The following is a 144,179-nucleotide window of genomic DNA, read 5'->3' as shown; positions in this document are numbered from 1 at the left end:
AATCCAAGTGCTAATGTCAACGAATATTTAATACACCACTCTTCCAGTTTCTCTGCTACTTACTTTTAAAGTCAATGTTCACAAATTCTTGCTTTTATCTCTTGAGTGCGGGGATCATTGCTTACAGGAACAACTACTGTTGCTGTAAGTTGTTAAATTAAAGGTTGCTAGCATAGTTTTAATACAGCATTACTTCAAATGAAATAGGTAAGTTTTTTATTTTTCTTTTTAATACACAATGACTCTCTGATATCTTTGAAAATACAGTAAGTATCTAGGAAGCTGAGTACAGTCTTGAGGGCTGTGGCAAAATTTCCCCAGTAGTCCCACCAGCTTTTGGTAGCTGATTAGGATGTGGAATAAAGAATAGTGGTATTTTGGAAGAAGTGGAGAGGGATTTATTCTGAGTGGCAGTTACTTAAATTTATTTACAGGTATTTATAAATGAAGATGATCTAGGACTGTTAAGATTATTTAGTCAATCTCTTTTACGGCAGCATTGTTCTTTCTAATAATTGGAGCAAATAATCTGACCGAAGTGAGTAAGTGATGGAGAAGACACAAAGTTAGTCTCATTTCTCTGAGAGTGAGAGGCAGTAAACACCTATCATTGTTTGACAATTGTGATTAGTCACTGATTTGGGAAGTACTTTTAGAACATGAAATCCTTTTCCCAAATGAATAGGAATGCTTCCTCTTTTGTGTTGTTGATGCCTGACACTAAAATCACTGCTTGTTTTCAGATTACCTCTGCTGGTTGAAATGTGGCACAAGGATAAAACAGCTAAAGACTTACTACTTGGGGTAGCGAGACTTCAGCTTTCAGAAGTTTTGGCTTCAGAAAAAACCCGATTCTTGGGTGGTAATGGTGAACAGTGCTGGCGTCAGACTTGTAATGAAACAGTCAGTGTCACAGCAGCACAAGGGTAAAACTATTTTAAAAAATTCCTTACTTTCCTGCAAGTTTTGAAGAATTTTTTGTGTAGTATTTCACTGAAAGAGGTCAAGCTCTTCCCATTCACTTTTTTGAATCGGTAAACAGGCTGCAGAGTCCTGCAATATGGGGGTGGGAATAGGCATTCAAGAGATTAAAACTTAAATAGCCATAGGCATATTGTGCAATGCCGCACTACTGCCAAAGTCGTCATAATAAACCTGTATATAGTGATGATCTTGGGTAAGCTTCACAGGCAGACTAAAGAAATAATTGGGGGGAAAAAAAAGCTGCTGATATTCCAGAAAAATTAAGACTGTCCATAGTATGCTTTTAGATGGAACTGACTGCTAAGTTGGGGGGACAGGTACATCCACAGAGTAGAGGGGTTTCCTGTTTCAGGATTATACCCTATCATAGCAGCAGGGGTTTGAGCTTCTGTACATCAGAAGGAGCAGTGTTACTAGTAGTATTCTGTCTGAAGATAAAAGTTCTTTACATAGGAGTGACATTCTTTTTTCTGTATATGGAAAAACTTAATTTATAGTTACATCTGTCCTGTGTCCTTGTAGAAATTGTGAACTGTGCTAACAACCAGTGTCTAGACCCTCATCTCTTTCTGTGTGATAGTAGAGATGATTATACCTTTAGAGATAAATGTAATTACTATTAAGACTGAGGTAGGCTTTAAACCTCTAATCCTACAGATAGTTAAAACATGCTATATTTGACACACAAGGCAACTGTAGGTTACTGATGAGAGTGCTATCCCTGCTACCTCCAAAACTGATAGAAAATTGATCTCTGACTTTGTTTAAACTTTTTTGTGTGAAAGCCAGCATGGCCTGATTGTGTGAAGAGTCGCTTTATGATCTCATTGTACATTAAGGTTCACACTTTAACCAATTAGAAGTTTGTTAAAATGAAACCTGCTTTGCACAAGACTTAACCACTAGATGGCATTCTCAAAATGTAATCAGGTCTCTGCATTTTGCTGTGTTGATACCTTTCTAGCTTTGCTCTTGTGGGTGTAATGTTCTTTTTACACTGATATGTTAAACTGACATAATTACTCAAATTTCTGAGGTCCACTACCTTGAATCTTGTTTTGTCTTTTAATCAGTGGCTGATAGAAAGTTGTAAGAATGTAATGCAGTAATTTATGTTAACTTATGTGAAATACAAATGTTTGTTGGTTTGGTTTGTTTTTCCTGCCTTGTAAATAACTGTGTAGAGTATTGCACATTTATAAAAATATTTTAGAGTTGTCTTTTTATATTTGCTGGAAGACAATTTCTGTGAAAACTACAGCCATGGTTAATTCCTTCCTAATTTTGACACAGATGGCTTGATACCTAATTCTGCAGCTTCCAGGCTTCAAGTAATTGTGTAATTGCCTTTGCATCATTGAGTAGTTATAACTGAAATGATAGTGTTGTTTCTGACCAAGTACAGGTCTACACTGCAGTGTGCTTTCATGTTAGACTAGTGATAACTTTCAGTAATGTGACTTGTGCATATTCCTTCTCTTAATATCTTTTTGTGCAGAAAACTATCTTTACTAAATATTATTTATGATTGTAAATGAGACAGCCAGAGACAAACAGATTCTACTTAATCAGAAACTACAACTAACTTCCAATTAGTTTATTAATATCTCTTATCTAGACTTTTTTCACTGTACAAAAGCAGGTAGTTATTTAACCTATAAGTGGATTTAAAGTTGTTGGTTCTCTGTGCTGAAGCTTCCACAAATGTGGTTTTTCAGTAATCCAAGGGATAGTTTACCACGCATGCTATGCTAAGTGACTTGTAGTACTGCAGATAATTAGGAAGTTACTGTTAACACTTAAAAAAGCAAGACGGATGAAATTCATTGAGTTTCTTAGAACGAAGTCAGCAGCAATACCTGTATTCAACAGGTATATTTGTTAGATTTCAGTCTGCAGGTACAATTTTGGATCATTCTCTTGTTACAGGTATGTGTTGATTATAGTAAGCTGTTAGATGAATAGGTTCCCAAGACAAGTTATCTGTTAAAGTCAGAAAGCTTACTGTAGATGTATAAATCAGTCTCTAATTTATAAAAAATATACATGGGAGAGCATGTTCGGGGTGTCATGTAGGCAACTGTTTAGAGTCTCTTGAGCTTACATGGAACCTTTTAGCACTTCAACTTTGCTGGTTTGTGTGTTGTTTTACAATCACTTTCTGTATTTTTAAGACAGTTTTAACATTTTAATGCTCTTTATAGGTCAGGCAGCAGAATAGCAGAGCTTTCATATGCTATCACTTTGGAAGACTACGGGCTTGTTAAAATGCAAGAAGTTCTGGTGTCAGATTCATCTCAAGTAAATTTTACATAAGTCTTACCCTTTTTCCTTGAACACTTCTTGGAAAAGTTTGGTTTCCAGTTAAAAATACACTGTTACTGTATCAGTGTGTAGGTGCTGGTCAGCAACGACATGTCCCTCACACTCAGCCTCATTGTGCTCCAGAAATCCATCCAGAACCTCGAGAAACTCTTGAATACAAGGCAGCATTGGAGTTAGAAATGTGGAAGGAAATGCAAGAGGACATTTTTGAAAATCAGGTTTTGACTCTTTCTGTTTCCTAAACTGCATGACTGCCAGCAAAGCTTTAGCAGAATTGGTGAGGGGAGTATTAACTGCATTTTTCTTAAACTTTGCCACCGTTTCAAATAAGAACTAAATTTTCTCATATAGAATATTAAAACTTCAGATGTACACAAATATCTTCCATACTCTTAAGGAAGAAGGTTAATTCTTTAAGAGACTGAAGTAGGTTCTAGTAGTGGAATACAGAATACCACCTTCACAATTTCCTCCTGTGGTTTATGAAGTATGACAGAGATTAAAGATTTAAATTTTTGGTTTTAAATATTAACACTGCTTTTCTTTATTCTCTGTCAAAATCCATTACTGTACTCCTACTCTTGAAGTCATTCTAGGTGTTCTTAGTCACATGCTTCTTTTTAAAAGATGCTGAAAATCATATCTATTTGTTAAGATATTTTTCTCAAACTTGGGCTCACTTTGCATTTCATACTTAAGGGTAAGAAATACCTTTGCTACCAGAATCGTACCTTGAGTTATGTAAGTAAATGTACAAAATCTAGTTTTTAATTCGTTTGTTTCAGGGCTTAGTTCTGCTAGTACTCTCTCCTTTAAAGTTGCGTTTCCAACAGTTTTGATTTGATTTTGTAGTTTGGGGATTTTTTTCTTTTGCTTTTAAAAGCTTAAAAAGAAGGAAATGGCCCATATGCAAGTACTTGCAGAAGAATGGAAGAAAAGAGATAGGGAGAGAGAAGCATTAGTGAAGAAAAAGGTAAGGAGTCTCATTCTTATACTTGCTGAAAGTCTCATTATAAATCTCCTATCTTTAGAATAGAATCTTTAGGTTGGAAGAGACCTCTGAGATTATCAAGTCCAACTGCTGTCCTAATACCACCATGCCCACTAAACCATGTCTAGAAGCACTATATCAACATGTCTTTTTGAACACCTCCAGGGATGGTGACTCCACCACTTCCCCTGGGCAGCCTGTTCCAATGTTTGACAACCCTTTTGGTGAACCAATTTTTCCTAATGTCCAACCTAAACCTCCCTTGGTGCAACTTGAGGCCATTTCCTCTTGTCCTATCGCTTGTTACTTGGGAGAAAAGACTGACTCCCACCTCACTACAGCCTCCTTTCAGATAGTTGTAGAGAGCGATAAGGTCTCCCCTCAGCCTCCTCTTCTCCAGGCTGAGCAGCCCCACTTCCCTCAGCCGCTCCTCGTAAGACCTGTTCTCCAGACCCTTCACCACCTCCATTGCCCTTCTCTGGACAGCCTCCAGCACCTCAATGTCCTTCTTGCAGTGAGGGGCCCAAAACTGCACACAGGGTTCAAGGTGCGGCCTCACCAGTGCTGAGTACAGGGGCATGATCACCTCCCTACTCCTGCTGGCCACACTACCACTGATACAGGCCAGGATGCTGTTGGCCTTCTTGGCCACCTGGGCACACTGCTGGCTCATGTTCTGCCAGCTGTTAACCAGCACCCCCAGGCCCTTTTCCGCCAGGCAGCTTTCCAGCCACTCACCCCCAAGCCTGTAGCGCTGCATGGGGTTGTTGTGACCCAAGTGCAGGAACTGGCACTTGGACTTTTTAAACCTCATACAATTGACCTTGCAGTATTTAAAAAATATATATATAAAATTAATATATATTCTATTATAAATGAATATATATTTTAAATTAAGATCTATAAAATTTGATGAGCTATTTTATAACTGTAACATAGAATGAAGGGTCAGTGATTAGTCTTCACACCTGCTAGTATGCATGCATCTATTCTAGAACAGTGCAAAAAAGTAAAAGTAGCCCTTAATTGTAGAATATGTGTTAAAAATCCTTTAGGTTAGCTTGCTTGCTTTGAGGGCTTTTTAACTTTGATTACCTTTCATTTGCATGTTCAAAAAGCAGTCAGCCCAGCTGTGGATGGTAACCTGTTAGCCTTTATTGTATTTCAAGGAAAGGCTATCTGTTGTGGGTTTTTTCATTAAGAGCTGACAAAAATTGTCAATATTTTATACCATAGCAAGAGTAAATTCTTCATCTAACTAAAACACGTTTATTGCAAGAAAACAGTTGTGGGGTTTTCTTTTTTGTTCTTTTAGGTAGCAGAATATACTGTTTTGGAAGAACAACTTCAGAAAACCCTGAGAGATCTAGATAAACGAGAACGACAGCTTTTTAGTGCTGAATCAGAGGTAAAAAGTGGTTTATCATTTTAACCAATGCAATTGCATGAGCTATTTCTGTAAGGCTTGTTGAGTTTTCATATAGACAATTGTGACCTGTGGGTAAGAACTGAAATAGCCACGTTCATACTGATACATAGAGGAGCATTAATATCTTAAGCCAAGTTTAGTTACAGCAACACTTTTTTACTGAAATGGAAATTCAGTGAACTTTTAAATGGGCTGCTAGAATTACAGAACTATAAATTTTCTGTTTTTAACAGAATTAGTGTCAGTGGAAATATTCATATGATTAGCATATCTCTGTTTTAAGCTTAGTACTGTCAGTGAACGCTGTTTACAAGAGTGCCTTACTTCAAATAGAAATTGCTAGATTAACCATTGAAATAGGAGAAGATGACAAGGAGAGCTGAGAGAAACTGCAATTGGTGAGGTTCTGGTATCCAGCAATTTGATAGAGTTCCTATTTTGTTTGGGTTTTTTATAGTGACAGGGCCAAAGAAGATGTGGAAGGAAACATTAGCTACCACTGTTTCTAGATCTCACTGAACACCCCCAAGGTAAGGAAATGGGGTGTGAGTCCTCGGGGAAGCTAGTCATATGGAAAGAGAAAGAAAGAATCTAAACTGCCTACTCTTGTACTTCAGAGCAAACTCACAATTATATAGGTAAACATCTGTGGTGATTTAGCAGTCCAAACTCTTTCCTCATGTAGCTCAGATTAATCTTTTTATCATATCAGTCCCTCCTGAGCTTGTGAACAAGTTAAGAAAGCTCCTAACACAGACTGGCTGGTTGAGCCTGTGTCCTGTTCTGTACTCTGGCTGCCTAAACCCCTCAAGATGCAGTTTGTACTGAAAATAGTGTCTGACTTTACCTTTAATATTTATGCAAAAGATCTAGTGGTTAGGTTTGGCTGAATGCACTTCAGTCTGAATTAAAAGGATTTATTTTAATTCTTATACATGTTTTTTTCAAAAGTTGCTCTAAATTTAGTGAGATTCTGACCTGAGGGTTTAGAGGTAATAGAAATCAGTGGATTCCAAAAGCATCTAGACAAAATGATGTAGGGTTCATTTAGTAATTACACAGTTTGAGCAATAGGCCATTTGGAGAGGTTTCTATTCAGCTAGCAGTTATCTGGGCCAGTAACATCTTTCTAGAAAGTTCAAACGTGTCAAGAACTGCTTTCCTATTCAGCTCAGTGAGAAATTCTCAATATGCTCAGTTTGAAGGGTACAATCTTACTGATCTAAAGACATTGGGCTGTAGCTACGACTTCACTGTTTCTGCAGTGAAGGGATCTATTTAGTATTTTAGTTTGTAGTAGAAAGGTGGCTATAAAATTTGGCTTTAGCAATCCAGTGTAGAAACTACAGTAGAGATAGATACCTCCATTTTTACAATAGTCAAGAGTGTATTTGTAGCACAAATACAGTAATTTGCAGGTGATTAGTTAAACTGAAAGCCAATAGAAGATTATATAGCAAACATATAGATAACAATGGAATTTCTATTGTTCAATTTCTAAAATGGATAACAATTTTTTTCTGTTAAGGTATTTTCTTTCAACTGTTACTACTGTTAATAAAACAAAGCTTTTGCACCTGTGGATTAATGTAAATATGTCTCACTCTCAAGCTTCAAAGAGTAAAGAAGGAATTGCAAGCAGAGCATGAACGAAATCTGCAGGAGCTCCAGGATTCTGTGCGGCGAGCCAGAGAAGAATGTGCACACCAGGTTGAGCTAGAAAGGTCAAAAATCAAACAGCTGGAAGAAGACAAGCTTCGCTTACAGCAGCAGGTAAGTATGCTTAAATTTTCCACCTCAACTATTTACTTAAGTAAGCATTTTTTAAAATAAGTATACCAAATTGACCAATGGTTTTGAGGCAAGTGCATTCTGGCAACTTTGTAATAAATGTTTTATCTCCATTGTTCAGTGAGCTATGGGGTGGGGTCCGTCTCTGTCAGCCTCGCTCGGTAGTAGGGCCAGGTTGCGATGCAGTGGTTATAATTTTTTAACACTGAAAATGAAGCTGCAATTACAAGCATACCTTGCGTGTAGAACCTGAACAGCAGTATACACTTCAGTTACTTAATAAATTGTTAGCAATTAACATCTAGGTAGCTTGACTAGACACTTCATTTTATTCTCCCATAGCACAAAAGTATTTCTCTTACCCTTATTGGGCAGGGGTGAGGGGGGAATTATCTTGTTACTGTGATCTATTATGGAAGTAGTAGTTTCATTAAACAGAGAAAATTTAGACCACATTCTTTTGTCCTGTAAACTGTCTTTTGCACTGATGGCAAGGCTAGTCTAGCTATTTTTCTTGACTGTTAAGGCATACTGTAAAATTTTAAAGGTTAATACTAGCTTTTTTGAGCAGTTACAATATTAAATGTTTAGTTTGTTATGTAGATTAAATCTTAGTAATGTGTAAGTGTTTTTCAAAGTACTTCGCTTACGTAGATAAATTACTTTGGTAGTTTTCAGTTCTGATACATGATAGTGATAATAGCACAATAGCTTTGAATAACTGAAGAACTCTATCAGCCAAAGGCATATTTTTGTTAGAAAGAGTTGTGCTGGGGTTTTGTGGGTTTTTTAGTTGAATATCAAACACTGATATTAACCTCCTTTTCACATCAGCATATGTTGACCACAGTACAGTAAACTTTTTAAGTATAGCTAATACAAAAAACACTGCTAATCTGGAAGATGCTAATCTTGGCCATTCTACTGAACAATCACTGAACTGAGATGAGCCATTTCAAACTGCAGAATACAATCCACTTCAAAGTTAAAAGTGGATCACTTCTGCATCATAGATATGTTGTTGGCAGCTACCAGTGCTGTATTAGTCTGGACAAGATAGCCAATAGTTCTTCAGGCGCAAGCAGCCAAATGCTACCGTCTGAGTAGTCTTCCAAATTCATTCTTTTGACTCCCACCAGCTTTTTTTTTAGCTAGGTTGCAATACCATCACAATCACTTTATTTTTCCTCCTTGGAATGGATGTACTGTGTCGGACCAAAGATCCAGTTAGATCAGCATGCATTTAGAGGGCAGGAAAATAAGGAATGAGACAATGAGAAAATACAATTTTGATGTATCCAGCAATACCATCAAGAGTTACACATACCCTCAGCCAGAGGCAGCATTTCATATTTACTAGCCATCAGTGAAAGTATTTTTCATGAACTCATCTGATCCCTTTTAAAAAGTATTTCTATCTTTAGCATTGCAACATCCTGTGGCAGTGAGTTTAAAACTTAATTGCGTTGTATATTTGAGAACTTTTTGTTCATTGTAAGCTCCTTGCTTGATAATTACGAAGAATACCTCAGTGCCTGTGTTACATACTGTTCCTGATTGCTTAGGTGTCTGTCATAACTGTCTTTCTCTTCCAAACACAAGCCCTGCTATGTTTTGTTGCTTTGTATGAAGGAGTTTCCTTCCAGCTGATCATCCTGGTTGTCTTTTGCTGTGCTGTTCCTGCTATTTTGAATCTGTCATGCTTCAATATGAGGTGGTTGTTACTGTGTATTCTGCATAAGACAAGCTTTTTTGTTTTGCTTTGAGAGGGGAGTGAGTTTTTGTTTGCTTGCTTTGGAGTCTTACTGTAGGATGGTTCCCTTCGATGTGCACAAGTAGAAAATTCCTGTTGCTACCAGTTCTGATGGGCCTCTTTTTTACCTTTTTGGGTGTGAGGTTTTTGTTTGTGTGTTTTTATTTAACAAGGAGTGATCTGGAGTAAATTATAATAGTTCTAAACAATAGACTTTTAATTAGAATCATAGAGCAGTTTCAGTTGGAAGAGACCTTCAAGATCAAGTCCAACCTTTGTCCCAGCTCTACCCACACCACTCAACCATGTCCCCAGGTACAACATCTACCTGTCTCTTAAACACCTCCAAGGTTCGTGACTCCTGGGCAGGCTGATCCAATGCCTGACAACCCTCTCAGTAAAGAAATTCTTCCTAATATCCAGCCCAAACCTCCCCTGGTGCAGCTTAAGGCCATTTCCCCTTGTTCTGTCACTTGTTACTAGGGAGAACAGACTGACCCCCGCCTCGCTACAACTTCCTTTCAGGTAGTTGTCGAGAGCGATAAGGTCTCCCCTCAGCCTTCTCTTCTCCAGGCTGAGCAGCCCCAGACCCCTTAGCTGCTACTCATACAAGACATGCTCCAAATCCTTTACTAGCTTGGTAGCCCGCCTCTGCACACTCTCCAGCGCCTCAATGTCCTTCTTGTAGAGAGGGGCCTAAAACTGCACACAGGATTTGAGGTGCAGCCTCACCAAAGCCAAGTACAGGGGCACGATCACCTCCCTACTCCTGCTGGCCACACTATTCTTGATACAGGCCAGGATGCTGTTGGCCTTCTTGGCCACCTGGGCACACTGCTGGCTCATGTTCAGCTGGCTGTCAACCAGCACCCCTAGGTCCCTCTCTGCCTGGCAGCTCTCCAGCCACTCCTCCCCAGGCCTGTAGCGCTGGTGGGGGTTGTTGTGGCCAAAGTGCAGGACCCAGCACTTGGCCTTATTGAAATGCATGGACTTGGCTTTGGCCCAGTGATCCAGCCTGTGACCCAGCAATCCAGCCTATAACTTATTCTTCACCTTTGAAGGAGATGTATAAATTCACAATTTCTACACTTGAATGGTAGAGTTCTCTAAATGTCTGTTGTTTGGAAGTAAGCCCCACTATGTGCAAGAGAAGGTCCTTGAAGTATCCGCCTCGAAGAACATCATTCTTACTTCCTGAATGGGGAAGCTATGCTTTGTGTGATTTGTGCAGTTTCCTAACAGTCCACAACCCGAGGTCTTAGGAAAAAATCTGGTTTTGAAAGTGGGTTTGGAACCAAACAAGAAATTAAACATCATTGAAGAAGTTCTAGGAAGAGCTGGCATTTTTCATAGCTGAAGAAATTAGTTACTGTCTCTGTCATCAGCATCATGTCTGTATGTCTGCTTTAAAGTTGGTAAAAATGGAAAAGTGACAAACAATAGTATCTCTTGTCAAAGTTGGCTATTGTGGTTATATGTGAAAACTAACTGCAGTGAACTACTTTTTTGTATGGCTCCTTAGGAAGTCTTTGCTTTTTTACATCCAATTCTGTAAAAATGCAAAAAGTGACATTTTGGAAGAAAAATAGAGGTGACCAATTAGGAGATCCAAAGAATTATAATATTGATGTACTAATAGAAGAAGTTGTAGAAAATTATCTGAAATGAAGTTGTAGAAATGAATTCTCTGAAGCATTTTTTACACAGTATTCTAAATTGTTGGATACAATTCGTGGGAATACTTGCATTAACTAGTTGCACATAAATACAAATGCAGCATTTAGGATCATATTATGTGCTATTCCATATTCCATTAGGTGTATTAACATATTTATAGTTGAATAATATTTAACAGAAGAAGCATGTAAGCTGCTCTAGGGAAACATCTTATAAAAAAAATTTAATATTTTTAATGTGGTGTAATGAAAAAAGCTGTTAAACAATTGACTTCGTTTCTTTGTAGGAAACTAATTGTGTGTTGGCATTATTTTCCAAATTACCTGTTTTAAGATGAAAAGCAAAGCTCTCTGTTTATAAAATCTCCATGAAACTGTGTAAGTACACAGTAAGGGCAGAGGTACACAGTGTGAAGGCAATAGTCACTGAAGTCTGTGTACTTCAGCCTTTCTTCTAAATTGTTATTTGGCTGTGCCAAGTACTAGTAGTTTCCTCTTCCAGACGTTCCTAAACAAGTTATGCTGGGGAAACTAAGTAATAAAACTTCATACAGTAGATGACACTGTTGGCTTTCTTTAAAAAATGTGTGTAAATCTAAATAGCTTTGTTTTCTGTGTTTCTTCTGCAAGTCATGTTAGAAATGTGAACAGCAATGTTTATAAATCTTCATCTTCTGTGTATGATAGGCTTGTTTTTTCTTTCCAGTACCAAGCAAAGATCCTCTTTAAAATTCTTCCTATTAAAACATTGCTGTATACCATCATCAAGAAATCATTAATTATAAATGTGCAGCTTTCAGTGTCTGTTTTATATCAGATAATTGACAGATGTTTGTTCCTGGGACTAAGCAGTAGCTTAAGTTTTATAACCTAATTCTTTGTCTGTGAGTGGGTTTTTATGCTAACTTACATTATATCTTGATATCTTAATGTAGCTTTATGAAGCAGAAAATAAGCATAAAATTTTGGAGAAGGAGTTCCAGCAATACAAAGAACAGCAAAGTAGCAAACCAGAAATCCAGCTGCAATCGGAAATAAATCTTCTCACTTTAGAAAAGGTATCCTAAACTTTTCAAGTCTTAAACTGTCACAATGGTCCATTCACTGATAGAGGAGATGTAGAATAATCTTCTATGATGAACTGGTTAATTTGTCCTTTTTTTATACTCTTTTCAACAATTTCTTCAGACTTGAAATAATCAGACACAAAGTCAACAGTGACCTTATTTCTATAGAGGAAGCAGTAGTGTTAGAGGCTAAGGCAAAAAAAAACTAACCTGAATATTTAAATTCGTACCATCATGATTTATGCTGGGGACTCTGAGCATTGTATTTGTAAAATAAAGAAGATTTTCTTACAAGTATTAATTTAGACTGGTATTCCATTATGTGCATTGGTTTTTTTATTAAGCATTTCTGAAGAGATATTGTGTTACTTACCAGTGGAATGGAATCACTGTCATAAGTTGATTTCTTAAAAACGATACATGCCTTCAGTAGAGGATATTTTGCTTAATTAAAACCATAGATACAGGCTTAGAATTACTGTGAAGTTTGAGTCAAATTGTTGACAGAGTAAGCTCCAAAAAAATTGAACTAGGCTCCTCAGCACAAAATGCAGTCACAGTTATATGGCCAGACTGCATGTTACTGTATGCTTGAATAACTTGTAATAGTGCAAGCAAATGGTTCAAAATATATTTCTGTCTCTCAAAACTTTTAAAATTCTTAGCTTAAATACTTTTAACTTCCTATTTTTGTTAGATTTTAAAAAAAATCAGTGCTTTAAGATCTTCACAAATCTAATACTAAATTTTTGTCTGATTAAAAGAAAATGTCAGTGCCTCAGTTGTTAGTTAAAAATGCTTAATTTTCAGGTTACTGTGTTCTGTGTGCTTCATACTAGTTTTAATTGCCTTTTAATACTAGGCGTTTTTTTACACCGAATGCAAGGAATTGTCTATGTATGTAACATCTTTTTAAGATTCATTTGAACGGAGATCAAAGATTCACAGAAAATACATAGGTTTTAAAGAATGGTTTGAACAGATGTGTATTTTAGTGAATAGAATGTAGCACACATCTTCCATCAGCTGTAGGAAAGAAAAGTTGCACGCCTTTTAAAGACAAGATTTATCTATCTGTTTCTGTTAAATTAGTGTTTATAATCTTACTTTGAGAAAAAAAAGGGAGGGTTGCTAATTTGAAGATCTTAAATTTAAAGGTTACATGAGCAGATTTAGTGCTAAAAACTAATCTTTTTCTTTTTGTATAGACAGCTATCCAATAAAAATAAGGCTATATTTTAAACAAGAAAATGTTCATGTGCCATAATATTTATGTTACGTTATATAACAGCTTTAGATGATGTTGTATGTTACATTACATAAACACTTTTCTTAAACCAGACCTTTTGTATATATACATCTTTCAGTGATTGTTACTGCTGTTATTGCTTGAGCTGATATGATTTTAATTGCTTTTAGGTTGAATTTGAAAGAAAGCTAGAGTCAGCTACCAAGTCAAAGCTCCACTACAAACAACAGTGGACCAGGGCTTTGAAAGAGCTTGCAAGGTTGAAACAGGTATGCAAGTTTTCTTTTCTCATACGAGACAACCAGGTTAATATAGTGTTGGAAGCTACTTATAATTACTGTTAGCTGCTGGCAGTTTTCGTTTTATTAGAGTTTGTCTTAGCAAAATTAAAGCTCTGAGCTACTCTTACAAAAATGAGAACAGCAAAACTCTTCTGAGTTTGACATTGAACTCAGGAAAGACCAAGGCTCAGGTCTGCAAGGATGGCTGACATAGCTAAAAGCAGTCATGATTCAAAAAAGTAAATTTTTGTTAATCCCGTTCCCAATAATGCTCAGGCAGCACTTCCAGAGAAAATATTTTGTCCCTGTCCCAACCATCTTGGTCTGTTGCAGTCCTAGATGTTCTGTATTTTAATTGTAAAATGAATGAAGAGTAAAGATGAGAAACATATCTTAGCTTTTAGAAACAATGGCTTAATGTTTGCTGAATGCTGTAAACCAAAGTAAACTTACATAAGATTTAAACTGGAAGTGAAACTTTCTCCTGCTTTTGGGAATCCTAAGCTCATACTAATGTGCCATGCTTTTTACTGCTGTGGTTTTTTTTACTGTCCGTGCTGTGCAGAGCTCTTCTGTGTGTGTACATAGTCACACACAGCTGACTTCAAAACACTCTAATCAAACTTGCAAGAGGAGCAGCTTCATCCTCACTGAATCAACATGCATCTATGTCATTTTTGTCATTGCCTATCTTTCATGAATTACAGTAAACATTAGCTAAACAGTATACTTAAGAATGGGAAGCATTTCCACTGGCCTTGACAAACAAATTAGTAAATCATTAATCTTGGTTGCTGAATAAGCCTTGACATAGACATAAAGCTTCAGAATTCAAGTTTATTGAAAGGTTTTTATTAACCTGTATTCACACCTACTTCCTGCTTGAGGAAGAGTGTTTTTTTTTTTCCAAGGATTATAGTTCCTACTTCATTCCTACTGCTAGAGTACTCAATTTTTGGAGAGTAAGAAGCTAAACCCTTCCTCCCCTAATTGATAATTAGCTTTTTTAATCTGTATTTATCTTTGAAGAGAGTAAGTATGCTGTATAATCACTATTAATAATTAAATTTATCTGTCTTCAAATTGGTCCTTTTTTTTCTTAGTGATAAAAGGAATCGTGAGTTCTCACCTCCAATTTCTGAAACATCTATGCTTGAGTAGCGTATCATCACTATCAGGTCTTTTATTATAAATTTCATAACCATAGAACTGATGGTCTGAATGTAGTAACATATGTAGATGGTGTCAGCTGACCCTCTTGCTGAAAGTCTGAACCATAAAATAAATTGGCGTGTTCAGTGAATTACACTACCTAAAATTTTTCTACTACAGAACAAACCCTTTTAGTTTCTTGTGGCTTTTATATTCCTGTGCTTAATCTTTCACTTAAATCCTTTGTCAATAAGGCTAAGTATCTTTAGAGAGCCAAATAAAAGTTGAAGCAGAGCTGATCAAAAACCATTTACTGTGTTTTAAATATAAATTTGGAAACTGTTGCTTCAGGAATTCTAGATTTGCTTTAGTTCAGATGATTTGTGCAATTGTGCGTAGTTTGACCAATTTCTTGTTTAAATTGGATTAGTACCATGTTAATTTTGCATTGCCTCTGGTGAATAGCCACAGGGCTGTAATCCGTGCCAGTAATTTGTCACACCAAAGCTCTCTAGAGAGCTATACAAAACATTTGTGTAGTGAGGATTAGACGCTGAAAGCCATATCTTAGATTGTTAATAAATGTTAATGACAAAGCCCAGCTGGTAAGTCTTGGAAATGAGATCTAATGCTTTGTGCCCATTGCCAAAAAAATGTTTAAACAGAGATTTCCATTACTCAAAGGTGACCTAGTACAGTCAATTTGTGAATTAAAGAAGCATAATCTACAGGCTAAGCATTTAGTAAAAAGCCCTTATGATTTGCAACCATAAAAGTCAATGTTTCCTTAATTAAAAAGTTTCCTTTTACTTTGGAACTAGTTCTTAGCATACATCTGTGATGGTTTTATGGTTTGCAGAATATGAAATATGCAGTACATAACTTAGAAAAGTATGGGCCTGTTAACAGAAAATGCTCTAAACTTCTCCATGTCTAGGATTTTGAATGCTAAACACAGTGCCAGTGGTAACCAAAAAAAGATCTGAAGTACATGAAGACACACATACATCATACGTACCTGTGCTTAACAAAACACAGAAGTTAGTTGAGTTTAAACACAGTTTGTAAAGCTGAGAGAAAATAGACTTCACCCAGTTTACTTTGCTTGCCTCTTTGTTACTTGGTGCAAGTCTCTATTAATACTTCATTTATTATACCTTGTTCAGCTTTAGGAGGACAAAAATGTCAACAAGTTAGCTACTGAGAGATCTACAGTACTACAAAAATGAGACTTACATAGTTTTTACATATGTATTTTTTCTGAGGTCAAATTTGCACGCAATTGACACAAAATTGTGTACATGCTTATGGAGATCTTAGATGCTAAATTCAGTACCTGTCTGAGTGCAAGAAACATGTATCAAAACAAAAATCAAAGCTGGCAGAAGTGTAACTTTCATCAGTTGAAGATCTCTGTTCGAATCTAGAAACCCAAAATCTCAATGTACCTGCATATATTATTCAGTGTTCTGGGAGAAATATTTTTTAGGACTTGTAATGTGTTTGTGTCCTATAGATCTGTTAAAAACAGCACTGCTATGTCTGTTTGAAACAACATAGACCATATTGGCTAGCTGACATTCACTCTGTCTTGTCCAGTGTCTTGCTTATCCACTCACTAATTAAATTGATTAATTTATAAGTAATTTAGCCAAGAATGGGATGTAAATCTTTGTTTAAAAAAAAGCACCAAAAAAAAGTGGAGATCCAAGTCTTGGTTAAAAACTGTGTCTTGAAATCATCCAGGCCCTCCTACTGAGTTGTCAGCTCTGGGTTATTTTCAGAAAACTTTACTTGAGTTCCTTAGCTTCAATAGTAAGTTTTTCCCACAGACTTGCATGGTATGTGTGAGTGGGGGAGTGAATAGTGGCTGCTATTTAGCCATTGTTTAGTCTAGTGTATGTATGTTTACATCTCCCTTTTGGATTTATAGGCAGCTATGGCAAAATAAAGATTGTGCTTCCTTGATTGAAGAGCCTCTTAACTAGAGCACCTGGTGGCATACAGGGATTCTTTTATGATCTGATTATAATTGAAATTTTGAGCGGTTTGTATGACTTAATTTTTATTTAATGCTGATATTCCTGTGGTGCCATAGGTTTCAAAACATGATTGAAATTCACACCATGCAAGCTCCTAAGACAGTGTTCCATGTCTCAAGCACTGTGTTAGAGATGCAAACTAATGAAAAGTAGCAAAACGTTGAAGTAAATGATCTGATAGCTAGCATGTGCTTTGTTTGTATTGGATTTGTTTTGTTTATGGGGATGTAAGAGGAGGATGGCAAAATACCAAATTAGTAAGAGAAAGAAATATTGGTGATAAATTTTGCTAGGGAGAAAAGGGAAGAAAATGAGCAAAGGGGGTGGCATGACTAGGAGTTCTGAGAAAGCAGTGGAAGAGGAGGTACCTGGACCAACTAAGTGTATTGCAAAAGTAATCTTCGGAGTAATTTACATGTGATACTCTTGGTTTGTCTGTGGCCTCGCTATGGGATAGTGGCTGATGGTAATTAGGTGATGATGCAAGAAAAAAGTTTCCAAGTGTTCTGAGTTTTTCTAGTGGGTCTTTTCTATCTACAAAGTTGCTTTTAGTCTAGCAGCAGATGACTTTGAAGTATTCCCTTACCAGAAATTTTAAAATGCGAAATTCTGAAAGTTTTAAAGTTCTTACAGTTCTTACTGAGGCTTAAAACAGCACAGTAAGCAGTTGGGAGTAAATCAAATGGTCCTTATTTCAGGGTATACTATAGAGGCATATTCTCTGGGGAAATGTAAAGTATGTCAGAGTCTTGACTGAGAATTTTAAGCGTGTGATTATGTATATGAACTTGTGTGCACTGGGTTACACTTAATAGATACTTTGTATTCAATTATAACTTAGTTTTTAAGTACACACAATAAAAGGAAGATGTTACAAATGAGTTTAGAAATGCTAGACTTTGCTTTATTAGTACTGTAAATGTACAAAAGTATTTTATTAATACTGGTTTTCACTTTGCAAGATCTTGCAGTAAATTCTGCTACCTTTCAAGTACTACTACGTAGTAGAGATTGACTCCTGGTTTTAAAAAAGTGCTTGTTGCCCAATGGATTGTTAAACTGATTGAAAAAGTCAATTTAATACCTGAATGTCTCTGATAGTGGCACCAATTTCATCAGTGTGATGAATAAGAAATCCTTTCTTCTCTGTCATCATAACAAATGACAGTCTTTTTTATAGTTCCTCAACATATCATAATAAAAATGTATATAAACTAATTCAAAATCAGCATGCCTCACTTCTTTTCAACAACTGTTACAAATTCTTTGACAACATTTTATATTGGTATATTATTAGGAAATGGGTTTCTATTGCTCTGCTGTGAATGGTGTACATAGACCAAGTTCGCTGTTATGCACCCTACAAATTGTTATGACAGACTTTTGAAGAAATCAAAGACTAATGTTGGCAAAGATGTTTGAAAATCACAAAGTACAAAGTGTGTAACTTAAATTACACACAGGATCCATCACAAATTAATCTGGAAAATCCCTTCTCAGTTGTTTCATGTCTTTTTTCCAAGTTGGACTGTCTTCAACTGAATTCTAGGGAGATCTTGCCTCAGAAAATGTTGGGGTTTTTTAATTTTAATGTTACTGTGCTTAAATGTTGTAATTCAGAGGCATGGCATGCTACAGAAATTCTTGACTTTCACTTTTACAGCATTAAAATTAATCTTGTCTTTTTCTTCACCCCTCCCAAACAAGGAAATGCCAAATATTTGTCATGTTTACATTACAGTTGTGTTAGTAATAAAATGAAATTTCTAATCACATTTATCTGAAAGGAAGTCCTACCCAACATTAACTTAGAGACAAAATGTACTGATGAGAGTGTTTTTCTTCTCTGGAGAAAAGAAGAATTTAGCACTCTTTATATTCAAACTTGCTTTCCTACAAACCTAGGGGTACTGTCCTAAGCAACAAGCATGCTCACTTAGTGATACTTTTTTTTAATAACTTTTTTCCGTAGACATTTTTCACAAAAAATCATAAAGAAGGGACAGTAACTGAACAAAGAATTCTTCAGGAAAGCCTTGCTTCTCCTACATCTCTCCTTGGCTCTTGCATCATTCTCTTTTGTCCTTTTCTTGGTTTTATTAAATATCGCTAAAGATGTTTCTTAATCGGAAAAAAATACAGTTCTGAAACTAACTAGTTCAGTGAGGGCATAGAGAACCAAGGTATTAAATGAGATCCCTTCTGATCAATAGGAACGCATCAGGAATACTCTGTCATCTTCCTGGTCTGATTGAGCTTTGGACTTTGTTCTGTTAACCTTCAGTATATGTACTTCATCTAATGTATCCTTTGAGATTGTTTAAAATTTTTTCCTATCAGATTGATATTGTGAGCATGTTGCTGGACAGCAGAAACCTCTGGATCACTGAACTTTCCTGCCTCAAATAGTAATGTATCAACTTGTCATGAAACTTGTAGTCCCACATGCTTCTTATGGCCAGCGCACAGTTATCTTTCCTCTAAAGCTGCAACTGTAAGAACACTTTCTAAATATTCCGCTACAGGTCTGAGTAATACACTCCACAAACTGAAGGACTGGATTAGAAGACTTCTGTTTGGTGTAGTCACAGCTATTTGATTTGTGTGTGTTCTGTGTCTCACTATAATCTGTTTCATTAGTACGCAGGGATGTTGCTGACGTTAGTCTTGCTGTCCTACTGTTTTACATTAGGTTTCCACTATTAGTTTTTGGATGGTGTTTGCCCAACATGCCTTCAAAAGAATTCTTCTGTAGAATTACTGAGATACACAAATTTGACAGACTTACATTAATACCCCAGCTTCCTATGACAGTAGTCCTAGTTTTAAATGGGACAATTAGAGCATGAATAAACTGAACTGCAGAGCAAGGAGGTGTTTTTCCAAAGTTAATCCTTTCCTCACCACCTGCAACAGTGCATTCGACTGAAGCTAAGGTATCTACAGATCAGCATAGGTAGAAAGGCTGGAAAAGGAGATAATGACAGAAGTCCTCTCTTCTGTAAAAGATTAGATTTTTGACATCATCTGAGGGGAAGACGACAGCTTCATCCTCCACAGGATGTGGAGTAATGCAGGGTCTTTACCTTCAGATGAGAATGTAAATTTCATTCTTATATTATTGTGTGGCCTCCAAGACTTACTGCTGTTAGATAATGTCAATAGGAAAATCATATTGTACTGGGCAAATTAATTTCAAAACTGGAACTTGGATATGCAGGCTGTACTGTATCTACTACAGGGTTATGTATAGCAAGCTTCTTTAGACTTGTTGTTTGATAAGGAAAAGTAGCTGGTCACCAGACTGAATTACTGGATTCTTTATCTGTAGGGACAGACAAGTAGAAAGAAATTTCTAGACTTACTCTACATATACAGGGCAACAATTACTCTCCTGAGGCTAAATGGAACTTTACAAAGGAGATTTAACATACTTGAAATCTTAGGTCTCATGTTTACCTGGAGGTATTAATTTCAACTGAAACACAGCGATAATTTTAACTTCATTTTGAAAAGGTTTTAACTTGGGAGATTGAATGAAAGCACAAAGAATAGTGATGGTCACAAAAAGAACTAAGTATTAGTATGTCCCCATACTTCTAGATGTTGGGTAATTGAGATTATCAGATTAGCTGTCTATTTATTTACTTGCACTGTAAGTTGTGCTGTTTGTATACCAATCTGTTGGAGAATAGATCATGCTCAGAATTTTATCTTGATACCTGCATTTAGCAAAGCGAACAACTGAAGAGAAGTATAACTGTCAAAATAGGTAATTCCTTTCCTCCTCATAGCCCACTGTATACTTGAAACTTGGCTTTACTGTCTGAAGGCTGTTCAGACTGTCTGAATCCAGATATTTGGAAACCATTGTGAGATTCACTGGGACTTTACTGGAGAAAAAAGCACCCTCTGTCTTTTCTCTGTTAAGTACATCAACAGTAATGCTTGATATGTAGCTTTTTTAAAATACAAATGTCTGTCTTAATTCAAAACATTCCATGATTAAGAAGCTCCTAACATTGGAGCTTGGTTAATTTCCTCTGTTTAATAACTTGAGTCACCTGTCTAGTTGGAATTTATCTAGTTTTGACTTTCAGCCAGTGCTTTTCATTGGGTGGAAAAAAAAATAACTAGCTAACTGATGTGAAATATCAGTCTAGCCCATATAGTGGCCAGCAGTAAATGCACAAGATCTGGAAACCCAGCTTGTATATCTTTCAATATTCTCCAGCTACCCTCAGTCAATTAGTTAAGTACATCATGAGCCAGCGGTTGCATTCAGGCCGTCATGTTAAACAGGCATTAATGAATGTATTCTTAATTTATCTGTTTCCTTTTCAAACTAATTCATATTTTCACATCCCACTCTTTCACATCCACTTTTTCCACACTGAAAAGTTTGCATCAGCAGCAAACTTTTTATTCCAGAGGGAATTCCTCATTTATGGATGTATCAGAGAGTACATTCTTATGGAGTCCACTGTTACCTTCTTGCTATTGTGGAAATGATCAATTGTTATCCTTTCTCTGGTCTTTGAAACCCTGAGTAATCTGAGAAGACTTTCTCTGTGACAGCTTGGTTGTAGGTGGTTTCTTTGGTATGGTGTTGTTGGTTTCAGTTTTTTTTAAGTCTCATTGTAAGTGTACCCATTCATCCTGTTATTTTTGGTTTTAGTTATGGTTTCAACCAATTTGGCTACTGTGGAAGTAAGACCTACTGGTAGTCCCTGGATATTTCTAAGGCCTATGTTTAAAGAAAGAATAGAAGAAAAAATGGGGAAATAATTATTCTTGTGGTGGCAGCACCAATTTTAGTGATGGATTACACCTCCAGTTAGTTTTGCGACTTTGTGTTTGAATTTCTGTAGAACTCTTGAAAACTCTTGGATAAATATCAGCTGGCTGTAGTGTTTCCTATATGTATTTGTAGATTCCTGTTCTAAAACCTAGTCTACTTCAGTCTGAGACTGTTCTTTGAACCTGTCCCTGTAAAAAAGGGTGACTCCCATTGGAATGTTCTTCAATGAACTCTTGATGGGGAAGGAAGGACTATGGCCTTACCTTTGAGTGCTTTTTTATGCTTTAGTCGTCTATCAGCTATAGACTCTTTGGCAGGATTCCTGCTTCTGGCTTTGTTATTAGTATGTATCTTCAGGCTTTCTGGCCTGTCTCACTGCCATTCTCATGTCTTTCACCTGGGTGGTGTATTGGATTTAGGATAAAATAAAGTATTTTGGGGTTACATATATGCTATGATTTCTTGTCAAGTACTTCTCTGTTGCATTACCTGTTCACATTAACAATTGGAGTCTTTGTTTATACCAATTGCTTGTGAAATTCAGATTTTCTTATCACTTGTTGATCATCAACAGGGAGTGCTTAAGATGCTGGGAACTGAGATTCAGGAAACTGCCTGACTAAACTCTTCCAAATATTATTAGGTTGACTGCGTCATGAGTGCTCTCACACATATCAAACAAAATTACCTTTTTTACCACTACAATAAATATAAAGCTGATTGTATTAACAATCAAATACTTAAGATGAAAGCAATGTCAAAATTACAAAGGTCATCTTGCACTTCACAATATGTCTAGGTGCAGGATGTTTGTGTAACCTCATGCCTTATTTTTAACTAGAGGAAGAAATGCCATTTTACCTCGGGTCTTCTGTCTCATTCAGACTGTAAGACTGACTGTATTGAGTTAGTGCACAAGGTCATGTGGAAAATGACTGGGAGGAAAATAAGTGGAGAGGACCGTGCTTCTTGTTGAGACACTTTAATATAACAAAGTGGTGATGGACTCAAACCCTAGTTTTGTAACAGTGTCTGTGTAGAGCTTAAAAAAAAAATAGAACTAAGTGAACTTTTAAAATGGATAGATTAATTGGATTAAATCCACAGAATAAGTTATCTAAGGTTTCACATAGAGCTAGGCAAATGTAAAAGGAAATCGCACCGGAGTTTTGTTTTCAAGGCTTATTTTTCAATTCCCCACATTGGAATTTCAAAAGTAGTTCTTGAAGCTTTGACACTAGGCACTGTGGGGCTGATAATGGATGTTTTCCTGCAGCTATTTAGCTTTTTTCTGTTTTTTATTTTTCAAAAATGTTGTAATTTAAAATACTATGTAGTGAAGAAATAAATCTCAGTATCTTGAGCAGTTCCACAAGTATAAGTTTTATGTTTACCATATGAGCTTATGTTAACCCAGAGTTTGTAAAAGGGTTTGTAACATTTTTGCTATTTTGCTAGTTGGAAGATATCAGCTGATCCAGCCTGGACAGGTTTACTGCAGTTGTGATAGTCATACTGCATTATAGATATCAACAGCTGAGACATTCTGTTTAACTCTGCTTTTCTGGAGTTATTCTGGAGACTTCATTGTCATGACTTCATTTCTGAAGTTTTGCTCATGTCACTATAATTGGGACTCTTACATGTAATCACGTAGTCAACGGAGTTTGTCTTCACCCCTTCCCACATTAGCGTGAACAAGAAAATGCAATGGCTCACCTTAAAAAGCAGCAACAAGAGCTGGAGCACATGAGGTTGCGCTATTTGGCAGCAGAAGAAAAAGAGCTGGGGAAAACAGACCGACAAGAGCTGGAGGATATCAGAAATGAACTTAACAGGTATAAAAGCCTTTGTAAGATTTCTTTTCTTTTCGTCCCTCTCCCCTCTGTTTTCTTGCTGTCTGCCTCAAAATAAGAGAAGGTTCAGTTAAATTAAGGTTATAATTGGCTGTCAGTCCGGTGAAAGAACATAGTTTAGTGTCCCTTAGGTAAAGATTGCACACTTAGAAAATGCAGCAGTACTGCAGTATAGAAAATCTATGTTTAATGCCACTGCACCTTGTTTTTTATCTTATGGTCCTAGTTGTACAGCACCAGCGTTTTTTCTCTTTTAAACCTTCAGTCCTAAGGATAAGTGCTGCATTTAAGAAAAGAGGCATGTACTACTCGTATTTAGGACAACCTAATGTTGTCCTCCAAAAACTGTCTGCAGTAGTTCTGTGTGGTGAACCTTTTTAATTTGAGCGCTGTTTGCATTATCAAAATCAGAGCCTTGGTAGCAAGTATTATAGTTACCTATGCATGTAGAAAAGATTTTATTAGAATTTAAATATTATATTACCATTTCTTTTACTTATAGTTGTTCCCTGGAGAGATGACAATTTGTTACCTTCTATAGATTTCTTTATTGCTACAAAGTACTTCAGCAGATAAATCACCTAAAGACTTACTATGAAACTAATCAGGGCAGTTTTTAAGGTGGCTCATCCTCTGATTCTTTCCATTTTGTCAACATCAGGCTAAAGCAACAAGAAGAGAGAAAGCACTTGCAAGATGTTAGGGATAATTCTGCTGTTACAGTGGATGGTCTTCATTCTAGAAAATTAAATGAGAACATGGATGATTATATCTCTCTTCTGATAGAAGAGAGGGATACCCTGTTGAGAACAGGAGTATATAATCATGAAGACCATATTGTAAGTGAACTCGATCGTCAAATTGGAGAAGCTATTGCAAAAAGGAACATCACTTAAAGCATGCAAAAAGTTGATAAAAACAGCTAAAACTTGAACACAGAGTGACTCATTTTTATAAACCTGTACTACTTTGCAAAACATGTAAGGTCATGCTTAATTTTGCACACTACTGTTAGCTATTTTTGAAGTCAATGTAAATATTTGCAACATGTGAATTTAAGCATGGTTGTAAGTTTTACAGGGGCAATGCTGGTTTTTAATGGTTTTGTACTCATATGTATATATGTATAAATATATTTATCGTGTGTACTTCTGAAATGTTTTCTACCTCTTTTTGCATCACCCTAGCTAGGTTTATTTGTAATGTTAGTATTCGTGCTAAAATTTTTGGTCAACATTATCATAATTTCAATTTTTAAAAAGATTTTTTTCAGCTATACTAGGGAAAAGTGACATCAGCTGTTTTCCCTGACAGAACTCTTAATTCTGAACTGAAGTGCAGCACCAACCAAATGTCACTTTTTTACTCAATCACAAGATAATGAATTTTTGCTTTTCCAGCTGTAGCTAACATAACTAAGTTCTGTAGTAAGTAAGAGACAAGGTTTTGGAAGGGGAGGTGGTAAACTCTCAAACCTTACGAAACTGAAACTGAGTCAATTACTAACTAGCCTGATTGTACAGGATAAAGATCCCTTTGTTGCCCTAGCAGTTCTGCACATAGGACTGTAAGGGGGATCCCAGCAGGGTAAAGACCTGGTTCAGAAATATACATGCATTCTTACGTCCATCCCTAATGAGGAAGGATACTTGAAGCACTAATTTAGTGAATTTATACACTTGAAATTCTGTACACATACATAAAACAAGAGCTTTTCTAAGTAAAGATGTTTTCCTTAAGACCTAACCACTTTGTAGTTACTTAACATATATTTTAAAGTATGTTATCTCATTACCACTTAAATTATATGTAAGGTTTTCTTTGATTGTGGAAGTATCAATAGGACACTGTCTCAGTGTTAAATGCCAGAAATTAAATCCTCCAAAAAGCTTTGGTTTCCAGCCTTCATTCTATTTCAGGAAATTGTAAAATCGTTTGTGTGGATCTAGCCAATAACATTAACTTAAAACACTGTCCTTTCAGTAGTCTGTCCTGTAGGTACAAATGTTTCTGTGCTTGAAGGTCAAATACTGAAAATGTCTATGATTTGTTACTTTAGAATGATCAAAGATGCTAATGTGAAAATTCCTTTTTTTTACATAAAATCAGTGAACTTCTATGGACATGATGTATGGCCTTCCTGTTTTCTATGGTATTAATTACAAAATATTTTGGATTTTTTAATATTGTACCTGGCTTTGCCTCTAGGTGCATTGTTTTTCCTCCTCCCTACCATGGGCATATCTCCTGTTAAATAAACTATTCATTTAGGCTCCTTAGAAAGTTTTAAACAGCCTGTATAAACATAGAGATCATATTCTGTGAAGAATTACTTATCAATACCAGACTTTAAGAAATGCTTTTGTAATACTTTCTGCACTCTACTGTATTTTTCAAATTAGTGTGCTCAAAGAGATCCTTCTCCACTAGCAAAGCAGACAACATCGTCATAAATCCAATGCAAATCCATGAGAAGTAATTTTACCTTTTTTAACATCATCACTTTGTCATATCACTGACGTGTGATTATATGCAATTATTGTAAACGAGTCCAGGAGGTTCTCTCTTGACAGGAAGACTTGCTCACACTGTTCTTCAAATGCTTGCTCACTTGCTAGAAGTGTAGTTTCTTTTTCAAACGCTGGAGGGTGCCTTAGACTTAAAGATCACAATGATTGTGTTGCCTACATTTTTTGTAACTGGTGATTTTTTTTTGAACTGGTATACTATGAATTTTCAGATGTGTGACTTTGTTAAATAAAAATCAAATTTTAAGTATTAAGGATTTTGTGTTTATTTTTTGTCTATGTACTTGAATAAAAAAAATTTGTTTACTATTTCCAGTAATGTGAGAATCTAGTGCTGGAATCCATAAAGTTGACAGGTTCACTTTCAAAGTTAGTTCTACTTTTTAATTTCTAATTGACACTCTTCCTTGTCTTGTAAAGAAAACGGCGGTCATGTTGCTGTGGGGTTGTCATGGTTTAAAAAGAAACTGCTTGGGTGAGTTTTCTTTCTACTAAATCAAAGTGTAAAGAGTAAAAGTGTAAAGAGTAAAACAAAAGGTAGAACACTTTAAAAAACATTTATGAACCTGATAACTTAAGCTATTTGAGTTGATTTTTGTCATTAGAAAGATCACTCTTTTCAAGGTAAGAAGCATGAATTTTGTGATTATTAAAAAAACTTATTTAGCATTTTTGTTTTGCTATATAGTCATTACTCTTAGTGTTCATTGTCTGTATTAGACTGAGAAAATGAATGATACTTAAAGCTTAATGTTTCAATTTAATTTTTTCTAGCACAATTTGTCTATGTGCTTTAGTGTGAAGTACTCTAGAAAAAATCTGTATTTTAGTAGATATCTATAGCAGAGGTGAGCTCAATATTGCTCTCTTAAAAAATATTTTTTTATGTTGAGTTCCATTTGCCTTTTTATTGCCTCAAAACCATTTTAAAGGTTATATCTATTCAGTGGAAAGATCAAGTACCATTTTTTTAGTGAAAAGTTTCTTAAAATTTTTATCTTAATCTCTCTTCGTGGCAAAAAATGCTATGTGAAACAGATGCGTGAGATGAGCATATTTTAATTTATCCAGCATAAAAAGACTGCTGGAAATCAAAACAGTGTTTACAGGTTCAGCCCTGGTTCTGTACGCCCAAGAAAAGGGGGTGGGAAGAGGCCATCCTGGCATTCTGGCAAAGTCCTGCTACTGATTTTAGTGCACCCAGTTTTCACTAGGGAAGTCAATGGAATTATTTAAACACAAGTACTAATATGTTTCTGTGAAACCCAAATGCCCATAAAAATTAAAAAGGGAGACGGGAGGGGAGGGGACTCTAGCTTTCATCTGCCTTCAACTTGGGCCCAGAACTTGTAGTTGGCTTTGTATAAGGAAACTTCGATTATATCCTGTGTTTTGTCCAAACCAGTCTTTTAAAGGGAAGGTATTAGCCCAACTAAAAAGGAAGGCATTTAGAAACACTGTTTGTTTTTATGATAATCTTCAGGCAGAGGATCCCCTCCTGTCTCTCTATGTGTTAATTATTCTTACAGTGGTGGGGACTTGCTGTTAATGATCTTTACTACTGAAGAGTTGGCTCAAATAGTTTAGTACAAGTTTAAAATAAGGTAGCAAATCTGAACGTGATATGTTGATATATCTTGATATAGAGCATTAGCTAAGATTGAGAACTGTTACAAAGAAATGGACCTTCTTCCCCTGTTGATCAGAAAAATCTGTCTCTAAATTCTTATTTACTTAAGCTGTGGAATGCGTGATGAAAAGAGTATGACAAATTATTTTAAAACCAGGATGGCACTGTTTTACCTTGCATCTGGTTTATTTAAATAGTTACATTATTGATATTCCAAATATGTTGTTGTTTGGAGTGAAGCTATAACCACTGTTTCTATAATAATTTAGCAGTTATCCAACACTTTTAACACTAATACACTTTCAAAACTGCTTTTGCAGAAAAGAAGCAATGTTATGTCTGGCACTGAGCTTTCAAGTATTCAATCCATAGTTCTCCCTCACTGCAGTTTAAATGCTTCTCCCTTCCATCCACGAAGATAAACCTTAATGCACAACTAAAGACGGAAGTCCTTTATATCTTGTAAGTGCTACTGAAGTATTTATATCAGTTATTACATATTTACACAATTATTTATTTTGCTACTACTGTGCCTAAATGATCATGACCTGTGTCAAGGCTTGGATAGGAAGCACTAGCCCCGCTATTGTTAAAGACAGAACTGTAGAAAGGCGGCTGCATACTTAGATCTCATTTCATTTGTTTCTCCAGGGCGTTGTATTAGTAGTGTTTTCATTAGAAATGTTTTTACAGATGTTGGCTATCCAGATATGAAGTCTCTGTGGTGGAGAAGCAGTCAGGATTTTGGCATTCAGAAGAGAAAGAAAAAAGTCAACTTTAAGAGACTAATTTATAGAAAAATAATTTACTGACTTTCTGATGTATAAACGTACAGTAACCCCCTGGCAGCTTTAATGCAGAGTAGTTGGATTCTTGCAAGTATGTCTATTTTCTATTCTTAACTTGAAGAGACGCTACAGCCTGTCATTCCCCTTCACTGAAGACTAAAATAGTCCCCATTAATAATGCTTCTGGAAAAGTGACACCCACTACTTTGTAGTCCAGTATGTGGGGGTTTTTTTCCCACCTCAAGTGAAATACTTGTCGTTTGACAGCATTTTAAACAATTTGTGTATCACTAAAAATTTTTCTCTAACAATATATAGAGAGAGTAGATGATTGTGGAAGTGTAGTGTTACTGAATGTTTGCCCAAAGTGTTTTGATGCAGTTACCAAGACGTAACTGCATTGACAAAATAATATATCATCAAAATTTAGAATGGGTTTACAGAGGCAGATGGAGTCAAGTAGGACAGTCCACAGCCTAATATTGTTTAACAGTTACTGTGTGTTGCTCATAGCTCTAACTGTACTCTGAAAAAACCCTGTAAATATTGCTGTTGAAGGACTATGATTTACTATGACTATCATAAGTTTTGGTTTACAAATAAAAATGTAAATAGGACAACAAAATTCAATCATTAGGTTTTGGGTTGAGCAGGCAATCAAGCTAGTAAATGTTTTGTAGCATTTAGGTTTAAGTGGTAATGGTAAGTTTTCAACGTTTTCATATTTGTTTAATAATTTAGCATAAGTGAAGGGATTTTTTTATTTTGTTTTTCACCTCCAGGGGTACAGAAAATAATTTTATTGATCTCACGTTAGGAAATGTTGGTTGTACAGTACATCAGACCATCAGTATGTTCGCCTGAGAAGGCTATTTTTGGCAACAAGATATTACTATTGTAAGACAATAGGTCATCCAGATCAGGGCTGAATGTGAGCTATTTGCTTTATCATCAGCCACACCCATGTGAAGGTTGAGTCCTGTTCACATCAGGCATGAAGTTGACACGGTGCTTCTCAGCCAAATAAATAAGGCAGCTTAATTTGTTCTTACAGCCAGCACTTTAAGCCAATGCTGCGAGTCTGTTTTCATTAATATCAATGCGTGTTTGGTGTAAACCATAGAGCCTACCTGCTTCTCCAGGAATCATTCAGGCAATGTAGAGGATATGAGATTTGGACTATATAACGGTTTTGATGCTTCTATGGCAATAATAATATTTTTTACTGCAGTTTCCTGAGTGTGGATGTATATGATGTTTTAAATACTTTAGCTTATTGATTTATCCTGACTCTTCTGATAATAATCCAATTATTGCACTGAAGAACTGGTGCTAATAACCCAAAATAAACGAAAAAATTAAGCAGAATGTCAAAAAAGCAAGACCACACCACTACCACAAGGAATTGGTAGGTATGTTTCTCCACATATATCTCCATGAGAGGGCACTGCTATTTGTGGAAATACTTGCACACCTCAGCGACATGCTTATGTGCTTCTACAGTGCATTTTGCCTGTCCCATCCTACTACATCTTGCGGAACAGATGAATTTTTTTTTTTACTTCATGACTGTATCTTCTTATTGCATATATGCAGCAAATCATTAAAATGGTCTTAAAGTTTTATCTGAGAATAAACATTTTTATGCTACTGAATCCTGTTTAATTTACATATATCATTACCAATGCAGGTGGCTGTAATAGCCTAAGTAGAAACAGGTAAGTTTAGCAAGAGGGCATCTTATAAGACATTATCCCTCTCACAATGTTTAAGGGAAAAGCAATGTTTAGCCGTCCTGACCAAAAAACTTGTGTTGCAGGACTTGGTGCAACATGGCAAAATCTCTCCTGATTCTCCCACTGGTAGGCTAAGGGTTGGGTACAGAGTCTGTGGTTATAGGGGTGTTGAGTGATCTTGAACAGGCTCTGGGCCTCCACTTCCTATCAGCAAAATGAGAATAATGTGGGAAAAGCGTTTCTGTGTAAGTGGTTCACAAACTGCTTTAAACTCAGACTATCTGTGCTGGATGCGGTCATCTTAATGCCCTAAAAGGGGTAGTTATGAGCCTCTACTGAGATGCTTCATCAGCAAATGAGTACAAGCTATTTACTTTGCTCTTTTTCATTAGATAAATCCATATCTTCTTTCATTCTTGTGGCTAATTACCAATTAATTCAAAACCTTTAGAAAAAAAGAATAAATACTTCAATCTTTACATGTAATTCTCTAATTTCTAGGGAAATTAAGGGAGTCCAAGGCTGCAGCTTTCCAAGAAAGGCTAGGTTAGTCTTGTTAAGAGACGAATTAAATAAAATCACTTGATGAGGGCAGAAAAAACACAAAATATCTGAAGTTTTGGGCCTGCCCTGAACAAGACTGTATGTGGTATGGGGCAGTACTGTTTGCTTTTGTCTCTCTCTTGGTAAGATGAACGTGATTCCTCATTATGTTGATGCTTTGATGAATAGCTAGTTAATGCTTGGTTGTTACAGCTGTTTGGAACAGAAAAGGTCAAGCATTGTTTGCCATACCCCATCTATTGAGCAAATAAGTAATTGCGAGGGTTTTAGTGAAAACTTTTATAGGAAAATCATTTTGTGACTTATTAGTATTGAAATACTGATAAAAGCAAATCCCTATTACCCTAACAAATGTGACAGATACTGTTGGAAGTGAAGGTGGGGGCAGGCCAACTCTTAGCAAAGTAACTATGAAATGCTGTGAAACCAGTTGTCCACAGCTAAGCAAGTCACCCACGCCCCCATGCCAAATGTGACTGTGCCCATGAGATGGTCACAAATTCTCCATCCAGGTCTGGAGCTTAGCACAAAAGGTCAGGGCTGCTGGGCTGCAAAGGGAGGAGGAGGAGGAGGAAGCAGCAGCTTTGCTCCACTGCACTTGCCATCACAGGGAAAAGATACTGTTGCTGCCGCTCACAAAACCTAAACCTTTCCATCTACAACAGCAAATTCCTAGTTTTTTTTCCAGAGTGGACTCTTGCCCCTGCCCCCCCTTCTTTTTCCTTTTCCTCTTATCACATGTACGCATGATGAAGAAAATAACAGATTTCACCAGCAAACAAATAATTTGGGGTGGTTTGTTTACAAATATTAAAAAAATGGTTGGTAGTCGAGTATGCAGAGAAATTACGTGCTACTTTACATACTTTGTATTGAAAGCAATCTTGATCAGATAATTGTTATTAAAAAAGCAGTATCTACAGAAAGTAAGTTGATTTTTTTTAAAAGGTGATTTTCGTGCATGCTCAAGGAGTCTTTCACAAAGAGCTGAAGGGTTTTTTGAGTTTTCTTTTTTGTCCTTACTTTCATGCTCATTGAATAAGTCATTCACAACAACTGCACCATTACTCATGGAAATATCCCACCACTATAAAAGGAAAGTATCTTAGCTAAAATAAATGCTTGTAGAATAAAAGTAGTAATAATAATATTCAAAAAAGACTGACCATGTCTTTCTTTTGCTTGCTGCTTATTTTACCACTCAAGTTTCATATAAAAACGCATTTCATGCTTTATGAAATGCAATCTGTTACAGAGCACAGAAAACATACCAACTTGTGTACTGCAAAATAAGAAGCTTGTGTGAGTACAGGCAGTGCTGCTATTTATACTGCCAGATTCAAACTTTTAGTTTGATAATTTTTTGGCAGTGAAAGCGTCCAGTCTGTTACTAATACACCAGTTAATCCTGACTTAGAAAAAAATGAAAGTCCGTTTAGGGCCTCTAAAATCTTAGCTTGACTTTTGTACTGTGGTAAGAGATGATTTAGGGCATATCACATTAAAGACTATAATTCTTAAAATCTTTCTACTGTGTCAAGCATTAGGTCTTAAAAACTAACACCGTGTTTTTACACAAAAAGTTAAGAATGAACACTGAGTTGAACTACAAAGCAACTTTTAGTGGGCTTAGCTCAAAATTTGTTCTATTCAATCTCTCAAGAGAAAACAGCCATTTAGTGTTGTCTGCTTTTTTAATAGAGGAACAAGGGCTACGGTGAAGAATAGCAGTATGAAGTAAACAGACTGCTCCTATGCAGTTTGAATGTGTCTGTATATGTGTGTTAAAATACACTGAGGAAAGAAGGAACACAGTAAACAATCCACCAAGGTGTTCTTAAGGCAGAGGGACTTGCTTTATCTTAGAGCAGTTTTCTTCTGGAGCACAGAGCAGTGTTTCAGTGGCTTGGCATCCAGATTATGTCATTTTATTAAGAAGAAACAAAATTGTCTTTGGAGACATAAGAGGCAACGTGTAACCTGATTCACAATATCTTACACTTCTGATTCTATTATGAAATAAAAAACAACCAAACAAAATCCCACCATCATTTGGAGGTTTCCTTATGGAGATTTCTGAAATCATCTAAGTCTCATAAATACATGTTTTTAAAATATCACAACCTGGACTCCCTTTTCTAGCTCCATTTTTGTTATCACAGTGCCTATTTTAATGGCTATTAAGCTACACTGTCCGTACCTTATCTTTGTCAGTTAATGTATCTAATTCCACCATCCCAGAGGGAATAAACCTGAAGCTAAAGCCTGCAATATATTAAAGAATCAAGAACGCTTATGCAGAACAAACAGAGGATTTAGCTTGGATAAACAGCAGAGAGCTCAGTGTCTTTTATGTCCAGAGCTCAGGACTGGAAGAAGAAAATGACTATAAATCATCCCTGTGAAACAACATAACATAAATGTTGTATGTTTATTTAAAACTTTATACAATCATTTATCTGGGCTATAGCTCAGTTTCAAAAAGTGCTCTGCTGTAATGAGGTACTGAGACTAGCAGTGATCAAGAGTAAAATGATATATAGTCTTCAACCAGAATTTGCTTATGGGAAGAATGGAAAGCACTTAAGCAGACACCAAGTATCTATAGCTAGTAGATCAAGCAGGAGGATAATGCAATAATAACAAATACTTTGATAAATTTTTTCCTGTTTCTCTTCAAAATATCACATTTCTTGTAACATGACATTGTTTTGAGAGCTAAGCAGCCAGCAATTTATGCCTTCATTTTCACACTTGAATAAAGGCTGATTTGTTGTTAATGTCCGAGGTATGACATGTTGCTCCGCCAGAGTTAAATTAAAAAAGCAGGCTAAATCTTCGTCTAGGCTTGCATTCCATGGAGGAGCACTCTTTAAAATATGCTGCTGGTTTTTCTTGCTTATAGCAAGCACTCCTGTGAATTCATAGCTAATAATTGCTAATTTTTTTACTTATGGGATATTGAAGAGCCACTGATGATATATTTACTGCCTAAGGAGACAGTCAAGAAATATAGTGCAGTTTTTACTGCAAAAAGAATTTTTTTCCACAAGTACTTCGCACCCTGGAGTGGCCAGAGGGGACGCTGAAGTCTCCCAGAAGATGTTGGCATTTGGCCCCAGGGGTGCCCAAGCACCCATCAGGTGCCAGGACAGGGTTTAGCCACAATGTCCCCATTGCAAACATGCCCAGCCAGGACTGATACAACTTTCACTCTATGTGGGCACGCTCTCACACACAGCAGTTCCCTCCACAGTGAATTTTACCTAGTGTTTCAGTTTCGTTCGGACAGATCTTCCTCTGTGGAAATGTACGTTGTGATACAGGAGATTCCATCTAACGCTTGGGGAAGTGTCTTTGGCAGTGGTAGCTTCTGCTGCGGCTGCAGGCACTATCCATCTCCCTAGCTGTTGCATGCAAAGATTTTCAATGCCACCTGACAAATCTCCCATTGCTTTGACAGTGCATTTATGTCTGAAACTCTCTAATTTTTTATGACTTACAGAGCTGATCTGGTGGCAACTTAAAGGCTGAGCTGCTGTGTGTTAACCAAAAGCAGTATTATTGCAGTTTGCATGACCCCAGATTTGTTAGTGGTTCAAGAATTAACCATTAAAAAAATAGTAAATCCAGCCACACCATTTGCACCTTGATTTTTTTTTTTAGTTTTATTTTGTGGCCCATGAAGATAAGGGCCTGTAGAGATGGGGCTGACTGAAGCACTGTATCTGTTGACAAGAACATCAGGGGTGAAACCTTCTCTCTCTTTCTGTTTCCCCTCTGCAGTTGACAGCACCCTGTAAAACAGTGCTGTAAAGCACAGGCTCATAAATACTTCTATGCCTATGCAGCTCCGGATGTTTTCAAGCAAATATATTTATTATGTCAATAACGATAAAAAAAAGATGACTTATTCAATAATTCATAATGGTTTCAGAGATGCTGGAGGCCAGTACGGCTCACTTTACTTTAGATAACTTATAAATGTAGATTATTTCCATGACAGACTGAAATTACTTTCTGGTGAATATTTATTTAAGCTTTAATTTTCTTATTAACCCTGTGTGTTCTAGAAAAGAAGATGACAGTGCTACTGTCTGCCTTACACTGCTTTCCCAGATGCAAGTAACAAAATCTCTGAGAAACACTTAGTGGAAGCACAATCTTAGACATTCCTCCAGAGCAAACCCTTGACATATTTTTTGGTAGTTGAAACCATTTTGTCAGTCGGGCATCTGGGTGTAGACAAACACCTCTGCAAGGAATAGGGAGGGCTGGCTGGGTTTCTGCCCTCTCCATGGGAGCTGCTGCCCAAAACCCACACTGGCCCTCGCAAAATGCACCCCAGGTGCCGAGAACAGCCCTGGCACAGCTGGCACATACTTACTGGCTGAGGCACCTGAGGGAGGGCTGGAGTGGGAAGGAGCTCCCCTCCAGGGGTGGCTAGGAGATAAGATGATGTGCCAGGCATGGGGGGGTGCAGAGGAGCCCTGTCCCTGATCATTGGGTGCCACTGACATCAGACGCCTCCAACCTTCTCACGCGTGGTTCATCCGCACAGGGTGGTGTCCTGACCCTGCTCTGCCCTTTGCCTACACTTGGCACATACCGAAACAGAAATGGTGTCAATATACTTGGAAACAATTCAAATTGCCTCTGGAATTTCCCCCTCAGAGCAAGGAAAAGCTGAAATATCTTCTGGAGGGCAAAAGCCAGGCAGTGAGAGCCTGGGGGAAGGGGCAGGAGGCAGCAGGAGGAGGAGGAACCCCACACCCGAAAACTGGACCCATGTCCCTAAGACAAGATGGTTTCCTTCTCTTTTCCCCTAGGTAAAATACCAAATCCAAAATATTCTATTGAGCACATATCTACACCCCAACAACCCCAACATTTTAAGTAAGCGTTATTGTAATAGCACCCAACCACTGAAGAAAGCATTTGTTATACATGTAGAAAAACATGCAAGGAGCAAGTTTAGGATAGCTTTTCTAGCTTGATGTTGTTTAAAGTTAATTTTTACAAGAGAATAAGTTTTTGGTTTATTAACAATGTGTTTAGATTGAATGGGAAGCATATATTCTATGAATCTTAAATATGAAATTTCTTTATTAGTTTAATTTTACACATGCAAAAAATATGCAACTGCAGGAATCTATAAATACAGGCCCAGTTAAAAATAAATCTTGCTCCAACACCAATAAAAGCTAGCAACAAATATTTGAAAACTTGAACTCTGTACAAATATGCAAGAAAGCCACGTGGGCCCTGGTCGGAGCCAGTTTCTAGGCAGAGACGGGTGACAGCATGCCAGAGGCCACGTGCCCCTGGCCAGGACGGGGTTGTCCCCGAGTGGAGCAGCCGTGGGCATCCTCACTTCCTGCACCCTCATCACCACGCCAAGGGCTCTCCTCCCCAACGTGCCACGCTGCTCGCCCTGACACCCCGGCTCCCCGCGCCAGCACAGACAGAAAGCACCCTCTCGCTTTAATCGCTTAAGAAGTTACTTATGATACGCAACTAAATATTTAGTTGTGCAGAGGACAGCTTGTCACAGACAGCTTTGTTGCTAATGTATACAAATGCCGGTATGGCGCTGGCTTCCTCCCTGCGTACACAGAGCTACATACACAGTGACCACAGCCTAAATAAGCTGATTTATTTGTTGCAGTTATTTGATAAGTGCATCATACCTCAAACCCTAGGAAACCACTTTAGGAGGATTATAAGTTTTATGATGTGAAAAGATTACCCTGAGTATGCTGAGCAAAGTTTATATTCGGAGACTGTGCAGGAGGTGAGGCATTCACAGAGGCTGGGGAAAGAGAGCTTGACAGATAGAAAAGGGATTTTCTTTGTTGCTGCACCTCTTGTTGGAATTTTTTTCTCTTTTATTCCATTACAAGAGTGGCCCCAGAGAGCCCCAGAGTTGTTAACCTTGTGACTCCCCTCTGCCTTCCACTTAGCAAAGGGAATTTCAGGATCTGCACTTTTTTAAAATAAGGAACAATCTGTTCACTGGCAAATGGAAGGAAGGGAAGGGGAGCGGAGGGGAGAGGCTCAGGCTTACCTGCATGGGGCTGCTGCAAGGCTCCTCCCAAAGGGGGGTCTGGGGATGTGGGCTCAGCCCAGCTTCCCCCGGGCTCCATGAGCACATCACCCTGAAGCACATCAGCCCAGGGAAGCTGGTGCAAACAGGGTAGTTGCAGAAGTGCAGGGTGCCCACCCAGTCTTTGGGGGGCTGGCCATCACCCTGCCCTGGGGCAAGGACAAACATCCACCAGCCTCGGTGCAGCTGAGGGTCCAGAGGTGTCAGCAGAGAATTGCAGAGCTGGGACCACAGCTTTGCTCATGGCCTTGAACTGACACTGCTGTCCTCATAGCATCTGGCTTTGCTGGGCTTTACACTTGTGTCATGAAATGGCAGGGGGCGGAAAAAATTTAGCCTTTTTACCCTTATTGTTTTATGTTTGACACATGCTCAGGGAATAATTGTAAATAGGAGGAATGTTAGTCTAACAAAATACTTGATGTATGTTTCCACCCATCCTTTTTGAAGGAATGGACTTACACAGTGAATATTTGATACTGTACTTTAATAGTGTTCTCATATTAACAGGGCAATGTGGCAGTCATAGAGAAAAGAAAACAGCAACAGCAAGTGGAAGCAGTGCACACAGAGTTGCAGGGGTCTGCTGATCTCAGAGGGCTTTGCTCACAGCAGGGGCAGCACCCAGGGAGGGTACCTGGGGCTTTTGCTTTCCCACAAAGTGCTCCAGGACCTGCCCAACCCCATCTCCTCCTCCACAGCTGCAGCACAGCAGGGTCCCCAGCCCCAGACCCCCATCACCCCCTCCCATGCCTCCTCCCACCATGTGCTCGGGCGCTGCTCTCCCGCAGACCTCCATTAAATAATGCACTTGCGCCTGGCGCTGCGGGGCCCAATGGTACTCTGCTGTTACTAGAAAGGCATTTATATTATATTCTGTCTCCTGCGTCTTTCATAAGGGAGTTTTTATGTGTCACCAGAAAATACTGGGTAACACACTTTATTAGCCTCATGATACCGCGGCCCATCAATCCTTGTCGAGGCCTGATGAGATCATGCTATGATTGTTAATCAGAGTGAAGGAAGGAGGTAGAAGAGTGTGAAATACCTTTAGGAAAGAATCAATTAGAGAGAACAGTACTGCAGGTAAGCATGCAATGTGTTTTTCAGTATAAAGCAGCAGGCAGCTGATCGGCCCACCACTGAAGTTTAAACCTAACTTTCACGTAAGATCAGACATGCCTTTTTTCAAGGAGAGAAGAAATACTGCATTAGCAGAACATGCTTGTGAACAGTGGGTGGATCTTTCAACCGCTATCAGCCTCCTTAAGACTTGTTATTTAGGAAAGCACTTAAGTGCATAGCTGCCTTTAAACATATAGAGTGTTGCTGGGACAGTCTCATTTATTCTTTGTTGGACTAAAAGGTTTTGGCTTGAAGAGGTTGCCCGGCATGGCTTATTGTTGATTACTCATGTGGAAGGGTGCTTTTGCCTCAGGTTTTTCCTCTTCAGTGAGGACCTATTTGCTGGGGAGGGAAGTGATTAGTTTTGACTTCTTTTCATCTTCTCCTTAAAAACTCAGAGCAGGGGCTGACCCTGCTGCTGAAGCGATGCTGAGCATTGTACAGGTGAGGCGAGAGATGTGACAAGACCAGTGCAGCCACATGGTGATCACCTGGATGCGTTTAGCAGTGTGGCTCCAGCTGATGCTTGGTTTTCAAAGCCCACTACTCTTCCTATGTGCTGTGTTTTTGCATCCTGCCCAGGAGCAGAGGAGGGTAAGAATTTTATGACAGAGAAGTGGAGGTCGAGTGGTTAAATGACTTTTTCTCAGACTGCAGCAGAAATTTATAGCTCAAGTGCCAAAGTATCACCCACCCAGGTGCCTCGTTTGAGTTCCTAGGAGGCCTCGTTAGACTGTGGGCAGTGTGAAAAGCCGGAGATATTTTGGTGACACCCTGGGTGAAAACCATATTATTTACAGAATCCGTTTCGCACACCAAGCTGAGCATGAAACAAAATATTCAGTGGTTTACATCCCTCAAAGTAATGCAGGCCACGCTGATGATAGATGCCAGGCTGTTTGCTCAGTGCTACCAGCCCAGGTAGTACTTTGTGTGGTTTAAGAAGTACAAACAGCTGCACCTGGTTTAAGAAATACAAATTTCTGCACCTTAGACTCTCCTTGCTGGTTTGGTGCCATGCAGAGAGTTTCAGGGAAAAAAAAATAAGGAAAGACAAGGATAAGACCCTGGTATCTCATACTGGCAGGCTGCTTGCAGCACATCTCCCTGTACATGCCCAAGGATACAAATAAGACTTCATTTTGCATGGATAGGACCAGCAGCTGCCTTTTGCCTTTCATCAGTGCAATGTTCAGTCATTCAATACAAAAAAACCTGGAAATCCTCTTGCATTGTTACCAATACAGCAAGGTCCTCCTCTATTAATTTGGGTCCTAGGGACATCATGTTAGGAAACAAATGGGTGCTAAACAGGCCTAGCAGAACAAATGGAGAGGAGCCATACACAGTAATACCTCCTGATAGGATAGCTGTTGTGGCCAAAGGGACCCAGCTGAATGATTCAAAGAGTCCCCAGAGTTATTTTAAGAAATTCTCATAGAAAACCCTTGATCTGAGCTACATCAGCACTTCTGAGAGATTCCCTAGGGGCTTTTGGCAGAAGGTACCTCAACTGCAATTAATAAGGTCTCTGTCTTCATGGCACAGTGAATGTGCTCTTACAAATGTTAAATACAATACCAAACTCAAGACTTTCATCAGAGGGGAGGAGTAGGTTTTGAAGAGTACATTTCCCCCCATTTAAACTAAATGCGTGAGCTTGGTGAGTATAAAGAGAAACAGGAAATCTCAAAAAGATTTCTAGTGAAAAAAAAAAAAACCCAAACAAAACAGAAAGCAGCAATCACCAATCAGCAGATGCTGTTACAAGCCAAACATAATTAGTTTCACTAAAAAGCACTTGCCTGTATTCCTGAGTGAGGGAATAGAAATAAGTGCATCTCAGTGAGATGAAAATACGTTTCCCTGCGATGTCTAGGAGCTGCTTATCCTGCTGGGTATCTGTATTTCTATTCTGCTCTGAAACAAACCGGGACTACACATTTAACAATAGCAACATACTTCCAGGGCTTTCCTGAAACAGAGGTAGTGCCAAAACCACTCCTGTGCAAGTACTGACGTAAGTGATGACTGCACTGGGTACAGGGACAACAAAGCTGTTTAAAAGCATAAATTTACAGACCATTGATTAGCACAATTCCTGCAGGCCCCATGAAATTCTTTTAAATGGATATCAGATACAGGAACAAAGCTGAGAAATCAAATACGAATCTGCTTTCCTCAGGGCGAATTCCTGTGTTCCTATTCCTTGTAGAACTATTCCACTTAACAGTGCCTCTGATAAACAGAAAAAAAAAAAGCACTAAATATGCCAGTTTTGGTGGAATATTTGAGTCCAGAAGGGATCATTAGATCATGCAACCTCATTTTTCTGTATCGGAGGGCTTTCTATTTCATCCAGCTACGTCTGGATGGGGCCCAGTAGCCTTTTGGCTGGAGAACACTTTCCTTGGCTAAACCACATCTTCCAGGAAGACTCTCGAACTTAATTTGAGGATGTTGATTTGAGCACTAAGCATCCTGCCTGCCCGCGTGCAGATTGTCCGTATCTCTGCCCAGGATAATGGGAGGAGAGCTCTGCAGCTCCCTTGACAGGGCCAGATCCTGAAGAAGCCATCAAGAGGCAGAAAATTTTTCTAAACCCATTTGCAAACAATTTTCACTAAACACTTCCGTAAACCTTCTGGGCTCTGTAATTCAATACTGGCTTTGAGCTCCAGCTTTTTACTGGCGATGTGTCTTGGCTTAATCTCATGCTTCTAATACTGGAAGCCAAGTTTTGAAAATTAAACAGTTAGGTTGACTATGGGTTAGATACACTCTTGATCCAAGTACAGCAGTTCTTGAATCTGTTTGTACTGATTTACAGTGAAAACAGTCTTTCAATGGCTCTTTGCAGTTTTTCCTCTTTTTCTATCAGAAAAAGAAATAAAATCGGTTCCTTTAAACTGTTTTGCTTTCTATTGAATTCTGGAGTACTTATGGACATACGTGGCTCTGACTATTGTAAGACTGAGGTTTCCAGAGCTTTTAGGTAATTCCTCACCCATGTCCACCAATCAGTCTCATGGCAAATGAGTATTTCATACGAGCAGAGTAAAAGGTGATGGAAAAAACTGGTCATAAAGAAATGGGTTAACATGCAACAAAAGTGATAGATACACACGTCAAGATTCTCTTAAAGCAGATAATGATAAAAAGAATAACGAGCAAAGACTTCCTCCACATTTGTAGGAAGCTGTCCCTCCTAATCAGGGCAGTGAAGAGGCATGACACAGTTCAGAATTTTTATTTAAAACTTATGATTTATTTGTCATGGGCAAGAGAATCTGGTGAGATGGGCTTTTAGTTTAGTTTAAGTTTGGTTTTAATACGCAGGAGTCTTCACACATTTTATTTTATCATCTCTGGACCTCATGTGACACCTCCCTCAGGTGCCTCCCTGTGTTCTGTCATTGCCATACAGTGACATTCGACTTTCATTTTCTCCTTCTCTCAGCCAAGAAGTCATCACTTTTCTCCCAGCTCTCAAGGCTGCTGAGTACATTGGCACCAAATTCAGTAAATGGGGCTTCCTGTGCCCTTAAAATAAAGTGCAGACAAGAGATAAATGATGAAAGATTTCCCACCTGTGTTGTAGGGTAAGAGTAATTTAAGTCAAATAAAAGATATATGTATGTATGAAATATGTATATGCATTTCTGGGTTTTTTTACTGGCTTGTGTTACTCCCTTCATTTTTGCCTGTCTAATAATACAACAGCGTGTTAGTTTAAAGCTAACTTAGGAAACTATGTAGCATCAGGGACTCATAACTTTTTATACTTATGGGAACTTGCTGAGGCACTCAGAGTGTTCCCACAATAAGGTGGACAAAGTGTTTGCTGGTGAGACATCACATGGCAACTTTGAGATGCCTATCACTCACCATGCCTGTTTTCTATTTTTTCCTAACAATTCATTATATCTCTTGGGAAAGTTACTTTATCTTAGAAAACAGTTGTGGGGGTAGAATGAAACTATTTGGTCTGGTAAATGGAAGCATGTTTTGACCACTTTCCCCACCCAGAATACTGAAGAAGCCCAGCACAGTCTCTCCATAGTCAATCATCTGCATCAGTCAGACAGGTGCTGCTCTGCTTTGCACTTATTTAAACCAGGATAAGTTTGTGTTTCTCATTAATATGTCAGATTCCATTTGGGAAGCATTCTTGTACAATCAATGGAGTCGGAAGGTAAACCTAAGTATTTGCAGAGGCTACACCTAATGAGATCATTCAGGCAGCTGTTGACAGTCGGTGTCACAGGGACAGGAATCCATCCTCGGAAAAAAGTATGCAAGTATGTGCACAAATGTACGCCCCCTCCTCACACACTCACACACCCCTTCTCTCTTCTGCTCCGCAGAAACCCTGTGCCTACATGGTCACACATGGACACAACACACATGCAATGTAAGAATGACACTGAAGCTAAAGTTTAACTTCCACATATGAATAAAACTAATAGTACTATTTAAAGACAATAAAAACATGCAGAATTGCATTGCCAAGTTGTGCAAGGTCACATTACAATGTGTCGGCTGTAAAGATTTCTAAGGAGCCTGTTTTCTTGAGCAATAGCAGTTTGAGAAATGCACCTATCTGAAGAATGAGACTGTTATAGGTTTCTGTATATCAAACCTTAGCAAAAGAGCAGTTCCTTGATACACATTTCCCAGTTCACCACTTTGACTATGGCACCCACACTGGGCTAAGTCCTGCTCAGCTCACATAAGTAGTCCACTGAAATCAATGTTGGCATGACTGGTTCTGTGTAAATGCAGAAGATAGATTGAGTGACTCCATATGAGTAGGAGCAGGAGGATTTGCTGCTTTCTGCACGTGAATACTAGTAGTGTTGTGCCTGGGCACACAAGTCCCATGCGAGGAGAGAGCCAATTTTTGGGATGGGTCCTACCAATCTCCAATTTCCCTGCTGGATGGGCTCGAGCCATGCAGGGTTATTGTCAAACTGAGCTGATGGAAGATGATGTAAAGCTGATGGATTGAAGCTTGGAAAGTAGTGTGTCCACAGCTACCGCCTTTTGGGGTTTTTTTGCCTTTCCCACACCCTCAAGTGATGCACAATTTTAATGGGTGCCCTTGTGGTTTCACAGTCACCTGGGGGTGATCCCTGAAAGCTCTTCAGGGTGCTTTTGTGATGTGTGGAAGTACTTTTCACTTGAACTTTTCACTCATGGTTGTCAGGACCAGGGAAACAAGTCTCCCATCCAGCACAGCTTCTTGACACGGTACAAAAGAAACCGGCTCAGCTTCCTCCAGTTTGGGGAATACTGGGACATGCTAAACACAGTCACTTAGGGAAACCCCCTCCTGTACAGAGCTACCTCAAGAAGAGGTATGTGGCAGCTGGGAGGTAGTACAGCAGGGTCTGACCCAAGCCCCCCACAGCTGGGTAGGTCACATGAGGAGCAGGAGCTGGCTCCTGGCACTGCACTGATCCCCCGCATGGCACCTAACACCCACGCCATTGCTCGTGCGGCTGCCTACAGTGACTGCCCAGCTGGCCTACCTAGAGGCTAGCGAACAACGTGGACATTTGTAAAGTGTTTTTTACAGGTTCTATTAAATACTATTATTCACAGGAAGCCTTAGAAAAATCTAACGCTACATTCAGTTCTAAGATATAATAGATGTAAAGTCTTTTTTTTTTTTTTAAATCATTTTAATGTGATCATTTGTTGGGCCTTAGGGTAAAATTACATTTCACAGCTCTCTTGTTCCCATGCTATGGTAAAAAAGAGATTGATGTCTGAAATTTCAACTGTATTTGTCTTACAAATTTGTCCGACTCCCTGGAGAATAATTGTCTCATATCATTTGAAGGCTGGTAATTCCTTTGGAATGACCTCTGTGTTATAATTACAGCAAGAGTACTAGCATGTAGCTAGGCAAAGTGAAAGTTAATGTTCTTGGTTTCTAGCTTTGTTGTTTTTATTAAACTGTTCCCCTTTAAAAGAAATACCTGGAGATATGGACTCTTACTCAAGAGAGCTTTTTGCAGATAACACAAAATGTCTTTTTTCCTGCAAAACACTTACGTGCATTAACAATTATCTGAAGGTTGCAATGTATTCTTAAAGTCATTGTGCATTTCTGGAATATATTAGCAAATCGGAGACTTCAACATGTCATTTGCCTCAGGATTATATATTTTATCCCACTTCAAATGTTTTGAAATTTTCTGAGTATATGTTCAGCTATGGCTCATGTCATTTTTCTATCAGGATATAGGACTGAACTGAGAATAACCTAAATATACCTTCTCCTTAGGAAAGAAAATCCTGTAGAGCTGGGAAGAAATCTAAAGAAAATAGTAAGCAGATCAAAAGGCACAGAAAATTAGATGTGTGCTTGCAGAAGTAATGAAAAAGGTGATGCAATTTGATGTACCGTCCTGTTTGTGCTGGTCTCTGTGAACCACAGGAAAATGCTTCTTGGCCCTTCGTCTGAGACGTGCTGGGGCTGCACAAGGGGGTGCAGAGATAAAGCCCTCCCTGAAATCGTGGTGTCACTCCCACTGCTGCACAGGCACAGGAATGTAGAATTACTGTTACCATTGTAACAATTTACATGCTCGAATCCTGCCTGCCTCAGCAAAGTGATAAATACCTCAAAATATTATACGTTATAGGGTCTATTCTCTTCTTGATTTACAAGGTCAATTACCTATACTAACCTCTGTTCGTGTCGGTGGGAATATATTTTATAGATCTTCAGTGCACCCAGAAAGGACATTGGAGTTAATCTGGCGTGATTCTTCTCTCTAGGCACACAACCAGCATCTTCCTTCAGCTGTAGTTCTTACGCACATTTTTTGGGTAATGTTTGAAGGTAAACGTGCAGTTTGGTGAGTCAGATGGGGCTGCACGCTTCATTTAAAAAGTAAGCACAGACTCTGCTATATATTCACTGCATTATAGATCTAAAATGGGAACATTTATCAACTGTTATAATAATAGCTGAGATATTATTGGTATTTTTTTAGCCTCTGCCCACTGTGAAACTGTGATATCTTATAGTGGACATTCATTATTTATTAGCGGATAGGTTTTCATACACGTTATGGCCTTAGACCAGCCCAGTTATAATACTGCCAGTGCTCTGAACCTTGGAGCTTTCAAACATTAGACTTGTCCATCTTCAATATTAAATTATACCTATTCGTAGCTGTTTAAGAACAACTTTAAAAAAGTAATACACCATCTGTTTTTCCTTTCTACTTTCTAGAATAATGTCATTGTTCAATGTCCTTGAACAATGTCTTCCTTCGTCCAATGAGCAAAAATTCAAAATTGAGCCTTCTGAAACTGGTTGATGAATCTTTAGGGATAGCCCACATGACCCCATGCTTGTAGGCAGCAAGAAAGTCTTGATCTAGGTTTCAGCAGCTGAGTTGACCTCTACTTTTTTCTGTGTATTTTCTGGTGATCCTAGATGGTTATGCCTATTTTCCAAGCTAGTAACAGCAACATATAAATTTACATTTTTTGGCTTATTTAAAGCATACATGGTTTTTGTTAACTTGGGACAGGAGGGGCTCAAATTTGTGTCATAAATGGCCTAGAACATTCACAAAGGTATAGGCACAAAGTCACTAAAAACAAAGCTTCCCAGAGTCCTTTTAGTTAAATGACTTGATATATTTGTAAAGCAGTCTTGCATGGAGGCAGTCTGGTGACAGAATTAGAGGAAAATGAGAAACTTTGTTGAAGCATAATGAGAATTAATGTTTTGGCCATTGCACTTGATGGATATGTTGGAAAAATAGTTAAAGTGCTTGCTGTGTTAATGTCAGCTGACATAACAATTGTTTCCAGAGAACCAGACTTCTGAATCCTCATATAAAGCACTGGGGAACTTGAACAACACAAAAGAATGTAAGGTTTGGAGGGAATGGGGGCAGGGAAAAGAAAGAAAAACATTATATAAGTTTAGCTACTTCCAGCTCATTTTTCCCCATTGAAATAATGAACATAAAGGTGTCTCAGGAGCAACCCAAGACAAGTTTGGAGAGAGCTTCAAGACTTCTATCTTGAGCATAAGAACCATCCCGTGTACTTATCAAGCCGCACCAAAAGCCTTTAATCCATTCCTCTAGTCCTACATTGAAATGAAAACAGGTTTATAGGGTGAAAGGTAATAAAGACCTTGGGGGAAAAAAAAAAAATCCCTTGGCTAGCTGAAGACTGCTCCCTTCACTGAGCTCAGAGCCAAAAGCAGTGTGAAGAGGCTGGTGCTGCGTGTGCACAGCAGGGAGGCACAGAGGCAGCTGTGACCTTTTTCTGCAGCACGAGCCCACTGCTGCCCTTCTCAGTGGAGACCAACAAGGGATCAATATCCTTCAGCGATTACATCCTCGGGGCCAAACACCCCATATACCCTGAAGTCTTCATTTCTCATCTGTGCTGGAGTGTGCTTCAGCATTCTGGCACCCACCATGCCCCAGAGGCCCCCAAGGGCTCCCAGAAATCTCACGCTCTTTGTAAATTTCTTTCTGTAGGGAAACGTGTCTTTGTTTTCTAAAAGTGCATCATATAGTTCAAGATGCTACAGAACAACTGTGTTTGGTCTGGATCAACTGGTGTTTAAGCTGGCAACAGCCCACAGAGGTCCTCTGCCATAGTTATCATGTTGCATGCACTCATTAACCTCCCTGTATAAAATAATGGGCAGAACTTTCATAACATTACCAGTTTTCCACAAGTGCAAAACCCAGAAGAACTCAGAAATCGCCAGAAAAAAAGTTTACAGCACTGGGGTAAGTTGGAAGACACGACTATTACTGTGCCAACACCAAAAAGCAATAACTTTTCATTGTTAGGAAAGATGCATTCATTCTCGTACCACGCATGCACAAAAACATCCTAATGGTTTCCCATAGACTGGAGACTTATTAGTGGAGAATGCAGGAAAATATATCATCTCTATCTTCTCTTCCCCCCTGCACATTTTGCTGAAGCCACATAGGAGCCCTGTGTCATTTCTTTGGAACCGTTCATATATCACAGCAGTGGGGGGATCTAAAACACACATTTTGTGTAAAGGGGAGCTTTGTAGCTCTTGCATCAACTCCAGCATTCAGCTCTTGTGATCCAGCACAGCTGAGAAGGGGGTTTTGATGGGATAACCCTTGGTTCCCACCCACTATTTGGGCTGTAATGTGCGAGATTGTCCTTTCACTTTATTGCAGTGGCCCCCAGAGGCAGCTGTGAATCACTGTGAAGTAGAAAATGTCCTTACTACATGATTTTTGAAAGGCCTGACACAGTGAGAGCAAATCTTTCATTATAAACTTAAAGTTTAGGTTTCAAAGCTTTCCTGGTCCTCAGACATGGGAACCCTGTAGGCTGCTACGCTCCCAGCATAAGTGCTGCTTGCATATGATGTCCTTCCATTGGTTTTAAAGTAGCCAGTTTCATTCTTGAAATTGCTTAAATAGCTGCAGCCTGTATTTCATGAGATAATGGCTCTGATTAGCTCCAACTACATGTATGTTGCTTTGATCATGGAAAGTGTTAGCCATTTCTAAGCCCCATTGCAAACCTTATCTTAGGGGGGTTCACCTGCCCTGTCTCTAGCATGTCCATCTTTCCCCATGTGGGAAACGTGAGGAAGACATGTCTGTTTCTCTGCATGGGAAACAGACTGCTAGAAGACCAAACTCTATAGCAGCCTTGCAGCGATTCCACTTACCAAGAGTGGAAGATCGCTCTGCTGAACATCACACTGCCCTTGTCTTTTCCTATGCTGTGTGTTCAGTACAGGTTGAACAAGCAACACACAGCTATGCTCATACCCCTGATCTCTCCTTCAGAGGGATGGCGGTGGCTGTGGCATTGTTAGACTCTGAGGCTGCAAATTCCCCAGGCTGCCATCAGACTCTCTGGAGGGAGAAGTTCAGGAACAATTTAGAAATTATAGACCAGATCATAGAGCTATCATAAAGCTTTCATCAGTCAGTAAAACAGGGTTTTCTTTTCATAAAAAATGACTCAAACTTTGTTGTCTTATAAAAAGAATATTGATGCTGGAACCTTGAAAACTTTGTCTGAACTTTTATTCTCTGCTTCTCTTTTCATTTCCTGTTTTTCTTTTCTTTGTATGCGGTGAACACTTTCATGAGAGCTTTAATGCTTTTTGGTCCACTTATGGGTGAGGTGACTCAAATAACACCTCCATGTTGCCTATCCCCGATTTCCACGAGCAGCTCACCAGGCAGCCGTGACCTCTCAGAAGCTGTGAGAGGGATGTCTTAATCAGGCCTCTGTTTCCTCCAAAGGAGAGGAAGAACATGAGATTGAGTGGGGAGAAAAATTGCACTTCAAATTCTTCTTACATTTTCAAGGCCTCTGGAAAGAGCATAACGAGTAGTACACGCACTGAATTATCTTTTTGCTGGCTTTCCAAGAAGAAAAATATCCTGAAGCTATTCTGAAGACACAAGGTGCTTCTGTCAGGCTCTAGCAAACAGACAGAGGAGGTGCTGTAATTTCCTATTTCAATTAATTTTTCCTTCCTAAGTGGAAACCAGAAGCCCATTGGCATGTCTGGCTGAGCTCCACCTTGCCTCAAGCTGGAGCCTGCAGAAGTGCTGGTGATATCACTGCTGAGGCTGAAGCCCCAGGACTGACCACAGGGTGCATATATTGTGACTGTGTTACTACACGAAAGGATTATTCATGAAATATTCACTTATATTTTCCCAATGGTATGCTGGCTAAGCTCTTTACTATAGGTAGAAAGCCAGTATTTATATCTGCTTGGGTTGCACCTGGTGGCTGAGTGTCTGCTACTAATTGCAGACATTCAAAGATTAATACGGGAAATAATTACAGAAAAGAATTACAGATATTTTCCTCAAAGTGGTGCTGCATAGGTAAGGCAGAGAACATCTAATATGATTTCATTACTGTTATATACTCATTTAGCATCAGCTGGCACGTGGGTGTTTCATGCACAAATGCTACTCTGAGTTTTGCTTGCATCGTAAGTATTTTGGGACTATTGGTCAAGAAGATATCTGGAGAAATCAGTACTGGTCCATGAACAGGAAAAAAAAAAAAAAAAAAGACAAATTCGTCACATAACTTATTCACGATGAATAATTTGGCCCACTCCGTCCCTCTCTTTGCGTAGGCAATACAGCATAGTAGCTGACAGCTGTAGGGGTGATGACAGTCAGGAAATCAGCTCTCTACAGCATTGTCCTCTTCCCATGACTCAAACTTTTACAATTTAATAATAAAGGATTTTAAATTATTGCTGGGCAGTTGATTGAAAGTTGCTGTACCTGTTTTCAAAACATTGTAAGCAAAAATTGATGTGATTTTGAAAATGGAAAACTATTGTATGAAACTCTTTAGCACCAAGAGAGCTTCCTGGACTATGGCCATAAGCTGCATTTGTTCAAGTCAATTTTGCATTAATCAGTGCGCCTTGAAGATTACGTCCTATGGTTTTTTATTTAGTGGGTCATATATTTTAAAAAGTGCCTTTAAGTGTTTTGATGAAACACATTAAAAATCCACTGTAATGCCTAGGTGGCTGACAGTGTTAATATATAGCAGGTACATTTGCCTTTGCAGTTTAAATAATCTGGAGGAGATGCTTTATTATTTATTTTTAAATTTTATCACCAAAGATCCATAATATCTGAAGATAAAATTTATAGTACTTGTCTCCAATACCTTCAAAAATATTAATGAATGTTTTCCAGTCACTCAACCACAAAATCAGACTTTTAAACAAAGTTTTCTAACTAGAAATTATATAAATGATCTGCCGTCCTTTTGCTCCACTAGGCTAGCATGAAAATTGACTGAGGCAGTCTTTTTTGTTACCTATAGTGCACCCAAAGAGTACTCTAACATTTAACAAAAATGCAAAAGTCAGGCTGTAGCAGATTGAAATTTTGTAAGTACTCACATGTCTGATGCTTCTTCTATGGCCTGTCTAAATATTTTTGATTGCAAAATACAGCTGGTCTTCTCACAGCAACAAGATTTCATCTGAACTTTCTAGTTCCGGCAAAGAAGTCTTGCTGTTGTGGCCGGTCCTGCTCTCAGCAGAAACACATTGCAGTCTCATCTCTATTCCTTGGTGCGAAGGTGAGTACACATGTGAATAAAGGTTTCAGGGTTCAACCCTCCGTTTCAAAGTTAAGACAAGCAGGTGCGGGCAAAGACATGTCCTCATGAATTCACAAAAGACAAGCACGAAGGACAAACAGTGTGCATGTGCTGCTTTAGCCAGAACAAATCTTCTGGCACCTCACATTGGCATGGGCTGGTGATGCCTCATTGTAACTCTCCTGTGCCCTGGCTGCAGAGGGAAGAGCTCTCTTCCTCACTCCAACCCAGAAGTAAGTTTTCTGCCCTAGGTAGCCCCCAGGTGGGCCTCTGGAGAGGGCCTTGGAGGAGGCATCTCTCAGAGCATGACAGAGTTGTGTGAGCAGATGAGAGAAGCAAAAGCAAAGCAGAAGCAACAATGAGAAGAGATGTGTACTTCAATCACCATTTAGCAGAAAGCCAGATTGGCTTTTGGGGGGTCTTTAAATTTTTTTAAAAAAAAAAACAAACATTTTCTCAGGCAGGAGACCAGTTCCAGGTCCTGCAGTGAGAACTGTGTTGTTCATGTCCAAGAATTGCCAGCCTGCTGAGCTGAACTCCTGTGGGGAGGAAGCCTTCTCCTGCGATGGGGACACCATGGCAGGAAGAAAGGATGGCTGTAGGAATTCACACATGCTTGAGGCCAGGCAGGAGGGACCTGAGCTGTGAATATTCATATTCACAAAAGTTATACCCACAGCTAAAAATGAAGGACCAGCTTTGGCTCAGTCTAGGTTTTGTGCATAGATTTTGTTTCATTGCTAGTCTACACAAACTAATTTGTCCATCTCTAGTAATTTTGCCCAGTGGGCCCCATCTCACAGCTTTTAGTCTTTATTCAGGCTATATGCCCATTGACTTCAGTGAGAACTGTGCCAGGATAAAGATGAAATAAGGACTGCAGGATTCAGGCTGAATATCTTGAATACCATTTAGATATGAATTCCTATAGAAAGATCTCAATTTTTATTTACATAAGACCATAGAGAAGTAGGAGGGTGATAACATCTTTAGTGACACGATTCGAAACAATCATTTCTCAAACGTATGTGAGGTGGAAGATAGGATATAAACCTTTTGAAAGAAATACGGTCTATGTAACGCTCTGGGAGTGGTCAACGGGTAAACAAGTTCTGGCAGCAGTGAAGTTATGTGAATACATAGGAACTATTTAGTACTTTCCCCTAACTATGAACAGGACCACACAAATACAGGTCTGTCACAAATATATATGCAGGGAATGATGACTCTAATTCGTGACATTTAGTGGGATTCCATGTGTTTTGCTGGGCTGCTGACCTACTGCAACAGTATTAAAATGCACTGGGGTGCATTTTTTAAATTACAGAGGAAATATGAGAGGAGCTTTTAAAAGTCTTTGCACATACAGCCAAGTCCACACTTGGTGTAACTCTCTAAGTCCTTACTTCCACTAAGGTTGAGTCAAGCCCTGGGACTGGAACAGACGTGTTCACTAACTGCTGTCCTGTGGAAGTCATACAGCAGGTTTCAAAAGCTGTTCTCTAGCCATGTTTGAGTTACTCTAATTTTGCATTATTGTGCATTTTCATATCACTTCCCATGCCCAGCAGCTGTTAGAGGCTTTGCTGAGCTTGATCACCATTTGTTAAAAGCAGGGAGAGCCTGTAGTGGCTCACACGGGATGGGATGGGAGAAAAGATGAGAGAGCTGCAGGCAGGGACTGCAAAGAATCTGATTGTGAGAGTCGGAGCTCTAATAAACTTGAGCTCCCTTATCTTGGTCAGCTCTGAAGCTGAAATTTGTGGAGTTTTCTTGGCCTTCCATCTAGGTCTGACCTATCCTCTGAGAGTATGTGGATATTTTTGGCTTTTTAGAATATACTGCACAGATCACAGATCGGAAAAATTACAGCTGGCAAAAACCTTACCTCATTTACCCTGTCTGCCTGTCTGTGAAGGATCATTCCCTGGAGTCTCTTTTTGTAGTATTCATAACACAATCTAGAACTAGTGAAAAGGGGAAAGTTTGTCCAGAGGAGTCTGCCGTTTAAGGGAAGGGGTTGATCTGGGCGGGTTTTGGTTGGTTTTGATGTTTTATTTTGTCTGGATGAAGCACACTAGAATTTAGACAGCTCTCCAGCACCTCTCTCTATACCCAGGCATAAGAGAACGTTTCTGTGGCTATTTATTTTTATGATAGCCTGGGTTTCACACAGATCTGAAGCAGCTGCTAACCGCCATTTGAGCTTATTTTCGTCTAAGGTGAGAATTAAAGACTACTGCATGACATGTGAATAATGCAACACAACAGAGCCTGTGATTTAGTATTTGCCCTGCAGTAGCACTTCCCAGATCATCAAAATATACAGTCTCCAAAACAAAACTATAGCAATAATACAGCAACAGCAGTTCAGACAGCATAATGTAACCCCCGCCCCCCGCCCCCACCCCAAAAAAATAAAAACAACACTGAAAGCAACCTCCAAAGTGCCTGCGGATGCTTCTAGCTTGATTGCTTGTAGATCCTTTGGGCACCATAGGAATGCAGCAGCGCTTCAAGTGGGCTTCCACAGTGTCTGCCCAGAATAGGGAGTGTGTGTGTGTATGCGCACGCATGTGTGTGTGTGTGTGTGTGCGCGCGTGTGTGTGTGTGTGCGTGTGTGTGTTGTAGGTGGTAGAAATCCCTTAGGGAGTCTGGTTGCAGTGGGTGCTTTCTCACTGCTTTCCTCTACCATGTGGATTTTGCAGGCTCAGCCCTCTGCATCTTGCCTGGCAAATGGATGGGTTACAAAACAGCACACCCCCTGTCTGATTGGGGTTGAAGAGGGGAGTGATTAATGCAACCACTGTCATGTCCTCAGAGAACTGTATAAACCTCCCTTTCACTACGTCAAAACTTAGAAAAAATTAGAAAAATAATATGTATATTGCTCTTGTTCAGGATCATCATTCCAAAGGATAACATAACGTTTTACAAATTGCATGAGCCCTGTGTTGTAGTTGCTTTTTAACAAGTCTGGCTCTGCTTCATTAACTGGCTTCTTCTGGCATAACGCTTTCACTCATCAAATTTACCTGTTCTTAGCTGCCTTGAAAGAAACTCCAAACTGTGAGCAGTAGTTAATTCTTCTCTCTGTACCACATCTGGTATTGCTTAAGGTCATGCATAGTCTCTTAGCAGAGTCATTTTCCTTTCTGCAGTACAAAATAAAACATATCGATTATAATTTGTTTCCACTCCCTTTTATCTTTTTTTTTTACTTAAAACTTGGAAGAAAATATTCAAAAAGTATTTTTCTCTAGTTTTTTTCTCAGTTTCTGTAACAAAAAAATTTATATGAAAAGTAACCTTGAATCGAAGCAAAACGATAAGTTTCATTGTGGTTTTGCCAAAAGCGTGTTTTCCCTTATGAAAATCTTCTAACATTCTCAAAGTATTGGATAGAGATCTTACAGTTAACGCACAGAACATAAATCCAAGCATCCCACAGAGTCCGGCAGCATTATGAACCAATCTAATGTTGCTATTGTGGTTATCAGATGATTTTAGGAAGCATGTGTGTAGCTTTCAATAAGGTGGACTAAAGGCCCTGAGTCAGGAAATGTCGTGGAACCGACAAACAAACACAACTGCATAACTCTGAGAACATATAAACTCTGAGAACTCAATGAAGCCAGTGGGAATTATTTTTTTGCTAAAAGAGGGCTTGCAAGGGAAAAGTAATGGGTGATAAAAGTTCATTCTGTCCTATGACCCTCAATAACTGTTTGAATCTGGACTTGCCTTCCAGTTTTTCCCTATATTCTCATTCTCTGTTTAACTACGACAGATTTAAGGATTGAAATAGTTTCTGTAACAGAGCTGGCATCCAGATGATTGAAAAGAAAAGAAAAAGAGTTTGCTTATTAAAGTACTGGTTCTATGTTACTTTCCGTTTGGAATTAGTTTTTCTTAATATCTTTCATCCTCTGGCTCTGTAGTGGAAAAAATAACAAGACCTTTCCAATGATAAGCCTCAGCCTAACCTGAGAGACCTGATGACACTACCCAACTACCCAGCTCCCAGGTCAGGTGGCTGCAGCAGCAACCCGCCTGACCCTGAGTTGCAATGTGGTCCAGGCACTTATGGGCCCTTTTTCCCTTCTTCATCACTCTCCTTTAGGTTTTCCACCTCTACACACTCCAGCCACATCCCTGGCCCAGATGAAGAATGGAGCTAAAATTGTGGCACATGCTGTGCAGGGTACCCATCCCTGTCACAGCCTGAAGGACTATTTTAAACTCTAGTAAGTTAATGAAGGCTTTGAACTGGGTTTTAAATTATTTTCTTCCATCACATTAACTTTAAAACAATTTCCCTAACAGTATACCTTTCTCACTCTTTCCACATACGGAAGAGCTTTCTTCCAGCCCACTGCCTACACTTTTCAATGGTGTTCTCTAAATTTTTTCCATTTCTATTTCTTAATCTGTTTCCTATTTCTTATTTTTCCCTTTCTGAAACAAGAACTTCTCTTGCATCAGATTCACACCAGCACAAGCTCTCCTTCCCCTCCTTGCTGTCATGTTTTGTTCTGTGAGCAGATCCCCAGCTGGACCTTGGGATTAGGAGATGGAGAGACTGACTGACACAGTCTTTCACACTGCAGATGGTGTTTGATTGTGCTTTGTGCAGTTTGGGCAGCAAATCAGAGCAAGCAAAATACTAAAATGCTTCAAAAATGGGAACGGTATCTTCTCAATTAATTCCTTTGCTTCCATCTTCCTTAGTGAATACGAGCTTTAATAACCTTATTAGGGATTGGGGTTATTTGAGAATGTCTTTCCTGGCAAGGACAATTAACACTGTTGGGATCCAGCTATAGTATTTCTTGGCTTCATGGCTGGTGATTTTCCATTTCTAATGACACAACCAAGACTTGTCTATTTTGATCAATGATTTGCTCCAATTGAGAGAACAGCAAACACTTCTAACGTGATTTCCATGGAAAGCAGCTTCTTAAGTTTATCTGAAAAAGAAATATAAACAGTGAATAAGCCCCAAATATCTTTCCAGACTACCCTCATGAAATGACAAGTGGAAGCATCCAGTACAGAGAGCGTGTGCCTTCCTTTCCACAGTGAAACTGCATTTTCTGAACATACTTTTCATGGATATAAGACATTTAAGCACCACCAACATTGCCCTGCGGTTCGTTGTATTCATGATACCACAGGATGATGTATTTGGAAATATCTGCAGGGAACTAAGTATTAGCAAGAGGATTTTACAGAGGAAAACAAATTATTTAAAGGAGCAGCTGAAATGTGTTTCTGTTCTGAATGTCCCCTAGAGCCTGGCTAGTAGGGACATTCAGCCCATAAATATGGACTAAACTCTATTTTCATAATTGATTTGCAGTTCATCTTTAAGTGCTAAGGAGGCCAGGTGGTTTAGCAGTGACTGCAGCTTGATTCCTGTGCAATAAAGAGTCTGCATGCTACACTCAGGCAAGTTACACCATGGATAGTTGAGACTGATAGGAATCTGTGTAATAATTCTCACTCCATCATTTTCGAACATTAGTGACTTACAGGCCCTGATCTTAGTTCTGGATTTGCCTTCGTTTTCATTGATTTTGTGGTATATCTCATGCCCATTGCAGTAAATTACTGAGATCATAAATGATGACTCATGAAGCTGAAAGTGAAGTCAATGCCATTGGGCTGAAAGAAATTAATGGATGCTGTTGGATAATCTTTGTGCTTTTCTTTATCTGTTGTTTGAACTTTTCATTGCACATGGGCCTCAGGAGGTCTGAGAATGTGATTGCAAAAAAATAACTCAGAGTTCACTTGCACCTCAGTAAATGCACAGGGTACTGAGAAAAGGAGAGATACCAGGGATTTTAGTAATTTTTAAAAACTTCTCTGTTTCTTGGGTAACAACATGATGCTGGCCCAGTAATTGCAGGATTGCATGCCTTACAGGAGTAGGCCAGCAGCTATTGAGATAGCATAATCTAAGGCGGTTACAAACGTCTGATAGTAACAAGGTTGACCTATAGTTGGAACATGTTTCCCCTTTGTCTTCTGTGGAAGGGAAAAAGGAATCATTACTGTCATTATATTTATTGACAGTACTGCTGAAGCACTCTTCATACTGCCCTAATGCCTGGCATTATCTTTCTTTATGGGGCTAAGTCACTCACAGCAAACAATGTTAGACCATTTGAGAAATACTTTCCATATTGCGTAATACACAACTTGAGAAAAACTCTTCACTAACTTCAACCACAGTATGTATTTTAAGGAGGAAAGCATAATCCAACTGGGGGTAAAGGAGCTTGAATGACCTTACTCTAATAACAGGCTCTTTGACAGAATTAAACCAGTGTTATTTGTTGGCCATCCGAAGGCAGCCTGTTACCACAGACACCACAGAACAACACCATTAGTTATATGATGTGCAACAACACAGATTGCATTGATTTGCAGTTTGGTGACTGCAAAGTAACTATCAATGTTTGGATGGTTAAGCACTGCACTGACACAGATACAAGACTGACTGCTGGAGTCAGGGCTTGCCAGCCTGAACGTGACATGAATCTTTCATAATCCTCATCACATCAAAGAGAACCTACGAGAAATAATGCCCAGTTGCCTCCTGCCAATAACAGTGTCCCTGATCTAACCAGATACTGGGTTTTTAACTATGACTGCATGGTCAGTCATAAGGCTCTTAGACATGTGTGCACTCGGCAGGGGCAAGAAGTGAAAGTAACTCCAAGGGCTAAAAGATCTCACATTTAAGCAGAGAGAATATTGCTACTAAGTAGGAACAATATCTGAAAGAAACAGATTGGGAACTGAAATGACATCATCCTTGCTGCTGTCAGTATTTGATGTTGCCACTATTGCCACGGTCAAGAGTGAAACAGCACTTGAATGGGGAAGTGCTTGGTCACACAGTGACCCTCTGATCAAATACGATGAAAAGTGCAGGTCCTGGGATTTCCAACATTTGTAAGCCATATAGCAGAAACAGTTACAAAAAACTTGCCAAATCTATAGGGCCTTTTAAATTCTCAAATAAGAAACCTAAGTAATTTATGACTGTGTTGCTAGATGTGGAGGCCAAGTAAACTCACAATGTTGATCTTAGTTGTGTTTAAATTTCTCCTGCCTTGCACTTTGAGCCATGGTGGAAAGAAATTGTTTACTCCTAGCAGTATAAAGCATTTGGAAGCACGGGGGTACCATGGAAGAGCATTATAAACATAAATTACGTCACACAAGTGGTCCCAGAACTAGTGGTGGATATGTTTCCTCTCACACACTGCAGGTCTGTAATGACATGAGTGGGCACAGAAAACAAACAGGTCCTGAACGAAACGTGGAGCCAGCCCCCAGCTTACTAGCTTTCTGCATCAGGCTGCATTCACTTAAAACACTGTTGCAAGCCAGTAAATAAGCACAAAGCTTGAGCTTCCAAACCTTGTAGTTCCCTGCTGAAAGCACAATTGTCTTTGTTAGCTGATTTAAAGGCATTCTTTGTTTAGCTATATATACAGTCCATTTTAAACGTGGTTAAATTTGGGATGGGATGCTGTATGTGGGCTTTCTCTTCCTGTGCTTTCAATTGCTCTGCAAGTTTCACATTTAGTAAAGAACCTAGCCAGCTTGGCACCCTGTTAGGGATCAGAGCTTGATCAGCACTCTCAGATCCCCCAGAGCAGGGCTGTAGAGCAGCAAGGGTGCAATTACCCTCTCCGAGGCAGCATGTGCTGCATCGAACCTCTTGAAGCAGAATAGTAGTCATCAGTCTCCCTTGGAAAGGTTTTGGTTAGAAGAAGCTTATTTTTCATTCCTTTACGGAGCATTTAACTTTAAACGTAGGGTAAAGACTGTCAAAAAGTCCCAAGTATTACTGTGTGTAAGAACAGCAGCCAGATGATCTATCATGTGGAAGATTACCTTGATTTAATGCATGGCAAAATGCAGTATGTTGAACCCAGAGACAAATGAAGCACTTACCGGAAAAGTAATTTTAATGAAAAAATTATGTGTGATATATACATGTTCTTCTGGTGAAGTTATTAAAGTTAGACAATAAGATTTCCTGGTAGAAAATTTCCTTCTTGTTTTTATGAACTCTCAACTTTAACACCTTCTTCCCTTCCATATCCAGTTTCTTTTCACTTATGAAAAGTTTGGATCTTTTGAAGAAAGACCTAATAAAGATTAGGGAGAGAGAGGATGAGAATGAATGCCTGTGTGTGTGCTAGTGCACACATAGGAAAGGGAGCTTGTACTTGTCATCCATGAGTTACACAGATCAGCAAGACTGTACACTACAGGAGACACTTATTAAGAAAAATGTGTTAGACAAAAGTAGTATAAAAATCATCATAGGTTTTGATTGCTTTAATCTGGCCAAATCTTTAGTAAAGTGTGATTAATTTACTTGTGCTTCAAAGCCATCTCTTAAAATCATTATAAATGATACATTTCCAAGAATGAAAGTAGTGAAAACATTTATTTCCATGCCATCAGGATTTTTTCCCTGATGCTTTATTTTTCTTTCATTTATTTTCTTTTTCATGCCCTCACAAAACAAGATATTTTATCTTGAAAAGGCATGCTTATCTTTCCTTGTTACAAACTCTTGTTCTTGTACTACACACAAGACCTCAGTAACAACAGTTTTCACAAGAAAATTATTCTCTACTCTCTGACCAAAATTTCATGTGATCCTCTCCATAAAAGACTCATTGCTGAAGTTTTATTTTTTGATGAAATAAAATCTAGTGGTTTTCTTTGCTTTAGTGGGGTATGCTAAAAATCTTCAGTAGCATGGATTGTTATTATGAGTTTATCCCATTTCTGAGAATCAGTTTATTAAAATACTTTATTAGGGTTAGGCAGAATCACAGAGAAATATATTTGATATCCAGATTGAATAATCTTTCTGAAAGTTCTCTGCATGTATCCTCTGAACAAGAATATGATGCCTGCAAAAATAAGCCAGCGAGGAAAGAAAAGGCTTTGGTGAGGTTGTGTTTATTGTTCAATAAATCACAGTCACTATAAGTGACCTGCTGACTTCAAGTTCTTTAGGTCAAGGAACCCTTTGCTATTCTGCAACTTCACCTCTTTGCCGAGCCTCTTAATCAAAAGTGTAAAGGCAGAAAGAACATCAAACAATCAAGAGCTGGATGATTGGATTGGTTATTTTAAATGACTACAGCTATGGTTGTGACAGATTTGGGACAGATTGCATCGTCTCAGCCTCACTAAGTAGGTTGAATAGGTTGAGTATTTTGTGAAAAACAGCCCCCCCCCCCCAAAAAAAAAAATTAAATGAAGCCATCACTCCAAGATACTTTGACAGACAATTAATTTACTACATATGTAAAAGCTGCAGGGGTAAAAAAAAAATTCCAGTATAGCAACACCTCTGCTTTGCCCTAACATAAATGAATAATAATTTTTAATGGCTTTACTATACTAACATATATTTGGTGTGCTGTTTTATTAAGGTTTTTATCCTAATTCGACCTGGTAACTTGTATTGGTTCTTGTGATTTTACCTGTGCTGTTAATGACACATTCAAAGGTGACATGGATACAAACCAAATCAAGTAGTGAAGATGAAGTGGTGCAGATTCCCTTTCTCTTCTGCAACTTCTGAAATGTGTGGTTTCAATGACAGTAAACATCACAACAGAAGACAAGAAGTAGGCGGATAAAACCAAAACCAACATCTGGGTCATTACCATGGGATTGTTTACCTTATCTTTAGTTGATGAGCTAACAATAGAAAGGAGGCTATGCTGTCCTTTACTGGGATGGAAGTAGATCTGGGAAGTTTTATGTTTGAAGGCAATCTAGAAGCATATTGAAGTAGCCCTTACTCTGTCATGGGGTTTTGAGAGCAAAGAGCCCTTGTACTTGGGCTGCTGGCAGAAAGGGAGCTAGCCAGAAATCTTATTCAACACAGGGCTATCATACACCAGAAAGGTAATGGCAAACCAAAGAGATGGAAAAGCTATACATGGCTTAAAATTCTTCCACAATCTACAGTATGACTTGTTAATACATATGATAAACTGCACAATGCAGTACCTTCATTAAGACTTGACTTGGGGTGAATTAAGACCATATGACCATTCAAGACTGAAAGAGATAGATCATCTTTGCAGCCACAGTAAAATGTAAAACAATAATTTAAAAATCAACAATGGTACTAAAAAGATTACACAGAAGAACCAACCATTAAATGCTATGGAGAACTATGACTTGTAGTATACAAATGGTCATAGTTTTTTGCTCTAGTAATTAGACCTAAACAAGAAGCACCTCTTAAAATACTTTTTGGGATGAAAAGGAGATCTTGAAGAAAAGGAATCATGCACAAAACAGCCCATTTATGGAGACCTTTAAAAAATTTTTTTCTTAAAATTATGGAAGAAACATTTCTTCTTTTTTTTTTTTTTTTTTTTCTCTTCAAGCAAGACCTTTACTTTTCTACAGAGTAAATTCTGGGAGGGAAAAATGAGAAAACAATCTGAACAATCTTTATTGAAGATGTGCACTTGGAAGAAAGTCTTTCTTTATGAGCTCTACTATTACCACAGAGCAAAGAAACACTAATAGAATGGAAGGCAGATACAGTATGTTTCTAAATTTCCTTCAGAGCTTAAGCTTCCCAGATCTGCTTACCTCCCATTAAAAAACAGCACAGCCTTCTTCCTATCATTATCTCATTAAATAAAAACAAGTTAAACAACCTGTTGGTATTTAATCAGATACTGTTTTCAGTTGTTCTGCCTCTCTATTTATGGAACATGTATGTTCATCACATAAGCAATTTCAGAAACTGAGATGGGAGTTATACAGTGTTCTTATCACTGACTGATCAGAGGCTACTGCAACCTTTCATTCTGCAGAATTATGGTGCAGTATTACAGCAATATATTATCCCCATTCTTGAAGATCTTATGTGCAAGCAGAAGAAATTGGCTTTTTATGTTTTATAGAAAAAAAAAAGAGAAAGTGAAGAAAGACTCAGACAAACATACAGAGATTACAAGTATGGCTCAGGGCATGCATTTAATTGTGCTCTTTTTTTACTTGATAGAAAGTATTTTCTGTATGAAAATTTTAATTTACTGGCTATCTAATTATCTTTTATGCCACGGGAAAAAACAGAAAACAGTTGCCTCGATAAAAGGCTAACGGAAAAAAAATGCTAAATATCTTCCAGAAAAATATTTGATCACTTGCAGTGTGTGTGCTGTAGGCCAAAATGTTCTTGGCTCCCTAAAAAAAAAAATTCCAGGTTGAAGGCTCTGCATGACTATTATAGTTTGACTCATTCTATTGAGGCTGAGATTATAGAAAAAAAAAAAAGTATTTCTGTGACTTGTGGTGCCAATATAAACAAATATAAGTTCTTTCCATAGTCGTTTGCAAGCTTATTTGGAGAAACTCTAGAGATGAGGAGAATGCAGTAATGTCAGAGGGGAAGAGAAAAATAAAAATCTAATAGATGAAAATTATGAGAGCCAAGATAAGACGGCAAGAATTCTGAAGATTAAAACCCCTTTAAATCCGTGGAGAGGTGCTGGTAAGACTCATCTGCTGTGGTTGGTGGAGAAGACGACATTTGGGAGAAAGCTAGAGTGATCCACCTATGGCTACAGAGGATAGCCTACGATTCACTAGTGTGGCTTTCCAAGACTGTGGGTATCTCTCAAGTTATGTTATCTGTAATAAAAATTAAAGTTTTTTAAAAAAATTAAGGTTTGTCTATGCATTCTTCAAAGGTGACACCTACTGAGTTGGGTGCAAACGTTTTGGTCCCTTTTACGAAAGACTATATGTTTCTCTTCCCTCCCCATGTCCTTGGACTAATTCCAGTCATGTTTGGATAGCTAGGTCTTCTACAGCATTGGTTTATTGATGGCCTTATTTATGTGGTTTGGAAACCACACATGGCTGTGTACAACTACCTGTGGTGGTCTTAGTTGATTTTATGCCTATGCGAATGATTCAGTTTTATAGCAAAGAAGATATGGCTATCTCTTGACTAATTGGTCAGGGACCTACCTCAGGATGGTCAGCAGGAAGTACTCAGGAAAAAGGCAAAACTCCCATCCAATGTGCTGGCTTGTAGGTACCTAATTGTTGTTGTACATTGGCTGGTGTATGTTTCTACTTCAGCAGACAACTTGGGTCCGTTAAGCACCTTGCTTTATCAGTCTAGTCCAAAAGCCTATCACATTCCCTGGAACCACGGAAGATGAGATTGACCAAGTTTGCTGTCAAAATATTTTGCTTTTTGTCGTATAGCAAGTAGGAGAGGAAGTGAGTCTGAGTCTGATTCTGGGAGAATCAACATTGAGTACATGGAGGTTAGAGTGCAGCTCCAAGATCCACGTGTTATCAGTTCAAGTATAGCTTGGGTTTGAGGTGTTGAGAGGTCACTGGATTTGTTTTAACTGGCAGATGCTCCGTGGTGCCAAGTAAGCTACCTGAGTAGTGTGTGCAGTGACTTGGACACTGCTGATCTCTATATATTTGTTTGAGAGCAAGTGCCTACTTCATTCGGATAAAAAAACACCAACAACCAAAAAATAAAATGGATGCTGTGTTGCTCTGCTGGTTTGTTGTACTTTAATACTGGATTGATTCTTTCCTAGGTCTCAGTAAACACATACAGGGACAAAAGTAAGAAGGCAGCAAACTCCTAGCTCTTAGCTCAGCCAAAAAATTTCAGTAAATGAATGAAAACAAAAATATTAGCAGACCTGAGTATCACCCTTTCTAAATGCACCAAAAGAGTTGCAAGAAGGTGGGCCCCAGGACTCTTTTGTGTCATAGATTGGGCCATCAGCCAAAGGACTTCTCCACCCGCCACCCCCTTTAGACTTTTGTGTCTCATTAGCTCATGACAGATTATGTGGATTTGGCGATATACTCTCATACAGTGTGACTCAATACAATTTCTTGTTATAAAGAATTTTCCTTGGGTGTGTAGAAGCTTGCCTCAAGTGATTGACTATCCCTGCTACTTGCAAACCAGCAGGCAGTCTGCTGGCCAATTTACCTGAGTATTTTCTCAAGTACAGTAGTTTTGCACAATTATTCTACCGTGGTGGTTCTGGTGCTTATGTAAAAGGTCATATAACATGAAAAATGACAGAAACTGTCATATTTTTCTCATACTCAAGTGGTATTTTTTCAAGTGGAACAAGGGGAGATTTAGCGAACTAATCACTGCTCTTTGACATACACAATGGCAGTGAAATAATCTTAAAAAAGACACTGAAGATCCCTTGCAGTGGAGCATAGTTAGTGCTTTTTGCTTTGCTTTTAAAATGATTTTTAAAAAATGAACAGACATCACATCAACTGGAGTTTTGAAATTCTGTCTTAGTCCACTAGATGGTGATCCTTGTAAATCAGGATTCAGGAAACCAAAGACTCAGGCCATCACCCATAAAAAAACCCACACTCTAGTATGTAGAATAGAAAAACTTGGTGACAAAATGACACTGTTTGCATCATAAACTTTTACCAAAAAGTTCCAAAACATGGTTGAGAAATTGCTTGAGCATATGACTGCACTGTGGCCTCAGCATTACATCAGTAGGAATATTGAGACCCAGTCACCAAGAAAACTGAACTCAATCTCACTCTCTTCTCACTGTAAATCAGTTTGCGACGTCCAAGCTGCAAACCCCTTTTGGACACTCGTAATGAAAACTACAGCAAGGCACTGTGATCATTTGAGGCTGCCTGTAACACACATGCATTTAAGCATATTTGGTTTTCTGCATAGCTTGCACAGAATTCCATACGTAACATAAAACAAAGGCTTAGGATACGGTAATAGAAATGCTTTATTAATCAAATATATTTACATTTCTTTGTCTTCTTTTTAAATGTGTGCCTGTTATTTTCATTTAAACACAACATAATCTTTACAGTTGATATCACAAGAATACAGCTACATGCATGACTTAATTGGTCCTTTGTAGTAAAAAAGATGCAATTTTATGGAGTTTAAAAAATGCAAGCAAGTTGTTTATCTTTCTAATTATAATGGCATTATTATTTTTATTACAACAGAGGACCCCTTCAGCATACTCTACATCTATTGGGCGGATTTATGCACTTTTTCAGATTGGATTGATGATGTCAAAACTTCTAAAATCTAGAAAAAGTATTAAAAAAAGACATCATGCAGTTCCAGAATATTTTATTTTCTGGAATCTTATACACAGAAAGGACTTGGATGGAACAGAATAATGGTCTAATTGAACTGTAAAAAAAAAATCATAGCAATTGATGACTCTTAAAAGCAATGAGGATTTACTTTCACCTATTTATTTGTCTGAAAGCACATCATTTTGTCAGCTATAAGACTGCATCATATAATGTAATGGCACCATACAAATAATAAATAGTAATTAAAAGGAGAGATGATGTTACCAAAAGAAAAAATATACACATCATTGCTTGTAAGTTTCTAGCATGTAATGTGCTGTAATTATTACATTATTCCCAATTCAGCTTTCTTTCATAGGAAGACAATCAAATGGTATTTTAAAAGATCATATTTGGGGTCTATAACTGCAGGTTCATAAAGTACCTAACATCTTTCTGAAAGGAATAATTCTATGAATGTATAAAATTTAATTCCACGCTGGAAAAAAATCAGAACTAGGCACAATTTTTAAATATGACTTCCAACATGTTCAGGGTAGAGAAAAAAAAAAAAAAAAAAAAAAAAGCTTGTGTTTATTTACCAGAGTATAAAACAGAGATGCCAAGTGCTTCAGAAATTCTGAAATGGCAGGCACATAATCACTACATTTAAAGATAATTGTACTACACTTACTGCTTCAGTTTACTGTGTGCAAACACATACTGTATTCATAATAGACCTAAATGTATGGTTGTTCTGTTAATACATGAACAGAAACTCACTCAGCATTTGGGAAGTGCAGACAGAAATTAGATTCTGTTTAGTCCAAATCTAGATGTATTTTAGCTTGTCCATGTTAGTTTTACATTTGCTATATTGTAACAGAATGCCAAATGTTGTACTTGAGAAAAGTCCACTATGAAATCATGTATTTTCACTGAATTGCTTTTGCATGGTACCAAATATGTTGTGAAAATGTCACGTATAAAATAATACAATAACTGAAATTGTGCTTAGGCATCTGGCACAACATAGTGATTTACAGAAGAAAGAATTATCTGGAGGAAAAAAAGTAAGTTCTGCAGAAATCCCATTCTGGTATATTTCCTTAAAAATCCAGTAAAATCTTGAAATAATTGATCTTCACACCCTTTCAGGAGAATATTTAGACAGATGTTTAATTGAAAACATATGAGTAAGCCTATCTATGTTCAGCAGGGAACTTGCCATATCTGTAAGCACATTCTTATGTGCAATTTGCATTACAGGATTCAGATATAAACCCCTTTCTGCAAGAGGCTGAGTGCTCTGCATTACCACTAAACACATCCCTGAACAGGAGAGAACAGTTAGATAATGCATCAGCACAAGTCAGTGATCTAACAGATAGGTCACATTTGCTTTTCAGAGAGTGACGTATCTCTTTCCCCACTTTATTTATAAATCTCTGCATTTTTTTTTTTTTTTTGGTGAGAATATCTGTTTGCTTGAAGAAATAATCTACAGCTGTTGTTCAAATGTTAACTAAAAGCTGGTGTCCCACCAAGATGTTACTTTGCATTAAGTCTTTTAAGTAAGGGAAGGTGTGAACTACCAGGCATGAGGGTCTGAAAGGTTTGGGATCAGATTTTGGTCTTTTCTGTTTGATTAGCCTTACTAGGAACAAAACAATGTTCAAATAGTCACCTTTAAGTTACAATTCTCCCTTCCCAACTTTCCATGCTTCTTTGAACATAAACAAACAAACAAACAAACAAACACATTTATATAGTAGCTAAGAATCTCATAGTTTGGAGGATAAAATCGGGCAAGTGACAACAGAATCGGTCAATCCCCATATGTCTGCACTGAGAAACAGAGCTGAAAAACTAACTGGGCCAAAAGCCTTTTATAAGATAATCTGGTACTTGCTAGAACAATGATTAAAAAAATCTTTTTTTTTTCCACAATATTTTACATTTTTTAATGACCAAACACAAATACAGTAACTCCTGAAGTAATTCCCTGCAAAGCTTTGGAAAATCTAGATTCTGCAGTCTAGTTTCTGCAATATAATAAACAACCATCCTGAAAAAAAAGATGTCTTAGCTTTTAAATTCCTCTTAAATGTATTTGAATTTTACTGTATGCTCTTTTTCTACTTGAGTTCTTTGCAGAATTCATAAATGGTCTGAATCTGTCATTAAATTTGTAGTTGATTCTGTCTAGCCCTTTACAGAATTGGATGCTTAATTCTCTACATATTTAAAATTATCCCCATAAATGTTTTTAAAATATGTAATATAATCAACTGAGCCCTTACGAGCCACCGAGTACTTCAGTTTTGGTGCAAAACTGAATGAATCTGTTTCAATCCCCATAATCTCCACAAATTTATTTTGCAGTTTTACCTTATGATATAGCATGACCTCAGAACTGTTTAGGTTTTGCTTCTTGTTGGTGGTGGTTTGTAGGGTTTTTTTGGTTTGGTTTGGTTTTTTGGGGTTTTTTTTTTTGCTTGTTTTTTTGGGTTTTTTTACATTTTTATCAAACTACAGCTCTACAATTGAGACAATCAATATATAAACAAACGCTGCTGGTCTCTAAAAGTGAAAACCATTCTTTGAATCATGAAATCTGAGACACACGAAGGATAAAAGCTTGAAAAAGCCAATATGGAAATTGTTAAATTCAACCAATGTAATGACTTCTGAGCTTTTTACATTGATGTTGGGAACATTTTGGATTCCGTTCATTCACAACTATACTAGGCAAATTTCTGTGAAGCCTCCAAGCCATTTATAAAGTATCTGAGTTCAGATTTAGCTTTTGTTTTGAAGCTCAGCCCAAGTATGTTGAGAGTTTCATCTGATACAGGAGCATTTTCAATTTGATCCAAACCAACAGAGTAAAAATATCAATAGACTACAGCTTGGATTTCTGCTCAGTTTTCCTAGAAATCAGCAAGCCATTAAATCAATCACACAAACAAAAAACCATCATCTTGGGTTTTTGCTCCTCATAATATGATTTACACATAGGCTGGAATCTTAAATGTTTCAAATACTTTGTACCTTCTCTGTCTTTCACAGCTATTAGGCGGAATTTGAGAGCTCTATTAGTTTAACACAGTTTTCCTACTGGCTTCTTTATATAATGTATGTTTGCTGATATATAAAACATTCTTTTTTTTTTTTCCTTTTTTTTTTTTCCAGAATATCTATGCCAACACAATGCTGTTGAATGAAACTACTTGCATGAAAAAGTGCACACAGTGTGAGGCATGAGACTATGGAAATGAAATGCCCTTTGGCCTGAGGAGGCTGACACTGACCCAGATATAGCTCTTGATCACTTCCCATTCCACACAGCAATTTCTATTACAGCCATGTCAAGATCAACTTAGCCCAGCCCAGCCAAACGTACGGATTACATCTGGGTACTTTGAGTCATGCTACAAAAAAAGGTGCAACAATAAACAAGCCCATGTGCATTCTCAGTCATAACTATGGGCAGAAGAACCCTTAAGATTCCTCACTTTGGCATTAAATAACAATTATAAAGGCTTTTAGAATTAAAGCAATACATGGTGGGACTTGAAATGTTAACAGTCCCAAGTAACTTGTCAATTGAAATAAGACTCATCCCTAGTCATAAATAAATAATCTCTTTCCTGGTCTCACTTCCACGCCAGGATCAATATCTCTTAACATCTTACTTATTTTATTACTGCTTTTGGTTTTCTGGGACTGATTGAAAGTTGCTCAGAGGAAATCTTTGGTTTTGCTTAAGTGTCCGTGACATTTAATCATGACTTTCCTTGCAGTTTAATTCCAACCAGTCAATCAGTTAATCCACTTCAATTGATTCTGTGCTCTCTGTTATTGGCTTGCACTCATTGGGCATCCTCTGGTGTCGACTCAGCTGGGTGGCTTGTGTGAAGCTCCTCTCACACCTCTCGCACCTGGTGAAGGCAAGAGAGAAAATTGAGACCAGGGAGCTGCTCTGGGGGGGTGATGGGCTTTGTCTCATCCTGCCTAATCAGAACAGACACTCAAAAGTGGCTTCAGATTTTACTGGCTCAAGAGGTTTAATTGGTGGCTACTTCCACGGCCTTGATGCCTATGATGGGACAAGGCCTGTCTGATTCAGAACAGAGGAATCTGTCAATAGACAGGGGGAAGGTGATTTCTCCAGAGAGGCCTGTCCTGCTGTAGCTCTGATCACTGTCAGTTCAAATAGATAAAGAACAAAAAGAGATTTTTAGGAGTGAGCCATCAAAGCAGCAGCTTGTCTGCAGTTTTCTGCTCTGTAACCTCTAGGAGAAATTGATGACAAATAGAATTTCACCTTCTGCTAATTTAAAATCCACAGTTGCCTATTGGAGGAAGAGAAATCACAAAGCAAAAATCGTTCAGTGCTAGAACAAGAGAAAACTCTTTGTTTATCTGATCTGGTTATGTAGTGGGTTTCATTTTAAATAGGCACATAGAGTTAGCAGTTACATAATTATCTGAAAACTTCGACACTATTTGAGAAATCTGTGGGTTGAGCAAGAACTCATAATGGTCACCAGTGTTTGCTTCTCCGTCTTTTATGTCATCTCTCTTTCTATCCTGTTCCCTCTTTAGAGAATCATAATCTGCAACAAAAATAATGTGTGAACAAATGAACAAAGCCATCAAAATTCGGAGGGGATAGGATGGGGATTATTGCTAGCTTGGAGTGAGTCCCCTATCCCTGCTCTGAAAGAGAAGGTATTGTATTTAATCTCCCAAATACTGCCCTCTTAATTTGCATTCTGAACACTAGATAGGGGTGTTTGATGAGTCACAAATACAGATGCAGCAGATTCTTCTTGTATGGCACCCGCTCCAAAAGCCACCTTTGATTTAATGGTGCTTGTGACGTTTTATCTTCAAAGATTACCATAAAAGCATCACTACGATGAACTCTTCACCTTCAAAGGAGAAGTGAGGAAAACAAAGGGCTCAGCTAATTCATATTCGTCTTTCTGTCTTCACTGATGTGAACAATAGAAAGTGAACTGTCACTGATTTAGCTGTTTATTAAACAAATAAAAAAAAAAGAGAAAAGAAAGATATTTACACATATGCATAATTGTGGAATATTCTTCACATTAGTAGTTTTTAGCAAGAAAGTTCTGCTTCAGGAACATTTAGCATAGACATTATGGAGTCATTCATCCAAGCTACGGTACCAATCTAAAATGTCAATGCTTTTAAGTTGTGTTTCTATGATTGTCTTTCATGGAATATTTCTAGCAGCCTGTTCCACTGTTAAAAACTGCACTGTGATCTTGACAAATGCAAAATGTCAGCTTTAATGTATCAGACCTATCAGCTCAATGAAAATAACTCAGAAGTATTGATTACTTAATGATTTTTGGGGTATTCATTAACGTCTATGTGCAGATCATCCACTCTCCAGAGCTCCTGAAGTGCTGATGACACATTAGTGTACTGCTGATTGTTTATTAGAAAACTGATTAGTTACTGGATTAGTGTGTCAAAATATACTACCTTTCATTGCCTGACAAACTTGCAAATTATTATATTATTTTTATATACATATATATATATCTCTATCACAGAGGCATTAGAATCAATTTTAAGGCTGGGGGGTTAGCTTAGTCTGTATGAGATATTGCCGTCCACTTGAACTTGATAGTTTTGTTATTTTGATGTCTACAAAGACAAGTGCTTTGCTTGCTGAGTAATAGGAGGCTTAGATCCTCGCCTAACCAAGCTGTAAGAGGTACAGTTGCAAAATAACCTACAAAATCAGGTGTGGCAACACCTGACTTCTAAGTGTCTGGCCAAATAAACAAAATATACTATATCAAGGTGCCTAGGGGCCACATGTGAATCAGAGAAATGCTATAAGGTCATCAAAAGATAGAGTTACTCATTAAAACTGCTGGTTGTGAAGGTGTGGCAGGCCTCCTTACCCTTTCTGGAGCTTGCCTGGGAGGCTAGAGCTGGGCACTGCATTCACGCAGCACCTTGCATTGCTCTTGAAAGCATAGAGCAAGTCTCACTGTATTCCTTGAAAATGAAAGTTCCCGTCCTTTATCAACAAGCTTATTCTGCTGTGAGAGTGCTCTAACTTCCCAGCTACAGACTGTTCTAGGACACTTTCATACAGACATGGGAAAGAAGGATGCTAAAGAGAGACCAGAAGAGAATAAATTTCTCACTTACAAACATTTACCCTTTGGACAGGAGGGATATGGGTGCCACATGTTGCTGCTGGTCAAGCTGTGCTCTCTGCACTACACAGCCCTCAGGCAAAAAAGAATAAAGTCTTTGGCAAGGCACCTAATTTCCCTGGCTTTCTTGTGTACCCAGGTAACTTTCAGATACTACCAAGGTGCCTAGTATTTTCTAGGCTTTTGCAAAGGGTGTGGATGGTGTTTTCAGGACTATAAATTTGGATATATAAGCACATGGCTTACAGGCAGGAACTTGTATTAGACCCCTGACTCCTCTTTCAATGTGGTCCAGAGAAGTTGTTGCTGGATACAAACTGATAGGAAACGTGAAGATAAGAGTGTCATGGCAGTCAGCCTAACTATCTCACAGTAGGTAGGAATGGGAGCAAAAGCAGGAATACTTTTTCTTTTCAGTTATGATGTACTCTTTCCCTCTATCAACCATCCTTTCCCAGCCTCTCATAGCAGAATAACCACTGCAATAACCTGTGTCTATGAGACTGATGAGCATGTGTGTGCATGTTTCTGTGTGCATGTTTCTATACTACAAGCCACTCATGTTTACTGTTGTGCTGGAAGGTTGAAGCCAAAACAGTCAGAAAGGAAAAAGACTCCACCTCTCATGTGACCACTCACAAAGTAACCATGGGACTGAGCTCAAGTCTGACTATTAGATGTGCCCCAGATGTTTGACTAAGCCTAAGGTGTAGATACAAGTATTTGCCATAATGATACTATTAACTGATAGACCACTTAATTTCCACTCAAGCCATCTGATGGCATTTGAGAGTAATTTAAACAGCTTCTGACACATCGTAGATCCAAAACAGCAAGTTAAAAAGTCCTCACTCAACTAGATGCTACCAGTGAAAACTGGATCTATGTTCACTTTTTTTACAATGTGTGTGTGCTTTCATTTTAATGACTTCATTCTACCACAAGGTTTCCCTATGTGATTTACTTGGGTGGGGGTGGTAAACAAAATAGCTTTTAAATTTACAAACAACATGAACGTCAATGGGGTTTTGGTAGTCCTATGGTACTGGGCTTTCTCAGGTTGGTTAGATAGCCCTCACTGTCACTGGTCTATTTGTTTGTTTCACAGTGCTTTCAAATCATTGACATTGAGGATTATAGACAGGATCGGTTTCCAAGTTTACATCAACCTCTGTGAAAGGCTTCGGATGAAGAAAATGCTGAGGGTCTATTTTAGGAAAAAAGGTCTTATTTGATATTTTCAAAATAAACGTTTTAAGGTTTCATTCAAGAACTACATTTAATACTAAATTCTAAACTAATTCGAAAGAGTATTAAAAAAAAAAAATGAAACGAGGACAAAGCTGAGATGTCGCTGGAGATACAGTATCTATATTCAGCCTGAAATTAATGTTCCCCAATTTTGCATTTCAGTAAGAAAGAACAGAAAACAACTGGGTTATCCCAATCCGAAATTTTTTTTCCTCTAATTCATTTTGGTTTACTCCTGAATATTAGATATTTGCATAACTCTGATTCTGTAGGCAAGTCCCTTAACTATTCTTTAATTCTGCTAAAGAGACTGCCGTGGGGGGTAGAATTTAAGAAAGTGGGGATGGCCAATAATTTTCCTTTTTATCCTACTTTTTAACTTACTTAAGAGCTTTGCTCCCAGACTAGCAGCCATAGTGGAGACTTCAGTAAGATAAGAATACACAGAAACTTTACAGTGGTGAGGCTGACTTGATAGCTTGCGATGACATGAAAAGAAATCCCTTCTAACTGGACCTGCAGTCCAGGCCACGCAGCTAAAGCTTTGACTACAGATAACCTCACTTAGCATTGTTATCTATAACGAAAAGCAAATACAAAAGTCTTCCACCATACATCCAAAGTTACCTAGGACCTACAAAGAAAAAGCTTTTTAACCAATCACAGACTTCCTCTTAAACAACAATTAATTTGAAAGATTTTAAAATACTGTCACACTATGTTCACCATTTTTAAAACCACCTTCCAAAATAATATGCATACAAACATACGCATAGTGTTTGACATTGTCTCTTTAGTCCACACACACAGTTATTTGTCCAAATACCACTTACACATGTAACTGCATTACTGCGTTAGAAATAGTGAGATTGCATTCACAGTAGATGCAAATTAGCTGTCCAGTTGACTGCCCATTTTCACATATGAAACTGAACTTAGTAATACCTTTAAAATTATGTCTGTTATTTTCAAAATAACTTAGCTAGAATTTAAGTCATTTAGCAGTAACCATGCATGGTTGTTCTGGCTAATAGTAAAAATATCATTCAACAGAAGTACGTACATTACCTCAAATACAGATTTTTTTGAGGTACAGAAACCCTATCTCAACCAACTTTTCCATTTTGCACTTTTTGGTAAGCATACACTCAAAGTCCCTCCGTAAACTAAGACTTAAATTGCATGATCAAGAGACAGAAATCTTTTTTGTCCTGTTTATGGTTCTTGTTTACTAGAATTTGTTGAGGTTTTTTCCTCAGTTTACTTAATATCAGGTCTTGCACTCCTCCTTTTGAAAGGAGGATCTAAATGGTGAAGAGACATCAAGATGAGCTGCAGCTATCTCTTTTTCCTCCAGCAAGGAGGGTGGATCAATTTATGGATAAGTTTTCTGCCCCTCCTCTCTCAAATGCAAGCAGCCCTGCATGGGAAGCAAATCTGCCCTTTTGAACAGCTTGCAGGATCAGGGCATATGTGTCCACCTATCTGACTAGCAGCGATGGAAAGATCTGCAGCTCCAGTTTTAGCTTCATGTGAAATTACTAGTCAGCTTACTGCAAATATGTCAACAAGTCTTTCAGAGAGAAATTGGTACTACTGCTTCTTGAGTTTAAGGAAGAAACTAAATAAAAACCTTACAAGAATGAAATTATGTCGTACATGATAAAGAAGCAGTACAAAGCATCCATATTTTTTTTTCCTTTGCCCTGCAGCTTTATAAGTGGGTGGGTACATCCTAAAATACTTAAATACTTCAGCATAAGCAGGGCAAAACAAACAAACAAATCCCAGACTACTGGTTGTAGTATATACATTAAGACCTTTCACAAATCAAATTGTGCTGTAGTCAAGACCACTTTGGGAAAGGGGAAAAAAATTACTAAACCAAAGGGGAAAAATAATGACTCTAAATGGGGTAAAATAGCAGATCTATTGGAAACATGACAAAAACAGGATGTTAAGGTAAAAAATTAAGTGGAGTCAACAAGGTTACACATAAGTAACACCTTAACATTAAAAGAAATCTATTTTCCATTTTGACCTGGAAACCTCTTCCATTAATTACTAAAATCTATTTACACAGCAACTAGATAAAATCAATCTGATTGCTCACACTATTTTTGGCTCACTTTCTATGGGCCCTGAGCATTCCACAGACTGGCTTAAGAAAATCGATGTTTAGATGCTCTGAGTTTCCACATTTTGCCACCTACAACACTATCCTAGCCATAGTTTCTGGTATGCAAGCTCTTCTGTAATGGATATGCAGTATTTGGTTCCTAGCTCTGTCCCCTCGTCCCCAGCAGAGACATGTATGGAGGCCATGCTTCCTTTCAACCATATATGGAGGCAAAGCATCTCTACTGGTATCTCTGCTGAGCTTGTTATGAGGGGTTCTGACAGGCCCCATGGCTGAGCTCTCTTACATTAACCAGACCAAAAGCACAGTACAGCAAAAGTAGAAAAGAAAGACAAACAGAGAAAAGTAGACAGAGGACAGACAGTCCTTGGAGAACTGGGATAGACAGACACCTTCTTCTCCACTTATTCCCATTCCTCCAGGGAACATCAGGTATCTTCCAAAAGAAGAGCTATCAATATATTATACATTGATATCAATACATTATTTTTCTTCCAAAGTGGGATTTTTCCAGGTACAATATCCATAAAATTTTTGCCTGTCAGGCAAAGACGTAAGTATGGAAACTTGTATTCTGTTTTGGAGAACACCTCCTGTTAGGTAGGCAGAGTCTTGCACAACAGAAGATAAAAATCCACCTGGATCAGCTGTGCTACGGCTGGAGGTAAGCAGAGAGGGAAAATTTCTGAGACTGAGGTGTGTGCTTGGCTTTTAATTTCAGTGAATAGAAACTGCAGAAATAAGCAGAGTCTGTTTAATTAAAAAACATCTTGATCAGGTGACTTCTTTTTTTTTCTCATACCTTGGACAGCTGAAAACCATCAATTTATTATTATGATCTTGTCAAACTTAGGCCACAAGGCATAGTTGCATTTTCTATGCAATCATTCTGAGACAAAAAAAAAAAAAAAGCATATTTCTCCCTCATATTTAACTAGATCCAAATTAACTTTTATGTGAAGCTCCATCCACCTCAGCCTATAGACATTAAAGAGCCATATTAATGTTCTTACAGCATAGCCTGTCCCAGTCTTGAGTGTATTTTCAGCTATGGTCCCCTGGCAGCAGCTTCCCATTTAATTAAAACAATTAAGCTCTCATCAGAGGACAGAAAATTGCTCAGGGCTTTCCAGGCATGCAAAACCAAGCCTGGTTTAATTCTGATTTTAGCCACTAACAGTTTTATCTGGTCTGACCTTGGCTTTCAAGGGAACCTTTGCCATGTGCTGATACAGAGCGATGATGCTAGTGAACAGCAGCAATGCATTTCCCTCTCTAATCTCAGCTGGCAAAGGCTGCTGGCTTCAAGTACTTACTTGAAGGGCTTTTCCCCAGTGTGTGTCCGGATGTGATTGTTGAGTGTTGTGGCACCAGCAAAGGCACGACCGCAGTAGCCACACTTGAAAGGCCTGTCACTGGAGTGCGTAACTACATGGTTCCTCAGCTCTGAAGGTTGGGAGAAAGACTGGGAGCAGTGACCACACTGGTAGGGCCTGCAACGGGAAAGAGAAATACCATGCCATCAGTGCTTTCTATTGGAGTGAGCAGGAAACCATAGGGGTGAGAACAACTGGTCTTCCCAGTAATTTCCAAAGAGAACTGCAGGTGCACTTCTCTCAGGCTCTCTTGGGAGACACATAGCAAAACATCATAATCTCTTTAGCAAATGTGAAATGACTGTGCAGGAATTGACCGAGAGTCTATGGGCATCATGCCCCACAAAACACAATTCAGCAAGAGAGTGAACTTGCGCTATGCATCGTATGCCTTCTGTATTTCTCTCAAACTCAGCGTGATACTCCTTAGCCACAAAATACTCCTCATACATTGGACCTAAGAGACTTATGAAATCCTCTGTCTGTTGGTGACAGCTACAGACTCACCTACAAATGCATGTCTGATTGTTATACCTCTATCTTAGACGGATTCTGTGACTGATTACAATTAAATTCTTCATATTTCTTTGGAGGAATGTAGGTTTTTGAGATCAATTTTTTCAATGAGAGACACTGGAAAAAATAACCACCATGTTACAATTAGCTTTCTATTTTCTTACTGCTATTGAAAATATTTGCATTTAATTAACACGGTTCTCCCATCCAGACTGAAAATACCTTTTTTATGACCTTGAAAAGAAACCAGAACTTAGGTTTTCGACACCATAGTTTGTTAAAAACAGACACAACAGACAAACAAAACTGACCGGTATGTTACAAATTCAGAATCATAACAAATAGACAGCAAACATAGAAATAAAAGCATACAAGACAGCAAGGTGAGACAGGGCTGCAGAAACACAAAAATACTGTTGCTGACTAAAATGAAATGTGAAGAAAGAATGTCTACATATTTCTGATGGTAAAAGTGATTTAATATCCACACCCTACAGAGTTTTTTCCCTTTTCACATTTGATTAAAGCTGGTGACAAGGGTCCTACATACTTATCAGACTTTTTGTTAAGAAAATCAAGAAATTTCTAGAGGGATATTAATGCTTTTTACCCTACACAACATTTTAAGGCATAGCTCTTGATGTCTGCATTTCTAAAGCCAATGGCCAACACAAACTTAATTGCTCTCTCTTTAATAAATGTGAATGTTTAAATGGCTAGAAACCAAAACTAAAGGGAAGGAGACAGTGGTGACCAAGCATGTACAATTCAGTTAAGTGCAAAATAAAGTGAACTATCTCATTTGTCAAGCAAACTGCTTAATTGTGGCTACTTGCACCACTGAACACAAATACTATTATTTTACAGTGCTTCAGAGCACTGAACCTTGATTGTAGAATTTTTTAGCTTGATTAATAGCTCAGTATTGGTCAATAACTCAATAGCTTACAATTTTAATTATTTACATTTGAAAATCTAACCCCTCTCCAACAAGTTTGGAAGAAATACATAAAAGCTGTGGAAAGGTTGCTTAACCTAGATGACATGGCCCTTAAAAAAATACATGAATAAATGCAAAATAATATTATAAGAAAAAAACAAGTACTGAATATCTGTTTCTCTTATTAGAAGAGAAGTAGTAGCATGCCCTGTCTTCTCTTTTATTGAAGTGCATGGTTAATTTGCACAGAAAAATATTTATCAAACTTGACATGAAAATTCAAGTGCTGGTAAAACAAAGATGATTCATGATTGCAGGCTTATTTGTTTGGATATTTTCAAATCAAAGACTTTTAAACAAAAAGGACACATTAAGATATTCTGTATCCAAGAAACATTGATCTTTTAACAGTGAAAGGGAACATTAACATCTATTAGCCTCTGGTTATCTATTTTCAACAGCTACCACAACAAATGATACAGCACTACATAAAACCAATTAATCTTTTATTTTTTTAACAGTCAGTGTGATTAATTCCATACAGTCAAAAATCACACCGTAACTTGTCTGTACATAGTCAAAATTCCAAACCAGTTATAACTGAACATTGTGATGCCAAGTAAAATGTTTTTACCCCTACATCGGCTCAAAATAAATTTCTTATTCACAATGGATATTGATATATGTACTCCGAATTTTACTGGCTGATGCTCAAGAAAAAGAGCCCTGTAAAAAATCACCTATTGTTCACTTTGACTGTATTTTTTCCATTCATCTATATCTTGGGAGAACAACTATTACAGCAGTTACCCTTCTCTTTGCAGGGGATGCGTTTCAGGTGATTCTGATTAATACTAAAATGGACAGAATAAGTAATCTTTTCAAGCTAGATACATGACACACATTAAACAAAGCTCATTTTAAAAAAGAAAGCCTAAAAATGCATTGAAATACTATAGTAATTTTAAAATGTTCTATTTAATTTGCACAATTACAGTTCAAATATGCCAAATCTTGACCCTTTTGGATACTACTGTTTTTTCCAAGAGCAAAAGAAGTCATTCAAGAAGTATGAAAGTTACCATTTTGTTCTCTAGTAACAATTTTACTGTGTTCAGAAACTTTCCTTGGTGGAAAATAAAATCAATATGTTGTTTTTAAAAAAAAAAAAAGAAAGTGGTGCAGAAGGATAGAACACGAGCAATGCTCGGTTCAGTGGGCACATTGACACAGGCAGAGCAGGCCTGTCTTTGATGTAGCAGTTATGTCTTCTGACATCACTTTGGTCTGCAGTGGGACAATGAATTAAGATGGTTACCACTTTATAGCAGAGGTTTGCAGATAGAAGGAACAGTGACATAGTGACAAAAATGGTGGTCTTCATAAGCTGTATTTTCAAAGATGTTCTGCTAGACTGAATGCAGTCCCAGCCCAGAAAAACTCATTTCCACCGGAATAACTGAGACCCTTGTACCTTCTTCAGCTTCAAGGTATCCATTTGAATATAAGCATAGGTTTGTCACAGCCCAGATGCTGGTTCATGCTCCAGAAAAATAATGTTCAAACAAAATGAGTGTCAGTCACTTCATATGTGAAAGTCTACATAAGTACAATATCACTTTACAGATGTAAAGGCAGATTTGCAAGCATGAAAGTAATCAGTTTGATGAAACAGGTGTACCAGGGCCTCAAAGTACATGGTGACTATCTGAATTTTTTTTTTCTGTAAAAATTTGTTGTCCAGCTGTCATGTAACAGAAAAAGATCGTTTTGAATGTCTTCATCATTGCATTTTCTACAAAAGATCTTGCAGGCCCTTCCAGATGTAAATCAAGCCTGATCAAAATATTCTCATATAGTATTTTTAAGTTACATTTAAGAACAGCTAAACTGATATATAGTAATGTGCAGATGAGAATGATGTTCTGACAGCTGTCAAAAGCAGTTCTAATGTTTTTCATTAAATACTTAGCTATGTATTTTTCTAGGTCTCTAGCTTCCTGACTGAGCTTAAGGAAAGAAAATCTACTTACCTAAAAGCAAATTCTCCTGTTATAAAAATTAGACTGTTATCACTAACCCCATGCACCATCAATCAGCTATCTAGTTTTACTAACACATAATGTCCACCAGCTTTTTCTAGAGACCCTAATCTTACAGTGCCTGACTATGTGGTAGCCAACTATAGGAACACAGGCAATTTAAAGTACAGTTCAGAAAGGAGTAACTGTAACGTAACAGTTTTCAAGATTTGTAGTTATTTAGATTTTGTGCTTTTCCAAGTTTTTCAAGTTACATTTTCAAATGTAACCAGTCAAGAGTACATTTTGCTCCCTAATTTAGACTATCTTTTGAATGATTTTGCTGTTTGGTGATGTCATTTCCCATCTTATAGTTTTCTCATTTTTGTACCTGTTCTTTTCTGGGTGAAACCACATCTTGTATAGGACCAGTACAAAACCCATGTTCCCTCACAAGGCTTATTGAATCTCACCTAAGCTCATGCCTTGTGAAGGGGATGGGGATCCCTTAATATGCATAAAGCATTTTAAGGGATAACAACAGAAAAATCCGTATATTTGCACCTGAAATACCTGCTGACAGACGACTGCACCATTAGATGGATTCTTTTTAGATTTTCATTTAGAGAAAGTGACATAGGCTTTAATTATTTATCATGTACTATTCCTCTGCTAGAACAATTTACTTTCTAACTTCTGACTCTTAAGTACATCCAGCCAATATAAACTTATTTTCTACATTGTAAATAATTTGTAGTCTGAATTATTAGAATCCCAAAAAATCTTAGATTTATTTTCCAATGAATTTTCAAATTCTTTTCTTTATGAGGAACAGATTCCTAGTGAGGTCTCTTCAGAAGTGAATTTGCTGTTTTCAAGGTGCATGTGGAATCCCAGTGCAATCCTTAGAAGTGGAATTGCTTGTAATGGTGAACTACTAAATACCTGTAATTCTATCATTGAAACATTGTTAGCTCAGGGAGACAAAATACCACATTGCTGTAATTTTTTTCCCTTAGAAAAAGCTAGAAAAGCACCAGCTGAAAGAAGAGAGACTGACATGCAATTGAAAATGCTTTTCTCCTTGTTCAGGACTAAGTAGTAAGAAACCAACTTGATTGATGTCAAGGTCTCAAAGCACGGGACGCAGGGCTCCACTGAGCCCAGGGCAGGGTTTCACAGTGTGATGGGGGAAGGCTGTCACCACAGCCTCTGCAAAAAAATGAAAGCAGGGCATGATGAAATGGGGCCAGTATCAGCTTTCAGGGCCAGGCCTTCGTACAACACGCAGCATTAAAAGCACAGCTGCACTCGAGGAGCCAGGTCACAGTTGTCCTAATGGAAAGGTATTTTGGAGGGATGACTTCTTCTAGCAAGTTGAACTAAGAGGCTGGAGAAAAAAGTGACACCTAGAGATACTGCTAGCTTGCATACAGAAGCATCCCTGGCATCAGCATGGCCACAGGTGGGTTACATTCACTGCCTTTGGATTCTACATCCCCTGCTGCCTCGGTGCTCCGCTTAGGCAGCACAGCTACTCTTCTGAGCACTTCAGGCATTATGCAGCAGTAGGGATGGCAGAGCTGGACCCGCTGGGAGTTCTGGGAGGAACTGGCAAAAGCAGAAGGTTAGTGCACTTGAAACGTTTTCAAACTTCCGAAATTGTCAGGGAGACGTCCTGCTCTGTACACTCTTTGTTGTTATTAACTATGAGCACTGGGAGTTTGCAAACCTTTGTGAAAAGATTATACAAGACAAGCATTAAATTCAGCATAACGTTTACTTTAATTGAGCAATATTCCATAGCCACTCTATAAACAGAAATTGACAACTCTTGCTCACAACATTTACTTTTTTTAGGTCTGTTCTGAGAGATGTTTAAATTAAATAATGGACTTGGGGAGAACATCAAGGTCAAAGACACAGAACCTATAAAGAAAAAGACAAACACAAAATGGGCTGAGCCATGATCTTAAAGAAAAGGATCCATTAAATCAGCAACTTCAAGCTCCTTGTTTTTTTAAAAAAACCCACAATTTAATATTGAGATGGTATAGCAAAATACGAGTACAATAATATCTTTTGAGTAAACAAGAATTGTGAGGGCCAGATAACATCTACAATCTGTCAGCCATGGACACACTTGTAGTGTAGGTTTTTCCTCAAATTATCAGCTTAAATACATGGCAATCAATGAGAATATATATCACACAGGTGTACATATTGTATATGAAATCGTGCCAGAGACAGCTCTTGGGAACTGCAGTCATCTGCTTTTCCTCAGCACCAATACATCCTGAATCTGGTGATCATAGTGAGAAAGAAGAAAGACTTCATTAAAAGAGACTGTGTAATTGTCAGAAAAGTGGTTGCACTTTAAAAAAATAATAATTTAAAGTATTGCTCTAAAAATTATTCACTGTCATCAAAGGCTTATGGTTATCCTTTTCTGGAGCTGCTCCACAAAGAATTGTTGGGAATTTCTGCAGCAGGGGGGTAAAAAAAACAAACAAAAACAAGCAAACAAACAAAAAAAACCCTCAGAAGATAAAATAGATGTCTGACTCCTGTTTCAAGGAATAGTTGCTCAAAGCTTAAAAAAATTCCCAAAGGCTCAGAAAGTCCCAGAATTCAAATATTGATGGATTTAAATCTTTACCTCCCACACTCCAACCCTAATTACCATTAAGTTCGAAGAGAAGCCCTCCAAAATACAAAAAGCTGAAAAAATCTTGGTGGAAATGGAAAAGTAAATTATAAGTAAACCAGTAAATAATTTAAAGTTAATTTTAATTTAAATTAAAATCTTCATCTTAATCTAAAATAACAAGCACAGTAAATTATTTTAATAATTCTCCTTATTTTGGATTCATCACTTTTTAAAATCATGTTTATTTATTAAGTCATCTCTTAAATCGATCATTCCTTTCTCACTGCCTAATGGAATTAAATATATTTTTGCCTTTTTTTATGTCTGCTGTCATTCAGATGTTTTTTGAATCTAAGTCACTTTAAAGCCACTTCTTTTTTTAATTTCTTAAGCCCCAAGTAGTCTGCTTTAATAGAATTTCAATCCATGAATTGGACTCCTTTATAGATTCAAAGATGTTTTCCCTGCACCGCATGCTGTAGGTAACCAGCAATGTTGAAAAACAAATACCGAACCAGAACAGATAGTTTAAAGTCATTTCCTAGAGAAGACAGACCCTCCTGCTTCAGTCACATCAAAGATACAGTGGCTGGTGTGCTCACAAATTGCTGACAATAAATGTGAAGCTGTTTATCAGCTGGAACGGTGTTGCAGATATCGTTGAGAAAATACAAACCAGGGCTGCATCCGGTACTTCAGGCTAGCAAGCAGGAATCCTTTCACAAATCTTACCCTATTTTCTTGTCTCCAGGAAATTTTGTACAGTGCTTCAGGAACTTTTCATCTGGAGAAAGGCAACATGTTTAAGAAACCAAAGACAACTTCCCCAGCCACTGTATCACTAAATAGCTGATCTACAGGTACCTGCTAAAATACAAAAAGCTGCCTGTGATGTAAGCTCAATCTGTAATGATTTCTAATCAGGGATATAAGAACCCACATCCTAGGGCTGTTATGATCTGCTGTAACTGTTATGCTGGTAATAAACACTGAATGAGTTGCAGTGAGCTTACTGAATGAGTTGCAGTGAGCTTAAACAGCTTCGTGTGACTGATGTCCCACATAATGCTCTGAAGAAGACCTATTGGGAAATGCTTTTACAGCAGTTGTGTGGATGGCACACCTTGTGCGAAAAAAAGAAGGCATTACAAAACTGGCCTCCACAAGGAGTCTTCACAATTTATTTAATGAAAACAGAGAGAAGAAAGCCATTTTTCAGTACAGAAGGAGCGCAGGTGTCACAGAACAGAGCACTGCAGAACCTAGTGTTTATGCAACAGATTGATCCTAAGTATATATTGCAAGCTCATCTAGGATTTATGCTCTCTATGTAAGAGAGAAAGAGAAAAAGTTTCTTAAGAATAGAATTCACAAAACACAACAAGCTGAAGAGGAAATCGGCTAAATTAGCCAGTATTAATATGGAGAAAAGGGCATTGTTAAGTTTTGAATCTTCCTGAAAGCTTCTGGGATTCAACAATTTAGAGTCCGTACCTCATCTTCACCTCAATCCTCCCCAAATCTGCTGAGGGCTTTCTCTAATCACCCTTTGCTCTCTTTCCTCCTCGGGGAGCCAATTTGTCTTCTGATCTAGATAATTTTCCTACTATGGTGTAGGGTATTGCGAGCTAAATGCTTCATACTTTTTTTGTTGGAGATGTTTTGCATGGACAAATTAGGTAGGCATGGGAGAGATAAACAGTAAGATGTCATGAATCAGTAATCTACTAATGAGGGTGTTCAATTCTAAGGGGGAAAACTTAAAATTCAGCCTGTGTTTCAGGCAGTAAAGTTTGACACAAGATACTTAGGAGAAAATAAATAAAAATAAGAAATCAAATCTCTCAGCTCCCAGATGGCAGACCTGATTGTAGTATAGAATTATCCTCATTTCCTGTCTCTGGAAAAATGAATATTTAACTATCCCTTAGAGTACAGAACAGTCCCATTAGGGGAGACTCTTCTTGCATTAACTATTATCTGCAGCTCAGTTCTTCATAAAGGAAGACATATATTCAAGTGAAGGAAAGCTTGAAATCTAGGCATCACACCTGGTTGGATGAATCACCGAAAAAGTATATGGAGGAGTCTCATAACATACCTCTTCTAGACTCCTTGATGCAGCATTTTGTGCTTTACATTATGCCCAGGATGCTTTAATACTGGAAACATGAGTCCATGAAACTTAGGAGAGCGGACCTTTAGGGATCTATATTACATATTCTGGCACTTAAATTGACGGTTGTGTCCTACACCTTCGTTAGCATGGTGTTTTCTTCTGCTAAGACCAGCACAAAATTCAGAAAATGTTGAAAGACCTTGTTTGCATTCACAATATCATCAGCTCTTTCAATTCTATGAAGATTTGCATGGAATCTAGTTTGCCCCTAACATGCTTGACTGTTCCTTCTGGAAAACTGGATTTGTGCTCCAGTATCTCCACACCCACAGAATCACACAAGCATATGTGTACACGTAGATAACCACGTACACAAAAAGACATAGACATGCATACAAACATACGCACAGACCCACTGTTGGCTATTTTTTGCTGGTGTTTTGGTTAAATGTAATTCACAATTACACGTTGTTTCTAGAACAAACAAACCTTCTTCACAGCTGAAGAAGAGACAAAACATGGGCAGCCTTTTTTATTGAATTAATTTGATTTTTGTCTTTTGTCCTGCAAGCCATCAAAATTGTCAAATAAACCAGCTTTGATTCATAAATAATTGTTCCATTATATTTACTGTGCCACTGGTCAGAGTACCTGAAATTTTAATTCACTTGTTCAGCTAAATTTCATCCTCAGTTCACGGCCATAAAATTCTGTATTGACAAACTTTCAAACCAACTTTGACTCTGAGGTATCTAGTCAACATTTTTCTTCTGTGTGGATATTAGTTTATTGAATAAGTGGCATCTGTTTTCCTCCACATCACTAGTGGAGTAGGTATTTCCTTTTGACAGCTTTGCACGATTTATGGGTTTGCATGCTCTGAAGAAAAATAGTACTAAGCAAAAAATTCCAATTCATTACCTCTTAGTACTTAATTAAGTTCATACACATTGCACACTATAGGTGAACCTTGAAATGACTGTGACAGCCACTGAGCAGCAAGTTAGATTATCTTTGGAAGACAGAGAGACTTTTAATTATCTTGACCTCATTTTTCCATCTATGATATTCATAAATTTTCCTTCTATTTTGTTGCCTCCATCAGATGCACCAAACCATTCTGAAAACAAGATTATATCCTTAGCTATTTCCTTTTATCTGCACATTTAGGCACCAAATGTTTTTACAAATAGTGAAGTCAAGCAGTGTTTTGTATTGGCTTACTTCACACAGCTACAGATGAGTTATGTTGTACAGGCTCCTCCTAATAATGGTTTGGATTTGGAAATGATAACAGCTTGATAAAAGAAGAAAGAAGTGGATCTAGCTATCAGTAGATACAGAAATAAAGAGAGCCTGGGCTTTACCTGTCAGGGTTCTGCGTACACACATGCATCTGTAAGAGGATCCGCTGGGTGAAAGTCTTAAAGCATTGCCCACATTTCCAAAGATGCCAGTCACTGAACTCAGAATTTAGTTGGCTTGTTGAAGTTGGGCTTGCAAGAACTCGTTGGTTTTTGACACTGATCTGGTTAAATCCTGACTCGATGGACCCAGACTTATCCAGGAGAGAAAAATTTCTGCTACACGGAGTCTGTGGAAATACTATGGATCGCTGTGGAGTGGCAGGGGATAGTTTGCTACTTTTATTAAATGGCTGTAGGGTGTCTTGTCTGGACATGGCCTCCATTACAGTCGAAGGGACATTCACTGGGAGAAAACAAGAAAAGTAAATAAGATCCTTTATATGCCTTTTTAAAACTAATACAGTGTTGGGAAACACCAAAAAATACCAATATGCATTTTCTTGACACTAGTATTAAACAACTTTATTTTAACAATGCACAGAAAAATGGGCTTAAATGAGACAGTGGTCTGAACGGATGATGCTGATTCTGAAATGAAAACTCGTGCAAAGGGGTGTCTGATACTGAAAGGACTCTGAGAAGCCTGACTGTGATACATATTTATTGTACAATGGGATTGTCATTTGAAAGAAAATGCTGCTGCACTTGTGATACCCTGACACTGCATGTTGCAGTCAGCATGTCCAATTGCCATATCACAGGCAGGCAAGAATTTTGAGGGCATGGTGAAAAATTCCTTGTTTGGACACTCCTTGAGATACAACAGGGCATAAATATCTAGTGCAGCAATCGTTCCCTTATCCTTTTAAAGGGCAGACACTAAGGATATTATACTATTGCATCTCACAAATAGTCACAAAGCCAAAACAGTACAAAGCCAGTGACTTCACCATGACAATTAAGGCTAATATTGGTTAAATCACCATGAGAGAATACAAAGTATAAGCAAAGATATCTTTTAGCATCAAATTCCCACCTACAAAATAGGAACAAAAATTGGATTTAGTCCCATGAAGGTCTTTTCATCATCAATTAACTATGGCTTATGAGGCACTCGGATATTTCAGCAACAAATGCAATATGCTGTTCTCACAAACAAGTGATTTAATGCTGAATTTGGATGTTGCATGATAAGGAAGGCAGGAGGTCAAACATATAGAAGAAAGTTGAACAGCTGCCTCGCTTCTTGAGTATCATCTAGATGTGCATGAAGCAAGGATCCTACGGAGAAACAGGGTCAGCTAATGAAAGATTGCACCACAATGCAAAAAGAAGCATAATTTGGCCCAGTACCTTCTCATGCTTTCTAATTTTGGCACACTCAACCTCATGAGATGATATTTTAATTGAGATTTTTAAATTAAATATGTTGTATGCATATGTCTATGTGTACATATATTCAGACATTTAGTTACTGTCACAAAGTGTTTATATGTATATATCCACACATAGGTACCTAGCACAAGTGATTAGAAACTGCAGCTCTGTTTAGGTAAGTCATGATGATAGATTTCTAAGAGCAAGTATGAGAATTAAATTTCAGTTCTGAGCTGTAACCATCCAATATTATTTAATATACAATAAAAAAGTAATACAAACTAATGTTTTGGTAATACCTTAAATAATGCCAGTTACTTCACAGAGTTATGTTCTTGTATCTTCCATCAGTCATAATGACTCCAATATTATAATATTACATGCTATTTAATTTACTTAGGTTGAGGTCCTTCCTAGGCTATTCTTTTCTGAAGCGTCTGAGGACCTGATTTCTAAGTAGAGTTACATCCGTGAGGCTGTCTGTCATAAGTTTCCAGATATGTAATACACCTTCTATGTCTCTTCAGTAGAAGGGGCAATTTGTACACTTTCATTTTGCCCCAACATTCTCACACAAGAAGCAGATTGTTTTTTTTAAAAAAATTGTATTCATAAAAGTCCACACAGGCAATAAGATCAGGATATTAAAGACCTAAGGAATATAGGCAGGGTTTATACTGGGTGAAAATACCCCTGTGCAGAAGATAAGCAGGTCTACTCTGAGGGTTTAAGTGGTCCTTAAGTCATATACCAGCCTGCAGCTGACTCCATGCTCAGAGATTAATTTCATCTATTCATGTCAGTTTCTCTGAGGATGAATCTCTGGTTTCACTCACAGCAAAATAGCAAGTGACAATATTTAGAGATTTCAGCCATAATAGTTTGCTTTTTCAAATAAAGGTTTTGTAAGCTTCAGCTCATGAAAGAAAAAATAATATTTCTACATTGTACACTGCAGAGCACGAGTTTTATCAGCAAACATTACTGCCAGTAATTAAATTTCTTTTAAACTTTTCTCAAGCCCAACAGATTTGAAAACTCAAGATGAAAAAGGATGCTTGTTTTTGACAGTTTAATCCCTGTTATCTTGCTGTTTTATTGCTGCATGGTTCAGTATTTAAGTTGCTACAAGACATGAGTTCATCCTAGCATTGCTGTTTAAGTATCCAACTACTTGACCAAAAACATATATGTAATGGGTTAAGCGTAGGCAGCCACAGGGTTACTTTAGACCAAAGTCAGTCAGGCACCCCTTATTGGTTTCTTCCACTGCGTAGATACACATAGCTGTCAAAATGGAAGAGAGGTCTTCGATGCAATCTCTAATCAATTTCCACACACAAACAGTGAAACTGAAGGGCGTGCTTGGATCACCCATTCCAATTACAGACAAACGTATCCACCACTAGATCCCACTGAGTCTGTGTTATAAGGGACATGCTTAATTTTGTGATGATTCCTGGCAAACTAAAAATAAAATATTGAGAAAGGGAAGAAGAATGAATGGAAATGGGGATGACCAGGATGGAGGTTCATTGTCATTTCAGGCTACTTAGATTCAGTTTGTACTTAGAGAAGCTGGCTTTTACCTTTTAACCACTAGGATCTCATCTCTACAATCAGTCAAAGCTTTTCTCAACCTACTCAGTGGTAATAGAATGAAGAATCACTAACAGAGGCTTCATGGACCTGTAATGCATTACTGTTTTGGCAAGACAGTGTCTTGTGATAGGTCTGATAACAATGGAGAGGGCCAAGCAAATTGGTTAAGAATAGCCTAGGAATGAATCACTTTACAAGGCAGAGTGATTTTACATACTAATAAGTTATGTGGGGCTGCCATGGTGGGAAATCTGCTATTTAACTGCACATACCTGCACACTTCCTGATACCTCCATTCATTTAGGTAACCATGCCACAGCTTAAGTTTTTGCACAGCTTAAGTTTATCAGCTTCAGGGTTTTATTTTGTACATATAAAGTGTATTTTAAATAAGTTAAGACATTCATTTCATATGTCTTAAAATACTCTAGGAATATAGCTGAGTAGGTGTGAGAGAGGAATTCTGGCTTAGACAGGTAGAGAAGCAGGAAAGAACTTACAATTTTCATCTTGTGCAATGCATTGGAGAGGGATTCCAAAGAAAGATGTGTAGCTGTCGTTGTACCACACCAACAGTTCAGTGCCCCTGGGGATATCTATACAAGCCCGATAGAATATATTCGACCTAATCAAGAGAAAAAGAAAAAAATGCCTAATTTAGGAATAGAGCATTCTCCTCTTCACATACACAGCATTACAGTAGAAATCCATTGTTACAGAAGCATTTCTGAGGATAAGTAAATTAATAAGTTACTGATTATTTTAAAACCAAATCTGTCACTAAGAAAGGAATTTGTTCCTGTAGCACAGGGTAACAATGAGCTTACAAGCGCTTTGTACTTAGTGTATTTTAAACACTGAGATTATAAAAGCACAAAGATTTTATGCAAAGACAGATTTTTCTTGCAATGTCCCTTTTAAAGGGGTTTTAGAAATGCTACCTTTTGCTTACACATTACAAGCATCAGAGCGGTGCACAAGTTCAGTAAGTTTAGCCATTTAAGCAGCTTTGCATTTGTCATCTAAGCTAAAGTTAACATATTTTAGGGCTAAATAGAGAACAATACCTTCATTTGAGTAAGTTCTTTTAGCAAGAGATTTGAAGTAGCATGACATAGCCTTTCATTACAGCCATACGCCACGAAAAAGAGAGATATTGGATTGTTGAGTAATATTGACTCTGGCTTATGGAAGTTAAAAAATAGTGTTAACCATTAATAACCACAAAATCTTCCCCTGTATGGAACATGACGGTAATGTCAATGATCCTTCACTAAGTATAAATTAGTGTTACCATAAATCTGACATCTTATCCCATCGCTCTTGGGAAAAGACTGTGGATATTCCTAAACCACCAAACTGGGAGTCAAGGGGGGAAAAAAAAGGAAAAATCCTAAAGCCTCTAGCACAAAAACAAGAGCTTTGTCCTGGTCTTACACTGATGTAAATGGCTTTAGAGTGATACTTCTACAGTTAACACATTTACATGGGGGGCAAAAACTGTTTAAGATTAGAATCGGGCACAAGATAAAATAAAAACGTTATCGGTTCATAATGGCTTTTCCCTTAGGCTTCACATGGAACAGTAAAACACACTCCTGTGAGATGGATAGAAATTCAATATGTACAAGAAGAACAATCCACTCTCGCTGAAGGATTACATACCAAAATGATACAGTCAAAGTACCAAGAAATGACCATTTTTTATAACAGCTTATGTAAGGCAGAAAAACATCTATAGACCAAAAAAAAAAAAAAAATGTTAGGCCTCAACCGGTTTTCTGAGTGAAGAATTGCTACAAACGTTAGCTTGAAGTTCAAGATAAAAGTCTTTAGGGTTGGTAGGCCTTAAATTTAGACTTTCTATAAAGAATTGGCTGTAGCGATGCAATTTGTTCCTTGTATAACACTGCAGACATAAGGAGAATCTCTTACCACATTTTTCATGGCAGTGAGATATGCACTTGTCAACATATTTTGTCACCGCAAAGTGGCTCTTGGCAACAGGATCATAAAGATCAATAAAAAAGTGCAGATTCTCAATATTTTACTAGCAGCTGCAAAAATTTCATTTATCTTGTTATTTTCCTCGCTTACCGCCACCCTGTCTCAGGAGGGCACTGCTAGCTAAGCAGAATGGTTTTCCTACCCTTCTATGAATACCTGACAAAAACTCTCCCCTTTGTGTTTCCCCCTCTCCTTTCCTCCTCCTCCTCCTCTCCTCTTCTCCCTCTTTTTCTTCCCAGAGTGCACATTTCATTAATTCTTTCCACTGTTACATAAAAATGAAAATTGGAGCCACGCTATAAATTACCAGCATCTCCTAACTTGAGAAAAATTGAGTCTACTTTGTACTTCACCCTTGTAACATTTCATCTCTCAGTTTGGCTTCCCTTAACATAAACACAGCAGCTCAGCAAATGAATGTGCTAAAACCAAATGACACACTTTGCCTCTGAAAGAGCAGAACTGTTTTTGAGCAATGGGTGGTCTGTGAGGCTTGGAGTAGGCAGGAAAAAAAAAAGTGTAAGCGTACACCGTCCCTTACAAGCGTGCAGAGCTTCCAAAACTCGCAGAAATCTCTGCATGCTGAAGTACATCAAAGGGATTTTTCCCTTTTCGGATAATATTTCCTTTGCTGACATGTATTTAGTATTGTGGTTGGATGACTCATAAAGATAGCTTCATGGCGTCCCAACGCAGTTGAAGCAGAACACATGCCAACAAACATTATTGTCAGCCTCAAAATAAAAACAAAACGTTCAGCTAAGGGTCAATCAATCAAGAGCACTTTGAAGAAAATTCCATTTAGATATTACAAATCATAACAGAATGAATTTAAACCAGCTGACTTTCTGTGAGGAGGACGTCCATGTACAATAAAAATTAGGCCGGTTTTTCAGTGTCCAACTTTTCTATTTTCTTACACTTGGATGCAGTCACTGGTGATGGATGCCAGTTTTTTAAATTGTGTTTTTGTAGTTCATTTTATAAAGATCTGAAGTAATCGAAAACAGATCAACAGAGGGAACTCTAAGTAAAAACTCCATCATGAAAGGAGAGTTGTAAAATCCACTTAATATTGACAGATGTGTAATGACTTTCTCATGCTCACTTTTCATTTAGGTTTGTCGTCTATATATATGTATGCATATATTTTATTCTTATTTTTTATATATATATATAGATATATATATGTGCGTGCACACACCACCACACTGAGAAACAGTTCACAAGATACCCACAAAAAATACTCTTTCATCACAGCAATCGTTATTCATTATCCAGTGTGTTTATTTAAAATCTGATGGGATTTTAGCTATAGATATCAGATATTTAAGGGTATAATAAAAGATTTGTAATGTATAAATAGGATTGTTATTTTTTTAACTGCAGCATTATTTAGTCAACTGGCCAGAGAATAAAAAAGCTGAAAATGCAATTGAACAATTTTACCATTGTTAAATTGGAACCCTATGGAATAATTAAACTTTATATATATTTCATTTTAGCTTACTTTTGTATGTTTTATTTTTAATTTTAAAGGTACTTTAAATAAATTTAAGATTCTTTCTAAAGAAAAGAAACTCCACTCTCTAAAGCAACTAGCAAAAATCGGTATTGCTCACTGTGACTGGCAAGCCCAGGGCACTCTTTGATGTGTTTCCTACCACATTTAATAAGGCCAAGCTGTTGCTTCTGATTCTGAGGCAAAAGGTTTGTTTACAGCTGAGATCATGTATTCATGTAATGTGTTGTCTGGGTTTTCTGGATCTGTTTACATGTGCGAAGTAAAATGCACCAGAATTTCTTTACATTTTTTCTTCACATTTTGGCCTTCTCTAGCCAGTGACATAAGAGGCACAAGCACTAGTAATCATGGCTAGCAGGTGCACTCACGGCTGACTCTCGGAAAACCTTTGGGTTGAAAATTATTCTGTCATTTTTCCCCTTCCTTCAGCGCATGCATCTTTATTAAGGGTGAAAGACTGCTTGTGTGGCTTGCTTCTGATCAGACTGTTTGAAAGGTGCAGAGGGCTCTGTGCGGTATAGTGGTCACACACAAGGCTGTACTTGTTCCCAGGAGCTGGAGGTCTAGCATGCTTACTACAACAGCCTCAGCTCAGGGCAATCAAAGTTAAACCCATCCTCACTACACTCTGCAGCTTTTGTATTGCCCCAAATGAGCACACTCACAAAAGCCCTGCTATTGTTTTTGCAATCAAAGGCAACATTACTGGTGACAGATTTGTGACTCACTTTTCAATAAAAACATTTTTATTTTGTTTAATTGAGTAAACCAAAACATACTTTACCTGTACTGAACCACTGTTAAGTTCTGTTCCCCGCAGTGCCTTGCACATCGGATATACCTCATCCAGCTTGACTTACTGGGTTCTCCACCATCAATAAAGTGCTGCAGTGTCCCATCTTGGTCATATATCTGGGGGAGATGTCACAAGGTCAAGTAGTTAGAACAAATCATCAGCAATCATTTTCACTGCTTTGTTGGTGTCTCTGTGTGCCTTTTCCAGGAATTTACAGCCATGAGATTTGTCATCGCGTACTGATGGTCTTAGAAATCTACATGGAACAGCAGAAAAGTATTTGGAGGGATGCAAGTTTATCATGTTTCTTTTATCAAGCCAATCTTTTTGTATTAAACATATTTGTGGTGTCTCAAAGATGTGACCATGTTTCCCAAAGAATATTTAACCTATTTTGACAGGCTGGCCTTAAATAATGAACTGACAGATAAACAAGAAAATCTGGATGTAAAGTCTGCATTGAAATGGCTGGAATATCTGAGCAAGGGGCAGTAGTAACCCCTAAACAAGTATCCCTTCCTTCACATCTCAGTTGAAGCAAGAGCATGTACTTCAGCAACCTCACATGAGACATTAGGGAGTTGTAAGATTCATAATACCAAAGCAAATGAGCCTAGAAGAAAAAAAAGAGATAAGAGAGTTGAAGATGCCTCTAGAAGCTCCCTTGAGACATACAATTTTTGAAGTAGTAGATGAAAAATCAGTCCTGAGGGAACCATAGTTTTTCTAAACATGACATCCCCACTAAGGACATGAGAGTCAGTTATGGTAATTTTTTTTAAAAAGATACTGTTATATCTCTGGCACTGGATGCTCCCTCTGAAGTCAAAGAATAAAATTGCTCTGGAGGATCTGAAATGGAAAGGTACATGTTTCATGCTCACCTGCTCTTCTGACTGCTTAAAAGACGTTATCTAGGAAGTGCTAATCTTAGTGAAAACACACAATCTCACAAGATTTTTACCTGTTATGCAATTACCTTGTTAAACCTCAGAAATGCATCTGAACAATTAGGTGCTTATTGTTAGCAAACCTGATCTTCAGATCTTTTGCCCCTCCACAGACACCATCTGGTTTAATAATCCTACCCCAAAAATATTATCCCTTTCAAAATTGTATGAGCTTGAATTGACGTCTTCCTGAAAGTACTATTTCTGCTAAGTAAAGAGGAAGCACATTTATTAAGTTGAATTGAACATTTCTAGAGCAACCAAATTAACAATTTTACATTTCTATTTCAATATCAAGAGAATAGTCTCAGAAATGATGTGACTATAGTCAATACTTCTGATTTATTAAGAAAGTGTTTCCTACAATGCACATAAAAACATACACAGGAATCAGAATCCAGTTCTTTACTTCACCACATGAGAATCTCAATTTCAGGAGCTAGCCTTGCTTTTGCTTTTGACCAAGAGAGACTGGGAATAATCAGGAGCAATATATCCATTACTGGAGCATGAGAGACAGGGAAATCAAGTGTCTTCAGAGATCGTTAACATTTGTTCCTGAGTGCCTCTGACAAGGACCAGGTGGAAACTGGCCAGATGCTCTTAGGCTGGAGAAGCAAGATGCTACCCCAGTATGTGGAACAAAGTCAGAGAAATCAGGAGTCCTCAGAGGCAAACAAATCCCCCAATATCAGTGATTTTGTTTATTTTTTATATATGGTAGCTTGTTGATCATCAGCAAGGACCTATTCTTATGTAAACACATATGTTGAATATATGAGCAAAATACGCTAAACAATAAAAATCTGTGATGGAAATGGAAAAGTTTTACAGGAAATTAACCTACAAAAAAAGAAGAGAAGGAAAATTTAATAACACTGGCTGGCTGGGACCATTTTGGCAATATCTATACAAACAATCTCAGCACAGTGTTTATTATCTATTCATTTACATGGTGTTTACTAACATAATAATATAGAGCTTAATGTGAAGTAAAAATAATTCCCCCAATTAAAAAGCTGATCGCTTCCTAAGCTGCAGATGATATGAAACAGGAAAGACAAAGACAACGGCCATAATTGGTGCTGACAGCCATATCTGGGCACACAGGGACCTACTTATATGCTTTGTGTGTATGGACAGTCATGAACTGATACAGGACATTAAAACCTGCCATGAAAATGCAGGACTGGAGCCTTGTCAGGCCTTGGCCTGGAGTAGGAAGGACTGTTCTGCAAGCAAGACCAAATATTTTAAAATGCTTTATTCTTGCAAGCACTGATGCATTAGGGACACTATGCTCTCCTTTCCTAGAGGGATATTACTGACATTGCAAATAAAAGTGCATAGTCAGAATCCATCCCACAGCATTCTTAGCCCTGCTCTTACAGGAATGAAAACCCACCTGTAAGGAAGCAGAAACCCTAACCTTAGAAGGGAAAGAGCAACACTGCACTGTATGTGTTTATTTGTCAAACTGCATAATACAGGTTAAAATTTGAAAAAACTTAACTGATACGGTTATTATTATTCATATTACCATTGTGCATCGGTTCTTATTCATTTTACAGTTGCTTAAATCTGGCAACCACTATATAATCACCTGAAGAAACCATCACAAAGGAGCAAACCATGACCTGCCATAACATAGGAAATGCAAACCTGTAGCACAAGTTGTGAACGTGCACATTATAGCACTGTATGGATATACATATTCACCTGCATCTGTATTGCACATGCATATGTACTTAAACACTTGTAGTATTTATTAAAAAAAAACTACTGCAAAATAACACTTGTAGTATTTATTAAAAAAACTATTGCAGAATCCTCTGACAAGCAGATGTTACTGAAAATCTTTGACTGCCTCACTGGATCACTACATCTACACACACTGGCACAACTTTTAACAGATTGCAAGACCTTCATGGCATTTCTACAACTCCCTATGGAGAATGCATGTATTTTTCTCTGTATCTCACAACAGTCATTAATCTAAGCAGTGGAAAGAAAATTAGTTATTTTGTTTTACTACTTTGGTTACACTTGGAAGAGTTACCCCAACTGCTTACTTTCCCTCTATCTGACCCAAAGTACTTGTTAACTGGTTTTGCTGAGTTTTAAGGAGCTTTGTGCTTTTGCTTTGAATGTTACAAAGCTTTAAGATTTCTTTATTATGATCTGTTCCAGTTTTGAGGAATGCACGGGACTACTGGTAGAAACTGGAGTCTCATAAAAGTAGACTGCATTCACCTTTCATTTGACATGCCTGGTGTCCATCCTTAGCAGTTCCCGTGTAATTAATTAACTTCTTAATAGGTTCTTGACTATTTACAGGTTGTTTACTGGTGTGTTACATATCAAGAGATTCAGAATGTGAAGCATAATATTATTCTATGAATTTCGTCCTTTGACTTCAGAATACAACAGAAACAGCTTCATTTTCCAAGAAAGTAAGTCCAAAGCGTAACCAGCACAATTCAAATCTTCTCTTTTCCATTTTTTTAATTTCTTTTCTTACAAACACCAGTTTACTCAGTAATCAGTAGATAAGCAAAGGCAGGCATAAGGTATACGATGAAATTTCTTACAGGGAACCACTGACATTCCTCGTGACCTACGCATGCTTTACAACTGGGAAATACGGGAAAAAACAGGTAGGATGCCAATGTCCTGATTACTGGTCAGATTCATCTTGTAATGGCATGCAAATACAAATTAAATATGAAGGACTATATTTATTACTTGCTGGATTGGTTATTGGTAGTTATTTGGAGGCTGTAGATAGTGAAACTTATAATGATAAAGCAACACATAAAAGCAATAATAATATGATTTCTAAAGCACACAGCATCTCATATAAGTGATGCTCTAAAATCTATGAATGACCATTACTAAGTAAAATAAACAGCAGTTGCTGGAACATCTGTCACTCTGGCAACATACCAAGTCTAGGTAGGACCACATAAGATTTAAGTAGTATTAACAGATAAGGCAGAGCACTAAAGAGCCTTCTGAGAACTCTCGATTACTTCAGTACTGACATAGTCAATATTGCTTACTTGGATAGATGGGGGCAAATGTAATTCCAACACTAAACAACATTATTCCAGTTTCTGGTATAGATGCCACAGAATTTCACAAGAAAGGAGCCTGAACAAAACAGCACAGCTGCAGAGAAAGCCAAGCTATGAAACAACTTCATAGAAGAAGACAAGACAGGGAGAGCGAAAATGGTTGAAATTCATTGGAGTTCTTTCTTCTCTATCTGTTGCTTTCATCTGTTCCCTTTCCATGGCCTGCTAGAGGATTGTGTCTTTAGAAATTCTGACTGCACTTCATTTTTTCATTTAGTCAAATAAAAAAGGTACAATTTAATTGACCTCTCATTTTCCTTGCAGGCACTGGGAGAAAAGACTGGTCCTGAAAGTGGAATTTGTCTTTACATGTACATTTGTATTGCAAAAGTAGCTATTAGAATCATTTTTTTATGTTGCAAAACATCAGCAGAGTTGTGAATAAAACCACAAAACAAGCAAGAATTCATTCTTACTATTAGCAGAGAATTCTGCTTTTTTGCTGTTCACTGCTATTCTCATTGACGTGACATGGATAACGTCATAGGATTTTCAAATTACTCAGCATTAGTTTTCTTCTCCAACAAGAAGTTCTACCCTTGACTTCAGTGGGAAGAGTCAAGATAGCACGGAGTACTTTTGATGAGTACAGACATTTCATAAATCATCACCTGTGCATTTAAACACATGGAAGTACTCTAAACTACTGGAAATATGGGGAAAAAGTTTGGAACGCTCTGATGAAACAGACTGACATGTCAGATATTGTAGCATGCATACAAGTTATACTTTTTCTATAACATATGAACCTACAAGCCACAGCAACACTGAAAGCTTCTTCCTTCGCTGGCTTGGACATCAGAACTGAATAATCTCTACGTTAGTTACATTAGGCAAATCTCACTACTGTGAGACCTTGCTTTTGACACAACACTAAAACATCCTCTACATGTGACCAATATCCTAAACAGAAATTGAAAACAATGGGTACTTAGCTGACAGTCTGTAAAAAGTGTGCAATTATGGAAGATTACATTCTAAGACTGGACCTATAAAGCCTATTCTTGAAACCAAAGTGAGCAACCCTGCTTGCGTCCTTTGTCAGAGCCAGTGAGACCCACTGCCTGACACATAATCTTTCTGACGCATCCTAAACCTTGGAGGCCAGATTCCTCCCTAGGGCCCATAAATCTTCAGCCATTCAGGCCATGTTTCTCTGTCCATTTGTTCATTTGGACATTTGGAGAAGAAAGCTATGGACAAAAATGCAGAGGATTTGTATGTCTAGTGTCCTTTTGGGCCAGTTCCACAATTTGATTATTTTCTTTGAAGGAAATTGCCATTTCTTTATCTTTGGGGGGGGGTGGGGTGTGCTTTGTTGGTTTGTTTGGGTTTTAATTTGCATTGTATTCATCCCCTGTAATAAACCAGTTCTCTAAGTTGAGTACATGTATGTTTTGATAGATTGGGGGAGAATGTCCAGTGGCATTACTGGTAGAACAGAGCTCTGTGGCCGTCTTAACAAATGACAAGTTAGTTCTTCTGTAAAGCAGAAGAAATAGCAAACAGTTACTTTTCTGAAAAGCTCTAAGACTCACACAGGTAAGCGCACAAAAAAATTCAGTGACCTGACTTGCCTAAGGCAGCGATTGTTAAGCAAAATGCCTATGGGCTCTAGTGTTTATTATGACATGTATACATTATTTAGTTGTTACGGTTTCTAATCATGTCAAACTGAAAGCAAACCGAATTGTATGCATGACTTGATAACTCACTCATTTAGTTTAGTACATTCGTGCCTAGCTCCCTTTGAAATCGACACAATGCCAAAGGACCTCATTATCGAAAACGTTTGAAAAGTTCAGAAGATGACGCAGGAACTGAAAGAGAGGAGACAACTGACAAAACAGATTACATTTAAGGAGCATAGTTTAGGCTGAAAATCAAACTACAGCTGGGTTCATATTTGATAACGACTGCGTGAAGAATGACTGGTTTTAGGCTTTGCATGTCTTTAATATTAGGAGCTGGGCATCTAATTTAGAGAAGGAGGGCCCTTCTCCCTGTTGCACACTGAATGAGAAAGCTGTGTAGAAACGATTATGCATTTAGCGATCACATCTTCCTCCTTTCGTTCACTAGCTTGGTGTCCCAGTCAGGCCATTCCGCGAACATTTTAAGAACATCTCTTAGTCTCTCTAAAGAAAATATGAAATATAATGAAACTCAAAAGCAAACTGTAATGCATGGATAACTCTCCAAATATTGCTTAACTAAAAAGAAACACTGATGTTGATAGGTAATAATAACATATAACCACATCCTTTACAAAGACCACATCTCAAACATTTAAATTCTTTGTAAATTACTTATTATCTTTTAGATTACCTGTACAGTAAACAGGCAAACTATTCTTAGCCAGTATAAAGAAATGTCTATTCATCACATTGTGATAACTCTAACTTTGATGCTTAATAAATATTATTGAATCTGTAACAACCAACTACTCACATAAAACTGGTATGAAAAAATAGTAATATACATGTCAGCAACCTCATTTTACTATAAAGGGAAACATTTGGACAGGTTCCCTATTCATCTGTATGGACATTATTTCAGAAAAACATTAGTTACAAATGTTTCTCATATATTCCATTGTTGCTTGATAAGACTAACTTATATGTTTTGCCACTTAAAATATACCTTGAGATTCTTTATGTCAGAATTAAAAACATAAATATGCTACAGATAATATCTAAGCTTGTTGGCTTATGATGAAACAAGAATGCTTTTTTATTATTATTATGAAGGTAGTGAAAGCTAATTACTACAGTCTTCACACGCATGTGAAATAAATCTATGCAAATAACTACTTACTTCAAACTGCTTCTGTTTTTTAAATAACTGAATAATGGCTTTGTTGCCATGTAGAAATTGCAACAGTTCATGTGAAGAATTATTTTTGCTTTTGCAGTTTTTGTACTACATGCAAAATTGTGTCAATTTCTTTATACTTTGAATTAACATGAAGATTTTCAAATGTTTTTAACAGCACTGAAACATTCTGAACTGCTATAAACTATTAGCAGAATAAGAACCTGAAATAAGTAAGCAAGAAGAAAGGAGGCCTCTAGTTAAAATCAGACTAAAATGTTCTCCATTTGTTGGCGATATTCCTGGGATGCAACACCTCTGTGAAAATGCACAGAAATATATCCTGACAGACAATGGTCTTTAACTGCTCACACTATTCAAAGCAATTTTCTACAATAAGCCATATCTGATATGGATTGTACATCTTGCAATATCTGCTTAATGTTTCTTCTCTTTAATCTAGCAGGCACCATCTAGCAAATTTTAGAAAAGAGAATACTTGCCAACTAATATTAAAAGCTATTTAGTTTTAATGTTTCTCAAAGGATTATAGCATATGAAACTATAAACATTGTTTTGAACTGTCTGTACTAGGTGAAAGGCTTCATCTCTCACTTAGACCCCAGTCCAGCAAACACTTACGCACATGTTGTAGTCCCATTGATCTCAATGGGACTACTCGTGTGTGAAATCAAGCATCTGTGTAAGCGGTTGGAGGATTGGGGCCTTATTCCAGAAAGTGTCATGAGAGCAATGCCCTGCTGATTATGTGGACTTCATTAAATTTTTTTTTTTTTTTTTTTAAGTCAAGTTTCAACGGTTTGTTTTGACACTAGCCCACGGAGGTCCAGGAACAGGTAAAAATTACACATAACACAAACCAATGTTACTCAACAACAAGGCAAAAAGGGGAAGACATAGAGAAGAAAAAAGACACATGAAGTTGGAAACTTGCACACATGCAAACAGGTCTGCAAAGGACCAGTGCTCATCCACTGACATAACGTGGCCTCCTCAGTGTGTGCTTTTGCGCTCTCCTGACAGGTCTAGTGATAGGACGGAAAAAGCAGTGGCACTTCAGCCACAGGTCACTCCATGATGGAGACATTTTTGCTTGGTATTGGTATTTCCACCCTGCTCACGCTGCTGTGTTCCTGTGAAGCCCTGGTAGCAGAAGACCATGGGGAGGCAACAGAGTGAAGTTGTTCTCTGCAGTCTCATTTATGTGGGACATGGAGTATGAAGAGGAAGTGTTGCCAATCTAGGCTCAGTATCCAAAGAGACCAGGAAAAATACAGACTAAAAAGATAAAGATGGTTTAAAAACAGGGAGGCAAATGATCCAAGCTGAAATAACAGAAGCCTTTCACACCAGTTGGCGGGTAGATGCATATCCCAGTACACATACAAAGAAGAGAGTTACAACAAGACTGTAAGGGCCTGATGCTGAAAACCCTCACTCATCTGGAAAGCCTCACTGAACTTGCTCAGTAATAAAGCTCCTAAGACAATATTCTGAGTCAGGGAATCAAGACAGTTATGGTGATCTTTGTTGCCCCACGTGCTTCTAACTGGTTCCTTTGCAAGGTAATGACAGAGGTTTGGACATTTTCTTGCCGCTTCTCAAAACATTTAGACATTGCAAAGTGAAATTAAAAAGTGTTTGTTTCATATTTTTTCATTCTTTTACAAGCAAACTAATATTCCAGAAGGGTCCCCTGTCATTCACCTGAAATTTTCTTTCTGCCTGTTTCCATACAGTCAATACACCCATCCAGTCAGACAAAGAATTAAAAGGGCAAAATAGCTAACCACAAACATAATGTGTCAGAGGACAGCACTCCAAAGCAAGTTTTGGCAGATTTCATCACTCAGCATCAAGCTATGCAGTGCAACAGAAACAAGTGAATGGATACGCAGCTCCTAAGGTAACTTACTGATAACTCAGTGACCTTAGAGAAACCACTCGGACCAGAAGACACTCACAAATGGAAATCATTCTAAATTGTCCTGATTCTAATATGTGAGAATGAAGGAAGTTGCAGGGAAAGTAAGGAAGGTCTGTTGTTCAGCTATTTCTTGGGGCTTACCTTACAACTGACAAAGAGGAAGCTGATGGGACAAGGAAAGAACAGATTTTGATTGCTCACTCCAGCAATTTCTGTTGAGTACATTTTCAAAATGTGGTTCCAAACTGTATTTTCATAGTTTTGTGCATGAAACTGTGTTCATATGTGAACTGGCACTTCCTGGAAGGGAGCAGATTTTAGACATACAAATCCCAGCCTCAATGCTTAGTGATACTTTCAGAGATATTAAGGTATAGTACATGGAATATACAGCACAGCTATCATTCTGTTAAAGAAACTTGCTAGATTAGGGAATTTGTTTGTTCTCACTCGAAGTACTTTGGGCTTCTCACTCTTTTCTTTACCTTTAGGATTTTTTAAAGCTCCAATACCATGTCACCTTAAGTGTTTTAAGAATCGGTTTAGGAAGGTACTTACCTTCTCAAACGCAGAGCTCCTAGCTCTCAGTCCTGTAGTAAAACAGGCAAAAATCCTTTAGCAAGTTAGACTTAAAACTGACACTGAAGTCAATGGGGCTCATGTTCCTACTTGGACACTTCGGAACCCTACGTGCCTGTCTGCTTTTTAGGCAGGTAAAAACAGATATAACTTGTTCTAACTTTCTAAGCAAGACTTCTTGCCTTGAGACAAGGAATTCTATTTGTTTTGTGTATGCCATGAGAGGCTATGGTCTCATTTGAAGTCAGGGGCACTTCAGGGAATCACAGAGTCACTGAGGTTGAAAGGCATCTCTGGAGATTATCTCATCAGCTCACAAGATAGTGATGACCTCCACCACCTTCAATTTGAAATTCCTGACTCACGGTTCATGGGCATTCTATGATAAAAAAGGAACTGAAAAAAAAACCAAAAACACTAATTCAGAAATGAGGTACATGTAAAAGAAAAACCTTTGAAATTAAAACCTGTCCACAAGTAACCTCACATTCAAGCAATGTCAAGAACTCTGACAAAAGCTCTGCTGCCTAGTGTAATGGTTGTGATCCACTGATACAGGTTTGGCACTGGACTAGGCTGCAAAGAGGTATATTCAAGTGTCTGAACTTAAGTTTCCACTAGTGTTCCTGATGGCTGAGTTATCCTGCTGAGTCTCTAGTGACTGCTCCAGAAGGGAGGCAGATCTCCCTGAGTTCTGTGCCTTACTTCTCAGCCCTGTCTGTATGTCTTAGATACTTTCCAGGATTTAAAATGGCATTAAGCACCTCTGTTCAGACATTGGAATTGCTCTGCAGATGCCCGGGTTCAGATCCTCCTCTGAAAAAAGTTTGTCACATGACTTACAGCAAGTACTTAAACTCTCTGTCCTGATCCCATAGCTGTAGAAAACAAGGATTTTGATAATTTTTTTGTGCAGGGATCTTGATACTTTCTTTTGTGCATCATTTGTTTATCTTCACTCTGAGTTTGTAAGTAAATAGGGGTAGGGACTGTCTTTTGCACTGCGTAGAACATTTATCCCAGCAAGGCACCCATTTACTACTACAGTACAGACTCCACAGATAATTCTTTCAATTCTTTTTTAAATGTCTCATTAACGCTTACCGTAAATGAGGAATTTCAGTAAAAATGACATATTTTAGAAAATATACTTAATTCCTTTGTGAGTTTTGAATAATGAGGCACACTGATATTTTTAGTTTGGAATATTTTGGAATGCCTGGAATGCTAAGTTCGCCGCATGATGATTAAAAGGTCAAGTAATAAAGTGTATGATAAACTATGCCTGAGATTCCTCATAAAACAAATGAGTAATGGCTGTACAAACTGTGTCGCCACGTTTTTATATTGAAAAAATGCCTGCACTGTATTATTCCTTCAAATTTGTTAGATTATAGGACTGTCAGAAAAGCAGCATGGTGATGGTCACTTTGCAACTACTTCAGGGCTGAAGTCAGAGTCAAGAAGCAGATGAAAAGGGTGCATTAAGGAGTAGCTCTGGCATTGCTAGTGGACGCATGGTGGAGAATGCGAAATGGGTTTTTTTCTTGCCAGAGTGCAGGTCTGGTATTGGTAAGTATCATGTTAAGTTTCTTTGGAAAAGAGTTTGTTTCTGTGAGGATTATAACATTAGATTAGAACATTGCTTGAGTCACAATCACAGGAGCCCTCCAGAGCTGTTAAGCATTTGGCATATCTCACTTATCTCTAAGGGTGGCAGGGGCCATCAATACAAAGTGGACCATCAATCAATCTGGAGTCTTCTTCAGACATTGCCTGTCAGCTGATCAGAGGAAGACTTTAGGGAATCAGCTTTCCATTATCAGGATTTGGTCTGTGATCAGAACAAGCCACTGAACCTTTTACTTTTCACTTGGCAAAAACATACACACTGGAAAAAAAGTCCTGACAGTTCATTCATTTTGCTCCATCACTGGAGCCAGATGATGTTTGACTGGGGAGACCCACCCTCTTTGATGTTGTGCTCTTTTGAGAGTGCCCTGCTGTGAAAAAAATTTTCTCCTTCCAAATTAAAGAGAAATATTTCTGCGTCCAGCTGTTAAATGTGACGTTTGCCATTTTTCAGTGCGTTGGCTTTGTGCCATCTCACAGGCTGTGTTTCAAGCCTATCTTTTTCCCTTCTCCTTCTCAGCAGCAATATCCACAATGTGTTAGTGTCTCCAACTTCTACATAACATCAACACCAAAAAGGAAAATACAAGTAATACTGCATTGCTCTGAACTACAGCAGTAATATTTACACACATTTCTTCTGATTTTTTTAATTAAAGCCAGCAATTGCTTTATTACATGAAACAGAGGATAAAACCCTTAAATACAATCTATATACGAAAAGTCGACTTCAGCTTCATTCTGATTGCAGTAGGCAAACCGCAATGAAGCAAAGCCTCTGCAGAATACAGTTACCGGTTAAATGAGTGTGGATGTTATTAAAACTTGTTTCATGTGTACTGAGTCCACATCAAAAAAATGGCATCCGTTCAGCGGCCCTAGCTCTGTTTAAATTAAGACAAACTTCTCATGAAAGCTTGAATAAACATTTAGGTTTAAGTAATCAAGAAAACCTGTATCTTCTCATATTTATTAAGTGCAATTTTTAGAGTTATAAAAACCACTGTCATGAATTGTGTATACTGTAAATAAAGGGTGGACTCATCATTACAATGTTTTGCCTGTCTATTGAGGTGGAAGAAACACAATAGGTTCCAACTGCTCTTCAGCTTAAGCTTTCCTTCATCTTTTTCATTTCTATGTTTGCTGACATGGAAAAGGATCAATGTTTGATAGATTTTGGCAAGCTTATTGTTGCAAACCTATGTTTTGTAATTAATCTCAGACTATGACCAGCAAATCTGAGTAATTGTTCATGTACTCATCCAGTCTTCACACTGTGAATATTAAAACCTGACTGAGAGCCTCAACGGATGAGAATGGAAGCAATTATTTTGGAAAATTCCATGGATGATAACAAAAATTAAGCATTTCCCCTTTATGTACCCACATTCTAGATTCATGCCGAGGAAAAGCACATTCCAGAAAAATTTGATCTAGAAATAGAAATCAAATCTGTAGCATGCTTTTCATTAGCACTACACACAACTCATGAACTCAGTTTTTTAAATTACAGAATTATACAGTTTTACAAATATGAATTAGGCTCTCTCCAAGAGGCTAACACAGAGCTAAGCTACATTCTGCAGGGCTTCAGTCAGTTCTCAGCAGCTATCTGGTGTCTAACAAAGACAGTACTAGGACTAGAGGTGTTCAAGCAACATGGAGATGAAGTTACGGATAGTTAACAACAATTCAACAGGAGGTGTTTCCTTCTTCCTGGAACAAATCAAACACTGCCACTCGTAAAATTACATATGACAAATGTATGTTCTGTATAAATGGTTACATTTCAATCTACATATTATTCTGCTCCATGACTGTATAGCACCTTGTTACAGAACAAAATCTATGCTATTGAGGTTCTTCTCTATCCTTATTTCTAAATAGATTAAGAAATATTTTTCTTATTATTAATTCCAACATTCTCTTCTATACGTAGCCAATGTTATTAAAAATTCTCTTTACTTGTCTCTACTTTCCAATTAGCCACTGTCTCATCACGCTTCTTTTTTCTGTCCCTCATTTTCTAAAAGCAGCAGAAGAACACCCAAAAATGCCCCATTAGAGTGAAAAACCAAGGACTGACTGCAAAGGTCTGTGTTCCTCTTTTTCTCTATTCCATTCTGCATTTTTCTGTTTCATCTTTAACACTACCCATCTTATTCTTACTCTTCCAGCCTTCTTAACTCTGCTGCCTATGTCAAAATAGTTTCAGGTAAAAGGGCATTTTTCTTTGTCCCAAACTGTTTTAAGCTAAAACATTTAGACAGCTTATGTAGGCTAACACAGGTGTAACAGGTATATTTCAGAAACAAGAGAGTAGTTTGAGCAGCAAGTGTACTGGCCTTAAATGTTGACTTTTTTACAAAGGAACTCAAAGCAAATGAATTAGAAATCAATAGAACCACTGACTATAATCCATGTTGAATGATTCATCCAAAATTAGTTTTATTTTTTCCCCAAGTCTAAATTCTAAAAACAAAGCAAAATAAACCAGTTCTTATTTCAATTGTTTTCCACCATCCTCAAAGTTTAACACAAAGGGGAAATTAATCACTATTTAGCAGAGCTGCATGCAAAATTATTTTACTGGATATAGCCAAAACCTCACAATGCTTGTAAAGCAATAACAACGACAAAATATTTTGGAGCAAGTTCTTTTTTTTTTTTTTAAAGGCATTTGGATTATTTCATGATTTTATAAACCATAATAAAATGTTTCATTATAAGCTTACTGAGTTTTAGAACTGAAAGGAGTTCTGAACTGAGAAATGAACTTTCTGTTTCAGAAATTGTAACAACATGTTTAGATGATTTTAAACCATTTTCCCAAAAGTTTTATTCACCAGAAGTTTCCCTGAAACTGACATCTTTATGCAAACAGTTTTAGTTTCTCAGCGTTCTCTGGAAGAAAAATCGGTTTCCTTGGAAAACCCCAACAATTTCTAACTAGTAATCTGTTGAACACCATATATAAAAACAGTCATGGCACCTAAGAGCTTGCAATCTAAAGGACACAGATAAGGCTAAATGAATTGGGAGACCCAGAAAGGATGAAGAAAGCATAACATTTTCCCACTCCTTTCCTGTCTCTTTCTCCCTCATGCATAATCACAAAAATTCTGTGCTTAAATACAAATTAATAGGAAGTGAGACTTCACAGTTTTCCTGAGCTAAGCAGGAATTGCCACACTTCTCCTCGGCCAGAAGAGAAAAGCCTTGGGTTTCCCAGTGGGCTACAGAGCTCTACCAGCTCCCTCTGATTCATGGAGAAAATAAACCCTGAATTCACATGCAGACAAGTTAAAATCTAAGCCGTTTCTTGGCCTGCTGGCATTCCCTGCCTGCCAGTCCACAGTGAAGACAGGTAACTAAGTCATACCTATTAACCCATACATTTGAGGGAAAAGGGAAAAGGAACGCATGCTGAAGAAAGGGTGGGAGAAGCTAAGCAATGTGTTAAATAAAAGAGTACATTTTTGTATTTTACGTAAGGGATTCCTCAAGAGGAACATCTTTCTGCTAATAGCAAGCAAATGAGCCCTCGTTCAACTCTTTTTCTGTGCCTCGCAGGCTGCATACTTACTGTATGGTCCTAACTTTCCTAACTGGCTTGACCACTACACTTGTAAGACAAGAGAATATCAAAAACAACTGTGTGCTGACTTTTAGCCATATACTCAGATTAACTATTTTCAAAGAATTTGATGAAGCTGTAATAAAAATCAATTTATCCATAGAAAGAAGCACGTCTTGTTCTCAAATGGCAGATTTATGATTTCATGCAAACATGAATGTCCCAGAGCTCACCCTTTTTAATGAGGAGTCTTTTAAAAGATATAAAATATTTGTCCTAATGAAGTAATGGTTTCCTAAGGTTTTGCTTCTTTTCTGTACTGCCTACAGTTTTATGTCTTTGTTGAAATGTGTCACTTCTTAAATTATGATGTTTTCCTAAGTCTACTATATTCTTTTTCTAACCCACACTAAGAAAGCACAATTGTCAGACATTATGTTTTGAGGGCGAACTGACCTCCAACATATTGTGGATAACATAAATTTCATATTTTATAGTTATTTTGAAAACATTCCTAAACTCAAACCCCTTGGTTGCTTAGTATCTTGAACTCACTCCACCTAACAACACTAAACTAAAGAGGCCAATGTTTTCAGCCAAAAATCAAAGTAAAAGGTGAGAGAAGATGAAAAAGTACTTTAGTATGAGGGAGTCACTGCTATTATAGAGTCACGGCCAACTTTAGATAAGACACTGTACTGAGACAGCCCAAACATCTGCTACAATCCCAGGACTGTCATCTTAGCCTGCTCAAATTTGTCTAAAAACTCTCCAAGAAACTGGGAGTATAGGAAGAGTGAGACGGGTGAGGTTAATGCACTGTGATTCTAGCCTCTGCTGACTCATTCTGTCAAAAAATACCAAGGATCATCCAACAAAATGTGGTAGTATGTCACTGTATGAATACGTTGCTTCTTTTTCTCAAAGACTTTTCGTTCTCTAGCAGAGAGCAGAGAAGGATATGAGTTACTCCAGGCTTCAAAGAAAAGACATTTATTTTGTCCAGATAAGTAAATTGTCTAGTAATCCCATGTGGCATGTGGATAGGAAATATATTATACTTACTAGAAAACTGAGCAAATCCTTGGAATCAAGGATGAATAAACAAACTGACTGAGAGGAAAAGACACTTACCAGAGGCTTAATAATGAGGTATATTCAGGAGCATTCCATAATTTAAAAGCTAGTTGCTCAGTGAGCAGGACTAATGAAGCCTGGTTTTAGTATGGATGTGTGTCCTTTGTCCCCAGAATTTTCACTGCTGTAATAATTTCCACTTCTACATTGACTCCAGTGTATAACACTGATATCTAAATACTTTTCAGTTATTACGTACTTAGCACTGTCACTAATACCACTAGAAGTCCAGTACATGGAAGAGCAAAATGTATGGTGGAGTCCCTCACTGTGGATGCAGGAGGAATGGTGTCCTGGGATAGCTGGCCTCGTGATGTGCAAGCAGAGAAGAGGTATGGTGGTGACTGAAAATGCTTACAAAAAAACAGTAACTTTTGCTCGACAGTGAGATATAGATTGGGTCAGTGACCTTTGCTGATCCCCATTAATACCCATCTGCATCTTCAATAATCTCGACAGCATCCCAAAAGCATATAACTACTTTTAGAATTCACATCATGAAATGTGAAGTAGCAAAAAAGGTGAAATCTGGAACGTGCTGGACAGAAAAGTCACAGTCCATGGTTTGCACACACTCAACAAACCTCAAGTGTTGGACCAATTGCACAGGCAATAGGTCCAGATTCAGTTGCTGTTTTCCTGAATCTGTTGGAAATTTAAGCTGCTGCATGTTTGGAAAAGTGCAGTTGCCATGACAGTATAGCAAAGAGTGTGCCCTGTATGCTTTTCATATTTGACTTCACTGTATATACAGGATATCCTGTATTACACAGAATGTCTGTCAGTTCTGAAAGAAGAAAATGACATTTCCTGTTGTCATTTACTTTTTTTGCTAGTTTTTCCACATTCAGGAGATTTAACACACATACCTATTACATCAAGTTCAGTGAAAATGAAAGATGGATTACTATCTTCCTAGCAGTATGGTTATGCCTATGGATTAAATCTATTCCAATCACTACAAGCAAATCTTTAGAAATAACACAGTTCAATTGTACATATATTTCATATTCATCAAATTTAAATGTCTTTTTTTGTGACATATATTCTCAATCTAAAACGTGATTTCTCTAAAAGTATTCAAAATCAATGAACACTAAAAAAAACCACCTCAGATTCTAATAAAGTTTTTCACATTGTAAATAGGATCTGAGTCAGACCCAAAATCATACTGATATGAGCAACTCTTAACGCACAAAATCCCATGCAAGGACTACAAACAGTGTCAAAAGTCATTATGCTCCACCATGCAGAACATCTATGCTTCAGTCTCTTAATTATGGTCCAGGTCCTCCAAAAGTCAGTACAATAACCAGCAGCAAACAGATAGCTGGTAGATTTTTAAATGATTGTGGTGATGGGAGAGAAAGAGCAGGAAACCTCACCTCACTTACAACAAGTGATTGTAACACTTTTCACCTGTAATATTACAAATTATATGTATTGCTGTTCCCATTTTACACCTGAGGTAAATCATGCCATTAACATTGCAACTCCGCTTAAACACTCTGTCAACTTTGATGGCACATCCTCATATACTGCACACATAAGTGAGAAAAAAATCCAAACCTCTTCACATGTATCATTCACAGATTGTGCACAGTCAGTGCTGAGATTTGTATTGATTTAATATCTCTGAGAGAAGAAATGAACAGGACTCAAAAGATCCATCATGATGCAATTATCCAAAGTTTTTCTTTTAAAATGCATCTATGTTTGGACCCTGCCAAAATAATTTTAACTGTAAATTTGCAAATGTCTCAATTAGAAAACCATACAGATCTGAACTATAATAGTCAAAGCTCAACTGTTTTATAAATACATCTAAAATATGGCATTAATATAAAAATCCTCTATCATACAACCAAAACAATTTAATATAACTTGCTATGGCAATAACCAGATCATTTTTCCAAACAAATAGATAAACTCCATCATGTCATTTTGAACTTCTTCTGACCTTCTGATGGCTACAATTGGGAACAAATGTTATCCAAGTAAAATATTGGTGGCTCTGCATTTGCAGAACAGCAAATGCTTAAATTAAGCAGCCTTTGCTTTAGTAGACCTATCAGATGCATTAGACAGGCAAAGATACCAGCCCAGTTCTGCTTTCATACGTATCAATTACAAGCAAAGATTAAAAATCCTGCTGATTTAAAGCACGTCTACATGGCGATCAAAATGACTGGGACTGCTGCAGACGTATCTGTTCACTAGGTGAAAATTGGCTATCTGGGTCACAACAGCACGACAATCACAGCAGCATGGGAAGTACTTGAGGCTGTTTACCACACTTCACTATGAGTTTTGCATCCCATGGTAAGCTCAGTATTGCTGGAGTTACATTATTTATAAGACTGAAATAATTACCTCAATTAACACTGGTTGACTTGTATCTGCCCAGAGGTTCAGACTCATCTTTGGGCTGCAATGTAACATGCACTTAGTGAATTTCCAGCAGGGGAAACTGGTGATAAATATGGTGCAGTGTTGATTATTTCCTTTGTTCCCATGCAGTGTAAAATGAAGTTTGTTAGTGACTTGAAGTTAGGATTAATTTCACATAACATCAAACAGATAAGGTTAAGTATACAACCTAACCCTATTGCCCCATGCCCTTGTAGAGACAATGGAGAGAAACAGGCACTGCCAGAGGGAAATACATCATAAGCAAGATTAACTGACTTAGACCAGATGCTTCACTTACTGATACTAAATGTTAGCGACTGAGAGTGCAAATACTACCTGCTATAAATTGCCACACCCTGGATGGAGTTGCCTAGTGCTCAAAAAAGTCAGCCATTTTTGTATTGCTTTCATATTGTTGGCTTTCTCAGGATCTTTAAGAAAAAAAAATATTGTATAAACAACTTTTATCATCTTAACATTCGAGTGTGACTATTGTGGTGCATTTTTGACTAGCAAAACAAGAATAGCTTCTTTTTATATATATATATATATTTATAAGTAAATGTATAGCATCATATCAGTCTTAAAAATTCTTAGCCTTCATTATGACTGGACTATGAAAGCATGTTGTCAAACAATCAGGAGAAATGATGCAAGGAATATTGCACTTTTTTCCTTTTTGTTTTTTTAGTTTCAGCTTTCTTTCCAAAATGTATTTCTCACTTTTTCTCTTTCTTTTTTCTTTTCTTCCTTTTTTTTTTTTTTCTTTATATTGTGAACAGCAGCAACAGCAGCTTTTAGGAGAGCTGTGGTTGTAATGCTGCTGAAAACTGCTTCCCTAAAATGACCTTTCCTACACGGTAAATGATTACAGCAGGGCAACTCAAAAGCAAAAGAAAAAAAAATCACTTTTTGTCATATGGCTCACAAAACTACTGTGTTGGGAAAGCTCTTCAGACACATGTTTAAAAGTGGGAAAAAAAAAAAAAAAAAAAAAAACCAAACCTAAAAGCGTGCCACTTCCACTCAATTTTAATCTCAAGATTTGACTGGCTGGGATGCCTCAAGTCATTCTCTGGAAGCCTTGAGATAATATGTGAGTGGCAAGAATATGAGTATGTCTGGAGCCTGACAATAGTTGCATACCATTGCTTACACTGCAGCAAAATCTTGATGTTGCAAACGACAGCATAAAATAATACAGCCTGGTGAGTCTAACTATTTCAGCCTTATCAGATGGAGGAGAAAAAAGGCTTTACTCAAGACCAGAAGTTCTTATCCCTCCACTGGGAGAAGGGCCAAGGGAAAGCATAGCTCCCACAAGAAAGATGACAGTGGCTCCAAACAGTCCATCACTCCAGAACTAGATTGGACTGGGAGGGCAGGTGGGCTTCCAGTAAACCAGCTGTGGCTCCTCCTGCTGACCTGCTCTTTCTCCAAAGGCATCACATCAGATCACACAGCAGTCCCTGTGGCACCACAGCCTTGTCCCACGGTGGACACGAGTATCTTCTAAGTTCTCCAAAGGCAGAGGTCTTTACAGATCTCCTTCTTAACAGAGCAGAAATCATTGCTGTCGATATTGGGTCTTTGGGAAGCAAACTATATTCAGTCATGTCCAATGTGGAGGACCAACTCTGTCCACAAGCAAAGTCTAGTCAGAAAGATTTAACCAGGCAGAAAATCATTCCGGTGCTTGCAGCAATATAAACTAACAGGAACTGAAACACAGGAGACAGTACAGCTATCTTCAAAAACTGAACACAAGCACTAGGAAAAAAGATTGTATGACACTATGTAATAGTGTCATCTACTGACTCTTGCCACAGACTTATTATCCAGTCAGTGCAGCCAGCTTCAAGGAAGGCCAGTATTTACCCTGCTGAAATGAGCTGTGCGCATACTCTATATTGACACTTGGCGTGGAGATATGAGAAGATTTCACAGGCAAACTGAGTGCCAACGTACACAAATATGACATTTGTAAGCAAGTGTCTGATGAGCACATGGACATCCTTAACTGCACATGTGGAAATCCTTGCGGAATGCCAATGCCAGGCATGGTGCAGGTCCTGTTTTGTGTCAGGGAAAAGATCTGTCATGATGGTGCTGAAATACAGCTCACGATTATACCACCTAGTGAGACTCCTTTGAACTCAGTCCTCCATGTAATCCGCAGAACATTTTGCAAGGTCTTGCAGCCCACCAGGAAACCATGGACTACAGCTTAGTAGCCTCTGGTGGAAGCAACCACAGTTACAAGTAGGCAACTTGGCTGTCTTCTTTTTTTTTAAGATGACTTTAATACTGAGGATTATCTGTGTGTAACCAGCGACTAAATCGTGTCACATACCTCCTTATTTCTAAGTAAACTCACAGAATGGGAGCTAATCTGTTCGTAAGGTTCATGAGAATCCATTAGCATGACACTGGAAGAGATATTTCTTTGGTTCTTTCTTGTTCCCACTCTTCTTTCCTGAAAGTCTGTTTCCCACATAAGAAACCACATAACAAAGACCATTAATAAAAATGAAAAAGCTTAACTAATATATTGGATTCTTTCCTTTTTAGAGTTATGAAGTTGTCCATACTTGCCAAAGAATACAGTTAGAGGCATGAGCATTTCGTTAGATTTCCATTATAATAAATTAAACTGTCAAAAACATTGTCCAAAGAGCATTCAGTCTGACAAACTTGGAAAATCTGGAAAACGTAATGCAAGTGTGACAGTTGTCTGTAATTCATGTACCAGTTCACAGGGATATAAACCACACTACAACCTTTATTAGCTGTTTATAAATAAAAATAAAATAGAATAAAATAAAGTTTAAGATACCTGGATCTTTTTGCATATACCTTCAATTTCAAATCACTTCTTCCTTTGCTATACCCTGTAGCGCTTAAGTGCTTTAAATGTTACACATCCTAACTTAATATAAGGTTGCAGAAAATTAAGCACAAGTTTTGTCATTGGTTTGATAACACATTTTTCTGATTCTGCTGTGAGCTTAAAATTAAGTTAAAATAAAATATCATCCAGTTTCAGATTTCCTTATTTGAGGTTTGCACATACCACGTACCTGAAAGATCTGTGGCATCTACTTAGAGAACACAACAATAAACAGCTCAGCACAACAAGCAAATTGGAATACTTTTTTTTTACTTCCTAGGACACTAACACCTTGTATTCAGTCTAAGCACTGAGCTGGGCTCAGACCCTTGATCACTGATTTGGGTGGCTTCAGAAGCAGAATCTCAAACCTTGCTAATATTATGCAATGCAGCCTATTGCATCACACCTGTGCACACTGCAATGATGCATCCAGGCTAACAATACTGAAAACTCAGCTATATTGTGCTATTCAGGTGGAATAGGTCATTCAGAAGTAATTCAGCTCAATACCTCATTGTAGAGGGTAAATATATCTTTTGTGACCAAAGGGCACTAGCATCTGATGACCATGCCTTTGCTTTTAGTGGTTATCAGCTCAGCTCCACTGGGGCAAGTGTCTGTAGGCTGCAATCTCACAACTAGTTCCAAATGGTTGATTGTTGGAAGTCCCAACAGAAAAGTAAAAAAAAAAAATAAATAAATAAAAGAGAGAAAAATACTTAAAGTAGTGCTTTTGGAGCAAGGTTAAGGCAAGTTGAAGGAATAAAAAGGAAGAGAGACGTTCCCAGATATGTGAAGGAGGCTCTTGGCTCTCATTTTGAAACAAAGTTATAAGCACCTCTCTTTGCCAGAATAGTCTTAGAAATATACAAAAAAAGAACAAGAAGAAGAAGAAAAAAAGAAGCTATCAGTATTTCAGCTCAGAAAAGCCCTGAACCTCCTTTCTCTAATATGAATAAAAGGACAGACTGCTGTGCTTCCTTTTCCAGACCTGATCCAAATAGCAGTTTTCTGAAGGAACCCCAGGGCCCAGGAACAAGCTTTCACCAGAGCTGAACCAGCACAGTTTGCTCCCTTTAGGAAGAGGAAATCTGAAGGTAACATGACCTGTTGTCAGGTCCCTCTTCTCAAGGGGGACATAAGGGCCAACACTACCACTTCTTCAGCACATCTCAAGACAGCTTGCATCCAGCAGTCACCTTGTGTTCCTCATCCACACTCCTGATCTCCCCTTTCTCACACTGCCTAGATCAGTTCTTCCTTCCCCCCTTTTTATCCACCCATTCTTTCTTTTTCGTCTTCACACCCTTCTTCTCTCAGCCTTTTCAGCCCAGCTCCACTGTGCGTTCCAAATGCACCCATTCCTTTCTACAATGGTGAAGCATTTAGATACCTCAACAATTTCACAACATGCACATAACAAATCCAAGAAAACTGTATCATTTTTTTCCCTTGAAACCAATCTTCGTTATCTGCTCTCTTCCATGATTTCTTTTATGGCAGCAAAATGACCATGTATAAGCTTTATGTTGAGATAGGAATTATTTATTTCTGAGGCACATGACTCCAAGGTGCTGAAAAAAACAAGTCATAAAAATATGAGATGGAAAGAGATTCTTCTACAACAAGTTGTCTTAGCGCTTAGTCCACTTCATGAGAATATAGTCTAATAACAATACAATGAAGCTGGGAGAATGCTTCAGCCTATGAGTTTGGTGTCCAGTTTTACACAGGTAACACCTTTGACACGGCCACATTTGGATTTACAAGGCATATCTGTGGGGACAATGAGATTGACATGATTTAATTGCAGACAGTATTTTTTTGTTCATGTCCGCTAAGAAAAATCATGATGAATGATGTTCAAAGAAATACATTTGATACCCTCTAAAGCTAATTCTGACTTAGAATATTTATAGCAAAATAGTGCAAGTTTTTGTGTGTGTTAAAAAAATATATTTAATAAGTGGCAAGCCCAAGTGAAAATTTTATATGGTATTGGATAAACCACCCAAGTAGTTAAATCAATTCCTTTCTGTTTAATTTTGCTATTTGTTTTTCTATCTGAGCTGCCAATTTTCTAACATATTAGAGAAGAAGTAGGAAAGTCGTTTTGATTGATAACAAGCTCAGATTTTTGTGTCAGATCAGTAGAGATTTTTTTTCAAAGCAAGAATTCTGTATGTTGCTCTTACATTCTTAGACAATTATTCTACAAAAAATTATTTAAATGCTCTTTTTTTAGCTGCTTTGACAAGAACACCAAAACAGTTCACATCACCCTTGACCTGCAGAGTGTACATCATCTTGTCAACATATAAACAAACACATGATGGGCCGTATTTTAATAGATTCTGTAAATATCAAGATCCAATTCATCAAAAGGTTTGCCAAAGTGACAGCTAGGGGGGTTGTAGTATATGATTGCATGTCCATTCAGTGTTGTTGCAATAAGATCATTGCAAGAAAATTCAGAGCTACTGTTGCTTTTTCTTCCATATTGCTATTTCTCTGGAGCTCTGGGTTAAGCTGCAGTCTGTACATGCCACTTCATGTATAAGGGAAATATGCAGACTTCCAGGCAGAAGCCACATGGCTGGCTTTTATAATAATCCCTCTCCTCTCTCCCCATCTTTACCAGACAATTTCTCTGATGTGCTGCACTCTGTCAGAAAAGGAGGCTGAGAGGAATTTATAAGCACAGAAACTCTTACTTGGGAGAATGTGCAGAGCTCAATTTCGATAAGGTTTACACAGACACAGTAACTTTTCTTGGTTGGCTTCCTAGCTTCATGGATTTTAAAGCCAGAAGAGGCTTATGATCATCTGCTCTAGACTACACTTCATAGGCCATTAGTTTCCACCCAGGAAAAGGCACAGAAAAAAGGGAGAGGATCAGTGTGTACATAAGTACCTGGTGCCTCATAATGGCAGGCATTTGCTAAGGCAAGAAATGCCCAGATGAACCAGCAAGACAGGACGACCCCATCTGAAGCTGCAGAGATCATGACAAACCTGCCAGGTTGGTGGCACAAAAATGCTAGCTGTGGAATGAAAGACTAACACCTCAAACATCTGTCCCTGACCCAATCCATGTGACACTTCGCTGGCCCCACAAAAAAGCAAAGAGTATACAGGATCTACCTGAACAACTGAGGGAAGAAATTCCCAGTAAGTGTCCCACTGAAGATGAGACCCTTATGCAAAGTGCTACAGGGAAGATGCAGGCAGTCGGTCTCCTCATGTATGGCCTAGGAGGTTAGGCAAAGGATTTGGAAGTTTACAGACCATGAAGGCAAGGGCTCAGATCACCCAACCCAAAGATGCACAACTGGACACATCTAATGACCTTTTAAAGAGTCAAAATAAGGTACCTGCCTGTTTTAGTAAGATACTCTTATGTTTAACTACTGCAGAACGTAATTACCTTCTTTTTTTGAGATGCATTTGGTCTAACTTCACCTTCTAGCTGTGGTGTTTTCTCTATCCCATCTTATCCTTCGAACAGAAAAGCCCATCTGTCAGGTTGCTCTTTTTTTCCATATGTAAGTATCCATACAAAGAAGTCAAATCAACTCTAACCTCTACTATAATGAAGAGAATATATTAAGGTTCACTAAGAACTCCATTCAAAGGGTTTTTTTCCAGAAGCTGATCACCTTCACAGCCACCTTGTACTCTCTCTTCTTTTCCCACAGTTCTCTGGTTGTGGTCTCTAGACACAAGGTAATTCTTCAAAGATATTTCAATCACATGAAACTATTAATTTTGTACAGTTTATAGCTACCATAACTCTTCTGCTGGAGAGTTAAACACCATAATGCTCAGGGGCAACTCAAACATAAGTCCCTATATTCATGCACAAAGTCAAGGTCTCTCTCCATGTTCCCTGCTGCCTTTCCAACAGACTCCTCCAGGATGGAAAGCTTAAGAGACTGATGCATGAATTTAAAATATTTGCCCTCTTTGAAACGCCTACCATCTTTGTTTTGCTGGAGTGGGGAGTAACATTGGAGTCTTCTTATTCACTAGCAAGTACAATCACCATGAAACATAAAACAGAAAGACCTAAAAAATCCTGCAGTCTGACATTGGAACTGTGTTTGGTTTGTGTCTGGCGGGTTTTTGGTAGCAGGGAGGGGCTACAGGGGTGGCCTCCCTAAGAAGCTTCCAGAAGATCCTCCAGCTCCAAGTTGGACCCACCTCTGGCCAAGGCCGAGCCAGTAAGTGCCTCTGCAATAAACATAGTTAAGAGAGGAAAGACTTGTTGGGATAGTTCTTTGTTTGGGAGCAGAGGAGAGGAGGGGGATGGGAGAGAGACAGCCCTGCGGACACCCCGGTCACTGAGGCAGGAGAGGGGGAGCTGTGCCGGAGCAGAGGTTCCCCTGCGGCCCGCGGTGGGGTGGCGGCTGAGCCCCTGCAGCCCCTGGAGCCCAGCGGTGGCCCAGAGGTCGCCCTGCAGCCCGCGGAGGGCCCCGGGCCGGAGGAGCAGGGGCCGGGCCCGGAGCAGCCGTGGCTCCGAGGCAGCCCGCGCTGGAGCCGCCCGTCGGTGGGAGGGCGGCAGCCCCGGGAGGGACCCGCCCCGGGGGGTTCTGGGGAGCTGCGGCCCCGCGGGAAGGACTCGCGTTGGGGCAGTGGGCGGAGGGCTGTCTGCCGGGAGAGGGACCCCGCGGTGGGGCAGGGCAAGAGTGTGAGGAGTCCTCCCCTGAGGAGGAAGGAGCGGCAGAAACAATGTGTAACAAATTGACGACAACCCCCATCCCCTGTCACCCTGCAATGCTGGGGGGGGGGGAGGAGGTAGGGAAATCGGGAGCAGAGCTGAGCCTGGGCAGAAGGGAGGGGTGGGGGGAAAGTGTTTTTTAAGATCTGATTGTAATTCCCATTACCCTACTCTGACTTGATTGGTAAATCAGTGGTGCTGGTGTTTAAATTAAATTGATGTTATTTCCCTTAGTCAAGTCTGCGTTTTGCACATGATCATAACTGGAGCCTTCCCTGTCCTTGTCTCAGCTCTCCAGCCTTTTGCTACATTTTCTCCTTACCATCCCACCACATGGTGCAGGGTATAGGAGTGAGTGAGCGGCTGCATGGTGTTTAACTGCCGGCTGGGTGGGCTCAAATCACAACAGGTACAAAGGTCAGCAGTCCTGATCTTGGAAGCCACTCCATGCTTTCTGCAAGCCCCTCAACACCACCAGCTCCCAACAAAGTTGATGGGAGTAAATGAAAGCTCAGAATCGTGCAGTGACGTTGTGGCATGAGCTTATAGCACCCAGGTCTCCATTTGCACTATTTACAGCTGTCATGCACACAAGAGAAGTATATTCCTACCCGACTGATCATACTTGGGCACAGTAATTAATTTATTTTTTTGTTTGTTTGTTTAAATAGTGACATTTACCAGGAGCTTTCAAGTCATTAATACAAAATTATTCAACTTTCAACCATATGATTTGTGAGCAGTTTTAGCAAATGTTAGTACTGGCTTGTTTTGTGTGTGTGTGCAAAACCGCCCTATTATAAAGCATACAGTGTAAGACCTTCTCTGCTATTTCCAATTGCACCATTTGCTCATAATTGACTTGGAGCCACTAAGAAGCCCTGTCAGTATTACTGCTAGGATAAATTACCTGCAGCTAAAATGGAAGCCTATCTTAAGTTTGCAGAAAATCTGGTGAAGTGCTGGTCAAATAGTCACAAAACATTTCCCCGGCAGGAGCAGGACAAAGCCATGCCAGAAGGCGCAGAGATCCAGCTCATTCTAATCATAATAAACACTGCCTGGGCACAATCTGATGTCAGCCCACAAGACAATTAACCTTGCGAGGACTTATTCCCTTGGGCATGGCACTGTGCTAGCAGACACGCTCCCACATAGCTTCCAGTCCACAACAGGCTTCTGCCTGGTCAGCTTAGACCATGGACATAGCACGCTTGTGCCCAGTTGTGCCTGCCCGTGGTCCACCCTTGGTTTGATACCATATTGCCTAGTGCAATGCTAAGGACGTATTAAAAGATCTCTAAGAAAAGTTTTGCATGCTCAAGAATATTCACAAAGTTACCTTTTGTAGTACTTGCAAGTTTTTGAAACCTTAAACTAGTTAAAATATTTAAATTAATCAACAAAAGAGCGGGGAAAAAATCCAGAACAGAAAACCATGAGAACATGAGGGAGAAAATTGTTAAATCTCTGTGCTGCAATTTCTTAACATTTTGCCTGTTACTTTCTGTGGGATATTCAGAACTCATCATTAGACAGCACCAGCTCAAAAACTAAATAATGGATAGATCAGCACTGTAATGATCACAAGACAACTCTAGCCTGGTTTGTGAAAGAGTGGTAAAATTACCTGTAATCTTTGAGAACAAAGAGAAGGAATGGCAGTAATCTGGTACAAGAGTCATAGTCTGAGAGAGCACTGGCTCTTTCTCCAAAGTCACTGGCACTACATTGTCTTGCTGACCTATTATCCACCTTCTTCAAACACACTGTTTTAGCAGCCTGCATCTGTCTGTTGCCCCAATTTTCCCTATGATCTAAAGGTCTAATCTTTCAGCCTCTATAGGTACATGAATTTGCAGAAGAAAAGTGGAATATAAGGTATCTACCTCTCTGATTTTTATGGTGAGCCCTTCAAAGAGTATGAAGAGGAGAATGTCTGTGGCAATCTGTTCATTGAATGCTTCACTTCAAAGTTTTTCTTACCTAGATATTTCTCAACATTACTTCCTTTAGAGATTTGCCAGGTAAGTTAATATCAAGTTGCAATGACTGACTGTAGCATTATTTAAACAAAGAAATTGAATTAACAATCAAAATATTAATGTACATCCAGAGCAGCTTTGCCTGTGAAAGAGAAAAGGGTTTTTTCCACAGTTAATGTTGGATAACAGCTAGAACTAGAAATGGATGCTCTCAACAGCGAAGTTACTGCTAATTCTCCAAATGAATTAAATCATCTTCTGCACAGAAAGGAAATGCCAGACTGTTTGCCCTCTTTGTAGAAAGCTCTTAGACAAATTCACGTCTTTTCAGAGATCACAAAAAGCATTTTTAATGTAAGATTTTTACAGCAATAAACAATAAAATACATAAGAATGTAATAAAAAAGTAAAAATAATGAAAAAGAAAAAATAAACCACAAAAATAAGAAAAGGTAACAAATAGTAAAACAAACACGATGGTGGTCTGTACCTTCAGTAGGTTGGCTCTAATCATAAATTATTGCCAAGTCATGGAATTGCCTTGGCTGGACTATCAGTGTAGCCAGCTGTTTTCTCTGTGGATGCAGCAGCAAATTTAAATCCTTGATGTCTTTCATCCCTTAAAACAGATTGTCTGAAAGTCAAATGTGATAGAGAAAGGAGCATTTTTCTTGAGCTATCCACTAACCAGTGGCTGGGTGCGGTACAGGAACAGTGTGCTGCTCAGTTTCAGAGAGGGGAGAAGACCTTGTGCAAACTTCTTCAATGGCTATCGTTGTTATTTCAAATTGTGATTAATAGCATCCTGAAAGGCATTGCTAGCTATTTCTGATCATAAATACAGCCACTGTGACATGCAGGCCATAGAGTAGGAATAAATAGCATGAAGTATAGTATGTGGACCTGAGATTTCAGAAGACGCAAGTAATAATGTGGAAGAAATATAAACTCAGAATGAAGAATTAAGCAGGTTAAGACTCCACAAAGTCCTTCAAATGATCCAGCATATTAGTTGCTGTATCTTTAAAAAAGAAGCCATCTGATTTGGCTTGGCAGCAAACAATGAAATTGTACACAAATTAGCCTTTCAAAAGTAAAGGAAAAATCTATTTCAAACAGCGAAGTAAAACTTCTGCAACACTATTTCCTTTGGGACATGTCATTTTACAGTAATTAGGGCATAAAAGTTAACATTTTTATTAAATAAACAAAAACCCACAAAGGTTAAGAAAAGAGACTGACAAATTCAGCCTTTGGAGGAAAGGGAGGCTGCAGACCTCATCCTGACCCTCAGCCATCTTTTGTTGGGAATGGCAGACCCCAAGGTCAAATAGCTACTCAGCCAGAGTTACTGTCTGAGCCCACCCAGGCTCAGATATATAGCCTACTCTAATGTATGTGCCACCATATGGTGGTCTAGAGACACCCCTGAGCCCAGGCCACTGGGCTGTTTCAGATAGAGAACTCTCACTGTTGAAAATTCACCAAATCCCTAGACTGGGGACGCAATAGGTAACATTCTGGATAAACAAGCAAGCAAGTTAATATTCCTAAAAAACTATCTCCTATTCCAAGTAACTTGAATGTGATCCTGCCTTGATGAGAAAAGAGAATAAAATTCAGATGAGACAACATAGGTGCAAAGATTTGAACATCAATGTGGTACCTATTTTTTCACCTAAACATCTCCATGATTGGTATGCGGTAAGGAAATGTCAATGTTCATCTTCACTTCGGTATATCTTTGTGACAAAATTGCGTCAGAAATTGAGCTTTCTAAACGCCTTACCTGACTGTTAAACGTGCTGAAAGATTTAAAGCAAATTAAACTCTACTGTGTTGGTCCATGAACCACAGAAGAAGTTCAGTCGGGTGAAATGTTTTGGTCCCAACACAGAAACAAGACCCCAAATTTCTCAGGGAGATCCTCTCACCAGCAAAATGCCAAAGCCAGAATAAGATACTTAGCAATTTGCATGTTTGGGACCATGGAAAGAGAACACTGCTGAAACCACAGCTGAGGTCTTCGTTTGGTACGCTTTGTCAGCTTCCTCAGGGGGTTACAGCAGCTTTAAGTGAAACTTGTAACTCTGTGTATCTTTTTGTGGATTTCTGTTAGAGCTGGTCAAAAACTAATCTGCAACCTCCACTTTTCTGCATGAAAAAATATCTTGTTAAAAATCAAACTGTTTTTCAGGAACCTATTAGTTTTGCTTAAGTATTCTGATTATATTTTTGCATTAGTCATAAAGAATCGTATTTATTTTGATTAAATGTTCAAGAAGTGTTTCTTCTTGAACTTCCCAGATGCATGCCATCTAGAAGCACCTAACCTGTACACCAGTTTTCCTGTGCTGAAATGGAGAATGGCCTTATGTCATGGATGAGAATCAAATTTTTTAAAAACTAGGGGGGTGTTTCCATCAAACGTCAAATCCTTCTCAGAATATTTGCTCTGAAAGACAACTCATCTTTTCAGAGGTGAACAAATGTCACTCTGCCACTGCAGCTGTCACTGAAATCTTGCTGGTCACAATAAAATTAGTTAACACAAACCCAGGGAAATGATCTGCAGCTCAGCAAAACTTCATATCTCCAACTGGAAATTAAGATGTTCTTCATTAGCAACTGATATTACAAATAAAAAAAAATATAACCAAGTCCTCATTTTTCTCTAAGTAGTGTGCATCTCTTTCATCTTCTTTTACTAGAGCAATGGAAATGGGGACAGAATTCAAGACAATTTAAAATAGAAATAGAAATAGAATATTTTAAATTTAACACTTTTTTTTAATTTTTACTTCAATGGTAAGCTCTTTTTGTAAAATGAAGGTCTAAAAATAGTACCGGTCACCAATCCATACTGCTATAAAAGTTCTGTTGACAGATTGATAAAAACTAATACCCTACTTTCCACAGTGAACGCTGACATGGCATCAGGCAAAAAGTACATACGAAATTTTTTTTTTTTAAATTACTGACATTTACACAACTAGAAGATTAACCTAGGTAAGAATTGTGAATCCTAGATTTGCTTACTTCATTTGCTTTATACATGACACTTCACTTAATGTAAGATTTTTATTTTTTTTTTTCCAGTTTAGGACTGTAACAAATACTGACCATTACTCTATTTCCAAATTCAGGGCAATACAGGTGAACAACACGAAGAACAGAGCCTTCATATGGCCTTTATTTCAGTGGGAGGTTCTTGTCCTCAAAACCACTTTTCTCTACTTTGTAGTTCCACAGATGAAATCAAAACATCTTCAGAAATGCCCTGGGGTCATTAAATTTGCTTGCTTATACACCAGTAGGTCTCTACGCAGAAAGTAGCCGGTTGAATTACTGTTAAAATATGGAATTGTTTTACGTGTATCTTGCTAAATCCATGCAACAAACATGCAATGTAGTACAAACAATAAATGTACGAGTTACAGATTTTTTACAAGATACCAAAAAAAACCTGGTTTTCTTTGATGCTAATATTTATCTAATGAAATACAATGCACCACTACATGGTCACTGGCAATGCAACCCTCCCTTTCTTCAGGGTAAAATATTATCTTTAGGTCAAATGAATGCATTTATACAAGGGTACCTTTACATTAACTGCGTGTCACTGCTGTTGTATAGACAGTGGCAGAGAATATGCAGGTGACTTTGCAGTTCTGAAAGAACTGTTGGCCTATCTCGGAAAAAATTATTTAAGCTTTGTGATTAAAGTGATACTGTGATATTCAGTCATGCTTGAAGACCTCGTTAAATCAAAGTTTCTAGTGACATAAATGGCTATCTTGTCTGAGCAAGGACTGATTAACAACTGCTGGATATTAGTCCTGGAAGCTCATGATCTGCACAAGCACGAGGCCTGACACAAATTAGCTTGTTGACAGCTATGACTGCACCTCATCTACAGTTTGCAAAAAGAATCTCCTGTAACCACCTGCATTTTAAGGTTTGGCATTTATAAGTTTTTACCATGCATATTGCTTATTTTCACGCAAGTAGAAAGCACTGTGGTTTTGTGGTTGGTGGCTAGCATTTTGTGGCTTTATTGTATTTGTTTTAATACAGGAAAACTTCTAGAACATATTTGCTTTGTGACATAATGTCTTTATTATGTCTTGCAGTAACAATTGACCCAAATTGAGTTACTATACACTATATCTATTGGTTAATTAGAACCTTAAGATACAACAAATAAAACATATTATTGACTTTTAAATCTTTAATCAAATAAATATTCACAGCTGCAATTTGCCAAAATTATTTGCCTTTCAATAATGGATCACAAAGAGAATATACACTATAGACTCAACTGAATGTCTTGGCCGTCAGCAAACAAATTACAAACAGAAGAAAAAATAGGTGTTCCAACTCTCATTACAGTCTATAAATAGCTGATGTGGTTCTCCTTCGAAGATGTGTGATCTTCTACACTAGCAGACTTTTTCAATGCATAATTGACCTTGAGATAGCGAATAACCTCGTAGTAGAGTGGCTCTTCTTTTAGGGAACAATGAGAATAGATATTAGAGGATGTGCCTGTTGTCAATGATCATTGCTGAAATCTGCCTATACCACACTGGGACAATCAATTTTGTAAATGATTGCAATAATCAAGGAAATTGCCTAATTTATAAATCCTGGCATACAGCATTTTAATGGATTCCTACATTTTAATGCTGATGCTTTCAAAGCCAAATGAATTGTTGTCCAAGCTGTCACTACACAAAATGATAAAAACATTCAGTCTTGTGGGTAACTACATCTCATGGATATTCAGACCATCAGGTACATAATCACTCATTAGTGAATTCTGTGATAGTTTCCAACAGCAAGAAGCCACAGTTTCCTTATGGAAAAGCCTTCTTGGGAACCGAGGACTAAAAATCGTTCAGTATTACTGAACTAATACGTTAAAAAATTTCCTGGCCCTCTTTGTCCAGATAAGACACTGTACTGTTTTACCTTTCTCCTTTTTTTTTTCCTGTACATCAAAAAGAATAATCTTATTTCTAGAACTAAGAGGCAGGTCCAATAACTTTTTAACCAAGAGTCACATCACTGCAGGCACCGTTCGTACAGAAGGAGAACAAACACAGGACTTGGTGCCATGGCTGTTGCTGGTGGGTAATTCTACCTAATCTGCTGTCCAACTTGCTCTCCACACTTAAGCCGATTTTGCAAATGTAGTTATACATGGATTGTTATTCTCAGTTAAACCTTAAGCAATTGATTTCAGCCAATAGTAGGCTGCCAGTACTTTACTTACTGCTCAATCTCACTAACCTGACATTTATGGTGTACTGATTGGCCTCTGTCAGTGGTGGTGGTTGTAAATTCACTTTGAAAAGCTTTGTGTTAACAGCCTTCAACCAGGCTCTGAGACGAGTACGAGCAGGCAAGCTGACAATTGCTCGACCTCATGCCCTTATTACAGTGAGTAAATCAGGCTTTGAGCCATTAGGCTGGAGCCCGAGGCCTACACAAAAAGGATTGACATGACTAAAGGTCAACCTCTGTCACACATGTGTAACAATTTGGATAATGGAATTCTGTAACTTATCTGAAAAAGGTGCCAAATGCGTCAAAGGAAAGTATAACCTGGACTGAATTTTCCAGCTTTTATGTTAAGCAGTTACTTAAAAGTCCACATTTTAAAGTCCATGCATGTTTGATGCCATGAAACTTGGGGGACCAAAACTCATGAACCACTGATGAAGACAGTTCTGCAAAATATTGAATGTCACCATCACCCTAAAAAGCGTATGCTACAGTTTCAGCTTACCAAATCTATAACCAATATATTGTTGCCATCAGGTACGCAACACATTTTGCATATCCACATATCTTATTAAAATATTGCCTTTATTCACCCACTTTGAATCAAACGTCAATAGAAACAATTCACTGTTAATGGTACCATAAATTAACAGTAATTTCAGGCCTTACAAAGTAGATTTCATCCAACAATGGAAATCACGTTTACTAACTAATAATAAAAAATTTACTAACTAACAATAAAAAATAAAAAAGTGTTTCCATAATGTTGGTGATTGTATCACTTTTGAGCAATACAGAGGGTAGTGGTCAAATAAGGACAGAAGTGAGCTTTTATATTTATTTGTGTTCCATTTCAGTATTTTTGTGTATTACATAATAAAATCTCCAAGGTGAGATTGTGTGCCATGGAAAAACAGACAGTCCCTGCATGATCTGGCAATTTAGAAAATATTTTTTTGCTGGGAATAATGTGCGTCCAGACGCGTGCATGTTCTGTGCAGTCCATGGAATTATTGTTTTGAGTAACACTGTTGAGATTCTGGGGCTGTATCCAACTCCTCACTACAGTTTATTCCAAACTACGCTTTGTTAAATGGGAAAAGAATCAGTCTCCATGACAAATTAGATTTATTTTCTTGCATGTGTGCTTAGACTTATTTATCGCTCAGTCACACTATAGATACCTTGTGTAAGTGGAATATACATACCACAGACACAGAGATACATGACGATAAGACATGAAAAAGTCTTATGAAAATCACAGGGTTTCTAAAAGAAACATCAAGGTTTCCTTTAGCTTTTCTAAGAATAAGAATTATCAAACGAAAAGTAGCTTTCATATTTGTGATCAAACTAACTTTATACTGACCCTAAGTGAGGAATCTCTAGCTTAGAAAAGTTATCTGGAAAAATGTGGTACTAACTGATCCAGAAATACTTATTTTAGCAAGCTGCCCTGTAGCAGCTTAGCGCAATTTTCTCCTAAGGTACATAAATTAAAGAAGCTGTGGTGCTGAATCTGCTCTTACTGAACTTTCAGCTTAGCAAGCTGCTGAACACAAGATTAGGGATATTTCCACTAGGCAGTGTGTGAACTTAAAATTCATGTAAAAGTAAAAATTATTGTGCTTTTTTAATAGAAAATAAAGGCAAGGTGGTACATCACACAAAATCCTCAGAAAATGCAAAACAAAACAACAGAATGGCACCAGTTGTTATTTTGTATAATTTAAGATGTAATAGTAATATAAGTAAGGGATTTTTCAAGACAAAATTATTTGAATTTCATGAACACGACATATTTGAAACAGGGCTGACAAGCAGTCTAGAATACTAGATGATGGATTGCTGAGAAACATAATTTTCACTTTAATAGAACTACAGCATGCACATAATTCTATCCCCCAGTGCTTTGCTGTAACAGCGAATTTAGTCCAAAACTACAGCCTTGAGAATCTGAATACAAATCTATCACCATAACTGGAATGAGCACGTCATTTGAAAGGTAAGGATTCTCTCGGCATATTAATTTGTACAGAAAGGTACAGTTCCTCTGCATGGACTCTGGCCAGCACGCGTCCCAGGAAAATGCCTGTTCTAGGGCCAGATGAAGTCAAAGGCAATGTTTTCTTTGACTTCAGTTGAGGCACAAAAAGGCCAGTAAGTACCCAAATGGTACTTTATTAAAATGACACGCATGCTTTCTAATAGTGCCAGTTAATACTGTCCATTTAAGGGGAAAATCAGTAGTATGATTTTAGAATCTTGTAATTATTGATGAACGCCCTGCTATACTTATATTTTGCTCATCATCTAACATATGAAAAGGTATTTCTTCCAGAAAAGCAAAACTTAAATCAAGATAATTTAAAATAAAGTGAAATAATATATTTTACATTCCTGGGCTATTCCAGAAAAAAAAAAAAAAAAACAAACCCCACACAACTATTTGACATCTGACGAAAACAATCAAGAAAGACAGCAAACTCTTTATCAGGCAAATGAAGAAAAAGAAACTTACATATTCTATGCTTTGATATGTCTGTCAGGAAAAGTTTTTTTCATCTAAACCGTATTTGCAAGGGAAAAGACCATTTACAATTTAGCTGTTTCCAGAATTCACTGTTTAAAGTTTGGAGCCTGAAAAATTTTGACTACTAAAATGTATAAGCCTTTTAAACTTCTATATTTTATTCTAACAGAATTTAAGTGTGTATCGTATACATTCCTGAAGTCTACTCTTATTAAATTTTGATGTTAAACAGAAAGGGGAAACCATGTGCAACTAGATTAATTTATCTCCAGGGAGTAAGGACACATTAATAATTGAGATAATGTTTTCATATATGTTGGAATCAAGTGTGCCTTTTCACTTCTTTATTAGAAAACACATTAGAGGAAAATTATCTCATTCTCATCAGTAAGACCTAATTGCTGAGAAAGTCTCTGTTTTCTTTGCAATAACAAAAGGATTGTTCTCATTACTTCAAAATGGGGGGGAAAAAAAAAAAAAAAAAAAAAAAGAAGAAAAGATCAGAAATATTATCAAGCAGTGCTGGAATAAATGTCTGTATTACCAAAGAGAGTGTTTACTTAATACACCCAGCCCTGTTTTTGTTTTAAACAAATCAGAGTTTATTGTATTTTTATAAAATACAAGCAAACTCTGGATTGGATTGAAGTGGGCCAAAGGGGAAAGAAGAACTACAACTAAAAATTACTAATATTTTTGGCTTTCTGAACGGCTGATATTTCTTTAAGTTATATAAAATTGTCTTGGCTGCTTGCAAGAGATCTCTACAATTTCCCATGAACACCCATAGGTGTCAAGGCCTATTGTGAGTTAATGGAATGGTATGTAATTTATCCAGAATCGCTGTACATTATGCTGTATGGATTACATACAAAGCAAACACTGAATGCATGGTGGGAACACTTTTGCAGACAGACTGAAGGATATTTCCATAGTGTTGAACTACAGATAAAATGTGCTGCTTCTGATGTTTCCCACAACAAAGAGACTTTTAAAAGCAGCCGAATGAGTAACTATGCTTAAAAGTCTTTGCAATAGCCCTTCTATTTATCTGGTGTACACTGAAAACAAAGAGCTTTAAATGAAAACAAATAATCTGCAAAATTTGCTTTGCAGTGTTGACAGAAAAAATATTAGAATGCTATTTACAGTACTAAGAAAGAGAAGTTCTCACTATAAGGTCCACCAAGACCTAATGCTGAATAACTCATCTGTGGACATATGTGTATTTGGAACTGTCTTGAACAGATTTGTGGAAGGGAATTGACTAAAGCCACAGCTTTATAAAGGGACAATGAGACACTCCTTTAAGGTTTACAGTGATTTAATCCACGCTTTTATACCATATAGACTAAAGGAATACAGACTGTTCAGATACATGCTTTCAATTGCTTTTATTTATTTTCATAGATCAGCTTTGTAAAATCACAACGCTTTCTGATTACTTTCTTTTGCTATACTTTTTCTATACTAAACATTAGTTCTCTGATAGATAAAACATACCAAATTGAAAGACAAAACAAATAAGAAATGACCAAAACTTTTAGCTACAGCTTAGAATACGTGATTTGCCATTAACAGAAATAATCCAAGACCATAAACTGCCCAAATACCTCCCCAAAAAAACCTAATTTTATTACTATTTTTAAGATAATTCTCTTAAAATACACACACTCATTTTGTCAGCCAACAGGAAGTCTGTGTTATATGTTAAGGACAGAAGAGCAAACCCACATGAAAACTCAGCTGACACCCATCGGTGGTCTAAATCTGGCACATACATCAGTACTATTTCTTATTTTTACTTAATATCTTTTTCTTCTTTGTTCTTGGCTTTCCCTCCAACAATCTTTCTTCTTTCATCGCTTTAAAACAACTTTTAAATCCATCTAAAATTAGGCTAAAAAATTCTTTCCTGTTTAAAAAAGATATTGTCAATATTTACAACTTAACATGAATAAAACTGATTCATTATTTTAAAAAATTAATTAATAACATAAATATTTGAGAATAATGTAAAATTCCCTAACTCCATTTATTTTCACTAAATTTCAGTGTTTTATGTAACTTGATGATCTGGCAAGCTTATTTTATTATTTTATACTCTGTTAATTAGCATAGTCTAAACCACAAAACCCCTCTTAACAGCAAAAATAGAGCTTCCAACATCATTATAGAGTGCTACATAAAAAAATATTTGATTAATAACATATCCCAAAATGCTCTCATTATAATCACTGGGCCTTGGTAGGAACAGATTTAAATCCAATTTATTAATATTTGCTATACAAGAAAAATTCCATCCCCACTGAAGGCAGCAACAAAACTCCCAAAGATTTCAAGTCATCCAGTTTTACTGAGTACATTTAGGTGTGTTCCGAGCCTGATCTTTTGCTCTTTAAAGTGAACATCTCCCTCTTGCCACAACGACTCTTTTGGGTAAATACTTTGAGACAAAGACCCTGATGTGGTTTTTACTGTTTATTTGCGTATAGGAAACGCACAGGAGCCACTGCTCATAGAAAGAAGTCACATATATTAGATAGTATGCCAAAATAAAACATAATGATTAAAGAAGGTGATCATCAGTCCCAAAGAGCCAATAGGCTAAATATTCAAAGGTTTTCTAAGTGCTGTACACAACATCCTGGCTCCATAACACCAAATGCCTTTTAAAAATCCATTCACTTTTACTGCATACCCACTGAAGACAGCAAAAACACTCTGCATCTTCACAGACTCCTTGTTGGGTTTCTAATCGGCAAGCATGTCCCGTAATATTCTGAAGATTGGTTTTGATCTAGATGAGTAAATATCACCTGCAGATCTACAAGCACATTTCTACTGACTCTCCGTAGCAGTTAGTCTTGAGGTGAGCAGAAGTTGCAGCTACAGGGGACTAAGCAGAACTAAGAAATGATACCTTCCAGCACAAAGCAAAAAAGAAATTAATGGCAAAAGACTGGACAGATAGTAGGCTATTTCTCTAAATAAGAAGTACAGACACACATAGGGATTAGACGTGTTCCCTATTAAATATTAGATCTGTGTATAAGATGAGCGTATACTGTCTTTTCTTTCTAAGTTAACTTACCACAAGATGCTGCTGTTAGCATCTGCATACAAACTATACCCTAGCACAAAATTCCAGTGCTTCGCTGGAGAAAAGGTACACAATCACAAACAGTAACAGCCATGGATGTCCCTGTATAACCAAAGGAATACAGTAGCAGGTTTATGATCTGTTCTGCCAAACCACGGTCAGTGTTTGTCACAAAATAACTATCACAGACTAAATGTTTTCATATCAACTATCACTGTTACCCTCTCTAATATGGTGACAAATACAAAAAAAGAACATCTTCAGAGAGCTCAAAGTGACTTTCACACAAACGCACTGAAAGCATTGTTAGCAGAATGCACGGCCAGTGCAGGACCAGAGTTGAACTAAAGTGTGAACAAGCTCTAATACCTTCACTTCAAATAGCAGGGCTGTAGAATAGGCTCCTGCACTTTTTTCAGCAGCTTTCTTGGGCTGTCTGTAGGCCACAACGGTGGTGCAATATGCCATCTCAATTCACGTTACTCAGACTAAGATGATACAGCTGGTACTGTGACTCAAGACCTCCATCAGCTCTTGTTACTCAGGTCAAAATGTGAAGAGCACCATGCGTTGTAACTTTCAGCCTTCTCTGGCCATGTCTCTATTCCGCACTACAGTGACAATCTGGTCTTCCTACGCAAACCATTTGGAGTTCTAAGGCGCCCACTGGTTTTCTGTCTGTCTCTAGTGCGGCAAGGCTTTTGCTTGCACTGGTTACATTTTTCAGATCCTCTGGCTCGTCTTGCTTAAATTGTGTTGGTTTTTTTATCACAGCTAGTGAACGGTGCAAGTACTACATACAATTAAACTCAATATCTACTTCGAAACAATCAAATCGGACAAGGAAGGAAAGATGACGACTTACTTCCCAGAGATGCTGCGTGTTCCTGATGGCTCCCGCTTGAACCTTCTCTGGCAAGAGCAGGACTCCCTGGAAGGGCCCAATCCAAGTGCCTTGCTGGATCCGCTGTGCTGCGCAAATGCCATAGGCCAGGCCAGGCACTGTGCTGGTGCACAGACACACTTCCCGGGGCAGGTCCCGGAGCCACTCTGGGATCTCGGGTGGAGGGGCTGCTGCAGCAGCACTGCTGGTGCCCACCAGACGGCGCAGAGAGTGGAGGGGCCCGTGCATGGGGCACTCGCCGTTGCGGTTATCAGCACACATGTCACATCCTGTGGAGCAAAGAGGGAAAAACATTGTCAATATGGTGCTGCTGACCACCACCATGGTCACTGCCACAGGCAAGAGCATGCAGATACCTCTGCTTTTCCTGTCATTTCATGGCAGCTCAGCACTCACGCACACCATGCCCTTTTGCATGTTGCTTAGGATGGTTCTCCTAATCGCGCCAAAGCCCTTAATAAGAAATCCCAAAGGCTGAGCAGAAACACTGCAGATACTTCGCAAGCCTGATGTGTTCACAGACCTGCCAAGGCTCACGTATTTTAACACCATTTTTTAAGACTCATTTTTTTACTAATATAGATAGCCCATTTAAACCATCCCAGTGTGTTGTGGTGAGACATTTTGAAACACAGTCATAACGCCTTACACGTCCCCCTCATTTGCCTTACCACAGGTCAGCCCAAGAGTTTAATTGGAACAGGTTTTATTTTCACCCCTATTTTAAACAAATATTAGCTCTTCTTTTTACCTTAGCATGTGTGCACACGCCCATCTGTTTAGAAAATAAAATAAACAGAACCTCATGAATGACAAATCAGAGTATACATTTACATTCTTATAGCCAAATCAAATGTTTAGATTGAAATGCTGTAGCAAATATTACTGATTCCTAGCACAGATTTGAAAATTTTTATTGAATGGTGTTGCATGTTCTTTGCCTGTTGCGTGTAGCGGAGGCTAAGAACAAAACCAGCATGTCATGAGCAGCTCTCATGAAAAAGACCAGTTTGTAAAAATGTTAATTTCCCTAACTGCTCTTAATAACGGATGACGTTTCTCTATTTTGGGAAGATCCTACTGTGATTTTATTTTTTTCTTTTTGAGCAAAGAAAATTTTGGTGAAATGTTTCCACTGCACACTCTTGCATATGCCATGAATGTACAACTCCCAGGAAAATGTTTCATGCTTAAGAGATCCATTTCTCTGGAGGTGTGCTGAGTTTGCATAGCAATAAATCTATCGAAATAGGTTACCATCTTCTGCACATTTCAATTTTGTAACACGGTAAAAGTTTTCATATAAATTTATTCCAGAAATACAAAGAAAAAACAACAACTATACCATAGTACTCATTTAGCAAGTCCTAGATCTTTTCCCTAATAATTTTATACAACCTAGACCCATTCTTATAAAAATAAACCACAGTATTCACTATAGAAGCTGGAGCTTCTTGGTCTAAGCCACAGATTTAAACTTGCTAGATTGCCTGTAACCACAGTTTCAATTCTCAGGGGGGCTGACTCAGCTGCTCTTCTTTCCGACGTGGATATACTATGTATTATGTAGGTCTCTTTACTAAAAAGCCTTCAAAGGAAAATCTTCCCCTCTGTTCAGTAAAAGCTGCTAAGGGATAATAAAAGCTGCATTTTCAAAATACGGCCTCTATTTGCATTCTCCGATTTTAGACACACTTTCTAAGCACTATTTCCTGTCTTCCTCTTTTGAATTGTACCATACAAAAGTGACACATCCACCAATTCAAAAAATACTTGAAAGTTACATATGTAAGCTAGTTTCCCTCCAGACTGTTACACCTTTGAGTCTTGCGAGAAATGCATATGTCCCTACTCGGTGCTCATCTGTTCAAGTCCTCTACCCATAACACAAATCACAGATCTCAGCAGAAAGCAAGCAAGCAAGCTCTGTGTTGTGCATTACTCTGATCTGTGCCCCTGCAGAAGGCCTCTCTACGGAACTCACCCCATGCCACTCCTAACACGACATGCAGTGTAAGGGCAGGAAGGCAGTGGATGGAGAGCCCTTGCCAGCAGCCCAGCATGCCCAAGCAGCCATAGGACAAAGTCCCCTGGTAGGTACCATGCTTGTATTGGCCAAAAAAGTGCCTTTTGGCTGGAGGGTTAAAACCTTTCCTTGACAATATAATCCCTGTCACAAAACGACTCCTTTGTTGGGTTAAGCCACAACTGCAGAGGAGTTTTGCTCGCTCAGCCATGTCCATTAGAGGTGGCTGGAAGACGAGATTTGCAGGACCCCAGGGAAAAGGTTTCTGGCTAGTCCTGAGAGGAGGTTATTATGCAGCAGATATTCCTACAGCCATTGCCAGGCATGATGAATGAAAGGCAGCAACTACATGCCAGAGGTTTTTTTTGTTTTTGTTGTTATTTCCACAGCTAGTTTGGAAAGTGAGGTATCACCACAACATCTTTTCTTTCCTCTTCAAAACCAGTCATCAAGAAACCCTGTGGTTTTGGCACATCCAAAGATCTCAGGGGCTACATTGGAGTTTGGTATTGGAGATCATATAGGAAAGGATCTCGAAGAGGGAAAAAAAAAGAAAAAGAAAAAAAGAAACCAACCCCAAACAGGCTGGCATGTGAGTACACTTTAAACAAATACGGCGTCTTACCATGCAAATTAGAAAGAAAACATCTGACAGGAAAACTGAGGCCTTAAAGAGAGGATGTCTAACCACGATGTCAATTAGCACCTAGGGCGGGCCTTTGAATCCAACCTGTTCGCACTGTTTGACCATCTTCTAGAGGCATAACTCTTCTCCCAACTACCTGATTATTAATGGCTTTCTTGGAGACACAGTGTCTCTGTAGCAGCTTACGTTAAACATGCTAAGGCATCTTCGTGACTCCGCTCAGGCAATTTCAATGTCAATTTCCTGCATCCTGCTGCCAGATACGCATAAATTTTCATGCATACAAATTTTAGTACCTGCCTAGAACAAGAATTTCCTCACTTCGTCCTGACAATATGTGTGCCTGAGCACAAACAGAATATTTTATTTCTACCTTTTCAAGGAAAAGAAATTAAGAGATTGACAACGAGTACAAATGAACCCTGTGTCACTGTCATTTACCCTTACAGAAAATCATACATGGTGATATATATTTTCCACTGTCCAAAAACACTGGTAATGTCTTAATGCTTCGCAGCCGCAGTATCTGATCTCCTGCTGTGTTCCTTTCCTTTTGTGCTGCCAAAGCTGAAAATTTGGAAAATGGGACATCTTCTGAAACTGTTTTGTCTTGTGGCTTGTTGATGAGAGGGAAGGAATCTGTCTCTAATACTAAGCAGTACTGAGATTTGTCTTAGTTGTGTGCTTTATGCATCTATCTTTAGTTTCATGCAATCGTATAACTAAAATTTTAAAAAATTCCTCATAAATGTTGCAAGGAGCGGAAGCCCTATTAGACATATTTTACCATGCCTTGAGTAAAAAGTTACCGTGTATCTGCTCCTTTTCTGGGATTAACTTTTCTGTAATGATATGTGGAAGGCTTTGACCCAAGCACACTTTCAGAAATGTTATACCACCCATTTAAAGACAGTCACTGTAAGCAGTGGATTCCTCTGCCTCAGGGGACAAGGAAGTAAGTCCTTAATATCTGATACGAGGAAAAAGGGAGAACTTCAAGACTTGCATACTACCCTGCGTCACAGAAAGGATCAACAGCACCACTTCATGGATACTGCAGACTAAGATGTCATACAGTGCGCCAACTTCCCTAATAATACATGGAAAAGTGGGGGTTTTGAGAGGGGAAGTGCTGTGGTCCACTGACATCACTAGAGTCTGCAAACTGGATGGCAACCATTAAGACCCACACTGGTGTAGGAAGTTCATGCGAAAGGAACACAGTGGGACAAGTGTAAGCTTTTCAGAGTACTGCCATACAGGGCAACAAGGAGAAATGTACTCTGTCCTTCCTCCTATTTTGGCCTCAGGGAGCAGCTAAGTGAGTACAGGCCTTTTCCAAGGACCTCTGAAATTAGTACTTCCACTGGCTGTAATTGCAATAGTCAAGCTCCATATCAAGACAAGAAGAGGCAAGAATTGTGAGAAAATTGAGGGATTTGCTGAAAATGGAAAAAGCAAGGAGGACTGCAGCCAGAGCAGAGTGTCTCCTGATAAAATCAGGAAATGTAGAAGGTAAGGTCAGCAGGAATGCTCCACTGCAGGCCCAGATGTAGCCAGACTCTTTGGAAGGAGGTCAGTTTCTCACTTTATACCTTCATGCTGTATAAATGGAAGGACTAAGACAAGGAAGAAGCAAGAAAAAAAAATTAAACAATTTCCTAGTCGAGCTGTTTGGTATGGCTCTTTTGGGAGGAGTACAATATGTTACCGTTTATTTACCTCCATAAAAATGAACACACTGTAATGCCAGCACTTTAATTCCACATGAGTACACTTAAAAGTACTAAACCTAAGCAAAAAGACACACCATTGCCCCCAAAATATAATTCTAAACACTCTCCAACCTAAGTAACGCTACTACTGCGTATTTTAAAGGAAATCTGAGAGGAGGACGATTTTGTCAGTGAAAGGTAGGGTCCAACATCGTGTTTTAACCAGCAAACCAGCTGTAACAATAAATGAAAGAAATACATTTTTGTCTCAGCAATAACATGCTTCAAAGGTGCAGTTATACTGGATACCTGCAGTTTGCTGGTATTAAAGAAGGGTGGCCTCTGACCCTCTGGTTCATAACTCACCGCAAGCATGCAGGTATCCGGTGTAAGTGGCCATCATTTCACACGGTGTTACTCACTTGTGAGTATAAATCACTGCAGCTGGCCCTGCATCCGCGGCCAGGCCCGGGTACCCAGCTAAGAGGGAGGGTGGCCTGGGTGAGACGGTACCCTTTCGTTTCCTGAGGGCTGGAGCTTTCCTAGGGATTACGGGTTCCTCGTGCCTGTTTCCTCATCGATGAGCTAGCATCAACCTCTTTTTGCAAAATTAGTCGCAGTTTCTCTCAGATTGCCTGACTTGAGGCAGACTTTCGGGGGAACAAAACACAGATGTACTTTCCTGCCCGCCCCCCCTCCCCGCCCAGGGTTCCTTCTATTTATTTGTTTATTTACTGCAAATACCCGCTGAAGGGAGCGGGGCCGAGCCCAGTCTGCTGCTCCAGGGGCCGGGTCGCTGCGCGGGTGTGCGGAACCACAAGGGGTCCCGGCCGCCCCCGCTCCGGCTCTGCCGGACCCTTACGAGGGCCCGACCCGCGCCCTCCCAGGGCTTGTACCCCCTCGCCTCCGCTCCCCGCTTTGCCCCAGCAGGGTCCGAGCCGCCGCCGCGGGGCGGGGGAGCGAAGCGGAGCCCCTGCTGCTCCGCGGGCTGTGCTCCCGCACCGCGCAAGAGCTGCCGCGGGGTCCGAGCACCTCGGCCGGCCGGGGGGTCAGGCACACCCCGCGCCAGCTCCGAGGAGGAGGACGGTGTGGGAGGGTCTGCCTGGGCGCCCCGGGGTGCCGCGGGGAGTCAGGGGGGACCGTCCCGCTTGCGGAGCAGCTTTCGGGTTATTTCTGCGAGGCGGGTGGGGGGCGGGTTGGGGGAGGCGGGTTTGATTTTCCCTGCCTTCTACTGAAGGTATGAATGAATTAAATTTCCGTGTCAGGTATGAGAAGAGTAGGAGAATATTGTGTGTAGATAAACCTTGCCGCCCCCTGCCCCTGAGAGACCCCCATATACAATGTAGAGATGATGAATAGGCTCTGGGAGAGGAGATCGAAGTTCAGTCCGCACCGGCTCCACTCTCTCCTACAAAACTATAGGGCAATTAATTGTGGCTTGTCCCCTCATCCTTCATCTCCTGGTGGCACATATCGATGGAGATTACTGCTGATGGACCATTTTATCACCCTAAATAAACAGTCACCACCTTCTCTAACCTCAATCTAATGTATGGCTATCTACTATGTTTAAGGGTGCTGGGTAACCAATGATGTAAAATAGCTAAATCATACAGGTTACCAACAGCCTGGAGAAAAAAATCCAAATATTCCCCGCACTGATCCACTTCACAGCATGTTATATATACACTGTCTCCCCGTAAATTGAATGGGAAGAGGCGTGCAAACTGCTTGCTTTCATGACACTTAGTTTTACACAGCGTATTTATTACAGTGGCAGGTTGGCCCTTTCTGGTGAAGGTACAGGAATCACAGCCTTCTCATTGCGAAAGCCTCTCCCCAGCAGCGAGGGGCAAGCCTATACGGGAGCAAGCCGGCCTCGCACCCCCCAAACTCACCCTAGGAGATCTCCTCCTCGCCGCGCAAGCGCCCCTCCCCCAGCGCCCAGAAATACCCTCATCCTTCCAGATTCAGAGCTGGGAAGAAAACGGTCCCCAGCCGCCTGACACATTATCAGGGTTTTAACATAATCCCCTGTACTTCCCTAGGAGTAAAGACTGCAGGGCCCTAATTAAGGTTTTGTTTCTTGGTTGGGTGTTTTTGGTTTTGCTTTTTTTTCCCCCTAACTAAACCCCTTTCAATTCAAAACAATTACGCACAGACACTTAACCCGCAGCTCCCTGGCGGCCCTCGCCCCCCTCCCTCGCCCAGCACTGTGCCATATCCAGTGATATGTGACGATCAAGCCGTGTGTCTATGGGGAAACAGCCGCCCATCCATCTTCCCACGGCGGCCGCCCGGCGCAAGGCCGGGGCGGCCGCTGGGGAGCCGGGCCTGCCGGGGTGGCGTACAGCCGGGAGCGCCGCCGCCGCCGCCGCTCGGGCTTTCCCGGCGCGGAGGCAGCGCTGCCGCCGCCGCCCCCGCGGGAGCCGCGCACCGGCCCGCCCGCCTCCCCGCTGCCCCGCGGCGCTGGGGCGGCCGCCCGGAGACAGGCCGAAGGCACCGGCGAGATTGGCCGGCGCCTCTACCGAGCGGGTGGGTCCTGCGGGGGGCTGCGGGGGGCGGGGGGGGAGGGGGGGGGGGGCGGACGGACACACGCGGTGTGCGAGAGGGGATGCTCGAGGGGGTGGGTAAGAAGGGGAAACGGAGCTCTCGCCTGGTTCGCGAAGGAGGTACGTCTGGAATTAAAAGCCGAGAAGTAGCCAGGGGCCTGCGCAATCCCAAATCAGCAGGCGGCAGCCGGGCAAGGCCGAGGCGGCGGCCCTGCGCCCCGCAGTCGGCGAGGGGATCGGGCCCTGCGGTGGGTGTCTGTGCCGGGCTGGGAAGAGGATCCTGCCCGCACGGCGCCCGCTTGTCAGCCTCTGAGTTTCCGTGGGGCTGTCCGGAGCTGGAAGTGCAGCACGCGAGTATAACTCAAGTTAAAGTCGATTGCTCCTCACCTCACCCTCAACCCCGACCTCCTTTCCCTCAGACGGGCACCTCCGGTGCAGAACGGGGAGTAAGGGACGGGGTCAGAGCGGCTGAGGACCCCGTCCGCCCACGGGCTCCTTGCGTGGTCCCCGAGGAACCCGGGGAGCTGCGCAGTGGTCGCCAGGCCGGTGCCCCGCAGCTTGCTCTGCTGCGCCTCTGAGCGCGCGAGTGAGCGGAGTGCGTGGCACGGCACGGGCCGCAATTCCCGTACTCCCTCCTCACTTACAGTTTGCTTTTTTTCCTTTGCTTTTAAGAACGGGGTGCCCAAAGCAAACGCACCTGGTCCCAGAAGGTTGAAATACTCGAGTTAAAAGTTTTGCTCAGAGACAACTAATAACCGCTGGAGCGAAAGTCGTTTTGTAAACAAGTTCAATGACAAGACTTTTTAGATCTCGCTGCAGCAAAAAAGGGAGAGACAGTGCTGGCAGCACCCTGCCCCGTCCCAGCCGGACGCGATCCACAAGCGTCCTTTCTTTCCACAATCGACCCGTTTGCTTTCTCGAATCCACCTTTCCTATCGAGGTTGCGAAAAAACTATGCAGGCTTTGCCTGCGACTCTGCAGCGTGCTATTATTCCACTCCCTCCTTAAAAATGCTCCCCTCAAATCACTTTTTTTTTTTAAAAAAAAATCTTCTTTTCTCTTTTTGAAACCTTTATCTTGCAGATTTACAGAGCGGCTCCGAGAAGTAAAACATGTATTGTATGAACGGTTCGGTTGGCAATTAAAAGTGCATTTCAGATTCCATTAAGTGCGTGTAATACACGAGATCATGTTTGCTGCACCCGAGAATAGAAAATACACTAGCACGTTTCACTACAGGGTAAAGCTAAGCGTGAGGAAGTCGCTCAAAACAAAATAGAAAGATTTGCAATGTTAAGGGGGGGAGGGGGGGGGCGGAAATCCCCACTAAACTTAGAGGCAGCTTTCCTCTCGCTCTTTAAGATATACGTATAATGATTAAGAGTATGCTAGCATCCACGCAGTTTAATTAATACACGACAGAGTTTCATGGAAACTTTCAAAACAAACTCCGCTTCTGAAACGAAATTAAACGAATCCTCGTTTTGCTCGGGCTTGTGCTTATGGATCGCTAGTTTGGGGTATCGTTTGTTTGTTCAACAGCCTTCCTTAAACAACATTTTGGGGGGGGGGGGGGAAGGACACAAAAAAATAAGAATTTTAAGAAACCTTGGGATAAGAGAGGGTGTTTGAAGCAATGGAAAAAAGTGCACACGCAGAAGCCGTGTTCATGTTTTAACAGGGACAGATCCGTGTACTCTGAATGTTAGTAATAAACCTGATGAATTAATATAGTTCATCTAGTTATTTTCACCCCGTAAATTTCATTGGTTGGTAGTATCAACAGATACAGGAAGAGCAGGCAGAACCAATTTCTAAAATCACAAACCTCTACTCGATACAGATGTTTAATAAGAGGCGTGCGCCCCCCCCCCCCCCAAAAAAAAAAAAACAAAAAAAAAACAAAAAACACCACAACACCACCAAACAACAAAACACACCCCAACCCTTTATAATTGTCAACAGCAGTATTAGACATTTTCTAACCGCCAAGCCCTAACTGAATTCTGACACTCAAGCAGACGATGTTTTTCGTCTAGAAAACCAGCTTTTCTTATTAAATGACCATGTCATGCTTTCCCGTAGGGGTGAAAACTAAAATCAGCGAGGTGTTATCGAGATCTGAAAGGAAAACGATACTCTGAGATAAGAGGGAGGAAAACTTTGCTCTAGTTCATCTGATGAAAACTGCAACTTTTCCCCTGCCCAGCTCGGAGGAATAATCGATCTCTGGGCGAAGCCCAGGCTTTCCAGGCAGGAACGAAGTGAGACCAGCAAGGCGAGAAAGGACCAGCTTTATAGCAAGTTGCTCTGAACCATTTCTGAACCCCTTTTCCTAAGCCGCCCTCCGAAAGAAAGCTACCCCCACAAGCAGCCTTCTCGGTGAAGGTGTGCCTTCCAGAGAAGGACCTGAGTCTCAGCTATCACCGAGGGGTTACCGCCCGCTTATCGAAAGCACTGGGAACAACGCAAAAGCAGCTGAAGGAAAGGAAGGGCAGGGAGGAGGCTGCTCCTCACGGAGAGAGCGGTGCGGGCACCGACTGTGGTCCCCCAGCTTGGAGCGTCCCCAGGCTGGCCCGGTGCGAGGAGAAGAGGAGGGTAGCGGGTCGGGGACTGCGAGAAGGAGCACGATACGTACGGTTGTTGGGGTCACTGGTGTGCTGATTCAAGGGGATGATCTCCATGCGCTGCTGCCCGTACAGGTAGTAGTCCAGCTCCTCGGCCGTGCACCGGAACCGAGCGGCAGCGCGCTCGCCGCATTTGCTGCCGCCGCTGCCGGCCCCGCACAAGTCCTTGCCCTGCAGGGGAGTGGGCGCTCCCCCGGCCGAGGGCTCGGAGCTCTGCAGTGGTCCGAAGACCGGGAGCTGGGTCACAGGCAGAGAGGTCAGGCCGGCCAGGGATGCGGCCGCAGCGGCGACGCAGGAGGAGGTGGAGGAGGAAGACGGAGTGGACGAGGAAGAGGAGGAGGAGGCAGAGGAGAGGGAGGCCGGGCGCTGGCGGAGGCTGTCACCCGGAGGCTCGGCTCTCTCGGGCGGCTGGAGCTGGGCGAGGGCCCCGCTGCTCTTGAGCTGGCCGCTCTGCGGGAAAAGCTGCTGCCAGTGTTGCAGATAGGAGGGATCCACCTTCAGGAACGCCGATCCGCCGGGGTCGCCGGGCTTCAGCATCGCGCTGCCTGTGGAGGGGAGAGGAAGGGGACAGCAGACGTGAGACCCCCGCCCCGCCCCGGCCGGGCTGCCCCAACCCCGCGGCGCTCTCCGCGCTCGGACATGCCGGCCCACGCGTGGGCTCCCGGCGCCGGCCACCCGGGGTGGGCGGCGGGACCGTCCCCGCCCCACTTCCCTGCCCGTGCCGGGCTCGGCGGAAGGAAACCTCGGCTCGAAGAGCCCCGGGGCGGACACGCGAGAAACGCGCTGGCCGGGACGACAGGCTGTTCCCCGCCGCCTCCCCCGGAGCGCGGGCAGGACGGCGGCGGCGGCGGGCAGGCCCCCGCTCCCGCGGCCGCAGAGCCAAAGACGCGGCACACGCGAGGTCTCTCCCTTTCATCCCCTTCCCTCCCTCCGCGGGAGCGAAAGAGTCTCAAAGTTGACAACGGGGAGGAGAAGGAGGGAGGAAACTTCAGCCCCACGCACAAGCGCGGGGGTCTCTTCTCTCCAGCCGCTCCCGCTTTGCACACCAGCGTTTACAGCAGGAGGACACTCCCGGCCCGGCAGTGCCCTACCCCCGGGCGCAAGGTACCCCGCTGCGACCCCGGCCGGCCCGGCTCTGCCGGGAGAGGCGGGGGGGGGGGGCGGCGCCGCCCCTCACTGGGCGCCTCGGGACGGAGCTGCCTTACCTGAGCGGGGTGCGCCGGGCCGGCTGCTGGCGTGCGGAGGTGTGGGCAGCCCCGGGAGCCTTCGACCCGGAGGAGGGCTGAGAGGAGATACTTCTCTGGTCTTTGTCCACGGGGAAGCGGGGTGATCCTCTTCCAGGGGCCGGGGGCCGGCGGGCCGGCTAGCTCCGAGCCGCCGGGCTCCCTCTGCCGTGGCTGCGCATCGCAGTCGCGCCCGGGCTCTTGCTCGGCTCTGGCAGACTCCGGGCTAGACACGTGGGTTTTACGACAGCGCAAAATACAAGTGTGTGTGGTGTGTACGAGAGGGAGGGGAGGGAGCGGGAAGTTACCAGCGCGCCTGAACGCAGAGATCTTTTTTTTTTTTTTTGGCAACTTCCCCCACTTTGTTCCTTGCTCAACTTTTAAAGGTGTCCCTTTCTTTCCTTCCCTCCTCCGTCCCTCCCCCCTTCCCCCCCCCGCCCCCCCTCCCCCCAGCCTTTCTCCCTCCCTCTCTCCCCCCTCTCTCCCCCTCCCCAGCTCCGGGAGCACAGCGCCCCGCAAAGAGCTGGGCTTTCATCCCGGCTGAAAGGGAGCAACAGCCCTGTGCAGCCCCGAGCAGGATCCGCGCTGCTGCGCGGTCCCCAGCGCCGGGCTGCTGGTCGGCGGCGGCAGCTCCCGGCCCAAAGTCGGACCAAGCCAGCGAGAGCCCCGCACCCCGCCAGGCATCCAGGAGCTGCGGCCTTGCCTCGCTTGCCTCTTGCTCCTCGGGGGCTAAGGTGGGTTTAAGAGACCTTCCCGGCCCGTTTCGCTGTCCTGGTACCGTCCCACCTGCTTTACTTCTTAATATGTCTCCTGGGGCGAGCTGCCTCCTCTTCCCCTCGGCTACCTGAGACCTGCCCCAGGAGGTCCCGACACAGATGAGGAATTCACCGCTCTAGAATTTCTCCCTCCTCAGACCTTGTCCCCTCGACCACCAGCGCGTCTCCTGCTCTCTGTACTCGGTTGCAGTACAGAGCAAGAAGTATGCAGACGGAGATGCAACCTGTGGCAAGAAACTTCTCATCTCTAGCGACTTCTTACCTCCACTTTGCTCAAAAATCGACATTTCTTGCCCCGCTACTCAGTGGTTGAGCTCACATACCAGTGAGTATTTAATAGGGTTTTTTCAGTTGCTTTCCTACATCGTACGAAAAACTACATCAGAATTTATAATCTCTTACGCACATCACACGTACACAGTATCCCATGCACTTAAGACGAAATACTTACACAAAGTGTTCGTGTCACCAAAACTTCTCTCTAGTGTCACAAAAGCCCTGATTGTCAGGTGTCACCCTGCCACTAAACGCACACTTGCTTACAAAGGCAGCGTGCGTGCGTGTAAACTGGTTTTTTGCCATTCCCCCACCCTGTTTCTAGTTTATTCCTTTCCCACCCTTCATTCTCGCAGAGCCTGGGAAAGCTGCTGCTGTTTAGACTTTGTCTGTGTCTAAGGCAGGACATTTTAACACAAATTTGAACAAGGCTGGGGCAAAAAATGTTTTGACTGGCGTCATTTTGACAAGGTCATCCGTCATCTGCTGTATAGATTGATAACACCTAAGTTAAAGGCAAACACGAGTAGGAAAAAACCCGGTTTTCGTAGGTTATGAAGTTGGCTGTAAAAACCTTCTTCATGTCTTTGATCAATTCCACTGTGCAACATACAATGAATTTTCAGCCCTCTCTCTCTATTAATCCACTTTCTGAAGTTCTAAAATACTGCCGTTCAGTTGAGGGAAGAGGTGCGGCGT

The 144,179-nt window shown here is 39.2% G+C and overlaps 2 protein-coding genes across 2 annotated transcripts in view; one reads left to right on the top strand and one right to left on the bottom strand.

The window, feature by feature from the left end:
• CEP120 (centrosomal protein 120) overlaps positions 1-24,511 on the top strand; it is a 39,670-nt gene extending 15,159 nt beyond the window's left edge. Inside the window, exons 12-21 of the mRNA XM_086479091.1 lie at positions 744-926; positions 3,189-3,285; positions 3,375-3,527; positions 4,193-4,282; positions 5,616-5,708; positions 7,341-7,502; positions 11,885-12,007; positions 13,436-13,534; positions 23,234-23,379; positions 24,059-24,511. Of these exons, the coding sequence (XP_086335217.1) occupies positions 744-926; positions 3,189-3,285; positions 3,375-3,527; positions 4,193-4,282; positions 5,616-5,708; positions 7,341-7,502; positions 11,885-12,007; positions 13,436-13,534; positions 23,234-23,379; positions 24,059-24,293 (1,381 nt within the window). The 3' untranslated portion in view covers positions 24,294-24,511. The remainder of the gene's footprint in view (positions 1-743; positions 927-3,188; positions 3,286-3,374; positions 3,528-4,192; positions 4,283-5,615; positions 5,709-7,340; positions 7,503-11,884; positions 12,008-13,435; positions 13,535-23,233; positions 23,380-24,058) is intronic.
• Positions 24,512-68,013: 43,502 nt separating this feature from the next.
• PRDM6 (PR/SET domain 6) lies at positions 68,014-141,742 on the bottom strand. Its single transcript, XM_086480277.1, has 7 exons — positions 141,217-141,742; positions 131,601-131,908; positions 92,012-92,139; positions 88,196-88,320; positions 84,777-85,119; positions 75,104-75,280; positions 68,014-68,128 (listed from the first exon to the last, which is right to left on the bottom strand). The coding sequence occupies exons 1-7, from the start codon at positions 141,740-141,742 to the stop codon at positions 68,014-68,016; spliced, it is 1,722 nt and encodes a 573-aa protein (XP_086336403.1).
• Positions 141,743-144,179: the final 2,437 nt, after the last annotated feature.

The sequence above is a fragment of the Leptosomus discolor genome, chromosome Z, assembly GCF_034619465.1.
Source record: "Leptosomus discolor isolate bLepDis1 chromosome Z, bLepDis1.hap2, whole genome shotgun sequence".
Lineage (NCBI taxonomy): Eukaryota > Metazoa > Chordata > Aves > Leptosomiformes > Leptosomidae > Leptosomus > Leptosomus discolor.
Note: the sequence above shows the minus strand (reverse complement) of the source record. Positions and strands in the feature narration are given on the sequence as shown.

Excerpts from the sequence above, each read along its gene's own strand:
- PRDM6 (XM_086480277.1), bottom strand. The coding sequence starts at position 141,742 with ATGCTGAAGCCCGGCGACCCCGGCGGATCGGCGTTCCTGAAGGTGGAT. Across the intron at positions 92,140-131,600 it reads ACACGCAGCATCTCTGGGAA|ATATATGACCAAGATGGGAC; the intron begins GTAAGTCGTCAT and ends CATCTCCCCCAG. Across the intron at positions 75,281-84,776 it reads TGTACGCAGAACCCTGACAG|GCCCTACCAGTGTGGTCACT; the intron begins GTAAAGCCCAGG and ends TTCCCGTTGCAG.